Source organism: Pleurodeles waltl, chromosome 3_1, assembly GCF_031143425.1.
Source record: "Pleurodeles waltl isolate 20211129_DDA chromosome 3_1, aPleWal1.hap1.20221129, whole genome shotgun sequence".
Taxonomy (NCBI): Eukaryota; Metazoa; Chordata; class Amphibia; order Caudata; family Salamandridae; genus Pleurodeles; species Pleurodeles waltl.
Window position 1 is genome coordinate 703,393,691 of NC_090440.1, and position 144,179 is coordinate 703,537,869.

At 45.3% G+C, this 144,179-nt stretch overlaps 1 protein-coding gene and 1 long non-coding RNA gene across 3 annotated transcripts; one reads left to right on the forward strand and one right to left on the reverse strand.

The window, feature by feature from the left end:
* The first annotated feature begins 25,566 nt into the window (after nucleotides 1-25,566).
* On the forward strand, nucleotides 25,567-89,393 carry RBBP4 (RB binding protein 4, chromatin remodeling factor). The gene is made up of 12 exons (XM_069223385.1): nucleotides 25,567-25,934; nucleotides 58,008-58,155; nucleotides 58,732-58,877; nucleotides 60,140-60,313; nucleotides 65,519-65,634; nucleotides 70,771-70,931; nucleotides 71,200-71,326; nucleotides 71,532-71,609; nucleotides 76,007-76,083; nucleotides 79,007-79,064; nucleotides 87,803-87,913; nucleotides 88,159-89,393. The coding sequence occupies exons 1-12, from the start codon at nucleotides 25,919-25,921 to the stop codon at nucleotides 88,222-88,224; spliced, it is 1,278 nt and encodes a 425-aa protein (XP_069079486.1). The 5' UTR covers nucleotides 25,567-25,918; the 3' UTR covers nucleotides 88,225-89,393.
* A 15,641-nt stretch (nucleotides 89,394-105,034) lies between these two features.
* On the reverse strand, nucleotides 105,035-110,570 carry LOC138284518 (uncharacterized). Of its 2 annotated transcripts, XR_011201411.1 has the most exons (3): nucleotides 110,500-110,570; nucleotides 110,282-110,345; nucleotides 105,035-105,351 (listed from the first exon to the last, which is right to left on the reverse strand). It is a non-coding gene; the product is annotated as an uncharacterized lncRNA (long non-coding RNA). The 2 variants fall into 2 exon arrangements; XR_011201410.1 differs by having other exon boundaries at nucleotides 110,282-110,523.
* Between the last annotated feature and the right edge of the window lie 33,609 nt (nucleotides 110,571-144,179).

A 144,179-nucleotide genomic window follows, 5' to 3' on the forward strand; every position in this document is an offset into this window, starting at 1 on the left:
TGGGTGACGCTTTCCTCGTCACCCAGGAGAGGGCCTCGAGGCACTTTGCTGAGCCGAGGAGGTCACGCCCATAGGAGCTGTGACCTCCTCAGCCCAGCAAAGTTCAGCTCAGGCAGTCAGGAGTCTGCGCAAATCGCACATGTCTCACTCCTGGCTGTCTGAGCTGAAAATGAAGAGTGTCTGTCAGGCTGATCCTGGACAACCTGACAGACACTCTTCATGAGGGGCAAAAGGTGGGGGGGCATGGCCCCTCACCCTAAAGGACGGGCTGCGCCTGGATCAGTCAGACCCTATCACAGGGCCAGAGCAGCTGACATCCAACACATATATCACTATTCAGCATACTGCTAAGTGCATCTACATTGGGCCATGTACCACATATCACACACCCACTGAGTGCAGTATCACAACAGATGTACCTCTGGAACACACATATCACATCATGGACCGCTTCCAATGCCACGACACATGCAGGTACACCAGTTGGACTATGCACCATGACAACTTCAGCCTCACACACACCATTCCACAAATGGCAATACCTGTCACTGAGGCCAGACAAGGCACATCTCAGAGGGAAAATATATGCATTCATGAGGCACACATGGACAAGCACCACTAGCTGTACACCAATTGCACATCCCACTACCACATAAGGCTGCCTGAGGAGACTGAATACAAAATTTGAATCACGTCAACACACCATGTGTCATGCTATACCAAAACCACTCCTATTCTGCCACTACCTATTACCCAAGTCAAGCTGTAATAGTCATAGGCCATCAGATGTGCCCCCAAATTCTCATTATGACATGATGTAGGCAGTTACTCAGCATTCCAGCATATGAATTGCTAGGGATTTGTCATACGTGCCATATACACACAATGGTGACAAAAAAGGAATCTTCCAGGGCACTTACCACCTCTAGCACCATCCTATAGGTTTAAAGGCCACATCCCCACAAGTGTAGCTCCTAGGAATTCATTATCTGTGCAATCAGGCCTCATAAATTCTACATGTATCAGTATCCCAAGTTGGCTACCTACACATACCCTACAGTCAGCAGATCAACTACATATGCCTAGTCAGCTATCAGGCCAATACTCCTGTACCATGAAGGACATTCATGTGATGGAACTGTAATGCCAGCCCCACAATCTGTCTATACCCGCTACAGTACATGATGTATATAGTCCCAGTGATAAAAGGAGATTCACACAGTAGCATATACAGGTAGGCTACACAGGTGGACAGCGGACTGACACCTCAGAGCCACTAATGCAGATGGTCATACACAATACTTCGGTGATCCAAACACTCACATCCATTGTATGGCCAGGATGGAGTCACACATGTGCCTATGTCATTAGTACATCTCCACATTACAAACATGGAAAGGTATGGAAATGGGAGATGTGCATCCACTGACAGTAAAGCATGGACACACATGTACAAATGATACTCAGCCGGGGTGCCTAATACCCATTTCCAATTGTCGATATACATGTAGCATAAATGACAATGTCACTTTGCCTGCAGTGAGCCACCCAATCCCATTTAAGGCCTGCCAAGTTCCAGGATACAGTCAGTACTCACCCCCTGGTGGCTGCTCTGCTGCCCTCAAACACCCATCCACCTCAGGATAGGCCACTGAGGGCCATTAGGAGGATGAGGGTCCAACTGGGACTCCTCCTTCGTTGGGAGGACATCCCCAGCTAGGCCTCCGCGGTCTTCCGGGCTCAGCGTCTCAAGACCTCCCACTTCTTGCGACAATGGGCTCTCTGCCGGTTATGGACCCCCAGGGTCCACACTTGTTTGGCAATGGCACGCCATATCCCCTTCTTCTGATGGGCGTTTACCTGCATGAGTGATACAGACAGAAGGAGAAAGTCATGTACACTGGCACCATACCAACAGCAGTGGACTATGAACATCAGGCTCACCAAATGCCCACACATACCCATTGTCACGGTTCACACACCTTAACCCAGTGGTCCCCAAACTTTTTCGACCCGTGGCTCCCTTGACCTATTGGCAATTGGCTGCGGCTCCCCACTGTGTTATTTTTGTTTTGGCGAGAGGGGCGGGGGGCTTGTAAGCCCGGCCTATGGAGTTCTTCCATTTTGTTCCCTCAAAAATACTTGGTAGGAACTATGAAGGTATTATAATCATAGATGTAGCAAAATAAAATAAAAATATAACAGTTGTTTAATAAAAAATAAAAAACTTTCATTGGTTAAGACAGAAACAATGCTCTTCAGCATAGTTGTCTGCATAATGATTTTCTTTAAAACTATGTTTTGTTCCTTAACAATTGCCTCCAGCACAGGGAGCTCTCTTTCAAGTCATTCTAGTAATCAAGGAGCTACTTTTGATATATATGAATGCAGCTCCACTAATCAGCTCTACTATATTTCACTTTCAAGTACTTTACTAAATGTTCCAGCAGCCACCATTATCTTAACTCTGATTCTGTCTCTTCTAGCGTCTGATGGAGTCATTGCACTCTCCTGTCTCAGACCTCAGTATTTGTCTGCAGTCTCTGATTCCTTCTCACTATAGTTGTGTGTCACAGTTCGTGTCAATTCAGTTTTTATTATGGTACAAAACTCTGATGGAGGTCCACATAACACCATATCAAAAAAGTAAAAACACATTTATGCATGAAACATGTTCCATACTATCATAGTTATAAGAACTTATTCATACACTACAAGAGATGTTAAAACGTCTTCCCACCAACTAACATTAACAAGACTAAAAACAGTGCCCTTCAGGATTAAATAAAATATATTATTAAAACAATACCACAATTTCCTTAAAAGTGACATCATACATACTAAAGTCCAAAACGTGCCTCTGTTTTTATTTCTGCATTGCTCAAAATTTGTGTTAACTGTTCTGACAGATAGGAGCAATTCCTGTGCTATTTTGCATGTCGCACTGCCATCTAGTGGTACTAGAGGGAGTTTCATCTTAGCAAAACGTTTGAAAGCCAGCTTGAAAAACGAAATAAAATGCACTCGGAATATTGAGGATTCACGTCGTGGCGCCCCTGGGTAGTTTTGGAGGCGCACCAGGGTGCCACGGCGCACAGATTGGGAACCTCTGCCTTAACCCCATGCCCCCTGCATGCATGTACTCCCTGACCGATACACTTACGCCATTCATCCTCACATGAGGGGCGGCTCCTCCACAGTGGCAGAGAGGCATCACCCCCCTGGATGAGCCAGCATATGAATAATAAAACAACATCTTACTATTGTTTTATTTTTCATTTTTCATCTGTTGGCTCAACCAGCAGGTGCAGAGAGTGGCGGGGCTGGGCCACGGGGATGTGGGAGGTGGGCCAAACACGCATGCACACTTAGGTTTCTCCAACCTGCTGTATACACAGCCCAGCTGGAGAAACAGCACAGACCCCAGGCTTGTGTCTGAGTGGCAGTGACTGCCGCTCAGACCAATCCTGACGCTGCTTACATGCAGTGTTTAGCATGTATACAGTGACAGGATTGCTGGGGAGCCTGTGCTGGTGTCCCAGTGAATGCTGGGGCACCAGAAGAGGATTGAGGTGGCAGGAGACAGCGACGGGAGACAGACGGCGTAAGGTAAGTGGTTTCTTTTCTTTAAAAAAAAAAATGTTTCCCCCGTCATTCGTCATCCCCCACCCCTCTCCTTGACATATGCAGCTGCAACCACTGCCTCACACACACCCCTATCACACATGACAATGGCATTGGGATCACCTGCTCCTCTGGTGCCCCAAACAGCTGTCCATACAAGGGGAGGACTCCTTCTACCAGCTTTTCCAGCTCTTCTTAGGTGAAGGCTGGGGCCCTATCACCTGCAGGACATGGCATGATGGTTCCCAGAGACAGTACACAGCAGCTCACGTCTTGGAAGTCTTGCTTGCAAGAGTGTCAGGAGTCAAGTGAGCAAGGTTATATAAAATGGTGGTCACGGCCGCCGCCTACAGGACCGTCACCACCGGCGGTGCCCGCCATTGGCTCCAGTCCCCCATAGGCAGCAATGTTAACCAATGAAAAGTTGCACAGCAGCTGTGACCGCCTACCGCCATGACGACATACGCCGGCTGGCTTAGGTCACTTCCATCTGTCCAGTGCATGAAGGAGCCGGCGACTGCTATTTTATGCACATATCATACCTTGCTGCTGCAAAATAAGTGTGCCATACACGTTCTTTGTCCAGAATGCAAAGCAGGCCTATGTTGTGCCATTGTGGGTAGGCTTATACATGTGACATGCATGACACAGTGACGTTATATGACCGGTTGTCAGAAGAAGTGCATGTCCAGGTATTCGGAGGCTCATAGGCATTGTAACCATATAGGTATATAGCATGACTACATACATGGTCAGTGCAGGACAGGTCTGTGTACCACATAGGGAACATTACACATGTCATATGTGTCACAAACTCTTATCAAGCAATGTGCAGCAAGGATGGTGTCCATGCCGCTTCAGCATGCCCAATATAGTATGTGTCAGCAGTGCGAGGCATGTCTTCAGTGTTAGGTGTGTGCGATAACGACATGTTCTGCTAACATTTGTGAAGTGCTTATCACATTGTACATTCTCTCCTCTCTATCCTAGATACCCTGTCACGAGGAGATTAAGACATGCACCAGTGTACCGTCTGCTATTCGACCTTGCTACCCTGGAGGACAGGCATATCATCCAGACCTATCATCTGATTCATCTGACCATCATGGATGCATGTACCCATTTGGAGCCAGATCAGTTGCCTGCCATACGTAATCCCTATGCCATCCCTCCCACAGTCCAAGTCCTGTCAGTGCTACATTTTCTTGCCACAGGCTCCTTTCAGAATACAGTGGCTTGGCAGCATTGATGTCACAGCCCAGGTTCAGTCTTGTGTTAAAGGATGTACTGTATGCTTTATCGAAACACCTAGACAGCCACATCAGATTCGCCCCCAAAGTGTGGATTTGGCCTATGTGAAGGTAGACTTCTATGATGTGGGACACATCCCTCATGTGATAGGGGCCATATAGCTTTGGTCCCTCTCACTGCCAATGAACAGGTGTATAGGAACAAGAAAAACTACCACTCCATCAATGTTCAGGTGGTCTGTGTGGCAGACCAGTACGTCTCCCAAGTAAAAACCAAGTTTCCAGGATCTGTGCATGACTCCCACATCCTGAGGAACAGCAATGTTCCCCACATGATGGCACGACTACACAGAGAGAGGGCTTGGCTTGTTGGAATGTATTCATTTGGACGTGTGTGTTACTGTTATGGCACCTGTCATCACCATCTTACCTCTGTCTGTACCTGTATTGTAACAGGTCTTGCCTCTGTGGACTCTGACTCTGGCTATCCTAACCTTCCCTGGCTGTTGACACCAGTGAGGTACCCTGCCACAAAAGGGGAACTCGGTTTCAATGAGACCCACGGCAAGACAAGGCGTGTAATTGAAAGGACATTTGGCCTAGTGAAGGCCAGATTCAGGTGCCTGGACGTCTCTGGAGGTGCCCTCCTCTCCACTCCCCAAACAGTATTCCAGATCATAGTTGCTTGCCGCATGCTCCACAATCTAGTCCTGAGATGTCAGATACCATTACTAGCAGATGATGGGGAGGTAGCTAGACCAGTGGAAGGTGATGCAGGCATAGAAAGTGATGAGGATGCAGACTCTAGGACAGAGCTCATCAATCAGTACTTCCAGTAACATACATATATTTTGTGTGTGTGTATTTGCAAGTGTTGTATTTCCACATTGATTGGTGTCAATGGTCTTCCTGATTTGGAACAGAGTGGTGGTGTGATGTGTTCCTATCCATATTCGTGTGTTGTGTGAGGTGACTAATTGCATGTAAGGTGCAGAATTAAAATATCTAGTCTCTAACATGTGTACTCTATGCAGTGTGCAAGAATCACATCTCCAAGGACAGGCCTGTATTGTGCTATGTGTCCTGCAAGTAACTGTGTACTGTAAATCTTTGCCTCTCCTACCTATTATTTGAGGCACTCATGTTCATTAGCCTTTGGTAACTGTTTACAGAGTAGAGTTTCGCCCATGACAGATGGCAGCTACAGTGTTTGTGATGTATTTCCTGAGACTGGTGATGTATTAGTGACATCTTTTGTGGCCTGTATAATTGGCAATCTACACTGGGCACGACAACTGTGAACCGCATATGTGCTTTGTGTGCCATCCTTCCCTACTATCCAGAGGAAGTTTCTATCATGGTCTTTTTGCAGGTTGGATAAGTAGATATACTCTGGTGTGTGCCTGGACTAGTGACTAGTGACTCCCTTACATCTGCCCTGGAACATGTCTGTTGTACTGTGTCTCCTGCAGAGGATGCCTCCTTCCGCTGCCCATCACACTGCCTGTTGGTTTAGGGGGTCATACCCACGTAACATTTTGCTGCCAAACTCATGTATTTGTACAAATAAAGACACATATGCAGTTGCTGTGGTCTACAGTGTTTATTGTGCATACAGTGACAAACAGGTGATGAATGGGGTCATGGTGGATGAAATCATCAGTGTAGGTGGCGCAGTTGTAGGTAGCACAGGTCCAGTGTCCATGGGCCATGGAAAAATGGAGTTCTGTCTCAGAACAGTAATCAAGGTGTCTCAGTGGCACACAAGGGAGAGAAATCAGGAGAGAGTCACTTCCTGGCAGCGGGTTTTGTCTTGGCATTTGCTCCAGCTGGATGTCTGGATGGACGTCCACTTTGTGGAGAGTTCTTCAGCTACAGAGGGAGGGATGCCAGAGGTCTGTGGTTCCCCTGGCAGGGCCTCCATTCCACTAGCTGCTGTAGATGTTGAAGGCTCAGATGTGATGTGGCTAGTGGAAGGGGCCTGCTACTGGGTAGTGAAAGCATGCAGGGTGGTGTTAATGTCCCTGAGCACCCCTACAATGGAGCCCATGCTGGCATTGTGGCCCTGCTACTGCTTCATGACCTCCTAGTGGTATTCCCTCTACAGCCATTGGTTTTTCCCCAACATGTTGATGATCTGACCCATCCTGTCCTGGTATTGATGGTATGCTCCCAGGATTTGGGTGATGGCTTCCTGGTCAGGTGACTGCCTTGGGTGTCCCGTCCTCTGTCCCACAGGTTTCCTCCCACACCCCCTACCCCCTGTGTGGGTGCCCCTGGCACAGTGTGCCCGCTCCCTGTTTCACCAGGACCGTCATTGTCTTGGGTGCGAGGGGTCGACTCAGGTCCCTGTACTGTGAGGTACACTATTGATTGAACAGTCCTTGGGACACAGGTTTGGGGATGAAGGCTTGGCTGTGATGTTTGTGCCACAGGGTGGGGGGGGGTTGATGTGGGCAAGGTGAGGCAGGGAGTGGTAGACTGACCAGGGGTCCCAAATGTGCCTAGTAGGCCATCAATTTCCAGACATCCAGTGGCATTGTCCTCAATGGGGCCTTCATCCCAAGGAAGGCTGGCAGACTCTGGTATCCCCCCCCAGGGTGGCACTGGCAGGGGTACCTGTGGATGGAATGAGAGAGGGTTATATGGTGGAGGCAGGAATGGTTTTGTCTTTGTCTGATGCATACAGTGGCTTGACTTGATTCCCAGCAATGGCAATGACAAGTGTAGCACTGCTAACATAGTTTGTGGATAGTGGATTGTGACATATGTACCATGCTCCATAGAGATTGTGGTCAATCAGGCTTTGTAACTTTTGCTCAGTGGGTGGGTTGTGTTCCTATGTGATGGTTCACATGACAGGTGTGTCCTGTTAGCAGGTGGCATTTCAGGCTTGCAAGATGTGAGTGGGTATTGCTGTACATTGCAGCATGGTGTCCAAGTGGGAGGAAGGTATATGTGTATGCAGAATTGCTTGTCTGTGCATGTTGTGCATGGAGTATACCTTCTTAGTTTCAAGCCCTTGATCGGTCCATTTCAGGGATGTTGATTTGGGTAAGTGGCCCTTAGGTTTGGTGACAGTGCTGTATCTGTGTTTGGCATTGTTTGACATTGTATTGTGTCATTGCCATGTAGTGGTCCTTAGTCGAAGCATCCAGTTGGTGTAGCTGGTGCAATAGTCATACATGCAAGAGATATAATGTGATGTGCATATTGCTGGCTTTGATGATGATGGGCAGGTGCACTGTGGGAGTTGTAGTGATTGTGATTGGCAGTGGTATCCGTGTACTTGGCAGGGACTGTGTCGGCATCGGGGCTGGGTGGTGGTGTGGCATACAGGAGAGGGGCATTAGGTGATTAGGTGGGAGTTGTAGTGGAAGATAGGGTGAATTGGAGAGTGATTGGGTGGTGAGGATGCATGCTGGACTGGACGTTTTGTGCCAGGGGAGTATTAGTTACTTACCAGAGTCCAGTCCTCTGGGTATTCCAGTCACGCCCTCTGGATGCAGGATGTCCAAGACCTTCTCCTCCCACGATGTGAACTCTTGTGGAGTATGTTGGGGCCCGCCGGCAGTCTTCATCAAAGCAATTTTGTGTCTCAACGTCATGGAACGCACTTCCCCTGTGGGTCGTTCTACCTCTTTCTGATGTCCTCCCTTGTACGTGGATGGTTGCCCACTGAGTTGACCCTGTCGACTATTCTGTGCCATAACTCCATTTTGCTGGCAATGGATGTTTGCTGTACCTGTGCTCCAAACAGTTGTGGCTCTACCCTGACGATTTCATCAACCATGACCCTCAACTCATCATCTGTGAAGCGTGGGTGCTTTTGCCGGGACATGCTGGTTGTGTTGTGGGTGGGTGTTGTGTGTAAGGGTGCAGTGTAGGGTGCTTGGTGGGGTGGGGATGTTTGTGTGTGTGTGTGCTGGTTGGTTGCTGTGTTTGTGTGTAGTAGTAATGTGTATATAGTGTTGATCATGCAGTTGTGTGGTGTGTGCAGAGTCTGAAGTGCATACGTGTCTATAGTGTATATGTGCTAAGTAATGAGTTTGTAGCTATTCGCAGTCTTTGTATGTTTTTTTTTCGCAAAGCATTGTGGGTTGTGTGGGGGGGTGTTGTATAGATCTGTGTGTAGATGTGTCTGATGTGTGTATGTTTGTGTGGTATTCAAGCCGGCCAATGTGGTGCTGTGTTCTTTCTGAGGTGAGTTTTTAAGCACTGCGGTTTGGACCGCCAAATGGTTTTCTGCCATGGAAGAACCGCTGTGCTGATTTGTGGATCGTAATCTGGTGGGTGGAAGGTTGTCGGACTGGCGGTGCTGGTGTTGGAACCACCTGTTTCCCGCCCATCAGTGTCCTAGCGGTGTCGGATATGTGACTGTTTTTTGGCGTTCTTCAGTGTGTGACTCTTAATACGGTGGTCGGAGTACCGCCAACATGGCAGTCTTTCGGTGGCCGCCACTGCGGCAGTCAGGCGAAAAGACCGTCAAAGTCGTAATGAGGCCCTAAGTGTTTTGTCTGCTAAACTTGTCACTGAAACTCCTGCTGATGCCCCTTGGATGCGGCTGGCCGAGATGAGATACTCCTACAGAGTAGGCAATGGCTCCCAGGTATGGTTACCACCTTTCCAAGGGACAAATACCATTCATTTGCTGTTTTGTTTTAGTCTGCAAGGCCTGGATGTGATACTAAATAGTGCATCAAAAAGAAAAGGGTCCAGACAAATTAACTTCCTGTATAGAATGCCTATTCACCTGGGATGTGGGAGCTTAGACCGGAGGACATGGACCCTAGTCCTCCTATTAGGAAGGATGCTACTAATTAGTTGGTAAGGTCCCACAGTAAGAACTTAACTTTTGCAGCCGTTAGTTGCAATACAGGATATAATTCATAAGTAGAAAATAAAAAAAAGGGAAATTTTGTTCCCAGTTCAAAGAGTTTTTATTGATAAGAAGTGGTGAATTCCAAAATTAAGTCACAAAGTCCAATGAAGTTTCAGCCAACACGTGTTTCGCCCCACTCGGCGTATGCGCCAGGGCTTTCTCAAGGCTGTAAAGAAGAAATAATATGAGGCTCGGAATAAAACTCAGTGTGAATGAGAGGGACACCGAAAGGATGAATACCCTAGATGCGTGAAAGAGGGTCATGCATCGCATTTACTGTGCTCTATTTAAAGGAGAATAGTACCCTCTATATAGAGGGTACTATAAGAGAAAGATAGCACCGTCTAGTAGTGAAATATAGATCCATTCATAGTATTCAAGATAAAGTAGAAGGTGCACTGTAAGTACTAGAAGATATTTCATGCTACAAAAGTGTGACTTGAAAAGAAAACTAGAAAGAAGTATATATCGATAGTTTAATTGGATATTTCCAATAATGTGAATTTGTGCTAGCACTAAAATACTTGAAAACTATGTGATAGTGCTAATTAATGTCATGCAAGTGAAGAATTAAAAAGAGGGGAATAGCAATGTATGTGAATTATAATTTAGAACTTGGCAGGCAATAGTTACATACCACGTTATTTGAAAGCATAATTCTTCAGGCTGAATGCCACAATTGTTATAGAGAATCTGTACATGAAATATATGGAAAACATATGTAGTGTGTGGCATTAACTCTACAGACAGGCCACAATAACAATGCTGTCCAATAAATGTCAAATATATACCCATTATGTTAACCATAACATCAGGAAGAGACTCCAAGATTATAGTCACATTCCAAAGTTAAAATCATCATCACTATATTCAATTCCTAGTCAAAAGAGAAAGTCCAGTACTTCATTTAATGGGGTGAGCTACCCCTTATTTGGGAGAGTCTAGGAGGACGGGTTTACCCATTGGGGAACAATATTAGTAGCCGGTAACCCGTACGGATATTTCTGAAGAGGGCAAGCGATCAAGCAAGTCCCGATTAAACGTTTAAATTACGGGTCTATAGTGGGTGACAAAGTTCTTACCTATTTAAGTGGTAACGAACAATATTTGCAATCCCGACGCGTCCATCGCCTCTTCTCGGGGGACGCGCCGGGAGAACACTCCATCTTTTGTATATTAACGGTAGTCCTTCCTCAGTGTTTAGGGCGCGAACACTGAAGACGGCGTCGCCATTGATATAATAAATCGGTGGCGCCATTTTGTAAAGGAATAGGCGTCCTAATTATACAAGGACCAACAAAGTAAAAAGGAAAATTATTAAATGGACTGGAGGCTGGGGGTATAAATACAACCGCCTGTTTCCCGCCCATCAGTGTCCAGGCGGTGTCAGATATGTGGCTGTTTTTTGGCGTTCTTCAGTGTGTGACTCTTAATACGGTGGTCGGAGTACCCCCAACATGTCAGTCTTTCGGTGGCCGCCACAGCGGCAGTCAGTGAAAAGACAGTCAAAGTCGTAATGAGGCCCTAAGTGTTTTGTCTGCTAAACTTGTCACTGAAACTCCTGCTGATGCCCCTTGGATGCGGCTGGCCGATATGAGGTACTCCTACGGAGTAGGCAATGGCTCCCAGGTATGGTTACCACCTTTCCAAGGGACAAATACCATTCATTTGCTGTTTTTTTTTTAGTCTGCAAGGCCTGGACGTGATACTAAATAAGACTTTGAAAGAAAACCATAGGTATTCATGTATGTGACTTTTCTGCCTTTATTTATTTTAACATTAGTGGGGGATCCTTAACAAATCTATTGAACACATTTAGATGTGTTTTCCAATTATATTTGCTGTTTGAAGTATGTACAGGTATAGGCTAAAAATACAGACTTAAGGTGATTCTGCTTATTTTTGTACCAGACAAAACATTAAAATATTGGTGGTGCTAGTAGAAAACAGGCCAGGTGGCAACCCTAATCCCAGGGTACAGGTATGGCGGGGCCCCTTCACAATTCCTTGCACAGAGGCGCCCTAAGGTTTTGTTACACCACTGTCTCCCCCATTATCAGACATGCCAATAGGCCCAGTTCAGGTGACTTGTGATTTTTTAAGCCAAACGTGGCTTTATTTTAGCTGTTTCTCACTTGATATTTCTTCTGCTTTAATAGAAGTCAATGAAGGAAATACATTACCACAATTTATTTATTTTTGTAAAATCTCCCACCTTCCTGTTCCAAAAGGTTGGCATGTGTGCATTTCACATAATAATCGTAACGCAAAATGCCACAAATTACACGCTATTATGTCAGCATAAATAAAGTTTCACCTGGGGCCAAAATGAAATACTGTTATAAGTGACAATGAAGGGTCCAGCAAACTAAGTAGATTGAACAAATGGGTTTATTTTGCACGAAATCTAAGCCCACAAAACGACACGTCCAGCCAGTGCGTATCCTAACAGCTGACACTTGCCTGGAATCCCCATTGTCTGTTCATGCAGCGTGTATGACAAGTCAAATACCAGTAACCGTGCGTGCAGAGAATGCACAGTGAACATTAAACAATCCACTTCACCACATCACCTTGCCACTTATAGTAACAAAAAGAACAGAAGATGAAACAAAACTTACAGAACGAGAACTTTTAAGAAAGTTACAAAGTGCATCACAGCTAACCCATTCAGTGTTTCTGCATGAGCGATAAACTTCCGAGGCAAGAGCAAAGCCAGGCGAAGATCAGCAGCCTGCCGCAAAGTAGTCCAAACGTCAGTGGGCCGAAAAATAAATCCCATCCTCATTGCCAATATGTTACAAGTGACTATGAAGGGTACAGCAAACGAAGTAAGTTGAACAAACGGGTTTATTCCATACAAAATATAAGCCTACGACACAGCCAGCTAGTGAGGATCCCAACAGCTAAATGAGACTTGTCTGGAATCCCCACTGTCAGTGTTGCTGGACTGGATGATTTCCCACACAAATGGGATTGAACAAAACTGTGCGATATTTGCCCCTTTGTGCTCAAACTTTCCCAAATCGGCGGCGACCACAGACACTTGGCAAAATGAATGCAGGATCTGAGGCTCTGCTGAGCCCAAGCTCTTATAGGAGGGTTGTCAATCACATAAAGCATGAAAGCGCTTCCTATGATGGCCCTGGTTCTTTTTTTGACCTGCACCCTGGGTGACTTGACCAATGTGGTCTCAGGAGAAGGTTTTTTACATTTTTGTATTGATTGTCCCGTGGTATGGGCGGGCCTCGGAGTTCACAGTCACCCTTGTCCGGTTACTGGTGATCCCTGACTGTTCAGCCTGCTCCTATGCTGAGCCTGAGTGTTTAGTAATTGTGAAGGGACATATGCAGCGGTAAGATAGCTGGTGGTTAATATAGATGCTAGAGAGCTCTATGTTTTATCTAGTCATAGCTTTGCCTCATTATACAATAGTGCAGTGGTTTAGTGTGGCTGCTGCAAAGCGCCACTTGTAGGTTTTACTACTTTTCCTGGGGAAATATTCGGGCCATATTCTCATGTTTCAAGGTTCTATAAAGTGCTGGCTCTGATACTTAATTATAACTTTACATGAAATGCCCTGCAAAAGCCATGTTCATTTTCAACATGTCTTTTCTCTCTTTGTATCAATTATCGGTCGGGTATGATTAAGCTAGTCCTAGAGCACATTTTAAAGTGCTTTCTTGTTATATTTACTTTAAAGGTATACACTGATAAGAGGAAAAATATTATGTTTTCTAAATGTTGCTAATTTTTCTACCTGTTGGGACCTTAACATACTGCTCACGCTGGTGAAAAACTGAGCAGATGGCAACTCTATTTGTAACATGCAGATCCCAGATTTGAGAAGTGTTTAGATCGATCAGTGGTTTGCTTCGTTTGTCACAGAGATCCCTTAGTCACTTGAAGATAACAGCCTTCTAGTGTAGCACAGTGAGCTGTGAACTGACATCAAGGAGATGCATGCAAACTGAAACTAATAGCCTTAGACCTTTTATTTTTTTACTCAAGCTTTCGTTACACCCAGGTTGTTAAAAAGGGTCCCTTTGGGTAAAAAATAAAGTCTAATTAGCACTGGCAGTCACTGCATTATGTTTTGAATCCCCACTTTGTGTTTCTCCAGACAAAGGCCCTCATTATGACTTGGCAGTAAATACCGCCTACCTCCACGGCGATGGCTGCCAACATACCGCTGTCGTGGCTACCAGCTACCAACCGCATTATGACCGAAAAAGGAATAATGCCAGAAGACTGGCGGTATTCCGTCGACGGTCATGCCCGCAGCAGCGCCATGCTAGCAAAACACCGCCTACCGTATCATGAGCCATGATACGGCCTTGTGGTGTTTTGCTGGCGGACGCTGCTGCTGGCAGCAGCGCCGCGTCTCCTGTCGGAGGCCCCCCTGCAAGCAGGTAAGTAGGGTTCTCCAACAGGAGAGGGAGGTGGTGTGTGTGTGTGGATGTTGTGTGTGTGGTGGGGGTGTGTCTGTTTTTGTATGCGTGCATGCGGGTGTGAGTCGAGTGGAATGCGTGCATGAATGAATGAATGTGAGTGTACGTGTATGTTGTGTGTTGTGAATGTGTGTGTGCTACAATGTAAGTGTGTGTTGCGGGGTGTGGGTATGTATGTGGGCATGTGTGGGTGGATGTGGGTATGCATGTGTGTATGAGTGTGTATGTGTGCGCGTGTGGATGTTTGGGAGGTTGGGAAGGAGGAGGGGAAGGGGGGGAGAACTGTGGGGAGGGGCCAGGGGAGAGCCCTATCAGTGCCAGGGAAGGAATTCCCTGGCACTGATAGTGCCTACCGCCATGGTTTTCGTGGCGGTAGATCTGCCACGAAAACCATGGCAGTAGTAGGGGTCATAATCCTGAGGGTGGGATTGTGACGGCCGCCTGGATGGAGACTGAAGTCTCCAGCCCGGAGGCTGTTACCACCCTGGCGGACGGAGTGGTACATTGGCACAGTGGCGGTTTGGCTTGAGCCAAACCACCAATGTCATATTTTGGGAAAAGGTACTGCCAGCCTGTTGGTAGTACCTTTTCCCAAATTACCGCTGTCCGCAAGGGTCGTAATGACCCACAAAGTTCTTTTAACCAGTGCTTAATTTCATCAGGTGGTTGCAGGTGGGGCCCACCAGCACACATTTTTGGGGACTGTCAATTATATTTCCTCATCAGATATTGACTTTGAGCATGAGAGACAAAAACACACAAACTAGAAAGAGAATGGGAGAAAGCAGGGGCTTGCAATAGTGAAATAAAATGGCAGCGATGTATAGAAGTGGATTAAAGAGGTCTGAGGTGAAATCCAGAGTATGCAGGATCTGTATTTAGGGTGCTGATTTTTAAAAATACCTCTGGAGCAGAGCTTTGAGCAGCGGCACTCATTTTTTTAAAAAATCAAGCACTGCTCTTAACATATAACATTACTCATTGCATTGTGTAAAAAACGGTACATTGATTTGCACACTTGTATTATTCATTGACTTTGTATAGTATGTGTGTGTGATGTACACCGCTCTAACACCCTACATTAGGATGAATGGCACTATGAAATAAATTGAATAAGAAATAAATTAGTAAGTGGTATTTATAACATTAGTGTAATTACTAATTCTGACATATATTTGATATTCTTACAGTACATGCATATCTCTTCCATAAAGGTGATGAACAAAGTCAAAACGTCCTTCCAAATCATAGGTTTGGTTAAGCACCTATGAAGTGGCAACAAGATGAATGTCCGTTGCCCTCCACTACATACATATTTAGCTCGTAGGCTCCAGATAGCACTGAGTTAGGCCAGGACTCCGACAAAAGGAGGCATGATGGCCCATTAAGTGAAGCCATTGATTTGGGCCCAGATGGAAGTAAGAATAAGAAACCCCTTACAACCTGCTGCTCTCAAAGTAAAGCAGACACTGTGTGGCTGATGCTGAATGTGCCCTGGTGTCGGCAAATTACACCAGGACAAATTCAGTGTATTTCACTGATACTGCTTCGATCTGAGAGCCAGCTCAATAATAGTTGCCAGATCCTCCTCATTTCTTGCACCGATTAAAGGAAAACTGTACATGAAAAGAGAGTGGAAACTGGTGCGGAAGAGGAAAGAGGTGGTGAGAGGTATGCAAATAGAAGATTTCAGAAAGATGTGGGGATAAAAGGGACCCCACAGCCCTACCATCACTTCAACCAGGTGGGCATGCAGAACTGGTCATGATCCAGCATCCTGGTGCACATGTGTAGTGCTGGTTGCATTTGCAAAGGGAATATTTGTGACCATCAATCAGTGCACTCTGCAGAGAGGCCAAGATTGTGTGTGCATTTAGTCTAAACTTTTTAATGACCAATGACAGGCACTGTGAGAAGCCCATACCACCTTCAGCCTCAGGGCTCACATTTGTGCCCTTCATGAACACCCGCCCGAAATCTGAATTTACCAGACACTGACTCATGGGACTCAGTTCTGAATATGTACTAAATAGTAGTCCTATGTTGCATGAAAATAAAACTTCTAGACACCAAACACATCTGCTTTATGCCGAGGCTGCGAGAATTAGTCTAGTTTTTGCTGCAGCACAAAGGCAACAACACACGCCCTGTATAACCTTTAGTGTCAGTGCATGTGGTCATGATGAAGGACTTTGAATTAGAGGGTAGAGAAGAGAATTGGTCAGAGGAAGTTAATGCCTCTTTTCTGGCCTTTTCAGATATTTTAACTGAAGGGGTGTGAGCGTCTGCTCTTATTGTGGCGACCCTCACAGCTCTCAAACAGGACCCCGCGCCTAGTGTTTTAAGTATTTTCACGTGGTCAATTCATACTTAAGCACACTTGTTACTTATCTGCCTCAAAATTTATTTTTGTTTTTGTCCCATACCGCCATGTATGCTTTGTAAACTATACTTTTTTGCTTGAATATCTTCAGACAATTAGATATAATGCAAACCTTATCAGACAAATCATATTGGATTTATTTTAACACAAGGGTCATTTCATTATATGTGTCATTATATGGTGTTAATCTTTCCAATGTTTTTTTAGCCACATTGCTGACATAGCTTCGATATTCCTGTTCTTAGATTAAACTGAAGGTTAATTATAATCTGCTCTTGTAGATTTATTTCATGAGTGCCAGGCTCGAATTTGTTTTTTTAGTGACAGGACAGCCAGTTAGAAAGCCACAGTGGGGAGTGGTTTCCTAAAGGAGTGTTTTTAACAGAAGTTTGGCATGATTGCAGAAGTTCATTGGAGTCCATTGTACCTCATACAACTGTATGCATATTGAATAGACTTTAGATTTATCCTTTAAAAGGCTTTGAAAACTATGTTTGCATCATTTGAGAGTTGCATTTTGGGCTGATACTGCTCTGCAATGTGCTGAATTTTGGTTTGTACTCGGACAGATTTGGGCTTTGAACGGGTCTCAAAATCTGGCAACACTGCCCACTGTCTATTCGTGCAGCACATGTGAAAAGTAAAATAACAATAATCACGTGTGCAGAGAATGCACAGGAAACATTGAACAATGCACTTTACCCCAAATACCCATACTACACCCAGAGCACCCTAGGTTATCAAATGAAAGCAAATCCCTGCCAAGTACCATGCATCAGGCATGATTCTATAACGCAGTTCAGTGTAGTGGTCCGCATCACCACACTAAAATGGAATATCATACAGTATAGCGCCTCCTCAGCTGTCAAAAGGAGCGCTGCTATAAAGCACATCATCATGAACGACTGAGCTGCAGTGGCAATGGCTGAGAACTGTGCGCGCTGCTCCCAGCAGGTTAAGGGGCTGCTTGCTCTAGGTCTGCTCGCAGTCAAGTACTCCTACAATGTATTTAAATTGTACGAGACACACTGTGAGGCAGACACGTGCACATAACTAAACTGATGTCAGAAATAGACTGTGTCAGTCAGTAAATTACACAGTTTAATAGGCTAATTTGAGGGGTGATGTGGAATTTGATTAAGTTTTGCCTGCGCTTGGGCAAGTTAGTAAAATTTGCAGCTGGCAGCTCGGAGTCCTCCCGACCTTGCCACAGGTGGGGTCGGTGGTGGATGAGGTCGAGTCGATTCAATTTTTTTAATCCCACAGCGACTTAACCGTGCCCGAACCGGAGCTGACTCTTGCCGTCCTCTCAGTGCTGGGTAACGAAAACCAGGCTGCGAGCTGCTGCACACTGCCCCCGTTGCCGGCTGGAATTTTTTTAATAGTGCCAGATGGGATTCTGCGCGACAGATTTGATCGCACTCAGGCCGGCAGGAGTCACTCACTGACTAAGACAGGCGTGCAGCGAGTGCATGTTGAACAGAGTGGGTATTCTTTTTTTGTCCTCATCTCGCTACTCCACTCCAGCAGGAGAGACCCTTGGTTTATATCTTCCAGGCGCGGATCCCTCAATATCAACGGGCCACACCACCTGTTCGACACGCTCCAGCTCTTCCCACATGTATCATTGACCACTCACTGCAAGGCCCTCCAGCCTTATTTGCCCACGTAATGATCATACCAGAGTACCACCTAATAGGTGGAGGTGAGTTTTTAATCATCTGACTCAGTTAATCAAGAAGAAAAGACACTTAACCCAGTCGGGTTCAGTGCTTGATAAGCATTTTCCCAGATCCCCGAAAACTCATCCCTTTTACTAACGGGACCAGCTCGTTCCAAATTACATAACCGATTTACTGACGTTTCCCACTCCTGGACTGTGGGGGGTAATGGCCAGACCCATTTACAACAAATTTCACGTCGAGGCAAGAGCATCAATACAAACAGCAGATATTCTTGCTGCATGGTGACTTTCTTGCCTTGAAGCTCTTGATTACGTAACCTAAAGATAACCATCAAAGAACTTCTCTCCAGATCACCACTAAATATTTCCTTAAGAGTTTTTTCAATGCCTTCCCAAAACTTGCCCAACTTCGAACACTGCCAAAACATGTGAAGGTCCTCTGCACTGGCATCAGCACAACGAGGGCAGTTTTTTAAAATCTTTCCTATGGCCGTCATTTTTGCCGGTGACCAATATACCCTGTACAAGGTGAACAAGTGATTTTTCTTCATTGCTGCAGATTTAATGGTAAGCCAAAGTCTAGAACATGATGTTAGATTAACTATACTATAGATGAACTACGTCTAAGGTTGGAAAAACCTTCCCCGATTCCAACACCGGGAGAGGCGGGTCCTCTTCTGCCGCATCCAACAGCGTGTGGTACCATAGAGAAACTTCTTTACTGATGGATTTTTGCCTTACTTTCTCCTCCCAGGGACTTTTCCCAGTTTCTCCTTCCTGAAGAGACTTAACCCAGCTAGACAGTTGATAATACTTAAACTTTAAGATTGTCTTGCCTGCTCACTCCAAAAATGTAGGCCAAGATATCAACTCAGAGTCTTCTATAATTTGTCCCCATTCACTCACCTGTTAACTTTCAACGGCACTGATAGCTTATCCAAAAGACACACAGGAGTTCCTGGTGAATCCCAGATGGGAGCCGAGCTACAATAGTAGGCTATCCCTAAAACAGCCCGAATCTGTGCCCAAATTTTACAAACCTGTCTAGGGATCTTGAGTCGAACCTTCTTAAAAAACTTTGGGTGGCCAAATTTATATCGAAAGTTATCACCCCCGTCTGCGAGGTGTGCAGTCAGAGCTTTCCTAAAAAAAATATACTCTAACCTTTTATTCAGAAGTATCTTTATGTTCTTCAGTTGAAATGCAAGATAATACTTATAGAAGTCTGGTGATGCAATCCCCCCACTCCTTCTTCTTACATAACTTTTTCCATGCTATCCTTATTCCCTTAGATGCCCAAATAAATGCAGATAGGTCCCCATGTAGTTTTTTAAACCAACATGCTTTAAATTCTAATGGAATAGAGTTAAACAGAAATGTGGATTTTGGGAGAGTAACCATCTTTAAAATGTTAGACCTACTAATCAGACAAAGGGGAAGAGCTGCCCATAGCTTGAGGAGTTTTTTAGTTTCAAAGTAAGCTCTATCGAAATTAACCCTTGCCACTTTGCTAAAATTAGCCGTAAGCTGGACTCCCAGATATCTTATCTCTTGCTTAACTAGCGGGGAATCATAGGCCATATTCCAACACATAATCTCAGTCTTCTTGGCATTTACATAGTAGCCTGACATTCTACCAAATTCTTCCATCAACAGGTTAATGGTAGAAAGGGAAGCAGTCACATCTCTAGTATAAATCATCAAATCATCTGCATATAATGCAACTTTCTTTTCCCACCCACTGCTTTGGAAGGGAACGATATTGGTATTGGCCCTAAGCAGTATTGCCAGAGGCTCGATATACAAATCAAAAAGAAGAGGGGACAATGGATACCCCTGACGAGTACCTCGCCTAATCCTAAACTCTTGTGACAGCTTATCATTAATAAGTATTCTCGTGTCGGGCATCTGTACAGTTCCTTGATTGCTCTAATAAAATCCCCCAATCCATAAAATTCCATCACAATCTGCAAAAAAAAACCAATTAACTTGGTCAAACGCCTTAGCTGCATCAAAAGTCTAAACTGCCAAAGGGGCCTTCTCCTTCAATGCCAGATCTACCGCTCCCAACAAGTCATGAGCTAATTCCTGGAGTTGTCTACCTTTAATAAATTCTTTCTGGTCCGCATGTACCAATCTACCCACCACTTTCCCATGTCTCCTAGATAAGATCCCAGTGTAAAGCTTGTAGTCGGAATTAAGTAGCGAAATGGGTCGGTACGACATACACTGAGTTGGGTCCCTATGTGGTTTCAACAGTAGACAGATTATAGCTTCATCCCATGATTTTGGCACCTGCACGCCTTCGAGGAACCCGTAATTAAACAGTTCCAACAGAATTGGGACTAACTCCTCCCTAAGTATCTTATACAACTCATTCGGAAGATTATCGGGCCAGATGCCTTTCCTTTCCTCAATCCCTTTACTACTTCGAGCAATTCTCTCTCATCTATCTTACCTCCTAGCAGCTGCCGTGCCGAGTCATCCAAAGCAGGAAGATGAATTTCCTTCAAAAACTTTCTGACCTGCTCTACCGACTTTCCGAGATCGTCTGTATAAAGTGAAAAAAAGAGACAAAAGCTGCTTCTATCTCTGTTGCCTCTGTGCAGAGCTGACCTGTAATGTCTGACCTAATTGATGAAATGTAGTTATTTGAGTGATCTGACTTGACTTTCCAAGCTAAGAGCTTGCTGCACCCTTTCTCATACTCATAATGCGCGTGCCAACTAATATCCCATTTTTTCCTATTTTGTGTCTCTAGAAATAAATCCAAATCTGAACGTGCTTTTTCATATTGGAGCTCCACACTCCCCAATTGACACCTATTCTCATCCCGATGGGCGTTATGTATTAACGCCTGTAAAGTAGCTATGGATGATTCAAAGCTTTTTAATTTTGCCTTTTCTTCTCAACGCCTATAAGCCGCAAAACTAGTAAGTCTGCTTCTAATATATGCCTTATACGCGTCCCACACATTCTGTAAAGTGGCTGACCCATAGTTTAGGGCAAAATATTCTCTTGTGTCCTTCTTTAAGGCTTTGATTATCAAGTCATCTAAAAATAGCGCCCGATTTATCGTCAACCTAAAATTAGAAAGCTGTACTGTAAAACCAAGGTGTAATTTTACTGCTGAATGAACTGAAAGATGCGCTGGGGCATGGCCCACATAATTAACATTTACACACAAACTTTTATGTACTAAAAAAAAATCTATTCTGGATCTATGGCCATATTTCTTATTATGGAATGTAAATCTAGAACCTTCACCCCCCTTCCAATGCCAAATATCTATGAGACCAAGATCTATCATGGCCTGCCTCACCCATGACCGTGTTCTAGGAGAGTTAACCGTTCCACAGGGGGTAAGTTTATTCAAGATAGCGTCCAACAATACGTTGAGGTCGCCTCTTAACACTACTGGATGCTTAGCTGAAAGTAGGTAGTTACACAACCTTGAAATGGTACCGGATCATCTGTGTTAGGGCCATAATATCCTGCCATCGTAAACCAACACCCAAACAGGCCCTCTTCCACCACAACCCTCTACCCTTTGGATCTACTCGCACATCACCCACCTTTACCTTTATAGATTTTTTAAAAAGAATTGCCACCCCTTTAACTGCACAGGATTGATTGGTGCTTACACTGTAACTCGCCCATTTCACTTGCTTAAGTAAAGTATCCCATACATCTCGCAACAGATGGGTCTCCTGAAGAATAACTACCTCCTCATCAACCATTCTCAAAAACTCAAAAATCTTTCTCCTCCCCCCCTTCACCCTCAAACCATTGACATTCCACAAAAGAATCTTCAGCTGAGAAACCTTATAGTTAACCATTATCAAAGAAGAAATCTGAGCGCCCAACCCCCCTACCACGCCTGGATAAACAAGTTCTGAGGACAATCTGATTTTTATCTTTTTTCCCCACATGCTCCCACACCTAGTGCAAAACCAACCCCCCTACCACGCCTGGTTAAACAAGTTCTGAGGACAATCAGATTTTTATCTTTTTTCCCCACATGCTCCCACACCTAGTGCAAAACCAACCCCCAATCACCTCTAAAAGGAACCATCCCCAAGCCCACCCCCAACCCCAGGGGAACCCTCCCATCTTTCTCTAGGATAACCATACAGTTATCCCCATTGAGCACTCCACTGGACAGAGTGTTACATATACTATTGTGACGCCTTAATCTGCTCTATAAAAGTCCGAACCTCCACAGGGTCCCTGATGTTATGCATTTTATTTCTCCACATAATCCATAGGGCAGCCGGGAACCTCAGCTGAACTGTGGCACCTAGGGACCTAAGCTCTTGCATATAATTCCCCAGTTCCCACTGCCTATCCAAAGTCACTTTAGACACATCTGATCGTATGCGAAAAGACAAGTCCCCCTTAGGGAAGCTCCCTACTTTGAGAGCTTCAGACAACATTTTCTCCTTAATAGAATATGTGGCAAATTTTATTAGAATCTTCCTGGGGGCCTTTCTTCTGGGGTTCCTCTTGAAGGGATCTCAATGGATTCTTTGAACATCCTCCTCTAGATTTAAATGGGCTAAATTCGGAATAACATCCCTAATCAACGATATCACATACCCCTTGATATCTTCACCTTCCATGCCCTCGGGGACACCCAGCAACCTAATGTTGTTCCTCCTCATGTTATTTTCCAAGATGTCCAACTTATATTGCAGTGACTTCTCTACTTCTCTCCAATTTTCAGTTGTGAAATATCCTGGCTGTTAGCCAGCACCCGATTATCCTGTTCTTGCACTGCTACTTCCAATCGACCCAACCTTTCTGTTAACAGATTGATCTTGCCTTCCAAGGCCTTGCAAACTTCTCTGATTTTAGTTTCTGTTCAGAGATCTCAAACTTCTCCCTGATCTCCTTTGTCAGGGAGACTAAAAGGTCCTCTACTGCCGGGCCATGTCGTATGGGGGAGACCGAAGGGCTAGGTTCAGGGGAGACCGAAGTTAATAGGTGGGGTGAAGCCTCCATTAGTCCCGAAAGTCCTTGCGTCACTCGAGGCAAGTTATCATTGCCTCTCCCCGACTCCTGGGTCACCAATCCAAGATCCCCTAAAACCAAGGAGGTATCAACTACGTCTTGTGGGGGCAATACCACACTCGCCCGACCTGAAGGTATTTTACAATGGAAGCCGTAGTAGCACCCTTTGTCAGAGCGTGTAAGGATCCTCCTTTATGGGACAAATCTTTTTTGAGCTTTATACCGGGTTGATGTTCCTCCGTGAAATTACCTGCCTCCAAAAAAGTACCTTCAGTCCCAGACCTCAGCCTCTTTATCCCCTAACCATGAGCCTTCACCCTACTTTCACCCCCTTTCTTTTTACTAGAGGTTATTAAAGGGGAAGTAGCAAGGGTCCGACACCAAGAAGCCGGGCTTACCTTTTGTTATACCCCCCGGTATGTTGGCAGCTGCCTGGGGGCCTCTGGGGTGATGTTTAACCGGCGACATGCACGGTGTACCTCCTGTGCTCCCGCCAGACCCCTCGCCCAGGCTCCAGTGGAACTTTCCCTCTAGGGGAAGCCCAGGTCCTGCACCAACTGTTCCACGGAGGCTGCAGCTGAATGAGCAGCGTCTCCCACGACGCACGCTCCTCGCAGCCTCCGCCCACACGCCGGGACCCGACGCGCGTCTCTGGCACAGCTCCTCGTCCGTCTCTGCCGGAGCACACGCCGTCCTTGCTGCCGTCCTTGCCTCAGGGAAGCCCAACTACAGCGCCTCGGCTCCTCAGCTGCCCAAGGTTAGTGTCCTCACATTGCCGGCGTCACCCTGCAGAATTCTCTGTACGCCTCCGACCAGGAGAGCTCGTGGCCACAGCTCTCAACTGGCCGCCATGTTCCCCGACAATCAAAAGAAAAACCAAGATTGATCGAACAGAGTGGGTATTGTAACAATAGCCGCAGGCAGTGTTGCCAGTTTGGGTTAGATCACACACAATTGGGCTATATTTTTTCCAGTGGTGCGGAAAAAATTGTCTTGTACGGGTTGCCCCCTGCAAGAATGAGAGAACGTATCCAGTTCGCAAGAGCAGAAATTCTGCGCTTACCACTTCTATAAGACTGCCCAGCCACAAATATCCATCTACTGCCTGCCACTGCCCCATCTTCGTTAAAGTAGCAAAATTGGGCTACTTTGGGTACTTTTTCATTGGCTTTGGGCTAGAGAATGCTCTAACAAATCTGGCAACACTGGCTGTGGGCCGCAGGTTGCATGAGTACTGCGAGTGCGCGATACCATATCACGCTGTGGCGAGGAGAGGGACCTTAACCCAGCCCACCGGGCCATGGCGCCAGAAGCCTGGCTCAGTTGCCACGAGGAGGCATTATGCATCAGTAAGTACCTGAGTATAAGCCGGTGTAATAATAGATATAATTTGGTTAATAATTAAACTTAAAATGTTATCGAAAAGAAAAAAAAATGAAAAGTAAACACGTATGTGACTAACTATGTGCCATGATAAATTGCTTGTTAGACTGAGTCACTGTAATATGTTACTTGGTTTATGTCTCACGTACTTTGTTCTGTGTTCCATATTCTATGTTCTCCAGTGCTTTAAATGGGCCGGTACTCTCCGGTACTGAGTACCGGCACTTTTTTATTTTGAGAGGGAGAGTACCGGCATATCTCAGGAAAAACGTAATACTTTTAATTGAAGAGTACCGGCACTTCTCAGAAACAAGCAGGTACTCTATTACAGAGTACCTGCACTTCTATTTTTCCATTTAAAGCACTGATGTTCTCTATTCCACATTACATCAGAGTGCTGGTGAGATTCCAGAATCAAGAGTCAGTTTGACTCCGGTTCTGGACTTGTCAGGACTCCTCTTGCTGTCGTGTGCCCGGCGCTGTTTCCCTCCTCTTCATTGCTTGATTTTGCTTGCGAGAAAGTGTCGCTAATACTTGTTGAAATGTCACTCATAATTACTCTGAAATTACGAAAATGTCCCACATAGCAATCTGAAACCTTGGCAGCTATGAAAGCGCAGGACTGGGCACGTGACGCCCAAATGCCACAAATGCCCGATGCCATAAAGTGACAACCATATTGTGTTGGCATAAAAACACGGCATGGGCGTCAAACTACTCGTGCGTACTGTGAGGCTCTACAAAATAAAATTGTGAAAAATAATTACAAGAATTTAGTTGTAGTCTTTCTTCCATCTCTTAGACCGAGCGAAGTTACTTTCTGATACCACAAGACCCGCCATGCCCCGTTCAGCGCGCTCGGCCCGCCCCCTCGGGTGACAGCCTGGTTTTCGATTGGACGATGGGTCATCATTGCTCTAGGTTGGCGCGAAGGTGTCCTGAACGACGCGCGGGAGCGGGCTGCGGACAATAGAGCACCGGAGAGGGATAGAGTGCCGCCGCCGCCGTGGAGACACCTGACATCCGGGCACACAGGTCCGTGTTTACTGTACGACACACAGCTTTCGGGCACCGGGCACGATCCGCACTTTATATCCGGGCTCGGACGTTGCAACAGCAGGTACACCCGGCGCGGTTCCCGCCGCCGGTACCCGAGGCAGCAGCGCGCCCGTCCGAGGCCGCCCGCACAGACCGAAGCTGGAGGAAGGCAGTCCCGCCCCCCGGAGACCGAGGCACGGCGGGGGCGGCATGGCGGATAAGGAAGGTAAGGGTTAGGCCAAGGCAGTGGAAGAAGTGCTCTGGCTGCTGAGGTTGGAGTCGCATGGTCTCGGCGGAGTGTGGAGATACAGGGGTGGCCTGTGGCGGGGACGCCGGGGTTGGGTTCACGAGAGAGGCACAGGGAGCGAGGAGGGATGTTGAGGGGGCTATCGGGGCCGTAAGTAAGAACTAACTCTATGCAGAAACGCGGGATCATAAGCGAGGAGGGGTTGGCGGGAGGGAGGTGTTTCGGTGGAGTACAGTCATCTGATGGCCATACGTTTCAGCCCCTTTATTAAGTGTGGATAGGAAGCAAGAAATGCACGTGGTTCTCACTGCGCAGTTTGAGGATTTGTGTTTTTCTTATTTGTTCCGATCATTGTGTTTCCTATTAGGCTATGTAGTTCGTGTACTAGGTTTCGGTTTCTGTTATTAACAGAAAAGGGTAGTGTAGAGGAAGTCACTGTGTTGTCGCTAACAGCTTCTAAAGATAATGCGGATACGAGAATCTTTTATTTTTTTCTTCATCTAATGACAAGAGCGTGCTAATGTTGCTGGCTTATGTATCACGCAGACCTATCCTCATACATGCCAATATTTTACAACAGGAAAGTGATATATTATGGAAAGCAAATCCGGGTAATATATTGTCCCCATTGACATCTGTTGAAGTAGTCAATTTCAGACGGGAAACGGCTATAGTAAAGCCATTTTGGCTTCAAAATTCGTTATTCTCCCGCTTGAGTCGGATGTGTTGCCGGTGTCCTTATATGGCGAAATAAAGCGGATTGGTTGTCATGGACACCTAATCGCAAAAATGATATGGGGTAGCAGAAATAACCTCGCGTACTTCTTGAACTTAATGACATCTTATGACCCTTGATCCTTATTTTTTTCCAGGAGGTCATATCACACCACCTGAATTCTGACATCACAGTAATTGACCACAGAAGTGCCATAATAACTACATGTTAAATATCACAACACAAATGTCTCTTTTAGATACCACTTACAAAACGTTAATGACTTGATCTATCAAATACTTGCCCTGAATTGTAGTGAACTAGTAAAGCGAGTGTGCCGCACCTCTTCTAGGGGGATATGCACCCTCCCACCCACCAGAACATTTTGAAGTGAATGGGGTCAAATTGTGCATTTCATTTTAAAGCATACTTTTCACATACGTTTGTTAATTCAGATCCTTTTGTGGTGTGGCAAGCCGATTAAAAACTAAACTCTCCAGACGTTGACCCCACTCGTTTTTTTCTTCTTCAAAATGTGCAGTGGGTGCTGTAGTTTCTTAGGACTGTGAGCATTAGGGCGGACTCAATGAAGGGATTACTCAATCATTCTCGGAGGTGTAAAGGTGTGGTCATTTATGGTTACGGGAAAACGAGGAGTCAGTTTAATGCTTTATGCTGAGGAGTAGATGTTGACTACAAGCTCTCTGTGTGTGGCATGTTCTTGTGCGGACTGGGGAGGACATGACCGGTACCCCCCATATGTCAAAAAATTACTGCATGTGCCAGGGCCAGGATTTTGTCATAGGTGCTTCCATATGCCATGGGTTCTCCTTTATATCAAAAGTTAGCTAAAATATGCCAGTGGCAAAATGTTGTCACTTACACGGTTCTTTTTATGTCACAAAAATCACACCGGATCTCAGAGGCAGCATTTTATAAGTTTGTTCTCCTTTATGTTAAGGATTACCTCCAATGTGCTAGCATCATCATTTTGGCACAGGTACCCTACGCAAGAGATTTCCTCAAGTATGCCATTGTTTTTCCATGGGTGTCCCATGTGCTAAGAGTTCCCTTCAGTGTGCTAGTATTTTGTCACAGGTGTCTGTCATGCAGGTGTGAATTGCCTCACCTTTGCTTGCTCCAGTATTTTGCCATGGGTCTCTGACACAAGACTTAACATAATTCTTCCATTTACAACAGACTCCGGGGGCGGAATAACACATGCACTCACTCTTACTCATTCACACTGAAGAATCACTCAAACTCATACCTGACTCACTTTCACTCATACACAATCTCACACGTGAGCACGTTCTCACCCGTAAGCATGCATAAAACATACATTTTTAAATACATTTTTACTTACCTTAGCTTCCCTATTGCGTTGTCAGAAAAAATTTGAAGAGTGGTTAAAGCACCTAATGACTGAGTAGTACAAGACCATTAATTGATCTAGATGTTACTAAATTATTTAGGAACACTTGATCAGTTTCTCATCTGCCTTGAAGGCCTTGTTACTTTGCACTTTAGGCAGACGTGATTAGCTGTTCGAGAAAATGCCAGTAGTTGTGGATGGGCAAGAAGTAGCCATCCCAGAATGTTTTTATTTTTTATTTTTTAATAGATTTTATAGCATATTAAAGTACAGTTACAATGTAGACTGCCTTGAGTCGTCATCACTGCAAAAATGGTGACTCCATTATTAACAAGGTGCTTATAGCAATGTCAATTCCCTTGAACATCCTACCCTATCCACCGTATGAGTCAGAGCTACGCAGTGTGAGATCTTCCAAGCCTTTTACTCTAGTTGCCTTTCTCATGTTGTAAATTGCATGAGTTCTCCTGTCTAGTGTATTATTTTGTAGCAAGTGTCATCGAAATTCTAGGTGTGCATAAGTGGCACCTCAACTGTGAGGGAGCCGCCTGCCCAGACGAGGCTCCCTGTGACAAAGGGTCTGGGTCCATCAGGCTTACCCACAAGCACATCCCAAGTGCGGGCAGTTTCCGTAGTTCCTATTCAACGTCGTGCCTCCCACAACAGTACAGTCCCCTCATAACTCGCCCATCTCCCAAATTCCCTGCACCAAGTAGAAACCCTCTCCCCCACCTCTAACCTTCCAGTGTCGAAAATGTTCACATTTTGCTAACAGTAGCGCTAGGTCCTGAAACCTGCTAATAACTTATTTTTTTTCCCTTAGTTTTGGGGGAACCAGTGAAACAAGCATTGGGGACTTCCCTTTGAATGACGTTTGAAACTGCTTGTGTGACCTCCCAAAATGTGTGCAGCAAAGGGCAGAACCACAACATGTGGTGGAGCTATGCTCCCACCAAACCATACAAGCTGCATCCGTTGAGTGGAAATACTTATTGATACACCCGTGGTCTAGTAAACACTGTGGAGCACATGGATATTAATCACTTTAAACCTGGCATTACTAGAGACTTTCAGACTTTCTCCAGAATAGTTTCCCAGTAGTTCTTAAGGCTTCTAGATTCTCTTCCCACTGGGCCCTCAGTGTCTTAAGAGGCTGGGGTGTGTCTTCTCTCTCTGCTCAAAATGATCATGTAACTGCTTTATAGGTACCTGAAGAGAGTGCTAGGTATTGACAGCATTTATGATGTCGAGGCTCAGAAGAGCCCGAATTCCAGTGCTTGCGGAAGGCCGTCATTATCTCCAAGTGAAACAAGTGGCTTTGCTATGTCAGTCTGCTCTAAACTATTTGAACAAGAGGAGCACCGTCTCCCAGAACAGATCACCCACCCTACCAGCTCCAGCAGTTGTCACCTCCTCCCAGTTGTCGTCCATGTGGTGAGACCCTTAACATTTTCATTGCTAAGTCTGGCAAGTAATGGATCTGAGTATGTGTCCTCCTAAGACACTGGATCCAAAATCTCCGAATGACTGAACTCTCTAGTCCCTTTTGACAAGAGACAGCCTGTTATCTACAAGACTCTGGTAAGTGCTTCTAGGTCCGAGACTAAGGGGCCCACCACTTTCCCCGGAGTTTGTCTGCCCGCCAGCCACTGCGTATACCGTTGTAGTTGAGCCATTAAATAGTATGCCTTGAAGTCCGGGACAGCCTGCGTCAGCCGGTGTTGTAAAGTGGACAGCCACTCTCCTCGAGCCTGGGCCCCAAAGGAAGGCAATGATCAGGAAGTTCAGTTTCCGAAAGTTACCTGGGCGCCCAGAGCAGGAGCATCCCAAAAAAAAAAAAAAGGATAAATGGCAGGGGAGCGTCCCCATCATCAGCAGCGCCACAAGGCCCATTACCGATAATGGTAGTGTCTTGCAAAGATCCATATGTGTCTTCAGTTTCTCACTGCTAGGCCCCAATTCCCATCTAATAGATCAGTCCGGGCATGAAAAATGTAGACACCCCCCACCCCCACCCACGAGGCTCGCACTGGAGGCCTTCTTCTGTTGTACCTGGTAGGGAATAAAGGTGTTATTATTATTATAATATATATATATATATTTTTTTTTTTGGCCTGTTGACCTTCAGGCCCAAGAGGGACCCAAATTTCTCTAGAATGTCCTTGGCCCCTTTGATGTCTCCCTTTGTATCATTAAGAAAGATGAGGGAGCAACCCTGTCCTGTGCTCCAATGTGTAGCTATCTGATATAGTCTGGCTCGTGCAGACTCTGGTTAATGGGTCCATATATAATAACCTAGTCCTGGATACGAAGCCCCACCCAGGTGCATATGCATCATGACGCTATATAGAAAGCCCCACTCCACGCTGTCAAATGCGGTTTTGATGTCGATAGGGAAAATAGTTGCCTTCTCCCTATAAATAGGTGGTGTCTACCAGTAGCGTCAGTTGCCTTACATTTAAAGTGGCATTTCTCACAGGGATGAATCCTGCCAGGTCTGGGTGTTTTATAAAAATAAATGGAATGCGAACACAAGACCCCCACCTTGGTAAGTGCAGTGTGTAGAGGGGAACTGGGAGTACTAGAAAACCAGAGGTAAGTATCACAGTATCCTCCAGCGACCAGAAAAGCAGGAGTAAATCAGTTGAATTTCCCCCAAACCACTCAAAAGGAAGAAAAAGAAGACACCCAGACAAGACTGCAAGAAACCAGTGGTGGATTCCTGAAGAGAGGGGACCAAGTCCCAAGAGTGGTGTCCAGGAGGAGTAGGAGCTACTACCCACCCAGCTGTACTTGCAGGAGTTGGTTGATAGTGTTGAAGATCAGGTCAGCACTCCAGTCCTGGGGCCGGAGAAGAGTTCCCGAGGGGTGCATAATGTCCCACGCTGGGATGAAGATTGCAGGCTGGTGTCTCTGCAGGATTTCCACCAACAAGCCTTGGCAAAGGCAAATTGGCGGTTGGTGGAAAAATGTTGCTGCCGGGGACCAAGAGGGCTCAACGCGGGGGGGGGAAGCGAAAGGGACCCTCACAACACAGAGCCCACAGGAGTCCAACAGGATGGAGACACAGAAGTTGCAGAAGGAGCCCATGCAGCACTGCAGAAAGAGATCCCTCGCCACAGGAAAGCCACACAGAGGGCTGTGTGTCGCAGGGAGGAGAGCCTTGGCTGCTGCAAGCGGTGCAGTGCACTGGGGTACTGTCCTGCGTGGGAAGGCAAGGTCTTACCTCTGCCAAAGTTGGACAGCTGGCAGAGAGGACCAAGAGGACTACTCTGGACCACCACCTATGATGCAGGATCCATGCAGCCCAGGATGAGAGGAGATCCATGCAGCAATTCGTCGTTGCAATAGGTGCCTGTGGATGCATGGGAGTGACTCCTTCACTCAAGGGAGATTCCTTCTTCCTTCTCATGCAGACTAAAGACTTGCCGCCCTCCGAGGATGCACAGCTGGGGAAATGTTGTAGAAGCTGGAAGGAGCTGTGGAAACAATGTTGCAAGAAGAGTCTTCGTGGATGCAGCTTGTCTGTTCCTGGAGGGTCCAGTCGCAGTTCCAGTGGCTAGAAGTCAAAGTAGAGGTTGCAGAAGAGTACTGCTGGAATCTTGCAAGCCGAATCTGAGGACCCACCCAAGAGAGAGACCCTAAAGATCCCTGAAACGGGGATTGGACAGCTAGCCAGGTGACTACCTAGCAGGAGGGGGCTCTGATGTCACCTGCCTTGCCCGGCCAGGCCCCTCAGATGCTCCCAGAGGTTCCTGCTAACCTTGGGTTCAAGATAGCAGAACCCAGGGACCCTTTGGAAGAGCTCTGGGCACCACCCCTAGGGTGATGATAGACAGGGGAGTTATCACTCCCCTTTCCGTTGTCCAGTTTTGCACCAGAGCAGGGACTTTGGGGGGGGGGGGGGGGATGGGGGCTTCAAAGCATACCATGCTGCCCTTCAAAACATACCAATGGTTTGGAGAGGCTACCCCTCCCAAGCCAGTCACACCTATTTCCAAAGGTGGGAGGCTACCTCTCCCAAAAGAAATCCTTTGTTCTGACTTCCTGAGTTTGATCAGATCAAGCAGTAGGAGGGCTGTCTGAGGGGTGGCATCAGCTTGGGCTGCCCAGAAAACCCTAGAAGACTGGTGGTAGCAATGCTGGGGGTCTTCTAAGGAGCCCCCAGAGAGCATGGGATCAATACTTGCAATATTATTTGGGTATGATTCCGACATGTGTGATACCAAACATGCCTAGGTTTGGAGTTAGGTCACTACCTATGTCCAGCTCCATCAAGCTGTGTTCAGCACATGCATAAAAGAAGTCCAGGAAAAATGGGACCGAAACTTGTGAGGGCACTCCCACACAGGTACTTGCACTCTGGGCTAGGGGGGGTTGCTATAGGTTGACTTACAGTGACCTGGTGCAGGGACCTGTAATGATGAGTGCGTGCACACTTTCACTCAAACTGCAGAGGCAGGCCTGCAGAACATTTAGCATGGGCTCCCCATGGGTGACATAATACATGCTGCAGCCCATGGGGATCCTCTGGTACCCTAATGCTCGGGGTACCATATACGGGGGACTTACATTGGAGGGGGACCAGTATGCCAAATGTAGGGAGAAAAAGGTTATAGCAACCATTTTTATAAGAAGACCGCATAATCACTGAGGTCTTGGTTAGCAGGATCTCAGTGATCACATTCAAAAACACTGACAAACATGCAAAAAGTGGGGGTAACCATGCTAGAAAAAGGCTTCTTTCCTACAGAGATCTTGTCCAAAATTAAGATGTGTTTGAGAATAAGTTGGTAGCAGTTAAATACTAGAAGCATAACATTGTTTTTAAAACACTGTTATTGTTAGACATAAGGCAAGGGATGTGCTTTTTGATGGTTACAAAGAAGGTAAAAATGCTCAAACCTGTCTCTCATTGCGTGATTGAACCACTCAAGGCACTGGGGTAGCTGGCTCTGATTGTAATTCCTAAGAAGGCCACTGATAATTGATGTTTTGTGTAGACCTATATTGTCTAAACCACAATATTGTAATGGATTGTTTTTCTTCTTCCAAACACAAAAGAAATTGCACTATTTCTCAAGGATGACTAGTAATTCTTATTTAGATTTGCCTTCAAATCCACCTTCATCATGAATCCAAATAACTCCGTGTTTGAATTCTCTTGTCTGCCGTTCAAGATATTCTCTGCAGCCATCGTCTGTTGCATCATAACAGGTGCTAAAGGAGCAGGAGTAAGTTATGTTTTTTTCCATGATCACATCTTAATTTTTTGCTTTACGACTAATTAACATAATATGGTGGTGAAAAGAGTTTTGCGCAGTTTGCTATTGTGTGAATAATAGTGCACAGGGACAAATAAAGACCCAGTAGAGGAGGTGGAATAAAGGACTATTACCTTCTGATGGAAAGAAGCATAACAAGTGTCTGATACCATCAAAAGGTCAATAGAATAGGCACGGATTTTAACTCCTTTTGTCATAATTAAGAAAACTGCTGTTACTGTAGATGCCTGGACAACAGATATGGATGCAGTGCTTTCTCAGCTTCATGGCAGCAAGGAGAAAACTGTGGCCTTTGCCTCCCATGTCTTAACAGAAAAGGATGCTTTGGCAGTAGTCTGGGGTTCTGAATTTTGGGCATGCATTTGGTGGTGCAAAAATCATTCTCAGGGCAGACCACAAACCATTCCTCGGAATCTTAAAACCTGATGGCACTGACAATATTCTGCAAGGATAGCTGGATTGGCAGTTGGGTTGCAAAGTTTCACCTGTGAATTGAAATACATCTTGGGTTGGCATAACCAACAGATGATTGACTCACGCCTACACTACACGAGTGAAATGCAAGAAGAATTTATGGGGAATGAGTTTGCCACACTCTGTGATGGATGGTTTTGGTGGTACAATTGCTAAAGAAGGTGTCGGCCGTGAGTGAGGGTATGAAGGTTGTGACGATGTGGTGCACCAAGGCAGAGGGACTTGAGCTCCAGTGATGCAGGAGGCTGCCAGACCTTATTATAAAGTTTTGTGCTAAATTACTTTTTGGGTCGTTTATGACTGTGGGAGGAGGTAAGTTTTTGCCTTTTTTCCAGGCTGTGAGAGACAATCTCGTCCTTTTTCACCCATTACTGGTACCTTGCACAAACCCATATGAAAAGTTGGGGCAAGGAATTTTTTTTGATGCCCTGCCCTTGACGAATAGATTTCCAAAAGAGTGATTGAGTATAAAAATCTGCTTGAAAAGACTTAACATAGGTGGCAGGGTTTCTCCATTACATTCAAGCTCATTGAGTCTCTTAGGTCATTATTTGTTCAGATTTAACTTGCCCTTTGGTTGAAATCTCAGAACATATATGTAGGAAGTTGGCTCTGTATGTGCTATTTCAAAGTAAGGAATAGCATGCACAGAGTCCAAGGGTTCCCCTTAGAGGTAAAATAGTGGTAAAAATAGATAATACTAATGCTCTATTTTGTGGTAGTGTGGTCGAGCAGTAGGCTTATCCAAGGAGTAGTGTTAAGCATTTGTTGCACATACACAAGACAATAAATGAGGTACACACACTCAGAGACAAATCCAGCCAATAGGTTTTTATATAGAAAAATATCTTTTCTTAGTTTATTTTAAGAACCACAGGTTCAAATTCTACATGGAATAGCTCATTCGAAAGGTATTGCAGGTAAGTACTTTAGGAACTTCAAATCATCAAAATTGCATGTATACTTTTCAAGTTATTGACAAATAGCTGTTTTAAAAGTGGACACTTAGTGCAATTTTCACAGTTCCTGGGGGAGGTAAGTTTTTGTTAGTTTTACCAGGTAAGTAGGACACTTACAGGGTTCAGTCCTTGGTCCAAGGTAGCCCACCGTTGGGGGTTCAGAGCAACCCCAAAGTCACCACACCAGCAGCTCAGGGCCGGTCAGGTGCAGAGTTCAAAGTGGTGCCCAAAACACATAGGCTAGAATGGAGAGAAGGGGGTGCCCCGGTTCCGGTCTGCTTGCAGGTAAGTACCCGCGTCTTCGGAGGGCAGACCAGGGGGGTTTTGTAGGGCACCGGGGGGGACACAGGTCCACACAGAAATTTCACCCTCAGCGGCGCGGGGGCGGCCGGGTGCAGTGTAGAAACAAGCGTCGGGTTCGCAATGTTAGTCTATGAGAGATCTCGGGATCTCTTCAGCGCTGCAGGCAGGCAAGGGGGGGATTCCTCGGGGAAACCTCCACTTGGGCAAGGGAGAGGGACTCCTGGGGGTCACTTCTCCAGTGAAAGTCCGGTCCTTCAGGTCCTGGGGGCTGCGGGTGCAGGGTCTCTCCCAGGCGTCGGGACTTTAGGTTCAAAGAGTCGCGGTCAGGGGAAGCCTCGGGATTCCCTCTGCAGGCGGCGCTGTGGGGGCTCAGGGGGGACAGGTTTTGGTACTCACAGTATCAGAGTAGTCCTGGGGTCCCTCCTGAGGTGTTGGATCGCCACCAGCCGAGTCGGGGTCGCCGGGTGCAGTGTTGCAAGTCTCACGCTTCTTGCGGGGAGCTTGCAGGGTTCTTTAAAGCTGCTGGAAACAAAGTTGCAGCTTTTCTTGGAGCAGGTCCGCTGTCCTCGGGAGTTTCTTGTCTTTTCGAAGCAGGGGCAGTCCTCAGAGGATGTCGAGGTCGCTGGTCCCTTTGGAAGGCGTCGCTGGAGCAGGATCTTTGGAAGGCAGGAGACAGGCCGGTGAGTTTCTGGAGCCAAGGCAGTTGTCGTCTTCTGGTCTTCCTCTGCAGGGGTTTTCAGCTAGGCAGTCCTTCTTCTTGTAGTTGCAGGAATCTAATTTTCTAGGGTTCAGGGTAGCCCTTAAATACTAAATTTAAGGGCGTGTTTAGGTCTGGGGGGTTAGTAGCCAATGGCTACTAGCCCTGAGGGTGGGTACACCCTCTTTGTGCCTCCTCCCAAGGGGAGGGGGTCACAATCCTAACCCTATTGGGGGAATCCTCCATCTGCAAGATGGAGGATTTCTAAAAGTTAGTCACCTCAGCTCAGGACACCTTAGGGGCTGTCCTGACTGGCCAGTGACTCCTCCTTGTTATTCTCATTATTTTCTCCGGCCTTGCCGCCAAAAGTGGGGCCTGGCCGGAGGGGGCGGGCAACTCCACTAGCTGGAGTGTCCTGCTGGGTTGGCACAAAGGAGGTGAGCCTTTGAGGCTCACCGCCAGGTGTGACAATTCCTGCCTGGGAGAGGTGTTAGCATCTCCACCCAGTGCAGGCTTTGTTACTGGCCTCAGAGTGACAAAGGCACTCTCCCCATGGGGCCAGCAACATGTCTCGGTTTGTGGCAGGCTGCTAAAACTAGTCAGCCTACACAGATAGTCGGTTAAGTTTCAGGGGGCACCTCTAAGGTGCCCTCTGTGGTGTATTTTACAATAAAATGTACACTGGCATCAGTGTGCATTTATTGTGCTGAGAAGTTTGATACCTAACTTCCCAGTTTTCAGTGTAGCCGTTATGGTGCTGTGGAGTTCGTGTTTGACAGACTCCCAGACCATATACTCTTATGGCTACCCTGCACTTACAATGTCTAAGGTTTTGTTTAGACACTGTAGGGGTACCATGCTCATGCACTGGTACCCTCACCTATGGTATAGTGCACCCTGCCTTAGGGCTGTAAGGCCTGCTAGAGGGGTGTCTTACCTATACTGCATAGGCAGTGAGAGGCTGGCATGGCACCCTGAGGGGAGTGCCATGTCGACTTACTCGTTTTGTCCTCACTAGCACACACAAGCTGGCAAGCAGTGTGTCTGTGCTGAGTGAGAGGTCTCCAGGGTGGCATAAGACATGCTGCAGCCCTTAGAGACCTTCCTTGGCATCAGGGCCCTTGGTACTAGAAGTACCAGTTACAAGGGACTTATCTGGATGCCAGGGTCTGCCAATTGTGGATACAAAAGTACAGGTTAGGGAAAGAACACTGGTGCTGGGGCCTGGTTAGCAGGCCTCAGCACACTTTCAATTGTAAACATAGCATCAGCAAAGGCAAAAAGTCAGGGGGCAACCATGCCAAGGAGGCATTTCCTTACACAACCCCCCCCCCCAAACGAAAGAGGATGAGACTAACCTTTCCCAAGAGAGTCTTCATTTTCTAAGTGGAAGAACCTGGAAAGGCCATCTGCATTGGCATGGGCAGTCCCAGGTCTGTGTTCCACTATAAAGTCCATTCCCTGTAGGGAGATGGACCACCTCAACAGTTTAGGATTTTCACCTTTCATTTGCATCAGCCATTTGAGAGGTCTGTGGTCAGTTTGAACTAGGAAGTGAGTCCCAAAGAGGTATGGTCTCAGCTTCTTCAGGGACCAAACCACAGCAAAGGCCTCCCTCTCAATGGCACTCCAACGCTGCTCCCTGGGGAGTAACCTCCTGCTAATGAAAGCAACAGGCTGGTCAAGGCCATCATCATTTGTTTGGGACAAAACTGCCCCTATCCCATGTTCAGAGGCATCAGTCTGCACAATGAACTGCTTAGAATAATCTGGAGCTTTTAGAACTGGGGCTGAGCACATTGCTTGTTTCAGGGTGTCAAAGGCCTGTTGGCATTCCACAGTCCAGTTCACTTTCTTGGGCATTTTCTTGGAGGTGAGTTCAGTGAGGGCTGTCACAATGGATCCATATCCCTTCACAAACCTCCTGTAATACCCAGTCAAGCCAAGGAATGCCCTGACTTGAGTCTGGGTTTTTGGAGCTACCCAGTCCAGAATAGTCTGGATCTTGGGTTGGAGTGGCTGAACTTGGCCTCCACCTACAAGGTGTCCCAAGTAAACCACAGTTCCCTGCCCTATCTGGCACTTGGATGCCTTGATAGAGAGGCCTGCAGATTGCAGAGCCTTCAAAACCTTCCCCAGGTGGACCAGGTGATCCTGCCAGGTGGAGCTAAAGACAGCAATATCATCAAGATAAGCTGTGCTAAAGGACTCCAAGCCAGCAAGGACTTGATTCACCAACCTTTGGAAGGTGGCAGGGGCATTCTTTAAACCAAAGGGCATAACAGTAAACTGATAATGCCCATCCGGTGTGGAGAATGCTGTCTTTTCTTTTGCTCCAGGTGCCATTTTTATTTGCCAGTACCCTGCTGTCAAGTCAAAGGTACTTAGAAATTTGGCAGCACCTAATTTGTCTATGAGCTCATCAGCTCTTGGAATTGGATGAGCATCCGTCTTGGTGACAGAATTGAGCCCTCTGTAGTCCACACAAAACCTCATCTCTTTCTTTCCATCTTTGGTGTGAGGTTTGGGGACTAAGACCACTGGGCTAGCCCAGGGGCTGTCAGAGCGCTCAATCACTCCCAATTCCAGCATCTTGTGGACTTCCACCTTGATGCTTTCCTTAACATGGTCAGACTGTCTAAAGATTTTGTTCTTGACAGGCATGCTGTCTCCTGTGTCCACATCATGGGTACACAGGTGTGTCTGACCAGGGGTTAAGGAGAAGAGTTCAGGAAACTGTTGTAGGACTCTCCTACAATCAGCTTGCTGTTGGCCAGAGAGGGTGTCTGAGTAGATCACTCCATCTACTGTGCCATCTTTTGGGTCTGATGACAAAAGATCAGGGAGAGGTTCACTCTCTGCCTCCTGATCCTCATCTGTTACCATCAACAGATTCACATCAGCCCTGTCATGGAAGAGCTTAAGGCGGTTCACATGGATCACCCTCTTGGGGCTCCTGCTTGTGCCCAGGTCCACCAGGTAGGTGACCTGACTCTTCCTTTCTAGTACTGGGTAAGGGCCACTCCATTTGTCCTGGAGTGCCCTGGGAGCCACAGGCTCCAGAACCCAGACTTTCTGCCCTGGTTGGAACTCAACCAGTGCAGCCTTTTGGTCATACCAAAACTTCTGGAGCTGTTGGCTGGCCTCAAGGTTTTTGGTTGCCTTTTCCATGTACTCTGCCATTCTAGAGCGAAGGCCGAGTACATAGTCCACTATGTCCTGTTTAGGCTCGTGGAGAGGTCTCTCCCAGCCTTCTTTAACAAGGGCAAGTGGTCCCCTTACAGGATGACCAAACAGAAGTTCAAAGGGTGAGAATCCTACTCCCTTCTGTGGCACCTCTCTGTAAGCGAAAAGCAGACATGGCAAGAGGACATCCCATCTCCTTTTGAGCTTTTCTGGGAGCCCCATGATCATGCCTTTTAATGTCTTGTTGAATCTCTCAACCAAGCCATTAGTTTGTGGATGGTATGGTGTAGTGAATTTATAAGTCACTCCACACTCATTCCACATGTGCTTTAGGTATGCTGACATGAAGTTGGTACCTCTGTCAGACACCACCTCCTTAGGGAAACCCACTCTGGTAAAGATACCAATGAGGGCCTTGGCTACTGCAGGGGCAGTAGTCGACCTAAGGGGAATAGCTTCAGGATACCTGGTAGCATGATCCACTACTACCAGGATATACATATTTCCTGAGGCTGTGGGAGGTTCCAGTGGACCAACTATGTCCACACCCACTCTTTCAAAGGGAACCCCCACCACTGGAAGTGGAATGAGGGGGGCCTTTGGATGCCCACCTGTCTTACCACTGGCTTGACAGGTGGGGCAGGAGAGGCAAAACTCCTTAACCATGTTGGACATATTGGGCCAGTAGAAGTGGTTGACTAACCTCTCCCACGTCTTGGTTTGTCCCAAATGTCCAGCAAGGGGAATGTCATGGGCCAATGTTAGGATGAACTCTCTGAACAGCTGAGGCACTACCACTCTCCTAGTGGCACCAGGTTTGGGGTCTCTGGCCTCAGTGTACAGGAGTCCATCCTCCCAATAGACCCTATGGGTTCCATTTTTCTTGCCTTTGGACTCTTCAGCAGCTTGCTGCCTAAGGCCTTCAAGAGAGGGACAGGTTTCTTGTCCCTTACACAGCTCCTCCCTGGAGGGTCCCCCTGGGCCTAAGAGCTCAACCTGGTAAGGTTCAAGCTCCAAAGGCTCAGTTCCCTCAGAGGGCAGAACTTCTTCCTGAGAAGAGAGGTTCCCTTTCTTTTGCTGTGTTGCAGTTGGTTTCCCAACTGACTTTCCTGTTCTCTTGGTAGGCTGGGCCATTTTTCCAGACTCCAGCTCTACTTTTTCACCCTGTGCCTTGCATTGTGCTCTTGTTTTCACACACACCAGTTCAGGGATACCCAGCATTGCTGCATGGGTTTTTAGCTCTACCTCAGCCCATGCTGAGGACTCCAGGTCATTTCCAAGCAGACAGTCCACTGGGATATTTGAGGAGACCACCACCTGTTTCAGGCCATTGACCCCTCCCCATTCTAAAGTAACCATTGCCATGGGATGTACTTTTCTCTGATTGTCAGCGTTGGTGACTGTGTAAGTTTTTCCAGTCAGGTATTGGCCAGGGGAAACCAGTTTCTCTGTCACCATGGTGACACTGGCACCTGTATCCCTCAGGCCCTCTATTCTAGTCCCATTAATTAAGAGTTGCTGTCTGTATTTTTGCATGTTAGGCGGCCAGACAGCTAGTGTGGCTAAATCCACCCCACCCTCAGAAACTAGAGTAGCTTCAGTGTGAACCCTGATTTGCTCTGGGCACACTGTTGATCCCACTTGGAGACTAGCCATACCAGTGTTACCTGGATGGGAGTTTGGAGTGGAACCCTTCTTGGGACAGGCCTTGTCTCCAGTTTGGTGTCCATGCTGTTTACAGCTATGACACCAGGCCTTTTTGGGATCAAAGTTTTTACCCTTGTACCCATTGTTTTGTGAAGAGGCTCTGGGCCCACCCTCCTGTGCAGGTTTTTGGGGGCCTGTAGAAGACTCTTTACTATTTTTAGTTTTGGTTGTCTCATCACCCTTCTGCTGGGGAGTCTTTGTGACCCCTTTCTTTTGGTCACCCCCTGTTGAAGTCTTGGACACCCTTGTCTTGACCCAATGGTCCGCCTTCTTTCCCAATTCTTGGGGAGAAATTGGTCCTAGGTCTACCAGATGCTGATGCAGTTTATCATTGAAACAATTACTTAACAGGTGTTCTTTCACAAATAAATTGTACAGCCCATCATAATTACTTACACCACTGCCTTGAATCCAACCATCTAGTGTTTTCACTGAGTAGTCAACAAAGTCAACCCAGGTCTGGCTCGAGGATTTTTGAGCCCCCCTGAACCTAATCCTGTACTCCTCAGTGGAGAATCCAAAGCCCTCAATCAGGGTACCCTTCATGAGGTCATAAGATTCTGCATCTTGTCCAGAGAGTGTGAGGAGTCTATCCCTACACTTTCCTGTGAACATTTCCCAAAGGAGAGCACCCCAGTGAGATCTGTTCACTTTTCTGGTTACACAAGCCCTCTCAAAAGCTGTGAACCATTTGGTGATGTCATCACCATCTTCATATTTAGTTACAATCCCTTTGGGGATTTTCAACATGTCAGGAGAATCTCTGACCCTATTTATGTTGCTGCCACCATTGATGGGTCCTAGGCCCATCTCTTGTCTTTCCCTCTCTATGGCTAGGATCTGTCTTTCCAAAGCCAATCTTTTGGCCATCCTGGCTAACTGGATGTCCTCTTCACTGGAGTTATCCTCAGTGATTTCAGAGTTGTTGGTCCCTCCTGTGAGGGAACCAGCATCTCTGACTATTATTTGTGGAGTCAGGGCTTGAGAAGCCCTGCTCTCCCTAAGTAGGACTGGAGGGGGGGAATTTCCCTCCAAGTCACTATCTTCATCCTCTGAGTTGCCATCCTCAGAGGGGTTGGCCTTTTCAAACTCTGCCAAAAGCTCCTGGAGCTGTACTTTGGTAGGTTTGGGGCCCATTGCTATTTTCTTTAGTTTACAGAGTGACCTTAGCTCTCTCATCTGTAGATGGAGGTAAGGTGTGGTGTCGAGTTCCACCACATTCACATCTGTGCTAGACATTATGCTTCTAAAAGTCGGAATACTTTTTAAGAAACTAAAACTGGTTCTAGAATCTAATTCAAACTTTTAACAAACTTTTAAACTCTAAAAGAAATGCTAAACAGGATCTAACACAAGGCCCTAGCAGGTCCTTTAAGAATTTAGAAAACTTTTCAAATTGCAAAAATCAATTTCTAATGACAATTTTGGAATTTGTCGTGTGATCAGGTATTGGCTGAGTAGTCCAGCAAATGCAAAGTCTTGTACCCCACCGCTGATCCACCAATGTAGGAAGTTGGCTCTGTATGTGCTATTTCAAAGTAAGGAATAGCATGCACAGAGTCCAAGGGTTCCCCTTAGAGGTAAAATAGTGGTAAAAATAGATAATACTAATGCTCTATTTTGTGGTAGTGTGGTCGAGCAGTAGGCTTATCCAAGGAGTAGTGTTAAGCATTTGTTGCACATACACAAGACAATAAATGAGGTACACACACTCAGAGACAAATCCAGCCAATAGGTTTTTATATAGAAAAATATCTTTTCTTAGTTTATTTTAAGAACCACAGGTTCAAATTCTACATGGAATAGCTCATTCGAAAGGTATTGCAGGTAAGTACTTTAGGAACTTCAAATCATCAAAATTGCATGTATACTTTTCAAGTTATTGACAAATAGCTGTTTTAAAAGTGGACACTTAGTGCAATTTTCACAGTTCCTGGGGGAGGTAAGTTTTTGTTAGTTTTACCAGGTAAGTAGGACACTTACAGGGTTCAGTCCTTGGTCCAAGGTAGCCCACCGTTGGGGGTTCAGAGCAACCCCAAAGTCACCACACCAGCAGCTCAGGGCCGGTCAGGTGCAGAGTTCAAAGTGGTGCCCAAAACACATAGGCTAGAATGGAGAGAAGGGGGTGCCCCGGTTCCGGTCTGCTTGCAGGTAAGTACCCGCGTCTTCGGAGGGCAGACCAGGGGGGTTTTGTAGGGCACCGGGGGGGACACAGGTCCACACAGAAATTTCACCCTCAGCGGCGCGGGGGCGGCCGGGTGCAGTGTAGAAACAAGCGTCGGGTTCGCAATGTTAGTCTATGAGAGATCTCGGGATCTCTTCAGCGCTGCAGGCAGGCAAGGGGGGGATTCCTCGGGGAAACCTCCACTTGGGCAAGGGAGAGGGACTCCTGGGGGTCACTTCTCCAGTGAAAGTCCGGTCCTTCAGGTCCTGGGGGCTGCGGGTGCAGGGTCTCTCCCAGGCGTCGGGACTTTAGGTTCAAAGAGTCGCGGTCAGGGGAAGCCTCGGGATTCCCTCTGCAGGCGGCGCTGTGGGGGCTCAGGGGGGACAGGTTTTGGTACTCACAGTATCAGAGTAGTCCTGGGGTCCCTCCTGAGGTGTTGGATCGCCACCAGCCGAGTCGGGGTCGCCGGGTGCAGTGTTGCAAGTCTCACGCTTCTTGCGGGGAGCTTGCAGGGTTCTTTAAAGCTGCTGGAAACAAAGTTGCAGCTTTTCTTGGAGCAGGTCCGCTGTCCTCGGGAGTTTCTTGTCTTTTCGAAGCAGGGGCAGTCCTCAGAGGATGTCGAGGTCGCTGGTCCCTTTGGAAGGCGTCGCTGGAGCAGGATCTTTGGAAGGCAGGAGACAGGCCGGTGAGTTTCTGGAGCCAAGGCAGTTGTCGTCTTCTGGTCTTCCTCTGCAGGGGTTTTCAGCTAGGCAGTCCTTCTTCTTGTAGTTGCAGGAATCTAATTTTCTAGGGTTCAGGGTAGCCCTTAAATACTAAATTTAAGGGCGTGTTTAGGTCTGGGGGGTTAGTAGCCAATGGCTACTAGCCCTGAGGGTGGGTACACCCTCTTTGTGCCTCCTCCCAAGGGGAGGGGGTCACAATCCTAACCCTATTGGGGGAATCCTCCATCTGCAAGATGGAGGATTTCTAAAAGTTAGAGTCACCTCAGCTCAGGACACCTTAGGGGCTGTCCTGACTGGCCAGTGACTCCTCCTTGTTATTCTCATTATTTTCTCCGGCCTTGCCGCCAAAAGTGGGGCCTGGCCGGAGGGGGCGGGCAACTCCACTAGCTGGAGTGTCCTGCTGGGTTGGCACAAAGGAGGTGAGCCTTTGAGGCTCACCGCCAGGTGTGACAATTCCTGCCTGGGAGAGGTGTTAGCATCTCCACCCAGTGCAGGCTTTGTTACTGGCCTCAGAGCGACAAAGGCACTCTCCCCATGGGGCCAGCAACATGTCTCGGTTTGTGGCAGGCTGCTAAAACTAGTCAGCCTACACAGATAGTCGGTTAAGTTTCAGGGGGCACCTCTAAGGTGCCCTCTGTGGTGTATTTTACAATAAAATGTACACTGGCATCAGTGTGCATTTATTGTGCTGAGAAGTTTGATACCAAACTTCCCAGTTTTCAGTGTAGCCGTTATGGTGCTGTGGAGTTCGTGTTTGACAGACTCCCAGACCATATACTCTTATGGCTACCCTGCACTTACAATGTCTAAGGTTTTGTTTAGACACTGTAGGGGTACCATGCTCATGCACTGGTACCCTCACCTATGGTATAGTGCACCCTGCCTTAGGGCTGTAAGGCCTGCTAGAGGGGTGTCTTACCTATACTGCATAGGCAGTGAGAGGCTGGCATGGCACCCTGAGGGGAGTGCCATGTCGACTTACTCGTTTTGTCCTCACTAGCACACACAAGCTGGCAAGCAGTGTGTCTGTGCTGAGTGAGAGGTCTCCAGGGTGGCATAAGACATGCTGCAGCCCTTAGAGACCTTCCTTGGCATCAGGGCCCTTGGTACTAGAAGTACCAGTTACAAGGGACTTATCTGGATGCCAGGGTCTGCCAATTGTGGATACAAAAGTACAGGTTAGGGAAAGAACACTGGTGCTGGGGCCTGGTTAGCAGGCCTCAGCACACTTTCAATTGTAAACATAGCATCAGCAAAGGCAAAAAGTCAGGGAACAACCATGCCAAGGAGGCATTTCCTTACAATATACATTATGCAGCCTTCTTTTTTCTTTTTATTTTTTTTATATTCCAGATGGGCTTGGGTTGTATTCATTTACTTTCACTAACCACAGGTAGCACCGTTAAGACTCTTAAAGGCATTAATTGTAGGGAAGGGATTCCGTTATATATTAACACATTCCGAAAGCAAAGAGGATCAGGGGAAAATTGTCTGGCACCTAACCCCTTGTGGAGCAGTCCACATTAGTGTTGCCTTGATGGGAAGATACTCTTCAGCCATCAAAAAAGTATATGTTCCCAGTTACGATGTACTCTAATGCATGCCTAATTTTGTTTCCTTTATTCCAAATTGGAATTTAAAACAATCTTCAGTCAAGGTACTGCCACACACCCAACACATGTTTTGAGGTACCACCACTTTTTCAAAGCCTGATCAAATTCAATTTCGGTATACAAATCCAGCAACCAAATTAGTAGCTCCCCCAGTCTCATTTTATAAATACTTTTGGCTTATCACCTCATTTTGTCTGCTTTCTCCTGCCTTTGATCATTCTGGTGTATGTTTTATAGTACTCCATCACTGGTCGCTCTGTTGTAATACTTGGGACACACCTTTATGCCATCACATCTTCAGACCATAGTGACGTCCTGGGCATTTTCTAGGCGTCTTGTTAAGACAAGGTGCAGAGGTTCAAAACATGGAGCATGAAACTGAGGAGTGACGGTTTGAGATCTCATCCAGGATGTGGATGGGCTGGGGTTAGGGAGGGTAGTCTGTCAGTTCCAGCAACTTGTCCTTGTAAGACTGTGAGGGTTACTTTGTAAAACTTTGGGTGGAGAGGCAATCCACTCCAGCAGACGTGCTTAGTGTTTCGATCTGTCGTAAGGGCAGCAGTAGAGTCTTGCATTATTATTAACATGTATCATGGGATCGAAAAATGCAAGGTCAGCTTATGTTGAATTCAGTCCTAGATCTGTTTGGAGCTGATTAATATGATCTTTATTGGTGGAGGTAGATTTTGTTATGCAGCTGACAGCCAGTTTTGAATGGAGGGGATATCAGTCTTTGACCAGGTCCCATGTCATTCTTTGAAAATGTCATGTAAAGTATTATCAATGGTGAGTTGTGACTACATATCTTGTAAAGCCTACTCAGGGTAGCTTCATTTAGAGGTTGCCGTTTTTCTGCTTTAAACATGGAATCATCCAGAACTTGGACAGTATGTGTAAGATGTTTTGACCTTACATAGTGGCTTCAGTGAAATGACTGGTGGTTCCTTAGTGCGGTCTTCTAGTTTCTCAATCAATCAGATATTTGTAGAGCGCGACTCATCACCTGTGCTGGTATTCAGGCCCTAGGAACAGGTCTTCACTCTAAAAGCTTGGTCTTGAGCCTTTTATTGAAACTGGTCATTATTGGGAGGGAGGGGAGAACAGAGGGGGAGGGAAGGAAGGGTGTTCCAGGCCTTGGAGGCAAGGCACGAGAAGGAGTGCCCTCTCGCGTGTGGCAGTGGCGAGTGCAGTGGGAATCTGCAAGGGCCAGGTAAGCAGGGGTTCCTGTGGGGGTCGAGGAAATTCAGATGTTGGTTCAGGTAGGCAGGTCCCTGGTCGTGGAGGGCTTTGTATGTGAGGAGCTTGAAGTAGCATCTCTTCTGGACCAGAACCAGCAGATGTCTTTCAGGTGCTGAGTGAGGTGGGCTCTCTTGGTCAGGTTTGAATCAGTCTGCGGGCTGCGTGAGTTCGGTGGTGGTGACTGCATAGAGTGCGTTGCCATGGTAAAGGTGGCTGGTAAAGAGGGCCTAAGTGACGGTCTTTCTAGTGTTGATGGGGAGCCATAGTTTAACACTTGGTTGATGTTTCGATTTTGATTGAGCTGATTTATAGAGATTTGTCATAGGCTTCATGAAGAGTTTGATATCTGTCGAACGGGCATGGTTTCTGTCATGTGTGAGATGTGAAGTAGCTTTCAAAGCAAATACTGCACCAGGAAGTAAATATTTAGTTCATTATTGGAATGAGTTTTTCACTGTTGGTGTGTTGTTTTTTTTTCCTTCTTCGTAAATGAATAGGGAAAGTACTTGTAGCACCAGTATGGTTTGTTAATGTCAATTGGCCATATTGGATGGCTGGTGAAGAATGGGTAAACAGAGGATCTGTTACTGCCCCCTGTATACCTTCTGATATTACTCTGATTACCTGAACCAAGTATCACATGCCCCGAGTTCGATTAGATGATGCATTGTTAAGTAGTTTCTTTAATCCTCTCTATTTATTCTTTAATTCCTCCTATATCAATTTAAAGTCTGCTCTCTGTACCCAGGCCATGATCAAAGCAACCATCTGGCCCTGCAGAGTGCCATTGGGTAACTATGCACAAAGGTGTTGGGAATTATATTTTCTTACTCTCCTTTCTCTTAAATGTTGGCTTCAAACTATCCCACACAGTCAGCGTTCTCCTCGTCACAACTAGGTTCAGCTGCAACTGCTAGTGACTCAATAGCTCCACCACAAGAAATACTGTTATTCCGTCCCTTCTCCTGTGCTCATGCATCCCACCCTTCTCTTGCCTCCCAACTGCACGCCTACTTATGTCTCTTACAGACTTGATCAGCATAGTCTGATAAGTGTCAGGCCATGGACCTTGAGTCTTACACTGTCTGACACCTAGAGGGTACTCTAGCCCTACAATTAATTCCTTTTTTAAATGGAAAGGAATGGGCCCTTTTGATCGAAAATCTTGAACTGTCTGCCCTCTCCTTAACCACTTCTTTCTCACAAGCATCTACCTTTAAAATTAAAAGTCCATGCCTGCATTCAATAGAAAAATTCATTGGACCCGCTCACTACACTTTTCCTATTCATCATCTCTAGGAAAGCGGCCCTTGAACATTCTACACCTGTCTTATCTTTGTTATCCACATGTCTTTAATTTCATCTGTCTCTGCTCGAGAGTTAATTTAGTAGAATGCTGTGTTGTCGCCATGCTTGCTTGTAAAGCACTTTATGCAGTCAGAGGCCAGTTCGTAGCTTTGGAGATAGGAGTTGGAAAGGACAAAAGAATAGAACATTGAAAAGTGGTGTATCTTAGAAATATTGAGTCTTTTTAGGTCTCAACTAGACCAGGCTTGTGCTGTCTTGAAGAGATATGTTGTCTTTAATCTGTGGGCTTCTACCCTTTTGGTCGCTCCTTCGTCTGTTTTTTAAATTGTAGTTACAATTTGTCCCTGGCATGCGCGTGGTCATGCATCTTCTTACGTTTAGCCTCCACTCCCCACCCCCCACGAGCACGAGCTACTTGTAAACATCCGTTGCTCCCATTTTTACAACCATTTATGGATCAACTCTTTTTGTTTGTTTCCATCACTCTACACAGTGCTCGGCTCGGTCTCCTCCCGCCCTCAGGCCCCATCCACAGTTCACCTCTATCTCAGTCACTGGTTTTCCCTTCATTGCACTTTTATTTCCCCCACCTCCTCTCTCCGGTCACTGCTTGTTCTCAGTTCCAGTACTGAGAAGCGCACAGTTTCTGGCGCAGTCATGTGGTCAGTGTTACGCGTGCGCCTATTTGTCCCACCTTCCATCAGATTATTCCTGAGCGGCCATCTGTCTGTAATCTTGCTTTCTTCTCCCGATTCCTTCCCTTGAAAAGTGTGCCCGTCAAATGACACACCAACTGCCCAGCGGGATCGGAATCATACCCTATAGCAACAGTGTCTTTCCCTGCCAAGATATGCGCAGGAGGCAAGCAAAATTCTCCAGGACCTCAACTTTCATTTCCCCGTTTTACCGCCAAATGCTTCTTTAGAAGGACCGACATTTGCGGCAGCCTGGGTGTTTCTTTACTGTGTCACACATTTATAATAATTTAGTATGCTGGCCGGTCTTTTTTTTTTTGTTTTGGTTAACTTCTAGTAGAAGTGATGCATTAGAAAAAAAAACGTATTGTATTTCAGAAAACAAAATGTGCATCCTTTCAGTTTCAGCTAAAGTTGATTCATGTATTTTGCTCTTGTGGTAAAGACTGCCACATTGTGTGGTTCTTAGGCATCTGCTTGTGTAAACAGAGGAGCTGGCCTTCTAGTACAAGCTGTTTGCGAGGCCCTCAATAGAGGAATTACTGTAAACCGAGACCTCACACACACACAGACCCTCTGCAACTCCCTCTCAAATCATTTCCACCGCAAAATCTTGGACATACACAGCAGCTTCATACCACACACACCCTCCACACGCAGCCTCCAACCACCCAACAGAAACACACCACACACACCCCCCAACCTACTCACCACCTGGGCCCCCACCACTGACGAGGAAACTGAAATGACCATGAACTCCATCCACTCTGGCTCCCCCTCCGACCCATGCCCCCACTGAATATACAACAAGGCCAGCCCCACCATCGCCCCCATACTCCGAGCCATAATCAACAGCTCATTCGAAACCGCCACCTTCCCAAACCCCTGGGAGTCACTGCGCTTTAAAAAATAAAAATAAAAAAAAAATACCCAAAGCCGACCTCTCCAACTACCGCCCCATCTCCCTCCCTCCCTCCCTTTCCCAGAAAAGGTCACGGAAACACTAGTCAACACCTGCCTATCCCACTTCCTCGAGGCAAACCACACACTCGACCCCTCCCAATCTGGGTTCCGCAAGAACCACAGCACGGAAACCGCTCTCATCGCATGCACCGACGAAATCAGATCCAGAGTCGACATGGGCGAAACCGTAGTACTCATACTCCTGTACCTTTGACACAGTCTGCCACCACACACTCCGCACACGACTTCGGTGGGATCCGTCACAAAGCCCTGGACTGGCTCACCTCCTTCCTTACCAACAGAACCCAAAAAGTCAGTCTCCCACCCTTCCAATCCTCTGCCACCAAAATCACATGCGGAGTCCCACAAGGCTCCTCCCTCAGCCCCACACTCTTTAACATCTACATGGCCCCACTAGCCAACATCCTCAAACCCCACGGCATCACCATCCTCTCCTACGCTGATGACACACAACTCATATTCTCCCTCACCCGCAACCCCACCACCGCCAAAACCAACCTACACGCTGCACTCCTTGACACCGCTGCCTGGATGACAGCCAACCACCGTAAAACTCAACTCCAACAAAACCGAAATAATCATTTTTGGCCCACACAAAAACACTTGGGACCCCTCTTGGTGGCCCCCCACGTTAGGCCCCGCAAACCACGCACGCAACCTCGGCCTCTCCATGGCCCAACAAATCAACGCCTTCACCTCCTCATGCTTCAACACACTCCGCACACTGAAAAAAACTTTCAAATGGATCCCCACAGACACCAAAAAGACAGTCACCCACACACTCATCAGCAGTAGGCTTGACTACGGCAACGCCCTCTACGCCGGCACCACACAAACTCAAACGCAAACTACAGCGAATCAAGAACTCAGCAGCACGACTCATCCTCGACCTCCCCTGCCATGAACGCATCTCACCACACCTCAAATCCCTCCACTGGCTCCCCATAGACAAAAGGATCACCTTTGAGATCCTCATCCACGCACACAAATCTCTCCACAACACCAGCCCAACCTACCTTAACGAAAGAGTGACCTTCCACACTCCCACACGCCACCTCCGCTCCGCCGACCTATCTCTCGCTACAGTTCCTCGCATCAAACACACCACCACTGGAGGCAGATCTTTCTCCTATCTGGCCCCCAAAGCCTGGAACTCCCTCCCCACCCACCTCCAAGACCCAGGACCTCCTACTCTTCAGGAAGAGCCTTAAAACCTGGCTTTTCGAACAGTGATCTCCCAAACCTCCCCCCCCCCCCACCCCCCCCTCCTGCCCCCCCACAGCGCCTTGAGACCCTCACGGGTGAGTAGCACGCTCTATAAGTCTCTTTGATTGATAAATTGCCAGTTTTGTGCTGTCCCAGCACTGTTGAGTTCTTTTCCAGTGCACCTATCATCAGTAAAAACCTGGTGAAATCTGTGTGGGGAAAAGAGCCGTAACAGGAGAAACGAGAGGGAATCAATGGTCCTACTAATTTTCCCTGGTTTTGTTCTGCAAGTTTTCACTCTGTAAAAACAGTTAAAGAAGCATTTACAAAATCAATAGGACTCTGCAGTCAAAGAGCTATAGGCGTTGGTAATGTTAATGCATTTGTGTATCAGTAAAAACAGCCCCAGAGCTGTACACATTTACATTGCCAATGCCTATATCTCTTTGCCAATGCTTGTTTAGTTGTGGTTTTCTGAGGATGTACGTCCACAAACCTAATATTTCCCATAAAGATGTCAGCTGTCAAAGATCCATAATGCTAAGTAATCAGGCTACTACTTGTCTTGTTCCTTTATGATGCTTTTTCTCCCCTCAAAGCAACCGTATCGTGGATCGACTAGCTGATTATCCGCATCTCCCTTTCATGTTAGTTGTAGATTAAGCTGTCCTTATCCATTTGGCATGCGGCGGGCACAATGTGGATAGTAGACTTTAGTGTGGCATGGTTCTTATTGACACTGCCTTAACAATGTAATAGCATTGTTTTATATCTGTGGGCCCTCATACACATTTTTTTTTTAGGGCAATTCTGTTTATCGCAGTCACTACCATTGCAAAGCGTATTGCCTGCAACCCCATGGGCCGACTGCCTTCAGGAGCAAAATCCAGCACAGTCGTGTACCTCGCTGTTGCCTACAACCCTGGGGCAGACAGCGTGTAACAGGCTGATTAAACAAAAACAGATAAATGGAGAACCCAATTGTCCCCTCGCCTCCCCTGGTCAGCCCCACCAGCACCCATGCAAGCTTCAACCTTCCACTTCTGTAGTCTCAATGGGGTTGGATTCCAATAAGAAGCCATTTTATATGCAGTTTCAGTGCTAGCTATGTTATATGCAGTGTGATGCACTCTGTTAAAATTATCTGCCCATTCTTTAGTGGATAGGGTTCTGCCCATCTCTGCTTCCCATTTAAGTTACTCTTTAGATTTGGTTAGCCAACCTTCTCCTTAGTAAGGCATAAAGCTCAGTTATGATGTTTGTCATCTGACTTAAGAATTATCCACTTCTCAAGAGGAGTCCTCTGTCCCCCCCCTGCTCCTTGTCGAGTCCTAGGGCTTCTCACCCAGTGGGGCAGCTGAAGATATCGGACATGATCTGAGTCAGTTAAGGCTTAGTCGGTTTTTAGCTGGTCAAAGGGGATAAGCCCCAGGGCGTCAGAGGGACTACTCCTGCTTGCAGCCTGCATCAGGGTTGGAATTGCTCTGGCTGCAACCCAGGGACAAAGTTGATGTTGGCCAGGATCGAGGTCATAGGGGAAGGGAAGGTTGTTAGGCCTGTCTTCATCGCTACGGAGACCCATACTCCCATTGCCTGGCTTGTCAACGAGGAAGAGTACAGGCCCCAAGCCCTGTGCCGATGAGGGAGCCAAACCTTCCATACGTGTGAACCTGTCACAGATTGGTCCATAAATGTCCATTACTCTCCGACAGCAGACAGTTCCATTCCCTATATATCAGAGTTGGGCAACTTGGTAGTACCGGAGCAGCTGGGGACTGCAAGCGGACCATTCTCCTCCGGATGATATAGCAAGTGTTTATGCAGGTAGGAATTCTTGTTGTCACAAATAAATGTATTAAAAGCCAATTGCAGGGAACATATTGTGTTTGGTAGTCTGACAAAAGGCACGGTCTGAAATAAACATAATGTACGGGGAAAGAAGCTCATCTTGATCGCCGCAACTCTGCCCATCCATATTAGGCGAAGACTGCTCCACAACGTCAAGTCCTTGCAGGTTTGAGTGACTAGAGTTGTTGATAGTCTGTTTTAAGGGGAGTCTGGTCTAAGACAGTGCCTAGATATTGAGTAGTGTCTACTTCACACTCAAATAGGAACAAGGATTGCAGAGCAGTTTCATGTGTAGGACTGGCAGTGAAATTCAGAATCTGGGACTTTTGCATATTTACGTCAAGTCCTGAGACGTTACCGAAGGCATGGAACTCCTCAACCAACGCCAGTAGTGAGGAATAAAATTACATCAGCGAAAAAGTTTATTAGGTGTTGTTCCCCACCAAAAGGAATCCCCTGAATGACTGGGTTGTCTCAGCCTGTACACTAGAGGCTCCATGTAAAGAGCAAAAAGAAGAGGGGACAGCCCTAGCGTGTACCCCTCTGGATCAGGAACGATGGTGGTCGCTAATACTGAACCTACGCAGCGTATCAAAAAGATAAGGCCAGCGGATGCGGTCTAACGCTTTTTCTGTGTCGATGGACAGGAGTAAAGCCTCCTTGTTAGACCTATGACCCATATCTATCAAGTGTAGTAGACACTTGATGTTGTCACTGCATTGGTGTGCGGAAATAAATCCTGCCTGATCAGGGTCACTGAGGCCATGTGCTAGACTACTGGTGAAGAGCTTCGCATTTGTTTGGGAGAGAGAGGTCTGTGTGACCCGCAGAGGGTTGGATCTTTACCCAGCCTCTAGCATGGACTAAGGAGTTATAGAAACAGGTGAGCAGTGGGGCTAAGTCTTGGCAGAAGGTCTTGTAAAATTGTGAGATGAATCAGGTCCCAGAGCTTTCATAGGTTGCAGTTGCACTATGGCTGAAATCACCTCTTCTATGCAAGTAGGCTGTTCCAGAGTCGAAGCATCAGCCTCTGGTAAAGAGGTAAGGGTGATGCTTTGAAGGTATTCAAAGGGATTACCAACTGAGCCATCTGCAGTGGCCTCAAGAGCACCATAAAAGGCTCAAAATGCTGCTATTATTCCCACATCTATACATGTCTCAGTGGAGGAATCGGTGCGGATTGCTTTCACTGAACCTGAATAGATTTTGTTGCGTGAGCGGTGTGCCAGTATATGCGCAGCCAGGTTGCTGCTTGGATAGAATTTGTTTGAGGCGCATCATAGCATGTTCTGCAGTGTCCAGGTCAAGGCTTTCTCCAGCTTTCTACAAGCTCTGTGCTCTGGTGCGTTTGTGGATGGCTTCCAGTTCGGTGTCAGATTTTTCAAGGCACTTTCGTTTACCTCTGTAGTGCCGATTTGCTGCTGCAGTGACTGCTGTTGGCTCCCCACGCACCACAAATTTTAGGGCTCCCAGATAAATGCCAGGGAGGTCTCCCCAGTGTCGTAATTTTGAAGGTAGGAGGGGATTAGTCTTACTAGAGGTGACGGAAGCCTGGGACTGCCGCAGGGTGTTCCGCAATTGACAATGGAAACTCCTGGGTTGGATGGCAGGCAATCTAATGGAGAGAGTCGAGGGTGTGTGGTCAGGGAGAGCGCGTAGGGCAGTAGATTCTTCAGGCACGAGGTCCAGCAAGGGTGGGGTAGCAAGGAAGTAGTCTGTGTGCACATAGGTTTTCTGCACGACCAAATAGAATGAGTAGTCCTTAGAAGACTGGAATAGCCTGCACCACACGTTGTGTCACCCACAATCAGAAAGCCAACAAAGGCTTGTAGCTGAGAAGGCCCTGGTTGGTCAGAGGGTTGCCCAGAGTGGTCCATTTCTGGGTCCGTGACCAAGTTCAAGTCCCTCTCACTAGGATAGCAGCGTCACCAGTATGAAGCACAGAAGCCAAAGAGCTCACGATGAAGGCTTCCTGGTGTTCGTTGGGGCATAAACATTCGCTAGGGTGAAGTAAAAGGAGCCCACCCGGAGTCGAATAGCCAGTAATCACCTTTTGACCTGTTAGCGTAGACAAGATTTCAGCTTATGAAAAAAGAATAGCTGCCCTCCCCCCTTTCCAAGGCAAGAGGACCAAAGCTGGCAGGGAAATCATTAGCTTTGCCTTCCATGGCCATCCTTGGAGACTCAGGGAATCTCCTGCAGGAGACAGATATTGCCTCTGGCGTGCTTCAGGAGAGCGAGGACAGCTAATCTTTGGTAAGTTTAAGACTCCTCACAGTAAGGCTAATAATCTTAAGCTCCATGGGGTTTACTTAAAGGGCATGACGTCCTGTATTTGATACAGGGAGATTTGTGAGCTCATAGCAGAGTGACGGTGTTCCAATATTGAACCACTACAGCATTGCTTAAGTAGCCAAGGGGTGACCGGCTAGTATGATGGGGACACATGACCCCAAAAGCCCCACCAACAAACAAGGTCAAGAGAACGGCTTTAACGTAATGCATCAGTCCATGGAACATGGAAAATGTGTGTACGGTGTGGACCAGATGGGTGAGGAAGCAAGGCAAAAGGAGTTGGGGGAAAGTTCACCCATAAAGAGGCGAAAATATTACATCAAGACAGTGGGATGCGCTCGCCAGGTAATGGCTTTAAAGATCCCCAGCTTTATTGGGCATCACGCTTGTCAGTATCTCTAGTCAGCATGGCCAGCACAGACTTTCGTTCCAAGGCCATAGTCTCTGGGTCCGGACGCATAGTATCAGAGGGCTGGTGTGACCTGCCGGAGTAGTAGTCGCTGCGCTGTCTGATTCTGGGGGCTGTGCGGCTCTTCTCCTGAAGAGGGGTCTTCGATATCAAGAACCCTGCAAGCTTCCTTAAGGGATCTGAACTGATATAGTTTGCCTTCTAGGTGAAAGATGATTCGGAACAAGTGACCCTAGGAGTAGAGGACCCTGGCCTTCAAGTGAGCTGTGACTGGGCAGAAATCGTGTCTCTTCTGTAGTATGATGGTCACTAAATCTTGATATAACAAGAGTGTGTGGCCCTTAAACTGAAGCGGGTGTAGCTCATAGGCTTTGCACAGGATGGCTTCATTTACCTGAAAGTTAGAGACACACTAAGATGTCTGCAGGAGGGCTGGTTTCGGAGGACCGACTGCGGGCCCAGTATACTAGAGGGCCTAATCGTTTATGAGCAGGCCCAATCTATTACAACAGGTCTCCAGGGGCTGTGAGCCACAATTACTCCGCCACAAGATGGTCAGTCCAAGAAAACACTCCTCAAGAAGGGGCCTGGACCCACAGAGGTTTTGGTCCGCTGTTCATCAGCGCTGATGCAGTAAGGGTGAGGCTCAAAGGATGATGTTATTTGGGGGCTGGTGGTGCAGCACACTCCTTTCGTGTTCTCTCTGCAGGCCCAGTATGCCAGATGACCCAAAGGCTGAGCAGGCCCAATCTGATGCAACAGGTCTCCAGGTGGGTGCGGGCCACAGTCCCTCGGTCGCTAGGTCCTCCGGTCAGAAAGACAGTCCATCGCTAGGGCTCTATTACAGGCAGTGAGTCTGAAGGCTCAGTGCACTCTCTTCAGTAGACTTGTGCCACTCTGTGTGTATCACCACTTCACTGCTCAACGGGTGCCGAGGTGCAAAGGGGGCTTGGTGCTGGGCCAGAATAGCGCTGCAGGCAGACCGTGTGCCTGGGGGTGTGGGTAGTTTGGGGTGCTCGGCTGGCAGGGCTCTGAAGTGCTTTGCAACGGCGAGGATGGGGGAGACAAAGACATCTTATCTGCCCGCCATCTTGGCCCCACAGAATACTAGGGTTTTAAAGTCTACCTTATTATAAGTCCATCCATACACATTTTTTCATTAGTCATTTTTCTACAGATAAGCTACCCTTTTGTCACCAAAAATTGTATGTTCTCCTTCCATCTGACCTCTCCCTTCACAGTCAGCGAGCACACATTTGGCTGTGGCTTTCAGCCCCCCCCTTTCTTACAGTTGGGCTTCACCTGTCTTAGTAACACCTGGATAACACCCCAAAGGTCACTTCACTGTACAGATTGTTTCATCAGCTACTTGTCCTTGCTCAACAACATCCTAGGACTGGCTGCCAGTGGGTATAATGTCATACTTTGAAGATCATGGCAGAAAACCAGAGCAAACCAAAGTCCTACTTCTCTAAATTCAGAGTCGTAGAAAAGCGCATCTCCTGTGTTGCGTTATTTTTCTGGCATTAGAGGAGGATGGAGGACTGTTCATGCTGTAGTGTAGATGTAACCCCCAGCAGTTGTTGGAACAGGAATCCTTTCTAAAGATACTGGAGCTTTGCCCGCTGATGTGGCATGCTTCATTATGGGGTCTGTGCCTCACCTTGGATAGATTGTTCTATATCAACAGTGGCTCACTGAGCAGAAGTTCTTCATAGGAGACTTGATCTATCTTAATCGGCATTGATCAGTCAGTTTGGCTTTTGTGTGAACGCCTTAAACGCATAGGACCCCTAATTATATATACATCTGGCTAATGGTTAACCAAATTACTATTTATGGACGGTTCTATAAAGTAAGCTTGAAAATTGTCACGAACTGGGAGTGTTTAGCACTTTACTATCCTATGGTCATTGTGTTTCTGCTGCTTCAAAAAAGCCCTTACATTGTTTTCATGAATAAGTTCCCATCCTTAGCCACTGCTTAACGGTTGAGAGATATGTGTGATCTAAAGTATAGAAGGGTGTATGAAAAGCAAACAATACCCTCGTTTGGATTCAAACCAGTAATGATATTCCGGGTCTGTGTCTAGCTCTGTAACAAAACTGATTGGAAAGCTACTGGTTGGTCAATATTGGTTCAACCAGCCAATTGTCTTGGTTAATGTCTGTTACAATTGCCTATTCAGACCACTGCCCTTCAGTACAGGTGAAAGGCCTTTAACCCTGCGGCTATTAGTATCTGCCAGTTAGTCGTCTCCTGGCCAGCTGTGCTGGGGCTTTTGTTCATTTAGACTGGATGAGAGTACACTCCAACCAGTACAGTCTAGATCCATCTGTAGGTTAGCACATCCAGTGGCAGTGTATATTCACCTGTCTCTGCTGTATAAAGCAGACTAGAAACATGTGTTACTACACAACTCTAAAATTCAATTTTGGGATTTCTTTCACTACGGTCCATTTGCCCAGACTAATGGCTCAGTTGACTAACGCATCCACTGCCGGATCTGTTTATTTCTTGGTTACAGGTTCGAGTCCAGTGGTTCATTCCAGCTTTTCAGCCTCCTAATCTTGGTAAAATTAATTCTATTGAACTTAAATGTTTGTTGTCCAGTGCCAAGAAACCTCATGTGGTGAATGTAAACTTTTCAGGTACACGGTATGCCATTTAGGAGTCTTTAATATCTACCTTTATTTCTCATCCAAGTTTGTGTTAGCTCATTCTATCATTGTTGTTTTATTTGCAATCTAGTGTGATTTCCAGTCGTTAGGATTTAGTCACATATTTTCACCACCTATTTGGTCTCTGGTAATCCTGTTGGGCAGCTCCTTCCTTACCTTGTGATTTTTTTTTGTATGTGTTTTGTAGCAGCCTTTGATGATGCAGTGGAGGAGCGAGTGATCAACGAAGAATATAAAATATGGAAGAAAAACACTCCGTTTTTATATGACCTGGTGATGACCCATGCTCTTGAGTGGCCCAGCCTGACGGCACAATGGCTACCTGATGTTACCAGGTGAGTAGGTCTGGCATTGTAGAATGGTCGCACTTCAGACTGTCATTTCTGTTCCTCTACCCTTTGATTAGGTTCAGAAGGTTTGGAAAGGTGGGGTGACTCACCTTTTGCTTTGTGTGCTGTTGCTGTTCCCACTGCTGGAGTGGATATTAAATGGTATGCACGTTATTCTTGCTGGCAGTCATTAGGCACACGTTAGCAAATCGTGGACTAAGCCTTCCCCCATACTCCTCCACACTCTAACAGTGGTAGACTCTGGGGATCTGTGCTACTTCTCCCAATCCATTTTCCTTTGTAGCCTCCGTTGTACAAATAATCGTTCCTCTTTCATGATGCCCCAAGGGACTTATTTGAGCTGCACACGTTGGTGCCACTAGTCACATAGACTGCTGTGTGGGATGTTCGGATAGTGCATTTTTCCTTTTATAGTCCAGCTTCACCCTTCCCGTGCTGCACAAGTGAGACTTTCTTGATTAACATAGACCTCATATAATCTTTCTCATGGGGCTGGCTTAGGCTGTTTTAATAATATTTTACATCATGAGATTATTGCCTGATGATGTCTTTGTGTTGCAGACCCGAGGGTAAAGACTTCAGCATCCATCGTCTAGTACTTGGCACACACACATCTGATGAACAAAACCATTTGGTGATCGCTAGTGTGCAGCTCCCCAATGACGATGCCCAGTTTGATGCGTCTCACTATGATAGCGAGAAAGGAGGTGAGTCAAGTTCCTTTACTGATTGCTGTTGAACTGGGTTCAGTGCACATGTGAAGATGCCTTTTTGTTTGGCTTGTTAGGGCTCTTTTTTAGCACAAAGGTTGTTTACCCATCTTCAGTGCCCCAGGCAAACACCATCACAATCCGTTGACCTGCAGTTCTTATTTTTTGCCTCTTTTGTTGTAACTGATGTCTTACTATTGTCAGGTTGTTGATTTTAATCCTGCCAACCAAGGAGGCCTTCAGGATTCTAGAGCAGCAGTTCTTAACCTTTGACTTCTGTGGACTTCCACAGTCGTTGGCCCCTGCCGCAGAAGTTTCTATGTTTTGAATCTCAAAACGGTGCACAAAAATACAAAAACAGTTATACCCCAAGCAAATGGACTAATATTGAAATGCTTCATTTAGAATCCAATCTGGAATATCTTTAGTGTTGCTTCCTTATTTGTATATACTTTATTATTTGTAATTATTACTTTTAATATTATTTCATTTTGTTAAACAGTCTGACGGCAGACCTTGCGGACCCCTGGGAGTCCTCCGACCTCAGGTTAAGAACCAGTGCTCTAGAGAGTATTTTACTGTTTACATTTCCAACCACTTTCCAGACCTGCATTTCTCTTTTGGTCTGCTCACAGTGTAGACCTTTCCTTTAGGTCCACAGATGGGCAGTGTTAAGTGGTGGAAAACATGTCTGTTTTCCCACATAGAACTGTATATTTAATGACAAGAACATATATAAATGAGGTCCTTGACTGGAAGAGGCTAATACATTTTCGTGTTTATAGGTTTATTAATCTTTAACTGCATGGGGAAATGTGAGGGTGTTTATTTTCCTAGTTATTTGAAAGACACGCTGAAGTGCAGGGACAATCCATCCTCTGCTCAGCCCTGTAATAGTTCATTTTTCATAAATTTCTTGTTTAATTTTGAGACCTATTTGGACATTGTTCACCGAATGGCCCTTCGAATTTTGAAAATTGGTACAGGATCTGATTGTATTGTTTATAACCTTCATTGACATGAAATGTGAATGTTGACAATTATAGTGCAGAAAGGATTCTTGGTTGAACTGAACTTTACTGCGTGAGTTGTCTTCTAAAATGAAGTACCCTGAGCAGTTACCAACAATCTCCTTTCATTAGTGAGAACTGCAACTGGTTACAGGAGCAAAATGGCTTCTTGTGTCCAAACCACCCTAATTTTGCTTGTATGAAACTGTATGCCTTTCTAAGTGTTTTTTCTCTCATTCAATTTCTTAGAGTTTGGTGGATTTGGTTCTGTAAGTGGGAAGATAGAAATTGAAATTAAAATCAACCATGAAGGAGAAGTGAACCGTGCGAGGTACATGCCCCAGAATCCCTGTATCATTGCCACAAAGACCCCTTCAAGTGATGTCCTTGTGTTTGACTACACAAAGCACCCTTCAAAGCCAGGTAACTGCTCTCTTCTGCAATTAATTGTACAGCTCTGTTGTTCACCGTAGAAACCACCAGCCTACTAATTTGTTTGGTAGTCTCAGCCAAGATGTTATAGTTCATTGGGCATGAGGATGATTGATTCTGTTGCCCAATGTAGATGATTCCTTTGTAAGTGTTGACATTTGGCAATTAGGGAAAGAATTCATTCCTCTTTTGTTTCATACCTATTTATCGCTGAGGTCTCTGTGTTCAGTGCTAATTTCTTCCACCTTTGTGTTTTGAGAGCGACCTTCCCATGTGTCCGAATTGGACTGGGATTCCCGAGGCGGTCTTGGAGCACTCTTTCAGTTGTTAGTTTAAGGCATTGTCCCATGACCTACCTGTTAGACTGACAATTGAACGCCAAGTAAAACCCTTTTAGCACTTAATCCTGGATTCTTTTTAGCACCAAGTCCTTAAGACGATGCAAGGCCCACTCAGCCAAAGAGCTAGTGACCACAACATATCGATTAGGACATTTTGTTGCTCCAAAATGTAAGTTTTGCAGGCAACCCTTGCATTTTTTTTTTTTTTTTTTGCAGCATATTATTTTATTGACCGGGATTGTCTTGCATAGTTCTATTATGTGAGTTCAATCATGTGAAGTGCTTGCAGTAAGTCTAACCACTGGCAACTGCTCAGGGTAGCATTCCAGCCCATAGTTTTTTTTTTTTTTGCCCACCACCGCACCTCAGATTATACGAGCCATATGCTATCACTCTTGGACCTGCTCCACTAAGAACTGAACAGCCTAAACTGCCCACCTAGATCCAGTCTAAGCCGGAACCCAAGACCAGTTTCACCCTAGTTGGGGGCTCTTCAGTCGGGTGCAGATTTGTTCAAGTGGCAAAGTGAGCACGGTCCCACCACTAGAAATACATGCGTAAATCAATCTTAAACACTGGCGATCCCTCGGGGGTCACGTGGTGTGTGTGCTTGCGGTCCTGACTAATTTCCGGTGGCTGCGGTTGATTTGAACATCCCGACAATTATTTATGTGTGTGTATTTATTTTTGTATTAATTGTGGCAGGTATGAGTCATGTGCTCACTGTCACTGTAACCACGCTGTGCCCAACTGAAGAGCCCCCAGTCAAGGCAAAACTGGTCTTGGGTTGCTTGTCTTGCAATTCCTGGAGGACCTGGCAGTGCAGGATGACTGCTCCTACTGGAGCAGGGTCAGAATTGATTTGCGTATAGCTAGGTCCAAACTGTAGTGACATGGTGTGCAGAATAACAATGGACTGGAATGTAGCCCTGAGTAATTACCAGTTGTTGAGATTAATTCAAGCATTATACACATCACTTTTTGTATACCTACGGTTAGTATGGTGGCTCTTAAGCCCTTTCTTTGCAAGGGCTAGTTTTGATTTCCAGTCTAGGCCTGGTTCTCTTTCTGCCTTCTTTGAAAGCAGTTGCCACTTGGAGGGATGGTGAGAAAGGGGGGGACATAAATACCCCTGTTGATTATCTTGTCATCCCCTGACTCCTCTGCCTTGGAGGCAGATTACTTGATGTGCAGAACAGAGCAACATAGGCTGCTCTGCACTGTAGAAGAAAAAACAACTGTCTCCTTGAGGTGATCATTTCCTTTTTTAGGGTCGAGCCTGCGTTGCATGCGCACACGTATCCCAGGGAGGCGCTTTAGTTATTAGAAAAGGGCTCGGAGCCCTGTCGATGTCACGTCAGTGTGTTTCATTGGTTCGTGGGCTTGCCTAGTAAAATCTGCTTGCTTTCATAAGTGGAAGGCATGAACACGTCCTGTCTTTGCAGGTGGTTAGCCCTCCTCGAGCGCAGCAACCAAGTACAGAAAACACGCGAGGCTCGCTGTTTTCTGTCAGATCGTGGCCTACTTTTTCTCTATTTTCCTAGCGCGATCTCGCTTGGCAGAAGTCGAGCGCTTTGCACCGTTAATTTCTCTATTTCGGGTTACGTACATAAAAGCACTTTTGCCGATAGATGAAAAGTCGGTGAGGAGTTTACACCGCGATCAGCTCTAACATGAGCAAACGCGAGACCCGTTGCATTGCAAATGCTTGTCTTTACTTTTTTTTCTTAAAAATGATCTTGTTGCAGAGGTGGCACGCACACACAATTACTTTGGAATTGTGATGTGCAGTGCCAATAGCCAGGCAGCATTTTCAAGAAAAACAAGGAAAGAAAACAAACTTAAAGGAGACAGTTTTATTGAGGCCAAATATTTGGAAATTGTGGGCAGTGCGGCCCCTGTCCATAATTGTTTTGCGAAAAGCTGGTAGGCGGTTAAGGGATGCCATTGTTGTGTCTGGGAGGCCACGAAATAGGATATTATCGGCTGATGGAAGAATTTGAGGGCTTGTATAAAAGTCCTGAAGTAGTTTCCTAGAAGAAACTGTTTGACATTCCTTGGAAGAGAGAATTGGTACAAGGCCACATTTGTGAGTGTGGTTTTTTTTTTTTTTTTTTTTTTTTTTTTTTGGGGCGAACGGGAGGCAGTGTGATCTTTGACTAAGAGATTGCTGGTCAGGGTAAATATAGGTGACCTGGCATTCGGTGAAGTTTGAGTTAAACACCATCTAAATTAATGTTATTTCACCATGTTTCTTCTATATCTTGCTTGTTGTTCTTGGCAAAAAACAGGAGTTCTGTCGTGGTAGGGTTTACATTTTAGATATGTACCTGACGTCCAGGTATGGATGCAGTGCACATGGGGCATTGGATGCCCAAAGCAGAAGAGCCTTCCAAATGGTGTTGTGTAACAGCTGCATATTGGTAAATTTTAATGCGGTTACCTTTAGAGGCCTAAGGGGCTCCATGAAGAGGTTGAAGATGTTGTGGGGCAGTATGGGTCCTTACGGGACCCTGAAGTTGGTATGGATATTTCAGAACTCGGAGGTACCCATGTAAACATACTGATGTCTGTTGGAAAGGTAAGAGGAGAACGAGAGAAGTACCTTACTGGACTAAAACAGTTCCATGGTGTTGAGCACTACCCCTTTAAAACCACAGCTTGGGTAATGCAAGCTCTGCTCAGTGAGGAGTCAACCGCACATGGTGCATGCAGGGGAGCAATTGCAGAACCTTGCAGACAAAAGTCAGGTTATTCTATTCACAAGGCCATGGATTGCACCCCATGCATTTGCACATGCTGTCAGGAAGCTAGAGATTAAAGTACAGTAACTTTGCAGCCACCACCGAGATTGTGTGGTCTGCACACTCTGAGTTCTTAGGCTGCATTAACAACCCAGCCTCGGAAAGTGAGCCGAGTAAACTTGAGTCACTAGTGGACAAGCACTGTGATTCAGGGATGAAGGGAGCTTACAGTGGTTGAGTAGTTGGTCTTACCAGTAGGTCTGGTAGCACGTCTTCTGGGTCTAACAAAAAATCACTGTTCATTGCTTCTGTGTTCCTTGACCTCTGGACTGCGCACTGCTTTTCTGATTCTTTTTCTCCCTATGCAGCGTAATCCCAGTGTTCCTCATATGTATCTGTAAGGGTTCCTTCCTCAAGTGGTAAGTCAGTAGTGCCTCTAGCAAAGTTCCAGGATTCCAAGTCTGGTCCTTGGTGCTCAAAGATCTCTCATGAACAATGGGGTGTACTTTCCTTCATGTCACTAGCATCCTGACACAGCCATTTGGTTTGTGCTCACACTCCTTATTATACCTGGCTACCAGAACGGACAGAATACTGAAATCCGCATTCCTGCTTTTTGGTTAGTAACATCTAGATCTGTGTGTAGGGCAGCTTCCTATGGGATGCAGAATCTGGAGCAAGAATACTTTGAGCCTGGTGTGCCCTTTCAAAAGGAAAAAAGACACAATGGGAATGTACTGCATTCCCAGGTACCAACTTTCAACGCCATCTGGATGGTTTCTTGGGTAGAGAAGCAGGGCAATATCTGAGGGTAATCATTTTGCACATCGAACAACCGTTTCCTGCCATCCTCCTAGTAACAGTTTTGGTTCACTTAAGAGGAGGGAGACTGAAGATTTTTCAGACTACTACTATTGCACAAAATATCTAAACTGGCTCCTATCCTTCCTCTATTTTGCAAGCAGTACCTAAATCGGAGTTCCAAAATGGATTTGTACGTGCATTTGCAAACTGTCTGAACTGGTGGAGCAAAGGACATGGTTAGAGACTAGACATATTTTTACCGACAGAGTTGTAAGCAACTTTTCATGAACCCTATAGAGATTTGCTATTTCACGACAATCCGCTGCTGTTAGTCCCTCTCAGCTGGTCATTGTCGAAAGGAGGAATGTGCTTTGGATGGTTTGGGCCTCAGAACTATCCTGCTGCAGTCTCCCATTACAACAAGGTGATGCTTATCACATGTGTAATTGTTGTATACACAGGCGGCAAAGTCAAAAATACAAAAAACATCAAATGCAATGTGATGGCACAAGCTTGTTGGAGCCAAACAGGAAAACTACCATAGCTTACCTTAAGTTCAGCCATAAGTGGAAACTAATAGCTTAAGTGCTTTCCTGTATTGAATGTACAGCAACTGTTACCTTGATCTCCTAAAATACCTGTCTTGGTCTTCTGCATTGTGCATTTGTTGGCTTTTGATGATGGACATATGTCCTCCTTAACATTATTCAAAGATCAACTGTGCTGTGTCGCTCTCTTGACAGCTTAAAGTACTGAGATGGCTTACTTTTATTTGATAAAGGGAAATCTAGTTAAGGTTTCCATTAATTTGTTTTTATCTGCTTTAAATGGTTTGATGGCAAATGTGTTTCTTCACTAAAAATGTCATTTACTCTTCCAAAGAAGCATTCTTTCCAGATAGCCACTTATCCTCAGTACAAAAGGGACAAAGCAACTATGCTTCTGTGTGGTACATCAAGATGCAAAACCTCAAGTCTCCACCAAATCTGATGTATGATGGCACTGTCAGAATTCCTGCTTTTGATGCAGGTTTAGAGCAGAGACAGACAAGAGCATATAATCTAAGAGCATGTTAATGGCCAGCTTTAAGTAATTGTTTTCAGATCTGTCCATGAGTTGCTCACTTAATCGGAGTTAATGTGCTTTATTGGTCCCTTTCTTTAAAGTTGCTGGCCTGTTTGGTGTGGTCGTCTTGACATTTTGCTGTTTTGTGCTACTTTTATACCCACACTCCATTCTCTATTGAAGCCTATTTTGTCAAACTGGCTTAACTGACCCTGAACTTGCTAACACTGTTCGCCTTTCAGATCCGTCGGGGGAGTGTAACCCAGACCTGCGTCTTCGTGGACACCAGAAGGAGGGCTATGGCCTGTCTTGGAACCCCAACCTCAGCGGGCATTTACTGAGTGCATCTGATGATCATGTGAGTAGTGTGCATTCTTTGAAAATGATTCATTCAGCACACCATGGCTTGAGGCACAAAGACGTTCAGAATATAAAAAAAAAAAAAATGAATTAAATGGGAGGACTGCATTCTTTAGTCCTTGTAAGTGGCAATGCCTTGGAGCTGATTCAGCGTTTATCTTATCTGTGCAGGGCTAGACATATCTAATCCTATGGGAGCGCATTCCTACCCTCTCTCAAAAGGAGTATTCTAGCTTGAATTACTAGGACTGGGTCTGCATGAGCAAACAAGCGACCACAAATGTGATTTATTCAGTGTAGATTGCATGGTCAGACATGTACTTCTTTCTTGGTCTGCCTGGAGACTGTTCAACCACCTTTTGCTGAATAGGCTGAAACTCAAGTGTTGCTTCACATCTCGTGCATATGACACATGGTGCAACAGTTTATCTCAGACTGGTTCTTTATTTTGGGTAGGGGAGTGATGGGGAGGCAGGGGTTATAGTAGGACTTACTTGTATACAGCTGGACCACTTCTGGTATTGCACAGCCTAGATGGAAATTAGTGTTCAAGGCATATAGTGCTGTAGATTCGCATGCTTCTGCCTTCTAGAATTGGGTTAGCTGTGCCGTAGTAGTTTTTCTTTGAAAAAGTATTTCGAGTCACAAAGTGGTGTGACAAGGTAGTGTGCGCATTGCCGCATTGTCCTTGGCTCTATTTGTTTGTTTGTTTTCTTTCTGCTGTCTGGTTTGAATGTGTGCTTCTGTGCTCCAGAATGACAGTTGTAGTGCCCTAATCAGTCTGCACGGATTGCTCCCCTCCATCTGTATAGTTCTTAATTCACGCCCCTCTTACACGTCAAGTCAACAATTGTTTACTGTGCTTTAGAGGGGCTTTGACTGTGGCCCTGTGTTTTCCTTGCCCTCTGGGGCCTAACCCAATCTCAGCCGTGTCTCTCCCCCCATGCCTTGCTGGTGATGGAACAGACACCATTCAGATACTGTCCTCACTGCCATGAGATGTATCCTCAGGGCGACGTCCATCATGTCTGATTTGTGCTGCTCATCTGTGCACAGCAAGGCCACCTGCAACGCGTCCCACTCGTTCTGTTCCAAGAAAACTCTCTGCGACCATCAAGCCTGTTGACTTGAGATGTCACACTGGAGCGGTGGCAACACCCTAGACCTCCACTGCTGCTTTCGGGCCAGACAAACTACTACAGAGGCTCGGCCCAGCTATGGCTTGGTGCTGAAGAAACCAATGAAACGGATTGCTTCAGTGCCTGCTACTCCGATGGCAGCACCAAGCAGAAATTCTGCACCAACCAGTTTTTAAGTACCAAAACTGAAGGCGCCCTTGGAGCTAAATCCCGTTACCCCTTTCTTCAGCTTTCTACTATCCCACCTGCTTTGCCAGGGGACCCTCTTGATCTCACACCCCAGGGCTCTCCTCACTATGGCATGGGTGGAGGGGATGACACATATGACATTCCTCCACAGGGTAACTCATTGGACTCGTATTCAGATCCACCCGGGGACAAAGGCCCTTATCTGTTCCTTGCCCGTCACGCTTCTCCAGACAATTCTACCGCCTATTGGTAGCTGGTTGGTAGAGCAGCCCTATTCAGCAAGATGAACCTTAAGACACAGTCCTGAGGGGAGGATTTCCTCTTTGAAACACATTCGTTCACTCACCGCTCTACCTCCCCTTTCTTGAGGGCATGTTAACTGCACACACCTGACACCTTTAAGGATGCTGTCCGACCCAGGGTCACAACACTCCCAGTAGACAAAAAATATAAAGCTTCCCTTACGGACCCAAATAATATTAGCAAGCAACTCACGCCTTGCTCCCTAGTGATTACTACTGCTCGTAACTAGGCCAACTCCCAGGCCAGTTACGATGCCTCACCCAGGAGAGAGAGCAAGCGCATAGATCCAGAGAAAAGGGTAGCCATGCAATCCGCCAATCAATGAGGCGTTGCTAGTTCCATCAGCCTTCTCTCACAATATGACCATGCCCACTGGGATGAAATGGAGGATCTCTTCTATTGTCTCCCAGAGTAACACAGCCATTTGGTACATGGGTCTCTGAGGGCAAACGGATATCTAACCCAACCATTCACTGTGCCTTACATGAGGCTGAAACTACTGCCGGGGAGTGTGTGTGTGTGTGTGGTGGTGGTGGGGGGGGGGGGGGGGGAAAGGGGTGGTTTGGTGGGGGAGAGGGGTCGCAGGCGGCACAAACCTGGATAGGCAGGGCATCAATGTCTTCCCTTATCTGAACTATTGGAAGATCAAGAGTGCCACCTGCCAGCTATGTGCGAGCACATTCAAGTTGCATAGATCTGCTTCAGTTTATGGCTTACCATCAATGCCATAAAATCCCATCTCCAACTCCTCCAGATCCAGCCCTTCTGGGGGCTATTTTCAGCACGCAGTTAGGCATGACCTATCCAAACCCTGCTCGTGTTCAGTCTCTTCTAACACTGCTCCTTCTCTTCCGGCCACATCAACAAGTCACATTCCGAACACTCATGCTCCTCCTAGGCGTAATGACCTCCTGTATTGCGGTACCCCTTGCCAGGTTACATATGCATCAGTTGCAAGAATGCCTAGTGCAGCAGTAGTCTCAAGTGGCGGGGTCACTGAGGCAATCTGGTGTTGATCGGCTGCCACACTTGTCGCTCTCTGCAGTGGTGGAACACCAACATGTTGCAGGGGCGGCCTTTTCTTGACCCTGTTCCACAGAGGACCATTACAGTGGACACCTCTCTTACAGGATGGGGGCCCATCTACAGGATCTGACTTCAAGGCCGACGGAGCCCACAGAACAGAGTCTTCATATCAACTACTTGGAACTTCTCTCCATCCATCTAGTACTGAAGGCTTTGCTACTTCACCTGATGTGCAGGGTTATTGTTGTCTGCTCAGATAAGATAGCCATGCACTACCTTAAACTGGCATTCTCACCGCAACTCCCTCAGTTCTCCCAAAGCATTTGGCAATGGGCTCTTGGTTACAGAATTAGTTTGTTAGCTGAGTACCTTCCAGGGATGGACAATATTTTGCCAACCTCCTTAGATGTGTGCTGCAACACGTCCAAGAGTAGGAATTCACCCGCAAGTCATCCTCAGTCACTTCTGTAGATGGGACATTCCAGAAATGGACCTGTTAGCAACTGCAGAAAACACCAAATGGCCATTCTTTGCCTCCAGATTCCCACACCCCCAGACCATGGGCAATGAATGAATAGGTCAGGGATATTTGCCTATGCTTTTCAGCCTCTCCTTCCGTTGTGTAAGGAGGCTTCAACAGATGTCCCTCACGCTCTTCCAGGTGGCTCCCACATGGGCTCACCAGTTCACCACTGTGCTCCAATTCTCTCTGGTTCTGCATAAGAGGCTCCCCAATAGGCCAGACGCGCAGAACATGGAGATATCAGGCAGCCTGACCCAGGGTCGCTCAAGCTTGCGATCTGGCTTCTGGGGTCATGGAATTCGGATACCTCAACCTTCCTGCAGAATACATTAGCTTTCTTAAGGAAGCGCACAGACCTATGACCTGGGTCTGCTATGCGGAAAGTGGACAAAAAATATTGTATGGTACTGTCACTCAAAACACATTGACCCTTTTGAAGCCATAGTGCAGGATACTGTTTAATACCTGCTACATCTGCAGGTTTCTGGTCTAGCCTTCATCTCCATTCGTCTTCGCTTGGATGCTGTAGCTGCCTACCTCCACAATAGAAACATTCCTATCTTAACAATACCGACCGTTAAAGCCTTCATGGAGGGGCTTGAGATTAATTCCTTATCTGGTTCCACAAACCCTGGGGTGGAATCTAAACATTGTACTTACAAAGTTTATGGGCCATCAATTTGTGCCCCTACTCTCCTGCTCCCTTCAGTTTCTCTTGGACGATGGCATTCCTTGTGGGGCATGTCAGTGAGCTACAGGCACTAACCCTGGAAGAACCCTTCCAAGTACATAGGGGTCGGGTTGTACTTTGTACCCATTCCATATCCTACTACTGAAACCAAACTATTGAAATTCCTTTTGTTTTTCCCACAACCTGATTCTGTTGCAGAACGGGCTGTCCATACTTTAGATGTAAAGCGGGCCTTCATGTACTACCTTGATAAAGCTAAACCTTTTAGAAAAACACAACTACTCTGTCGCTTCTCCAAACCCCACAAAGATGAGTCTTTATCCAAGTCCGGCATTATTGGATAGATTGTCGGATGTATCCAGACATGATGTACTAAAGCTAAGAGGACTCCATCCCCTCCCTCTAGAGCCCACTCCACTAAGAAGAAAGAATCCTTTCTGGCTTTCCTGGGGATCATCCCAGTAGCTGACATATGCAAACAGCTAATTCATCCACGCATGCACTGACAAAACATTACTGTGTGGATGTTCAAGCATGCCAACAAGCTAATGTTGGTTAAGCAGTATTTTGTGCACTCTTTCAGTTTAAAACAACATTCATAGGCTAGTCACCACTTTTTGGGAAGACTACTTTACAGTCTATGCACAGAATGTGTATACAGCCACGCATGCCTTGAACTGAAAATGTTACGTACCCTGTAAGCATCTGCTTGTGGCATGTAGTGCTGTAGATTCACATAAACCCACCCTCCTTCCTGGATGCCTGTGGCTGTTTGTAGTTTCCTATGCAATCTTATTTTCCTCTTTGGCATTGCCACCTGTGTATTTTGCTTCACGTTCCATCCTCACCCACTGTGTGGAAAAGTTGTCGCAGTACCTGGTGACTTGAAAGGCTTCTTTGAAGGAAAAACAACTTGCACACATCCAGGCCCAACAGTAGATGGAAGGAATATGCACAACATATGAATCTACAACAGTACCTGCTACGAACAGATGCTTGCAAGGTAAGTAACCTTTTCCTTAAGTGTTCTCTAATTTTGCCTTTGGTTTGGATGTATTGACACAATCCATGACATCTCATATTTTCAGGGACCAGCACAGTTTTGAAAAGGTTGCTGTGAAGATTTTTCTTCATCCGCTGCTTGGCTATTGAACTTATCCCATAGGCTTTCTTCCTACAGTGGGACAACAGGGAAAGAGTGAGATGAGGCAGCACTGGACTAGTACCTGTGCATTCAATCTCATGCTTTTCTTAATATTTCAGACTATCTGTTTGTGGGATATCAGTGCTGTGCCGAAGGAGGGAAAGGTGGTTGATGCCAAAACGATATTCACTGGGCACACTGCAGTTGTGGAGGATGTGTCCTGGCACTTGCTACACGAGTCTCTCTTTGGATCTGTGGCTGATGATCAGAAGTTGATGATGTGAGTACTACCCATTTCCTGTACTGACTGATCGTTCTGCTTCCAGACCCAGCAGAGTTCTGTGGCCAGGAAGCTTATCATGAAAAGTGTCCATGGAGCTTCATTTCAGATTACAGAGTATGAGCAGTGGGGAGTAATGTGTGAGGAATTAAAACATATATTATCCAGCTTTCAACTCCACCCCTGCACTCTAGCAACTACAGTAACCTGTGGTCTTTGAAAGGCCTTCTGTTTGCATAGTGAATTTACACTCTTCCTTCTGTTTCAGATGGGACACGCGGTCCAATAACACCTCCAAGCCGAGCCATTCAGTGGATGCTCACACTGCTGAAGTCAACTGCCTGTCCTTTAATCCCTATAGTGAATTCATTCTGGCAACAGGATCTGCTGATAAGGTGCGTCTGGCCTGAGCCCTTATACTAGCTTCCCTCCCTGCTGTGGGGACTCAATAATTGGAGTTGGCCACTTGGTAAACCTAATTTCCTGTTGTCTAGCACAGGCTGCTTAGTGCTAGAGAGCTTTGTGTGTTGTTAATGTGCGGTCATTTGCAGGACAATTTATTCATGTACCTCAGTTTATTTGTTTCTTTTCTCCTTATAGACTGTGGCTCTGTGGGATTTAAGGAACCTGAAATTGAAGTTACATTCCTTTGAATCTCACAAGGATGAAATCTTTCAGGTAATATATGTTCTCCAGTTACTTGTTATGTAAAATGTAGTGGATTTGACTGGAGCTATGTTTGATGTTGCACAAGTGCCTTTCTGAAGTTGACACTTCACTTTAAAATGCTCCACAGTTATGTCCAATGTTATCCTTTGAGATGTATACTATCGTGGTGGACCTCTGCCTCACTTGTATGTTTTGGAGCAGAATGTAATGTTGTATTTCTTTAATTGGATCGATCTTGACTTCCTTCTGATGGCCATCATTCACATGATGGGCACTTGTTCATTTCTTTCATATCAAACGAGTCTTGTTAATCATCACCTATGGCCATATTTACAATCCTAAGTGGCTAAAAGCCAGCACATTTTAAAATGTTTGTAAATGACTTGAATGTTATGTAAGGGATAGTTCATTTTGCCTGTTTGCTTTGGGATTTATTTTAGTCTCCCTTTAGCAAATGGTTAAGACATTGAACACGTTTTTAGAGATTTGAAAACATAGAACAAAATTGTCTTGTCTCTTTTGGCAAATGCGGTGTGACAGCGGACAAACCTTTCTTTGATATGGTACTATTTTGAACATTACCTGTTCTCTGATCATGGTCATGTTTGTATTGACTGTCTGGGAACCCTCTACTGTAAATGTGGGGCAACTCGCTAAAGCTCAAAACACTGACAAAGGCAGCAACTTTTCTGCTTCCATTGCCTGTTAATTTTGGCAAATTTGTTGTTCAACACACATCCAAGCCGTCGAAGCACCAATCACTGGAATCTTCAGTGGCATTAGTACATGTTTGGGAATGTATCTTCCAGTAGTTGGCAAACAACCAAGACTTCTAGTTCCTCTATCCGTGCGTAGGTAGTTTTTTTTTTTTTTTTTTTTTTTTTTTTTTTTTTTAACTCTGTCCCCATATAACCTGTGTTGGCGTTCTTGTGTTAAGGCTTTGGATTGTGTGCTCACCCCTTGTGTGTTATTTTAAGTGCAGTATAGGAAAATGGCTCCTTCTTGCAGTTATGCCTCTCCCCTCACCCCCCTTTTTGACTTGACTGGGATGTGTGCTGGGACCCTGCTAACCAGGCCCCAGCACCAGTGTTCTTTCACCAAAAATGTACCATTGTTTCCACAATTGGCACACCCCTGGCACACAGATAAGTCCCTTATAAAAGGTACCAAGGGCCCTGTGACCAGAGAAGGTCCCTGAGGGCTGCAGTATGTGTTGTGACACCCCAAGGTACCCCTCACCTAACACGCACACTGCCATTGCAGATTGTGTGTGTTGGTGGGGAGAAAAAGGCAAAGTCGACGTGGCATCCCCCTCAGAGTGCCATGCCAACCTCACACTGCCTGTGGCATAGGTAAGTCTCCCCTCTAGCAGGTCTTAAAGCCCTAAGGCAGGGTGCGCTATACCACAGGCGAGGGCATAGCCGCATGAGCAATATGCCCCTACAGTGTTTAAGTCCATTCTTGTACATTGTAAGTACAGTGTGGCCATATTAAGTATATGGTCTGGGAGTTTGTCAAAACGAACGCCACAGTTCCATAATGGCTACACTGAATACTGGGAAGTTTGGTATCAAATTTCTCAGAATAATAAACCCACACTGATGCCAGTGTTGCATTTATTTAAAAAAAAGTGCACACAGGGCATCTTAGAGATGCCCCCTGTATTTTACCCAGTCCTTCAGTGCAGGATTGACTGGTCTGTGCCAGCCTGCCACTGAGAGACAAGTTTCTGACCCCCCTGGGGTGAGAGCCTTTGTGCTCTCTGGGGCCAGAAACAAAGCCTGCCCCTCCTGTCTCCTTAGGCGCCCATGTTATTTTGGCTCCTCTTTGACCTCTGCACCTGATCAGCCCTGTGTTGCTGGGTGTTTGGGGTGGGCTACCTATGCCCTGGAGACTGAACTTGTAAGTGCTTTACTTACCACATTAACCTAACTGTACTTACCTCCCCCAGGAACTGTTGAATTTTGCAGTGTCCACTTTTAAAATGGCTTATTGCCATTTTATGAAAAACTGTGTATATTACTGTTTTGGTTCAAAGTTCTAACTATACCTATACCAAGTACCTTACATTAAATGTACTTACCTGCAATTTGAATCTTGTGGTTCTAAAATAAATTAAGAAAATAATATTTTTCTATAGAAAAAAATATTGGCCTGAAGTTAAGTCATCGAGTATGTGTTCTCATTTATTGCTTGAATGTGAACAACAAATGCTTAACACTACCCTCTAAGCCTAACTGCTCGAACACACTACCACAAATAGAGCCTTAGTATTATCTATTATTGACTCTGTCAAGCCTCTTGGGGAACCCCTGGACTCTGTGCACACAATCTAAAGTTAATATTGTATATACAGAGCCAGCTTCCTACATGCAGTCTTTGTGGCTGTTGTGTTTCTCATCTGGGGTGTATTCTTCATTATCTAGGTCGTAATGGAAATGGCGCTCAGCTTCTGTTCTTAGGTGCATAATCACTGTTGCCCCTTTCAAAGCGCAGTGTTGCTCAGCTTGTATGCTTTCTGTATTCCTGTCTCAATGTCTCTAGTTTTCCCTGTCTCTTTAATTTTCCAATTCTAACTAGAGTTGTATCTGAGGGTTTCTTTCACCGAGGGAGGGAGGCCTTGTGCATTTCTGCCTTTAACACTGCCAACGGAATCCAAGAGGGCTGATGACTGGTGTTTGTTTTTAGTTTCCCCATATTGAAACCCATAAATGCAGCCTATATTTATTGTGGCAGTTAATGGTAACTTAATTTCAAAGCATGTACAATTGGTGGCTGATTGCTAGGATTTGTTGAAGCACATAAGTTTGGCTTTCATGAGGTCAAGGCTGCTGCAATGAGCATGGCTACTTCTCGGCTAGGTTGTTTGACACCTGGCTTGGATGCCTTTATGTTTACTGTAAGTCCAGTCTAACATTCTGAACCTTCTTTCGATGTAGAGCGATGTGGAGGTAAAGTTGATCACACATACTAAGCCTCAAAATCAAGAAATGTTACTAGACCTGCAGGTTAAGTAACTTGAATAATCTATTTGACCGAACTATAATGTAATTCACCTGGAAACGGAATTCAAATTGTGTGATCCTAGACAAATATTGTATTTTACAGTCAGTTTTCTTCATTCTCACATGAATGCACCTTCAAATAGGAGTTCAACATTTCTGCTGAAAGAAAAAAAATCCTTTTTATTTTGATTAAATATACTAAACTTTGCTCCACATACACAGGATACACATGATCCATGCATGACTTGCCTCTTAGTTTACTAATAGCTGTGCCATCAGGGCAGGAGTGTCTCAGTTTGTTTAAACACTTCCTTTTAATAAATATATTACTAAAGCATTATGTGGTAGTGCACTGTCATTTTCAGACCGTACGTTTCCAAGAAATGTCCAAAAGCCTTCCCTCTAACTTGCAGCTTTACTGATAAAACTATATTGTGTATTAACAATCTGTTAAAATTGGTTTTCAGAAAACATTTGTCATTTGCACACCATCAAGTAAAGTGTTCTGACTTTTTTCATTCTATTTAAATATTTTTTTCATCAAACAGAAGTAGAAAATATGGTCTTTCACAGCTACTGAAATATATTTTGAAATGTTTGTAAAGGTTATTTGTTACATAAATGTGTGTTAGGAAAAACCTGACAACAAAAGCCTTTAATTTCACATAGGTCAGACAGTTCACCTTACAAAATCCTGGAACTCTGCAGTCACAAGGAAAAGTGTTTGCATTGCAAGAAGACACGCTAACTTTTGAGCAAACGGACAAGACTAAGATTTAAAGGCATTTAAATTGCTAATTCAGTTTCTGACTGAACAGAACACCTGTTTGTCCACTGCCAGAAGGGTCGAGTGGAATTTAAAAATAGCTCAACCTCATAAAATAAAACTCTCCTAAGCGAGTGGTCGAGTAGATTTTTCGAGCCATGCATACTTAGTCTAGAATGCAGACCGGGGATCAAGTTTTTTCTTTTTTTGGTTGAGCCTTTTAATGTCAAATCAGTGTGTGATCCTGCAGGGGGTCAACATTTTGTGAGGCAACTGCAATATTGGAATCCTTCAAATAGTAGAAGATGGAATAAACCTCACACTGCAGCCTCTTACAGAAAGGTGTGCAGTCTTCTGTTAAGAATTTCTCACAGTACTCTCCACCACAAAAACTAAACTCCTAAGAACTCTGAGAAAAATGTGGGGTTGGATTATACCTTCCTGTGAGATGATCTATCACTTGTTAAGATGTTGAGTATTCTACCGGTAAACTAGTATGGTTGTACTTTCCGCACAGCCTTAATGTTGTGCAGTTTTACTGAGTCCTTCTCTTCGTTTTTGGAAGAAAATCATTGATTTACAGATCCTCTTCTAAGCTAAAAGTCTTCTTATAATCGTTACTGCCTTCTTTGCAGGTACAGTGGTCCCCACACAACGAAACCATTCTAGCTTCCAGTGGCACCGACCGAAGGCTTAATGTCTGGGACCTGAGGTGAGCGCATCTACTGATTTTGAGATTAATGTTTGCCAGCTAATAACAGTATTGGATGGTTTGGGATCTAAATAATACATGTATCTTCTAATACTTGTCTTGATATAAGGAGAGAGAGTCTACTTTGTAAAAATCTCTGGGGACTGGGGATATTATGCATAAAGAGTTGCATCACATGCAAGTACTTCAGGAGCTTTAACACCCCTTTGTAGTGCTTGCAACATTTCAGAGAATTCCTTTTTCATTTAGACTGCCAGAGATCTGGAGTAAGTTAGAAAGTGAATGTGGAGGTAGGACTTATTATCCACACAACTACATAAATATTAACCTGTGTACTTTTCTGGGAGTGGAAGTGTGGTATGCGTAGGCTAGTGCCCCAAATATGCTCATAACCCCTATTCCAGGCTGTTCTCTAGTCCCATTTTGCATCCTGCAGTGAGAGACCTGTTGGAAAGGTTGCCTTTCTTTTTCTCTCAAACCCCATGTTTATTTTGTGATCTTGGGGACAGGGTGCTGGTCAGTGGCAGACACCTTCACATGCGGAGTTCATATTTAGATTACCTTCAGCACATCTGAGACTCGAAAAAGGCCTTATGCGTTCTGAAATGCTGACTTTCTGTAGCATTTTTTTTATTGAACATACAGCAAACAGTAAGTCAGTCATCACACCACAAATAAATTTACGTTAGGCAATTGAAGTGTATATTTGTAATGCTGTCAAGAGGATCCCTCCACATCTCATGCAGAAGTACGGACGTGCTGTCTTGATCAATAGGCCTAGATTTTTGCTATTCAGAGGCCTAACAGTACCTCACCTCCTCTGCCAGTAAATAGACAGCCGTCTCCAATTTTAATGGCACTTGTATCTTCAGACTTCAACACACACATTTAGAAGTATGTTTATTGTGCAGGTTGTAAAGAAATGGCTCCCTGTTGCAGTTACCCCCCACTTTTTTACTGATGCTGATTTGACTGAGAATGTGCTAGGACTCTGCTAACCAGGCCCCAGCACCAGTGTTCTTTCACCTAAAATGTACCATTGTCTCCACAATTGGCACAACCCTGGTACCAAGGGCCCTGATGCCAGGGAAGGTCTCTAAGGGCTGCAGCATGTCTTATGCCACCCTAGGGACCCCTCACTCAGCACAGACACACTGCTTGCCAGCTTGTGTGTGCTGGTGGGGAGAAAATGACTAAGTCGACATGGCACTCCCCTCAGGGTGCCATGCCAACCTCACACTGCCTATAGGTATGGATAAGTCACCCCTCTAGCAGGCCTTACAGCCCTAAGGCAGGGTGCACTATACCACAGGTGAGGGCATATGTGCATGAGCACTATGCCCCTACAGTGTCTAAGCAAAACCTTAGACATTGTAAGTGCAGGGTAGCCATAAGAGTATATGGGCTGGGAGTCTGTCAAAAACGAACTCCACAGCTCCATAATGGCTACACTGAAAACTGGGAAGTTTGGTATCAAACGTCTCAGAATAATAAACCCACACTGATGCCAGTGTTGGATTTATTAAAAAATGCACACAGAGGGCATCTTAGAGATGCCCCCTGTATTTTACCCAATTGTTCAGTGCAGGACTGACTGGTCTCTGCCAGCCTGCTGCTGAGAGACGAGTTTCTTACCCCATGCGGTGAGAGCCTTTGTGCTCTCTGAGGACAGAAACAAAGCCTGCTCTGGGTGGAGGTGCTTCACACCTCCCCCCTGCAGGAACTGTAACACCTAGCAGTGAGCTTCAAAGGCTCAAGCTTCGTGTTACAATGCCCCAGGGCACTCCAGCTAGTGGAGATGCCCGCCCCCTGGACCCAGCCCCCACTTTTGGCAGCAAGTCCAGGAGAGATAATGAGAAAAACAAGGAGTCGTCACTGGCCAGTCAGGACAGCCCCTAAGGTGTCCTGAGCTGAGGTGACTCTGACTTTTAGAAATCCTCCATCTTGCAGATGGGAGGATTCCCCCAATAGGGATAGGAATGTGACCCCCTCCCCTTGGGAGGAGGCACAAAGAGGGTGTACCCACCCTCAGGGCTGGTAGCCATTGGCTACTAACCCCCAGACCTAAACCCGCCCTTAAATTTAGTATTTAAGGGCTCCCCTGAACCTAAGAATTTAGATTCCTGCAACTACAAGAAGAAGACTGCTGAGCTGAGAGACCCCTGCAGAAGAAGAAAAGAAGACACCAACTGCTTTGGCCCCAGTCCTACCAGCCTGTCTCCTGCCTTCTAAAGAAACCTGCTCCAGCGACACTTTCCCCAGGACCAGCGACCTCTGAATCCTCAGAGGACTGCCCTGCTTCAAGAGGAACAAGAAACTCCCGAGGACAGCGGCCCTGTTCCAAAAAGACTGCAACTTTGTTTCAGAGGAGCAGATTTAAAGACCCCTGCAATCCCCGCAAGAAGCGTGAGACTTGCAACACTGCACCCGGCGACCCCGTCTCAACTGGTGGAGAAACAACGCTACAGGGAGGACCCTCTGGCGACTCCAAGACTGTGAGTAACCAAAGTTGTCCCCCCTGAGCCCCCACAGCGACGCCTGCAGAGGGAATCCCGAGGCTCCCCCTGACCGCGACTGCCTGACTCTGAAATCCCGACGCCTGGAAAAGACCCTGCACCCGCAGCCCCCAGGGCCTGAAGGATCGGAACTCCAGTGCAGGAGTGACCCCCCCAGGAGGCCCTCTCCCTTGCCCAGGTGGTGGCTACCCCGAGGAGGCCCCCCCCCCCTTTGCCTGCCTGCACTGCTGAAGAGACCCCTTGGTCTCTCATTGAAAACCCGACGCGTGTTTGCACACTGCACCCGGCCGCCCCGCACTCCTGAGGGTGTACTTTTTGTGTTGACTTGGGTATGAAGTGTTTTGTAACTGTAACCTTTGAAGATTTCATCTGTTGGTTTCTCAAATTGTAATTTTTTTGATTTGCAGTAAAATTGGTGAAGAGCAAAGCCCAGAAGATGCAGAGGATGGTCCCCCGGAGTTGTTGGTGAGTTTATTACAGTCCCTTCAACAGCCATTGAGAAGCGGCTGTGATTGTACTTTTTGTTGATGGGTCCAGGTGTCACATTTGAGGCTTTAACTATGAGTAGAGAATACAGTGACAGTGGTCCTCCATCTGTTTTTCCATTTTTTTTTTTTTTTTTTTTTTTTTCCCTCTGTGTCCTTGTTAGACTTATCAAGATGACCACTTCTAATGAAGGAAGGTGTGTGTGTGTGTGTGTGTGTGTGTATGTGTTCAGAAGCTCTTCTGAGATTATTCTTAACTATTTAGTATGACTGGTGGTGTCTTCACATTTTGATCTCTAACTAGGCCCTACATCTTGCGACATTCTTGCAGTATTGCCCAGTAGGCCAATGCCCATTTACCTGCTGGAACTTGTAGTTTAACCCTTACTGCTGGAAGCTATGAATTATAGTTGTTCACAATTTCTTTAGGCATTGTCTTGAAAGCCAACGCCGGTCATGTTTTTGGCAGGTCAGCTCCTTCGTATGAGATACATCACATCTGTTATTGCCCTAATATCTCGTTTGTCTGTAATTTTAATTGTAAAGTCTCATTTCATGTTAAAATGGAGTGCTAAGCGGGTATAAATTCACTCTGCTCATGATTTACCAAAGATGCACTTACTTGAGCCACTCTTACTGCCGTTATCTTCATAAATATTTTATAATGTGCATTCAGCAGAGTGATCACACAAAGAATTCTACATCTTTGGGATTTTTATCCTAAAAAAAACAAAACAATCATTTACAATGCAATGGGTCATGCATTTGCTCGAGTTAAAGCTATAAGAGTTTTAAATTCCTAACTGGACTTTTCTTGCCACTTTGAAAGTGAACAGTAAAACAGTTGACCTAAGCGAGCAAATTCAAAGTGCCACGGTCACCATGAGTGCGAAGGAGACACACAAAGTTAAAAAAGTTTGCTTGCAGTCAAACATATCGGCAACTGTGCAATTATCTGTGCAACAGGGCCGGTCTTCAAGGCGGTAACAAAACCGCCCCAAGGAGGCACAAACCTAAAGCATTTCCAATGATGATAAAGGATTTTTGAAAGGCAAGAACTAATGAAAGAGATAGGCGTGCAGTGAGTGCGGTTAAAGGCCCATAATACTGAAAACAGGTCAAAGAGCTTGTGCGCTCGACCTCAAAATGAGAACTCAGTGAAATGAGGACAGAGTAGCATCTGGCTTCAGAATGTGATCAAACTTCTCCAGAAGAAAAGATCTCAGTTCAGATAATAAAACCTGGTACCATTAGGATGAAAACCAGTCCTCGCCTGCTGCCATACATTTGGGAAGTCCCTTGATCACTGCTTTGTTTTTGGGACTCAATGGAGTGAGCAAGGGTTTGGGCAACTTTAGCCATTGAAAAAGCTGGCATTTGGCTATCTATTAAAATCAGATTGGAATTAAACTGAATTTTCTCTCATAGTAGATTTATTTGCCTTCCATATATTTACAGTTGGAGAAGGAGGTTCTTTCTTCAATGAATACCCTTGATCTACCTCTCATTTTCTCAATGAAGGGGCCTTTTACCAGTAAAGCTCTAGTCGGGGTCTTCTGCAAAGTCAGAACATAGACAGATGGGGAGACCGCATTCAGCGAAATAGAAGCATGCTCAACTAGAGTTAGAAATAATTGAGACTTGAGTATTTGACAAAAAAAAAAAAAAAATTTGGGATGCTGACTGATGCAGGGATGAAAAGAATGTGTATTACCCAAAAATATGATTTGCTGATTGCCAAGGATCAGGCAAACCAAGTGTTGCAGCATGAATAATTTTCTGGATTCACATGCTGTCCCTTATTCCGCCATCTAGTGGTTTGGTCCGGAATTGTCTGTCTTCTTTCTTCCTCCCCACCCCCAAACCCCTCCTCCACCCTCTTCCTCTCTTGGGCATCATCCACCACTATTTGGTGCTTGGTATGTCCCCTTTGTGACGTCAAATGGCGCCCCGGAAGTTCCTGTGCATGGACTTCAGATTCTTTATTTTTGCCGTTTGGTCTGGAATCATAAGGAGAAGCTCCAAAGTTTTTACCAACTATGCCGAAGAATTCAAAGTAATATAGGCTTTTTTCTTTTCTTTTTTTTTTTAATTGAAGAAAATTGTCGAAAGGGGGAGAAGGAACCCTTTTTTGCTCCAACCACTGCATGGCGGGTGGGGCTGCTCCATGTGGCCATAGAATGAAGGAGGGTAGGGTTCATGTAGAATACCCCTTTTAAGTCTTGTGAGACCTGTGCCTTGTTTGTGCCGAAGACTCTGAAAGCTTGTCAAACAGAGAACATCACTCAGCAATGTTCATCCAAAAACAACAACCATCCCTAAGGGACCTAGGCCTCTCTAGCGACGACGAAACAAGCCAGGAGTGCAGAATCAACCCTTGGGGGAGCCGACATGGAAATCCTTGAGAGGGATGCTGAAAGGAAACGTGGTGAAAAAAAATCTGCAAAGGATGCCAAGAAAAAACTTGAAGGTAAGAAGACCACTGAAACCCTCAAACTCTGTTCCCTAAAGAAGCCACACAAGGCAGCCCCACCGCCCAAGAAACTGCGATCGAGGGCCAGCCGCGAAACAGAGGTCCACAGATCCCAGTATAGAAAGAAGGCAAAACGTCTAAACAGACAAAACCCACCACTGAGCGAGAACCCTCGAAAGAGACCCCAAAACGTTTGGAGGATGGACAGACTGCTATGAAAAAGGAGGATCCTCGATGGAGGAGGTTGAAGTCCTTGGCGGTGGAGAAGAAAAGGTGAAGGCTGGAAGCCGAAATGGTGACACTTATTCAGTGCAAGAAGGAGTTCGATGAGCCACTGAAGGAATTCAGAACCTCAAGCAAGCTCTCCACGACCACAGATGTTGAAGAAGAGACCGCCTTAGCCCCAGCAACACTAGAACCACATGTGGAAGAGACTGATGAAGACTTCTATGACCCTGAAAGGGAAGAAGCAATGGGGGTTTTCTTGGAAGACTGGAATGACCTTGAAACGAAGGCTAGAAGAGGTCAGCAACGACCCCTCGAGGCCTTCACCCCCAGACATCACTTTCTGCAACGGCCTTATCAAACGAGCTGCTGAAACTTATGGAATACCCTTGGAGGAGAAAAGAGAATCTTGCTTCCTCCTAGAAATCCTTACGCCAGCAAGTATATCTTCCTATGCTACCTAGCATTCTGGACCAGCGCAGGGGAGTTTTCAGAGAACTAGCTTCCACTAAAGGCGTAACACCTAGTATAGAGAAGTATACATTTTCAAAGGATTACAAATACATATACAAGGAAACGCTGTGGTCGACTGAATCATTGTCACTACAGCCAGAAGGTGAAGTAATGCTCATACGTCCACAGGAACACCTCCAGAGAAGGAAAACAAGACTGTGAACATGGTAAGAGGAAGATGGAAAGAGAAGCGGCAACACAATGGAGTATGACCAATTCGATTTTCCCCCCCCCCCCCATCCACAAATAAACAGTTATGGCCACCAACATTGGGACGAAAAAAAGGAGCGAATGAAAAAGAAAAATAAACTCCAAGAAAAGGATAAAGGGGCCAAAGAGATTATTCAGGACGGGAAAAATATCACTAACACCTGTTTAAAATCCGCATTAGACACAACAGATACTGCTAGCAGACAAATGTGTATGGGCGTGACCCTCATAAGACATTCCTGGCTCAGGATCTCGGGCTTTAAACCCAAAGTCCAGACCTCCATAATTAATAAGCCTTTGCAGGAGAGGCCTTATTCGGACAGAAAGTAAACAAGTCCATGCAACAAATCAAAAAGAACAATAAAATGGTTAAGGCTATGGGTGCTCTACAATACATGGGTACTTTCAGGAGAGGAAACACCCAGAAATCCCTCCGGAAGGGGGCCTTTCCCCAACGGGACAACAGCAGCAAGGCCAAAGTATCACACATCTTGGTCAGCAATCTAGATACCAGCAATGGTAACACACTCCGCAAGGCAGCCCTTTCGTAGTAGAGGGAATGCCACAGACCAAACACCCAGATTAGGTGGAGGTACCTCAGTGACTCAAATTCTGCCTCAGACCCACACACACCACCATTAGGAGTGGGAATACCATATTAACCACAAGAATGGACAAAAATAACTGACAAGTGGGTTTTAAATGTGGTACACCACAATTACTCATAGAACTAACAAGTCGTCCAATACAAAGATCACCCAAAGAAAAGTAGTATCAGGAAAAAACTGGTACAATTATGAAAGGAGGTAAACTTATACACATACATACAGTAGAAAGAGTACCAAAGAGGGAGCTAAGGGAAACTACTTGCCTTACTTTTTGTTGCCAAACCAGGACCTCACACTGAGACCAGTCTTCGATCTCCGATTCATCACAGATTCATCCACAAGCATCATTTCAAAATGACAACACTACAAGGTCATCCCACTGCTACAAAAGGGGGGCTACATGACACCCATATACTTAAAATATGTCTACCTGCACATACCCATGAATCAAGCACACAAAAAGTACCTCTGGTTCATACTCAAGAAGTTTCACTATCCGTTCAAGGTCTTACCCTTGGGAATAAAATCAGCACCAAAGGTTTTTACATAATGCCTGTCAACAGTCGCAGCATTACTAAGATGGAAGGGGATTCATGTATACCCCTACCTGGACAACTGACTGATAAAAGCAAATACAAAGGAGAAATTTCAAAGGGATTCTCAAACAGTGATCACAACCCTACAGAAACAGGTGTTCAGCATAAACTACAAGAAATCATCCCCAGAGCCACAACTGGCGAAGACCTTCCTAGGAGCGAGACTAGATGCAAGGAACGTATACGCATACCCTACTCAGAGGAGAGTACAGCCAATCACTGAACAAACTCCCCTTTACCAAAGGAGGCAGTCTGACAGTGAGAACAGTCATGAAACTAATGGGCATGAAGACATCATACATTCCGCTCATAACTTATGGAAGACTCCACATGCACCCATTCCAGGAATGGCTAAGCAATAACTGGTCACAAGCCACTGGGAGTGTGGGAGGATCTAGTGGTTGTAACAGATAATACAGAGAGCGATGTAATAGTGGTCATCCACAGACATGACCAAGGGGAGATCTTTAAAGACAGCAACTCCTTCAGTGACCATCACAACAGATGCATCTCACAAGGGATGGGGAGCACACACCGGCAACTTGAGAATTCGGGCCCATTGGAACTAGCAGATGCAATAAAATGCATCAGCTTCTCAGAAATGAAGACACTGCTACTAGCCCTGAAAGCATTTCAAGCACAAGTGGCAGGGAAAGACTTATGAATACAAACAGACAATATGACAACAATGTTCTGCCTGAATAATCTAGAGGGCACAGATCTTTTACCCTAAGCAAACTAGCCCAAGGGACATGGAAATGGGCAATATCACAAGGGATCAGCTTGTAAACAGTCCATCTACGGTGGAAAGACAGCATAGAGGCATACAGGAAAGCAGCTCACACGAATGGGCATTAAAACAAGAAAGCGTAGAAAAAATCTTCAGGGTTTGGGGCACACCAACAATTGAACTGTTTGCATCAGCAGAAAATAGAAAATGCCAGCTCTTTGCCTTCAGGTTTCAACACCACCAGTCATAAGGGAATGCCCTGTCACTAAACTGGTCAGGGAAATTTGCCTACACCTTTCCTCCGATTTCCCCTTATTCCAAATGTATTAGAGGAGGCCAGGCAACCAGACCAGGGACGAAGATCCTCCTAATGGCCCATCAGTGGGCCAGATAAACCTGGTAGTCCAATCTACTTGAGCTATCCAAAGGACAAATGATCAAGGTGTAGCGGCACCTGTGCACAGTGCTAAAAGGAGAAGGGTTCCACCTTGATCCAGCAACTCTAAATTGGACTGCATGGTGCCTGAATACATAAAATTCGGACACCTAAACCTAACGCCTAGGACCATGGAAATACCAAAGGAGGCTAGAAAGCCAACAGCAAAGCAATGCTACGCATCGAAATGCACAAAGAACAATACCTTCGAGACCGTATCTAGACATGAAACTGTAATAACCTTTTACATTTTCTCAAAGTACGTTTGGCAGAAATTGTGGTCTACACCAGGAGAGCTCTGTGTGGAAGTTTTGTTTTCACAGCACCTGTAATTAAGAGATGTCTGGTGGGATCCAAAAGAATTGCTCCCTTAGCAGTAGGAGTAGTTTTGCAGCATGAAGGTTTATATATATTTTTTTTTTTTTTTATTCCCATGCGACTCGCCCTCCTTCCCAAAGTCAGAACAAGACTAACAGGTGGGAAAAAGCTCCAATATTAAACGGGAAAAAAGACAAAAAGAGAAGAATGGAAAAAGAATCGGAAGAAGGCTACCATGCACAGGAACTTTTGGGGTGCCTTCTGACATCACACAGGGGATGTACCAAGCACCAAATGGTGGTAGTCACCCAAGAGGAAAAAAATAACAAGCATTTTCAATGCATCGGGTCTCGCATTTGTTCGAGTTCGAGCTATTAGTGTTGTGAAGCAAAAAAAAAAAAAAATGCAGCGCACTTGCGCTGCGTGGAAAACAGATAAAGTAGTCCGGACGCTAGGCTGAAAACATCGAGCCTCTAATATTTTTGGTACTTTACCCGTGCTGTGTAGGTGGGCTAAGCACCGGAAAATGCATGGCATATGCATGCCTTTCACAAATGAAAGCAAGCAGATTTTAAAAGGCAAGCCAGCGAACCAATTAAGTGACTGTCGTGGCATGGGCGTGGTTTTAAGCCCAAAGAGATTACAGAATGGACGGAGCACTTTGTACTCGCCCATTAAAAAATGAAGAAAAAGAGAAGGCGGAAAATTTCGGCTTCAATCATCAGAAGGCGGAATCCGGAAGATGGCAGTTTTAGGATTCTGTTGTAAGCTGCTGCATTTACTTAAATCTAATTTGGGCGACTAAACGAAATATAAAATCCCCTCACCCACCCAGTTATATTTTGGGAAAATTCTACTAGTTGAAAACGCTGTCATGTACTGCCTGTGGGTCTTGCAGAATAGAACCTTATAAAAGGCTAGTGAGAAGCCAGAGGTTCATCTGAATCCCAAGTATTACCCAAAATGTTCTGAAGGTCAGAATGTTCACCCCTTTCAGCGCTGCTGAATAGGAGTGTTCTATTACCTGGACAGGGCTCCAATTAATCAAATTCACTTAACTTCTTAATATGTCTTTTGCAGTAATACAGTTGCCTTTTGTCACTTAACCAACCTAATTCAGTTCTCCTCTTTCTCTGGTTATTCACCACATTGATATTCAGTGACATTATCTTAATTTTTAGGGTATGGGGTATACAGAACAAAAAGGTAGGTGAACCCTAGCACAAAGCTAAATAGATTAGAAGGCAGAGTTTCCCTGATGGTATTATTTGCAAATAGGTTCTCTCATTTCTCGGGAAACTATTTTTCTCATATTTGCTTTTGCTGTGCAGTCCCTTCACTGGCAACACACCCTAACCCGTCTCTCACTCCAAATGCCTTCCCCCACCCACAGACTCCTGCTAATGCCCTGTGCTGCCAAGGCAACCCTCCCCTCCTCCTAAAGCACGGTGCTTGCACCAGTGATAGTGAAAGGGACTACGCCAGGATCCTTCATCTTAAAGTTCCCAAAACGTCAGGTCCGTTCTCAAACGCAGGAGACTTCTTCAACCCATGTCAAGACCTGCAGCTATCAGTGCTCTTGTAAACCTATGACCATGTGCCAACCTATCTACCCCTTCTCATATTTTCATGTGATATGTCTTCACCATGCATGGCCCACCTCCCAAGAGGCAGCAGTAGAAAGAAAAGAAAGGAGAAGGAGAAAAACACTCCACACCCTTAAAAGCAATGAATTGAATCCCAAGACCTGCCACTCCCTTCATTCCCACCATTGCCAGTTTCACCTCCCATCTTTGTATTTAGTAGGATTCGCCTTTGCTTCTTTGAAGAAAATCGGGTAGACTTTCCCTCTCAGGCTTCCCTTATCATTCTGGCCATCAGAAATTACACTGTGGGTACCATAGTCTGTTCTGGGGCAGAGTCGCTGGTATTGGCTACCAATATTGACGTTGACAGACTTGGTGGCTCATAGAGGCAAAATGTCTTGCTTTCTTACTTCAAAATGGTGCTTGGACTCAGGCTCTCCAGACCTGCTAACTTCACCATGCAATGTTAAGTTTTGTTTCTGCTTGATCTTGTGTGTGTGTGTGTGTGTACGTACGTATATATACATCTCTCTCTCTCTCTCTCCTCTCCTCCTTTTTCTCTCTCTCTCTTTCTCTCTCACATTGATGATGACTGGTTTCCAGTTACTCCTGTGTTGCAGCTCTTTCTTCAGACTTCTGGGGCTATTTTCCTTGTGCAACAGATTTTGGGCATAGAATGGCCACTTAGCAGCACTCTCTTAAACATTTTGAATAGTTCATTGCTGTGCAGTGTGTATTGGTCCAGTCTCGCACTGCTGATTTAAGGGCTACATGCAGAAATAGGAGTACAGAAGCCTTTACCGTAACCATTGCTATTTGTGCCCCCAGTTGCATTAGCTTGCTGTGGTCTAACTGTTCATCCTTTTTTGGAAATCCAGTCTTTTTAAAGGAGCGGTGCGGGGCGCTTGGGCAGAAATTTGTCCTGTACCAATGCAAGTGACTACATATAGGAAATGATTATGTACCTTAAGGGCTTGCTGATAGCTGCGATTTTGGCTTACTGCGTACTTGTTTTCCCTTCAGTTCATTCACGGCGGACACACTGCAAAGATCTCGGACTTCTCCTGGAATCCCAACGAACCTTGGGTGATCTGTTCTGTATCAGAAGATAACATTATGCAAGTTTGGCAGATGGTGAGTGGAAGTTGTGAGTTCGGTTAACTTTGGCAGTGAGGTAGTAGAGGCGATATACCACGAGCTGTAAAGAATTAAAACCAGCGTATGAAAGGGGAGGGTTTTGTTCGGTCCACTCACTGGTGACCAAAAAAACCTGGTAATTCACTACAAAGAATGTTAACATGGATAGATTATTCCGGGCGTGTCCCATTAGAGCTTCTTTTGATCAGAGGTTTCAGACTCTTTACTTTTTTTTTCTGCAGGCGGAGAACATCTACAATGATGAAGACCCGGAGGGCAGCGTTGATCCTGAAGGGCAGGGCTCATAGATGCTCCCCATCCTTTGACATTTTCATGCACCTGCTTCCTGACCTAAGGATTGATTTCTCAAGGGTTTTGAAATTTACAATATTCGTGTTCAGTCATTTTCTGACATCAGCACCTAGGACAGAGATTCATCCAGGCGTTCTGTACTTACACGAGAGTGTCTATGCTGTCCACACCCAGAAAGCATCATACCAGGCCCACTTTTGCTTTTATTCATCATTTTATCTTTTTTATTTTTTATTTTTACTGTAGTCGGGTCTTGTTTTAATGCACTGCAACTTTTATTTTACATATTTGTCTACAAGTATGTTGGGTTCGTCGTATAACCCTTTGATGTATGAGGGTTGATTGTTGCCTGAGCCCTTGGTTAAGATGGGCATGACCAGTGTTCTTAAGCAATGCGTCTAACATTCTTCATGTTCGGTTGGCTGGTCGTACGGATGCGGTTTGTATGAATGGAGTGAACGCCGTCCTCTCTTTACACTTGCTTGTGCCTTTCCACTGGGATGTTGTGTCCTGTCTGACATGCCGTATGTCTTCAAGCAGAATTGTTCTTTTTTTTGTTTTTTGTCTGACCACATTGCCGTGTGATTGGGCCCTTTGGTGCCCCAGGCACGCACGTTGTTTGCTGTCCTCTGTTTGTTGGAGCGCAGTAGTGTGACTCTTGCTGTCTAGTGTGTTCGTGCGTCTTTCTTTGCTTTGCCATATGCGTGAGCACTCGTACACGCGCTGAGCAGTCAGGCTCGCTTATAGCCATCGGTCAGTAAAGTTTTTTTTTTTTGTTTTTTTTTGCTTTTCAAGTGATCTTTTGTTTTCCCAGTCACTGGTGATTACCAAGCTTTGTGTTTTTTCACAATATTGTTTTACCTTTCTGTGAAATGGTTTTTAAGAAGAAACAAAATCTCGGGACCACCAGATTTGTTGGACTTGTGCTTCTAGTCCCCTCCTTTGTACATGCTCCACTCCGTCGGAAGGTATTGGAATGAGAGTAGTGCATGACGTTAGTGGGATACAGTCTGGAACCACAAATGAGATGTGCATTTATTTAATCAACTCCAAACTCGGACTACTTTCCAGCTGGGTGTCTGCTTGTGTAGCCACCTGTCCTACATCCGAGAGGGGAAGGCTGTTCTAAATGCTTCTGACAGAATAAATTGTTTTTCTACATAAATTAAGTCATTGATTATTTTTGGGGGAGACGTTTTGATTGAGCTGCTGGATTTTCATCCGGCATGACTTGGCTTTTGAAGGGCAGTAGCAACAAATAACATGAAAGCAAGGGAATCTAATTATGTCAGGATGGCTGCATCCTCTTTTGCACCTTTTAGATATTTAAAAGCTTCCCATACTTAAAATAATTTGCAAGTGGGGAATGATTCAACACACACATCTCTCGAAGAGACAGATGCTGGACTTCTGTTTTTACAGGTAAGTAACTTTCTGTGAGTTAGCTACCATGTGACTGGTGTCTGTGTTTGGCACGATGAAGTTAGAGATCGGTTTCCACCGGTATAGGTGGAAGTGTGATGTTTCCCATTTGGATTGCTATGTAAACACTTACTGTACTACTTCGTCTCTTAGTCATCAGTCTTTGGTAGTAAAAGGAAGGACATGTGCTTGTCCAATGCGACTGGTACATTCTTTCCTCCCTTAATATTATGGCATTTTTTTACATCAAATTTGTGACCTGTAGTGTGGTCCAATAATGCTGTTTCACAGTTCTATTTTTTTGGGGCTTTCATGTTTCCTCATTCCCTCTCTCTCTTAGTACCTTGAGTTTTGGCGGCCCCCTTATTTCTTTTTTTAATGTTACCCCTTCATCACCATCCATTTTTTTTTTTTTTTTTCTTATCCCTAGCCTTAGTATCGCACCATTCTTGTTGAAAGTTTGATTTATTGTGCTGTAGTTATATTTTACACATTGCCTGTGTACTGCTCGAACTATTAGACTTACAACTGAGTTTTCAATTTTAGTATCTCTTCACTATCCCAATTTTTCTCCAGCAGTTGCATTTGTTGTGCAGCATATATCTATACTAAGTTTGTGTTTTGGGGTACCCTTCTATATAGTTTTACACCGGATATATTCCAAATCTAAGCTGTGGGTGTGTAACTAAACCTAAAGTCTATAATGCCCCACAGTGTAGCATTCATCTACAGTGAACAAATCAAAATATTGCAGGTCTCTGACCAGGAAATTTGGAGGTGCAGATCGTATAAATAAGGGCCCTCTGAATGTGTATTATCTGAAAAGGAAACAGAACGCCATAGTCGTTCAGTAACAAATTGTAATTCGTTTTGCTCAAAGGGTCCCAGCTGGTTCTGGTAGATGTAAATGAGATGTCACTGTATTTTTCACAAGACACTATAACTCGTCTGCCTTGTTTGCAGTTCTTATAAAGATCTTGAAAACACAAGAGAAATGCTGGGCTCTTTTTACTCGCGTGGGCCAGTAATGGAGTAAGGTTACAGTTGGTTTTCTGAAAATTAGAACCTCAGATGATGACGAACCAACATTTGTAAAAAAATAATTGCAATTTCGGAACATGAACTGGGAGCAGAAGCTATGACTTTGACAGAAGCTATTCCTGCGCATTGAAGCAATATGATTCAAGAATGACTCTCCTAATGTGAAAGAATGATGTCCCAGAGTGCTCTGTTCGCGCTGTGCTACAAACTGCTCCTTGTTCTATGTCAAGCCATATCTTCATCAGATAATCAAGTTTTCTAATATTTCAGTACCAGAAATGCTGAAAAAAAGAATCCTTTTAAAGAGACTGTTGCATTCTGTTTCTTCCTAAGATAGTAATCCAGTTGGTGACAGGTAGGAGACCCTTTTTTATTGAGGGCTCAGTATGACATTTGTTTTTCAAACTGTTTTTAGAGATTTTAACAAAAGAATAAAACATACAGCATTTTTAAATAAGACAGGCACCCAATTAGAATCAAAGGATGAGATGTTATCAAACCCATTAATAAACCAATAATCACGCACAGGGGGTCTGTTATGAGTGTTCGCATGTGTTATGAGTGGGCATCCCATATAAATAAATACATGTTCCTCTGCCTTACCACAGTAATCCATGCCATGCGAGATGGCGCCCTGTTCAATCCGCAGTTTGGACTTATTTAACTTGACTATTAATAATCCTATTGCAACAAATACTCTTAAGGACAGCCCCCCCCCCCTTTTTTTTTTTTCCAGGTATTTAAGTATTTATATTCTATGTGCTATAAACATGTGACTATTTCAATGATGCTAGGGGCCAATCTTTGCTTCAGCCCAGTCAAAATACTCTACTGGGCCAGTGTCTCATGTCTGTTTTTCTTGCAGTTGCAGGAGTACGTTTGGCATGTTATTTGCCAGTATACAGTATAGATTAGGCACACTCTTGCGTAAGGCTGTGGGTGTGTTGTACCCATAGAACATTTGCATCTTAATGGAACGCCCAGAATGTTGGGTGGAGGATGGTGGGGGCGATGTTAACCTCTAATCACGAGGCAGTGCGTCAGACACGGTTCAAAACACCATCTTAATACAGTTAAATACAAGAGCTGGATCAGAAAGTGAGTTTTAGAGAAAAATTTAGGGAAACTATTAAGGATTATTACAATTTCAAAAAGGTACAATACAGAAATAGTAAAGTACAGATGCAACAGTACTCTCATATAAATGCATATCATTTCTATGCAATCTTAGTAGTTGGAAAGAGATAGAATAGGCAAAATCAGAAATATTGTCTCATGCAGCAAAATCAATAAGAAATATGCCAGCTGATCCTGCCACTCTAAACCAATGGGTAAGACTAGCTGAATTGGAGGGCATGACTGACTGGACTCAGACTGGGCTCTCAAGTGCCTCATGACTGTAGCTGCCAAACAGCTGACTGCCTTTCACTGGAAGAAAAAGGACCCCCACCTTACGCCTTATGGTTCCATCACATGTGGCAGGTCCTCACTGTGGAACAGACGCACAGTCTGGTAAAATGGGTTAGAAGTTCATCTGCCGCTTGCACTCCCGTAGGTAATATATGTTCTGGCTCACATACAGAAGCTTCTCAGGCCCCAACAACTCTGCACCCTCGTGGAGGATTAGCTTAATGGTGTACCCATGGTGCTTACCTTTCCTTCCATTTTCCCCCTCCCCATTCCCCAACGGCACACCCTACTATCAGCAGCACCTCTCTCCTTTTATTCCCATTATGTTTCTCCCTATTGATCTTTCTGGGCTATACGGGCAAGAAGGTGAGGGGATAGTCTGTTTTATTATAAATGCTGCACGTTCAACTGTAACATTGATCGGTTTCCCTGAAAAAACCCAGTAACAAGATTGACGGGGAAAAAATCTGTAAGAAATTTGTCAGCAGCCAGAGTAGAAGGCAAAGTGTCGGATTAAACGCCAATTTCAAGGGTTTAAATAGCCATTTTCTCCTTAAGAATTGAAACTGCAAAATAATCATGGTGTGAACAATAACACACTTTCAATAGATCAAATTGGAGAATTGAGTCGTTTTAGAACACTATCACTTTAACACTAATCCATTACATGAATATTGTTTTGGCCCTTTTGATCTAATGCCATCCGGAGATGTTGGAAAAACTGGTTCCATAAACAGTGCACCATTGTGAATGAATTCCGTAATGCATGCAAGTGGAAGGTCCTTGAGCATTGTTGCTAAAAGCCCTTTTCGAGAACTGTTATTTAGAAGTAAACAAATGCACATCTTGCTGCACATAATGGCAGAAATATAAAAAGAGCAAACATGAGTTGCCATCTCTTGTAGACAAGATGGCATAGAGGCCAAGTAGGGCCAAGTTAGGTATAGCCAGACACTTTAACATGTAGCAAATTTGTTTCAATTAGATTAGCTTAATCTCTGTATGGACATGTGAATTAAAGTGTAGAATAATTGCTTGACACAATATTAATAATGCACGTTTTGAGTTTAATGCACAAGTGTTAACAACCACCCCCTCCGCCCGCATATGATTTCATCACTTATTTTAAAAAAACACGTTTTTATAATACAGCCTCCCAGCACTTCTGTTTATACCCACATCTTGACCCTAACTTTGCCAGAAAATAGGAACAAAAGGAAAAGGAAGATTTCACAAAATAACACAATTATTATAGGTGTTAGTATGACTCTAACTATGCCCTCTTCCGAGGTGTAGTATCATCAAACTAGGAACCTACTGCTTTCCACAAGCCATAATCTTCAAAAGCTTTGGCTTCACGAGCAATGTTAGTGTTATTATCTACATACACATGAATAAGCTTCCTTTTGCCCAGGATGAAGGTGCAGCAGCATCCCCATCAAAACACCACAGGCTGTGCCCTTCTTTGCAAGAAGGATATCTAAGGCAAGGTGGTTCTGCATAATCACTAACTGCATAGCAATTAACTTATTATTGATCTAGCTTAATGCACTGACAATGTTGGAAGCAAGGCAATGTACAAGCGTATATAATGACATCATTCATAGCCACGCCAATAGATTGAATTGTAGCTCCTAACACTTCCAACAGAATTTATCCAAATCCTTGTTTCACTCATCAAAACCACAGCATAAGTCTTCACATTTACTTTGTTAACCCTCAGGAATACCATTGCACGGTAACCACTATCTACCCAGTTGCAGGAAGGGTTACATTAGGGAGTCTTTCCACAAAGTGTAGACTCTTCAACCTGGAATTCCCCTCTGGCAACATCACTCTGCTCACACTCGCCAATTCCAACAAACTCCACTGACCTAACTCTTGTGGGTTTGACTTATCATGCATAGTTCACCCTTTCTCTTGTGCTGCAATTACAATCTCAGATGCAAACTGAATTTCGACGTTTCTCTTTATCCGCAGGCTGTTCCTTAATTTTGTACTCATCTGTCGATGTCCTTAAAATGTTCGCACTCCTAATTATATTCCTTAAACTCACACTTCTTCTTACTCCAACCCTAAACAGATTAAAAGGGAGTACGTTCAAGTTTGGTTGTACAAACATCAAATATTTAAAGTCACTGAATTTTGAGAAACAGGAAGTTTTTCGATCAGAGTTCTGAAATCCAACTACTTTTAGCGACTGAATCTCTTGCTTGTTAAATATACTAAGAGACACTCAAAGGTAGGCTATGTGGTAACAGTAGTTGATAATATGTCGCACCGTCACATGCTGAAGAGGGGAGAAAATTACATACAAAACGATTCCCTATAATCATGACCCTAGCATACCTGTCTTATAAAGTAGCATACCTATTTTTCCATAACTACTCTGCAGTGTGTCCCTACGTGTTAATGCCATTTGCTCTGTCATTATGTAGTGTAGGTAATGCAACTTGTGAAAGGCAGTGAGTCCCAAAAGGTGAAGTTAAACTAATTAATACTATTAATATCACTACTGGGGTCACAAGGCTGAGTGCTGGATTCTTTCCTGGGGCTCGAATCAGATCAAAAATGAAGATGCACTGTAGTGCTGACTGGTAGCATGCAGTCCTTAAGGAACAATGAGCTCTCAAGGAAGCCCTGTTTTGGATTATTTCCAGCTCAGGCTGTTTCCGGCCACCTTGTTTAGAGGATGGTAACTCCCCAAGTTGTTATTGCCCCCCCCTCTTCCCCCTTTAATAACTGTATAGTGAGAACTTGCTGTTATTGTGTTAGTTGCCTATTTTGACTGTCATCAGACATATGGGCTGGGCTAGGCATGTCACCACTGATATTTCTAGGTTGCTGTATTGTGTCCAACAGATCTGAAATTTATGATCCATTTCTAATGGTAGTACTAGAGGATGTCATAAAACTCCTTTGTGGTCATAACTGCACCAAGTCATATAAAGACAGCCAATACTGATTTCAAGTGGTACAAGTCGTTGCGCTCAGTTCATTAGCTACTCAGTCAGCTTTTGCCAGGGCAATCCCATCTGTTACTTGTGCTGACATTGTCAGTTAATTATGGTGCCTCAGTGGTTTCAGAAATAGAACAAACTGCATAAGCTCTTTACAGTATTCCCTGCTTAGCTCCAAGACCAGAACCATCCGCAAAGTCAGATCAGCCATTTCAAGGGGAACATCCTTGATATCTGATCTTGTGTTGGTACATAATTGTTACATAAACTCAGTTGTGGTTTGGATCTTCATTGTTTGGAATCAGCTGCAGCAGGATTTAAGGTACTTAACTCTTGATTGAACTGTCTTCAACTGCCAATATGGTTTGCTCATACTTTGTGAGGCTGAGTTGGCAAAATCTCAACTGAATGAGGGAAAAGAACAATGAGTGTATGACCCATGCCAATTCTTCATTCTGCTATATTGCAAGACAAACCAGAAAACCACGAGGAGCAGTGGCTACTGGATATAATGGTGCAGAGACATAAGCAACAGGCCACATTACCTCACCATGCTTCTGCACCAACAGGCAGTGACCGTGTGTTTTTTTTTTTTTGGCAGAACAAAAATAATTCCTTCTCAAAGTCTGCTATTTCTAGCTCTAGTCATTACAAAGACGGAGTTCCTGAAGCCCTTCATGCATCCACCATCAATTGGTACCGGATCCTTTATTACTGTAAGTAGAAAGCTTTGCAATAAGAAAAGTTTGGAATCAATAGACTACAGCTATTCCAAAAAACATTCTAACCTCCCTCTGGGAAGGTGGAAGATTCATATTCAGGATTGCAGTAACTTATTTGGACACGTCCCTGCCCCTTCCTCAATGTGATGACAAAGGTAAATCACTTCTATTTTACAATACTGCGTTTTTGTAGGTGAGACCTTGTGACCATTGAAGGCAAGATGGTTCAAGAGTGCAGTTGAATCTAGCTTACAATCTTCCTTTATCTTTTATACTACCAATATGAGAGAGGGTAGTTGCAAATCTTTCATTAACATCTGACTAAAAACTGAGGCCCTTTCTGTATCCTTTGTGGGATTCAACACTAAATGAAAGTGGAAAAGAACACGGCACAAGTCAGTGTTTTAACTGCCTCTTTTCTTTCTCTATAGTCATTTGATCCCATTCATTTAGTGCTTTGAATTGTGTAGTTTTAGGTTGCAGCTTTCACGCAGTGTTTTTTTGGCAATCAAACTTTCTACTATTAAAAGTACCCTCGAAAGTTGTATGTTCTTGTGTTCAGAAGTATACCCCTGTCAGCCTTTAAATTATACACACCTGACGTCCATCAACATTTTGAATGCAAGAGAACATTCAGGAGGAATCTTCTGTCCAGCTGTAACAAATACACATGGAGTTTTAGGCTTTTTCAATAGTTATTATTATTATTTTTTTACTCTAAATCCAAAAATCTCATGAAACAACAAACGAGCAGCAACCAATCCCAGTGTGGCTGCTGCAAAGATCAATTTCAGAAACTGCCAACCAATGGCTGCATGAATTATGATGACCTCTTACCATCCATTGCACAATTCTGAATCAGGCAAGTACAGTGTTACTTCTCTGAATTAAAGGTAACCACATAGTGCCTTTTACCATTAAACATATAAAATAATGTCTGCTCAACTTAAACAGGTGAAAATCAAAACAAGACTATTAGGGGCAAGGCAACTGTCACTCATGAATTCACACTAAACCAGCAGTAATCCACCACTAATTAGTGTATTTACTCTTCTGCACCAAAGAGTGAGTAGCACCAATGTAGATTAAACCTGAAAGAGAACTGGTCAATTCAGAAAATCCCTATTTGGTGTAAATGCAGCATCTTGCAAATCAAACTACCACTTTGCACACTAGTTCATCAATATTTTGAGATCTTATTACAAAGAATCAGATTACGTAACCCAACAAATAACAAGACCGTAACTTTTTTTTATGCACTTTCTGAAGGACGTGTACATCATGAGCTAAGAATTAACGGTGCAAAATCAAAGAACTCGCAGGACAATGAATGACTCGCACAAAACCTTGCTCTCATCTACAAATACCGCAATGCATTACTAGCACACTAAATAATTTTGGATCTCAAATCATTACACCCTGCTAATACCTGCAGTCCGTTTCTTCAGGAACTGTGCTGGAACACCAGAACTTGGCAGCTAATCCAAATGTGGGGTCCCAGAAATACAGCCAAAAGTTCAGTCTAGGGATCGGGACAAAAATGATTTGTGAAACCACTCCTTATCTCGCAAAACCCTCTGCTACCAAAAACTCTTGCTGTGTCTCTAGAATATCTGCATTTCAATAGCGTGCCCAGAGTGTTTAGTGAATCAGGGACTGTGTCCAAGACCAGATTCAAAACAGCATCTCAAAATACAGTTAATAAAGAGAACTTCTGATTCAAAAAGTGAGTTCTATAGTGGAATTTAGGGATACAATTACGTTATGTCCTATGGAAATTGTAGTTTGGTGGGCAGAATAACTGCCAACGTTTGTCACAGAGTAACCTGTCCGCCCAGATCTAAATTGGGTCTTAAGTCTCATGTGCAGTAAAATCAGTAACCTCTTGCTGAATCCTTATAAGGCAAAGTGTCTCTGGCTCAACACAATTTCAAGGGTTTATATAGCCATTTTCTTCCTAATAAATAATTGAAACCGCAAAATCCTATTGGTGGAGCAAGGGATTACATTTTCAACAAATCAAATTACAGAATTATGAATACTCCTATAACTCTCACTGAAGCACTAAACCAGTAGAAGTATATTGATTTTGCCTGTTTGGCCTAATAACACCCGGAGCTGTCAGAACAAGCTAGTTATACAAAAGTAAACCATTGTGAATGAATGCAATACCACTTGCAAGATGAAGGTCTTTGAGAACTGTTACTAAAGCTAGAGGCCTTCTTGAAGAATTTTTAATTTAGAAATAAATCGACAACTTGCTCTGTTAATGATAGAAGTATAAACCGAGAATAAACCTGATTCAGCATCCATTTTTAGACAAAATGGCATGATGGCTAACTGAAACCTAGTTAGCTCACGCCAGAAAAACACACATTCATTTAAACGTGGGTGAACTACATATCTGAATGCACAAGTGAATTCCAAGTGTATTGCTCTGGACACTATTTAGGGCTGCTGGTTTTATGGTATAAATCCTTTGGACATTAGAATCTTCAATAACTCTCTCTTTCCCTCCCCCCCCCCCCCCCCCCCCCCCAATTTATGTTGTGTTCCACGCAAAAATAAAGCTGACCTAAACCCGCCCCTCCGTGCGAAAAAGTGCTCCAGGTAAATGTCTGTTCTACCCCCCCCCCCCCCTTTTCCCCCTGTAAATATAATTCTCAAACAGTTTACCATCTTTCCAGCTTTTAGGGACATACAGAACTGAATGAAAAAGCCTACTTTTATACCACTGTTTGGGTATTTTTCGAAGAGGTAGCCTATTCTCTATTTTTTTTTGTGCTTTCAACCTACTGCCAGTTTGTGGTGAAAACCAATGTGCAACACTTTTGTCACAGTGGCAAAAGCAGTATACCTTTTACGTCCACTAGACGCCTCTGGTTGAGGGTGCATATATATATCTATAGTTTGTAGGTTCTCAGGGTCAACAACTGAGCTGCACTATAATGTGGGTTTCCATTGAGTACTGAGTACAGACAAATTCTTATAGTGAAATAAGCAGAGTGAAACATGGGTATCAAGGAAACGTATGTATTTCTGAAATTGGCACAAGATATAGAGTTTAGGAACAGTTGTCATTTTTACATTTCTGAAGTTGTTGGTATCTGTATTAGTGAAGGATTTGGAGGGTATTTTTCAAAATATCATCTTATACACTGGTTTACATTGAAAGGCACAAATGTAGTGAAATCTAATGGTAATGTTGTACTATTCTGTGCTCCCACAAGTCCCACAGGAATAATGGTACCTCACTTGTGTGGATAGACCTAGTGCCTGTGACAAATGGCCCAAAACGCAACATAGGCATTTTTCCACCCCAAACCGACCTTTTTACCAATGTGTGGGTAGCTCTAGTATTTGGGCATTCGCTCACCTGCCACCCAGGGAAACCTAGCCAACCTGTTCATTTTTGAAGACTAAACACCTAGGGGTATCCAGGGTAAGCTGACTTGCGTGGCTCTTGCTTCATTTTGTTACCCAGAATCCCTTGCCGACCTGAAACTTTGACTAAAAAAAAAAAAAAAAACATTTTAATCAAATTTCTGTGATAGAAAGTTCTGGAATCTGTAGGAAGCTGCAAACTTGCATTCCCCCAAGTCTCACATTACAAATAGTAGTGCACTTCTGTGGGTAGACCTAGTGCCAGCGACATGAAACAAGCCAAAATGCACATGGACGCTGCACATTTTTTCCACCAAGAAATTACCCTATTTTTCCAATATGGGTAGCTCTACTAGAGGTATTCAGGGTGGGCTGACTTGCGTGGCTTTTGCCATGTTTTCTTACCCAGAATCCCTTGCAAACATGAAATTTTGATTACAAAAAATATATATATAATTTCCCTCACATTTCTATGATGGAAAATTCTAGAATTGCAGGGAGGCACAAACCTTAAAGTCTCCTGATAAAAATGATACCTAACTTCTGTGACTGGACTTAGTGCATGCACCAGAACAAATCAAACTCGGTTCAAGGAGGGTCCTGTTGTGAGGACTCCCATTGATTAGTTTGATCAGTTCCTGCTGCGGGTACTGGACGCAACCACACAAGTGGACCACTGTTTTTACTAGGACAAGTGGGGAAATGGTGGATGGTAGGGATCTTGTTGTTTCTTTAGGGAGCTGGCCCAGTGTGTTGAGGACACCTATGGGGTGTTACACCTTTATACTGGGTCCAATCAAACCCCTATTAGTGAGTGTTGGTGTCTGTAGAGCAAGGGCTCGCTGTGGTGAGCATCCAAGACTTACCTAGAAGGCAAGTAAAGCACTTGCAATACCACAGTAGTCACACAGTCACTTATCACAAATGAAAAGAATCAGTGTTGCAAAAATAAAGGTGTTTTATTACACGCACCCCAAACTAGACTACCATTGATATACTCCCCTCTGGAAGTATGAGCACAACAAATATACACAGGTAAGTAATTAGGAATAGCATAAATTAGCAAGGGCCTATGGGGGGGAGAGGGGGGAGGCTAACCATATACTAAAAATATGGACTGCAAATGGGTGTCTCCCACCAGAGTGTATGGTGTAGTTAGGCAAGTCCTGGGAGAGAGTGGAACCCCAAAAGATGTGTACCTAGAAGCGCCCCAGTGGCTGGGTGCAGCGGTAAGTTACCTGGTGTTCCCATAGGCTAACATGGGGATTTAGCAGTTGGAAATGGCAGAAGCAGGACCGGACCAGTGGTACCCAAGGGTGAATTATGGAAGAAGAGGACCTGCAAAAGAAGTGGACAGAGTCCAGTCAATTGATGGATGAAGTCCAGGAGCTGCAGAGGAGTTCCTGAAGTCGCCTACGAATTGTCCCTTGATGGTTGCTGGATTGCAGACGCGTCAGTGGACAGGATGGCCATCAACAAGCAAATGCAAGAGGAGCTGTTGGAAGTTTTGCAGAGCTGTGGAGGACCAGCAAGGTGCTGGGGACTTGACCCTTTGAGGGCAGTCCGGTCTGACCCTCAGAAGACCGGAGAGCCAGCAGAAGTAGTCAAAGCCCCCACAAGCAACCCACTGGCAGCGGGCACAGTAAGTTACAGTGAGGCCAATTCAGCACACCTGAAGAGTCCCAAAGGAGCAGCATAGAGGAGACTGTCATTGCAGTGGTAGAGTGCTGGGGCTACTTGGAGCCTGTAGCTCCCTTGAAGCAGGCGTTAACAAGCCTTTGTAGCTGCAACAGTCACGGTGCACATGGTTCTGTCCTGATGAGGCAAGGGCTCATCGTCTCCCACGTTGTATAGAAGACAGAGAACCCAGGGGATCCCTCAGATCCACCACCTGTGTTGGAGAATCCTTGCAGATCTGGAGGACAGATGATCCCACCAGATGGACGTTATTGCTGTAGGTGCATGCAAAAAAGGGAATGCACAACCTTGGAAATGTTAGATTGCTGACAGGAGCTGTGGAAACAATGTTGCAAGAAGGCTTCTTCAGTGTTGCAGTCTTGTTCGGTTCCTGCGTTAACCCAGCAGTGATTCCGTAGGCCAAGAACAGAAGAGTCCTGATAGAATCTAGCATGATGAATCTGGGGACCCATCCTCAAGGGAGTCCCTAAATAATCCACAAAAAAGTGGGTGTAAGGTTTGGTCACTCTTGAGTGATCACTTATCAGGAGGGGGTCTGTGATTTCAGGTACCTGGCCTACCCAGTCAGATGCTCCCAGAGGCTTCTGCACCTCTTGTTTCCAAGATGGCAGAATCAAGTGACTATTTGGAGGAGCTCTGGGCACCATCTCCAGGGTGGTGCTGGACAGGGGAGTGGACACTCCCCTTTCCTTAATGTGTTTTGGGCCAGAGTGGGGAATAGGGTTTCTGGACTGGTTCAAACTGCATTATGCAAAGACGGCACCAAATGTACCTTTCAAAGCAATCTGTTAGCTGGTCAAGCAGCAGGAGGTCAGAATCATGTCTGGGGGTGCAGCAGAGCGGGCTGGGTTAGAGTCTGACATGTTTGATTCCAAACATGCCATGGTTCAGAGTTACCATTATGTAGCTCGACCACAGGTAGGACCAGTGGCCAGTACATAGCTAAAATGGCTACCCCACACTTACAAAGTCCAGGGTATCGGAACTGGAGTTTGTAGGGGCACCTCTGCTCATGCAGGGGTGCCCACACATAGGGACCTGCACCTTGCCCTTTGGGCTAAAAGGGGATAACATGGGGTGACTTACAGTGACCTGTAGTGAAAGGGTGCATGCACCTTTTCATACAGGCTACAAATGGCAGTCCTACAGACACAGTTTGCATGAGCTCCCATGGGTGGCATAATACATGCTGCTCCTGGGGGACCCCTGGTGTTCCAATGCCCTGGGTACCACGTACTAGGGACTTACAGTGGTACACTGGTGTCCCAGTTGTGGTTGTAAGAAGTACCTAAGCAACTAAAATTGTGGGAGAGAGCACAATCACTTGGACCCTGGTTAGCAGGGTCCCAGTGAAAACAGTTTAAGCACACTGACGGGCAAAAAGTGGGGGTAACCATGCTACAAGGGGGTCTTTCCTATGGTTTCCTTCTGATTCTGGAAGAATATGACACACAAAGGTAAGGAAAATATGTAATTCTAGTCACATTTTAAGGTTTGCAGGGCATTGTGGGTAAGAAAACTTGTTTGGGTTCATGTACTCCCCTAGGTGTCTAATTTACAAAAATATCTAGAGAGGTCAGTTTTGTCCTAGAGACAACTTACACCCTGGCAGAGGAAGACAGAAAATCCAGATGTTACTGCACAACCATCTATTCAAGTACACACGAGATTTCACAAGAATGAAATGCACTGTTGATAATTGAAAGGTTAAACAACCAATGACTCAGCTCATGAGCTTTAAAACAAAGGCATTAACCTATCTACAGTACATTCATACACCTATCCTATGTGATGGGCGCACAAGAGTATTCACACCACCAGCTGCAGGCCTAGCACATTACTACCCTCACAGTAACAGACAGTGCCATTCTGTGGTTCATCACTTTCATACGCCCACATTCCTGACAGCAATCACACTGGCTGATGGAGTTTGTGGACTGGTGTTTGGCTAGCAGTGTGTGTAGTGACCAGCAGCAAATCACTACTCACACACCTCCAGCCAAATGCCAGCTCACTCACAGCGCCAGCCAAGGGCCAGTCAACGTACACAGCCAACCAAGCACCAGTCCATGCACATTGCCATCACTTAAAAAAACTGTTGTAAGTAAAAACAGAACTAAAAACAAAACTCTAGCTAAATACATCACACTAATGCCAACTGTGAAACTGAACAAAAAAGTATAAAACAATACCACCAAGCAGTTTACTTTAATGCTCACGTTGCTCCCAAAAACTCAGTTGCCTTTGGTATTATCTAAAGCATGCGTGCACACGGGCCAGGTTTATGGATCAATTCTATTTATTATAGCCATAGTTAGTATGTGAACACAGCTGGTCCCCTATAACCACAATGGGCCCGGCAGCTTTTGATTTTCATAGCTGTCTGGAATACACAGCTTTTGCTTACAACCCTGAGGCCAGCAGCAAGTCTAAGGCAGTTTAATCAAACATCATAAACCAGAAGGAAGAGAACATTACCCCACCCACCCACCCCTGCCTCTCCTCCTCTCCAGTTCCTTCAGAAAAGAAAGCTAAGTGATAATATGTAGGGGCCTATAACGTCCCTAAGCTGGGATAGTTGGAGGTGGGGGTTGAAAAGTAATGGGCAAGGGCGACCGTCTCAAGACTTTCAAGTATTCTGAGTAGGGCAGGCAATTTGTTGAATTTGGAAGATATAATGCGTATAAAAGGAGCCCAGTCTGTGGTGAAAGCCTCTGTATTCTCGTCCGCTGCTTGGGAAATCTTTTCCATGCCCAATATAAACCAGTTTATGGAGCCAAGTTAGGTATAGGGGGCTCTTGTCCATTCCCCAGAGCGCGAGGAGCACTTGATGTGCTGCACCTAATGCCAGTGCTATTTGTTTCCTGTGTGTTAAGTAAAGAATGTCAAGGGCATGGGAGGGCCTAATATGGTGTATCCCAGAAACCTGGGGATCTCAGTATTTAAATGCTTGATCAATATCGTTGAGGACTTGTTACCAGAAGCGGGTGAGTTTAGGACAATGCCATAACAGGTGTACCAAGGTCCCAGTCGTACCGCACCCCTGCCAGCACTCATTTGAGTGCTCTGGGTTCCAGGCCGCAATGCAAGCGGGTGTCTGATACCAATGTGAAACCATTTTATATGTAGTTTCAGTACTGGAAATAGTATGTGCAGTGTGTTGGGTGATGTAATTGACTTCCCATCTCTTCTATCCTGCAGAGCGAGTACCATTGCCTTAGTAGAGGTCACAGTTCAGAGGTGAGGCTCCTGTCATTTACTTGAAGTAATAACCATTTTTCAATCTGTGTTACGGGTCTCTCGACATGAGGTCTGACGGAGGGTTGCAGAAGCCAATGGAGGATTTGTAGGTATTGGATGCTATCCTCTTCCTTCAGGATGTGGTCCGTTTTTTGAGTTGTTCAAAAGGGATGACCCCTACAGAGTCAAACACCCGGCACGCATGCAACCACCTTCTTGCCATTGACTGAATGCATTTGTAGGCCAGGGGTGAAATCTGTATTGGCTAAAATAGGTGTAGTTAGAAATGGGAAGGATGTCAGTCCCACTTTAAGTGCTACAGCATCACAGACTCTGATTACTGAGTTAGTGACTGGAGGGGTGGGAAGAGCCCCCAGGCACGGTATCTTTGTGGAGGCCAAGGTTCTTTCCAAATCTGAGAACCAGCCACAGCCTGGTCTATTTAAAAAAAAAAAAAAAAAGAAACAGCGGTTCTCGATCAAAGGGTGGCTCTACTCCACTAAATAACTGTCAGGAACCAGGGCAAGGTTGCTGTAATTATCCATGGTATTAGGAAGTTTGGTGTGGGAGGGAGCACTATATTGAACTACAGGGACGGTAAAGCATTACAAGATGGCCACTATACTACTGGATCTGCCTGACTTTCCCTTTTAGCAATAAAATATTGCAAGACAATCCTGTTGAATACAGCTGCATGAACCCCACCCTGCACACTTCAATTTGTGAGCTGAGGAGATTGATGTCTAGTATTAATTCTCCTCCTCAAGTTCCTGTTTTGGGCAGAGCCTTTAACGCTATCTTGTGCTTGCGGTTCCAGAGAGCAGAGTCTCTCTTCTACACATGCTCTGTAATAATCTGAGTGAGTGTGTAAAATTTGCTAGCAATCGCGCCAAGAATGTTAAATTCTATTAAGGACACGGAGGCGAGGATTATGCTTCTCTTTCTTTACTACTCAAATTCCAGCAGCCAATCAAAATACAGAAAACATTAAACTACATTTCCCATCATGCTTTACACGACATGTCCAGCAATCATCAGCTCCCTGACCCTATTAGAGTCCATAACACTTAGGAGAACTCCTCTTTCTTTGCTTCACGAACTGCATAACGAAGGATCATAAACCAAAAACTTGGAAAAACCATCCACGAGGAAGAACTGCTTGAAGACTATCGTTCACCACAGATAGAATGTCCCACCATGATTCATTGGAAATTACATCCTTGTCACTCTGACTTTTGCTCCGATCCTAGGAAAAATGGAAAAAATAATAATAGCATGGTGATGCTACACATCAACTTCATAACTCTGGAGGGGGCATTAAAACATATCCAAATATAGTCTGCAATTAACATATTGCCAGCCAAAACAGCACATAAATCCCTGGGAGGGATAATCCTTGCCTCCGTGTCCTTAAGAGGATTTAAAATTCTTGGTGTGACTGCTAGCAAATTTTACATTTTATGGCAGGACCGGAGGCTCAGATTATGCTAGTTTAAAGCTGCTTGAAAAACTCTAGATGCAAAATCACCTGGCTTGTAGTAAAACTGTTTAAAGGTAGAGTCCGAGGACCAATCAGCTGATTTCATAATATCCTGCACAGCCACACCTAAACGTACAGATTTAGATGCCATTGCACCTCGAACTGAGAGCCCTCCAAATAAATGTGTATCAATACAAGCCTTAACCATTACAATGCACAACTACCTAGCAATGGTAGCTGCAGAGATAGGTTTAAAGGGTTTACGGAGTGAAATCAACAATTGACCCGTCAGATTCGACCGGAGTAATCTAGTACATTGTTCATATTCTTTTAGGCACTCTACAACACATAACATTTTAGAAAATGGAAATACAAAGTATTCTATACCCGTAGACATTGTCTTTAGTCCTTCTAAAGATCGAATAAGAAACACCGTCTGGTGTAAAAACTCTACCTGCAAGATCCAAGGCCTTCACGCCCCAAGATCTTCGACAAGCCGCCAAGCATAATAGCATTGCTAACTTAGCTGACAATGGTTTCCTAGACAAATCTGAATTCTGAGGCCATCTCTCAAACAAGTTAAGAACTAAGTTCACGTCCCAAAAGAACGCATACCTGGGAAAGGGAGGATTGGAAACCCTCATACCCTTCAGAAGCTTAGCCACCACAAAATGCATACTAACTGCAAAGCCATCGACCTTGGCCTGGCCCGCAGAAATAGTTGACCGAAAGTTGTTTACTGCCCTGTACGACACTCCTTCCTCGGCTTTCTGTGACAAAATATTCTCGATCTGGACAATCCTGGATGCCACGGAATCCAAATGCCGTTCCAGGCACCAACCCCTCCAGACTCCCCAAGTGGAGAAATACCTCTTCCTAGTGGAGGGTGCCCAAGCCCTATCGATAAATCTTTCAGCCGATTGCGAAATGCCTGGCAAGTGCCACTGTTGCCTGAAAGCCTCCAAGCCATCAAGTGCAACTGCCTCTCGAGAACCAGAGGATGCTTCTCTCCCTGCGGACCCAGAAGCATGTCTGGAGAAAAGGAAGATATAGAGGAGTCGCACACCAGTTCCAGCAGTAACAGGAACCAAGGCTGAGCTCTCCAAACTGGAGTGATCAGAATTACCTCTGCTCTCTGATCTGAGTTGCCACCCTCGGGATCATGGCGATGGGAGGAAAGGCATAATTGAGGGACCTGGCCCAATCCTGAAGGAAAGCTTCCGTGGCCCTCCCCAGCGGATCTGGCCTCCAACTGAAAAAATCCTCTATCTGCTTGTTCAGACATGAGGCAAAAAGATCTATCTTGCATGGGCCCCACAATTGCTGAGTCAGAAGGAATAATCGAGGCAGAAGCTTCCAGTCGCTGTAATCCCTGAGGTATCTGGAATTCCATTCCGCTACCACATTGATCTGACCCAGAAAATATTCCTGCAGTCACAATAATTCTGTGTTTCATACAGTAATGCCAAAAATCTTTGGCTTTTTCGGTCAGGACAGGGGACCTGGAGCCCCCCAACTTATTGATATACCTGACCGCTGCGATATTGTCCATCCGCAGAAGAATGGAACATGAAACCTTCTTGGGCGATAGTCCTTATTGCAAAAGAACCCACTAATAACTCCAGGCAATTGATGTGCAACTGAAGTTCCTGCGGAGACCATCTCACAATTCCCCCCCCCCCCCCCCCCCAACTGTTGAGATGTCCCCGCATCTCGCTCCCCAGCCCCAAAGGCTGGCCTCCGATTCTATCACTGTCTCCGGCTGGGAGCTGAATATAGCTCTGCCGTTCCACGCATCGACCTGCGTCAGCCACCAATTGAGCTCTGAGTTAACTTAATCCGTCAGAGGAACCAGATCCGAATAGGTCAAGCCTCTCTGAAGATGGCGGATCTTGAGTCTCTGTAACGCTCTGTAGTGGAGGGGCCCTGGAAAAATTGCTCGAATTGAAGAGGCCAGCAGACCCACAATCCAAGCAATTTTCATCAGGGACAGAGAGGTTTTGGCTAATGCCCCCTGAAGTTCTTTCTTGACGTCCCGAAGCTTGGACTTGGGAAGGACCAATAGTGACCTCTCTGAATCGATCACGAAACCTAAGAATTCTACAGTCCTGGAAGGAGTAAGGATCGATTTTCTTTTAGTTTATGACAAAACCTAGATCCTGAAGAAGGGAGATGGTCGTCCGGCCGTGTTGCTTGAGCAATTCCTGAGATTGCACCATGATCAGAATGTCGTCTAGATATATGATCAAGCGGATCAGTTTCTCCCTCAGGTGTGCAACCACCGGCTTGAGCAACTTGATGAAACACCAAGGTGCTGAGGAGAGCCTGAAGGGCAGGACTGTCCAAAAGTCCCTCCACCTGAACTGGAGGAAACGTCTGTGAGGGCACCCAATGGGAACGGTCCGATACGCATGCTTGAGATCTAGTCGCATCAACCAGTCTCCCGTCTGAAGATCATCTGGTAACAGATGAAGACCATCCATTTTGAAATGCCAGTAGACGATGAATGAGTTGAATTCTCGTAGGTTTAAAACCAAGCGATGCCCTCCTCCTTTTTTTTGTACCAGAAAGATGTTGCTGCAAAAACCAGAAGGATGGGGTTCGCAGAAAGCAATCGCTCTTTTCTGGAACAAATCCTGAATCTCGGAATCTATCACGATGGCGACTTGTAGGGAAAAATTGAGAGGAGGAGGAATACTCTCCTGCTGCGGAGTCTGGAAGAACTAACGGAAACCCTGAACAGTCTGCAACACCCATTCATCCTGAGTCACACAATACAAGTTGTGGAGGAAATACTGCACACAACCCCCCCAACTGAATGAGAGAACAATCTAGAAGTCTCACCTGCAGACAAACTTGACTGGATGCTGGTTCTGGGGCCACTCCGCTGTCCACGCCGACGAAGGAAGCGGGAGAGTAAGAAAGCACTTCCTCTGGCATAGTCCTGACCTCTACTGAAAGAGCCTCGCTGGGAGCCTTCGAAGTTCGAACGGCCCGACGAGCGGCCCCCTCCCTCTCCCGTCCAAAAAGGCCCAAATGGAAAACCTTTTTCAAGTTTGCCAGCGCCTTATCCAGGGTAGTAAAGGTGGTCTCATACTTGGCTGTTTTTGACAAACTTGTCGCCGAAAAGACAACCTTCCGCCAGGGGACCCGCATCCGCAGCTGCTAACTCCGTCAAGGTAGAATCAATTCTCATGAGAGAGACTTGCACCTTTCTGTTGATATGGCGCAGTTAGCATTTCCTAATAAACAAATTGCCCTCTGCGCCCATTTAGCCAAAGTATGAAGGTCAATTGGAGCTCCAGTCTCTTTTGCTCTTAATGCCATTTCCAAGATCTTGGCCAAAGGACCCGAAAGGTCCAAAAGCTTGTCTTGACACGAGCGGCAAGCCCTGTCAATGCTTTTTTTGGGCTCCCTAGCGAATTTCTTAAGAAAAGTAAGCATGCTGGGATCAATGTCTGATGTCTCTGCCACCTTGTCCGGAATTTCTGGCCCAGGGCACTCAGCCCGCAACCTATTCTGCACCTCCTTGTCAAAGCCCTTCCTTATCATGAAGATAATCCGCCACGGCTTGCGCTGGGGCCCAATCCGCAGAACGAAGATGAATAATATCCTCCGGGTTAAACTGGAACGGATTGAAAGGAGACTTAGACCTTTCCTTGGTATGAGAAGAAGCCGATCTCCTAGCCCTCTTGCGTTTACGCAAGGAGCTACTGGAATGAGAGGAGTCGGAAGTGGCTGAATCTGAAACAGACGAAACTTCAGCCCCAAGAGGCGATCCTTTGGAAGTAGACTGAAGGGAGCAATACACATGGTCGGAAGAAGACTGGGTCAAAGCCGACAAGGCTCCATCATGAGGCCACGAAGAGGTTTGATGTTTCGGTCTAGCCGCAGCCGAAGGGCACTCTTCCGCCAACTTGTGATCTGTCAAGGGAGCCAAGCCCTGTTTCTTGACATAGCATTCAAATTGCTGAGTGAGGGGCTTCAAAGCTGCCAAAACAGCTTGGTTGATTTTTTTTGCGGTACGGAAACCGCCAAAGCCCTGCTAAGAGATTGTTGCACTGAGGCATTAATAACCTCAGACAAACCGTCTCCCAACTGAGGACCGAGGGCCTCCTCATAGCCTTGCCCAAACTCCTCCTCCTCAAAGGGCAAACACTTGGTCATTATATCTGAATGCACTGCAAACAGGCAAAAATCAAACCAGTCGTACACTGGACTCAACAATGGGGGGTGGGGGGGACCACTCCAGGTGCAACAGGAAAATATTTCTAAGAGGGCTCCTAAGCCACTGCTGTATAAATATTGCATCCCCCCCCAAATAAACTCTGAGGGTGTCCAAGAGAGCTTAAATCCGTGAAAAGAAACTTTCCAGAAAGCGTGCACACCGCTAGGAATGCAGGGCTTGCTCCGTTATTGCAGCCAGAGCCAGACGTCTACACTGAAGGCAGGCATGTCAGAAATGCGGAAAACGTGCAATTCTGACGTGCTGTCAATGGCCGGGAGGAGGAGAAACTAACAAAGGAATGCATGTAGCCCAAATAGCCGATCTAGTAGGATTTGGGCTACGCGCACTGACTTAGCTCTCCGACCCGGGCCGCACCAGGGAAAGGCACCAGTCGCGCGCAGAAGCGCAACTAAACACCTAAAGCAGGGCCCAAGAGGGCCGGGGAAAGCAGCAGGCCAAAGAACTCACCTGAAAAGATCCTTGGAAGCCGGCGCGTCCAGAATGCTGAACCCTGCCCAGGATCGGAACTAACCTGAAGAAATAAACCAAAGAGGGCAAAAAAGACAGTTTACCAAGGGCGCGGCGGCAATCAAAGCGCGCACGCCGCCAAAACCAGAATACCAACCACAGAAATCTCCCTAACGAGCCCCAGAATAAAGAGATACTAAAATGAGCACTTATCTCACCGAAAAGCAGCAAAGGAAGAGGAGTTCTCCTATGTGTTATGGACTCTAATAGGGTCATGGAGCTGGTGATTGGTGGACATGTCGTGTAAAGCATGGTGGGAAAGGTAGTTTAATGTTTTCTGTATTTTGATTGGCTGCTGAAATTTGAGTAGTAAAGAAAGAGAAGCATAATCTGAGCCTCCTGTCCTGTCATAGAATGGTGTCTCTTCTCAAGAGTCTGTTCCGCTATCTTCGGAGGATCCCGGAACTCTGAGAGCAGTGTCTCTCTTCCGCACCCACTCCGTGTGTGTAATTGCATTCAGAGTTTAGGTGCACTTTCATTCCCTAAGAAGTTGTCAGCCCTACTAGCAGGAGTTCAGGTGAAGAGAGTGGTGTCTCCAATGTTGTTTATTCTGTGTGGAGGACTTTCAAGGTTTTCTAAGAAGCTACAGGTCGAATATTTCACTTCAGAAGTCAGTTTCTTCCCTCTTGTTAAATCTCCCCTTCAGGGAGCTTCTCCCTGAATCTTACCATTCCTTATCTACCCTTCCCCTGTCCCGTTTATGCACGCTGGTATTCCATATTTGAAGAAAAAAAAAAAAAACTGAACGACTAAGATCACTCAAATTCTCATATTTCATTAAGGAACTATTATGTTTAATCCTATACATATGTGTAACATCTCATTATTAATGTATGTTTTTGCCAGTCAGAAGTAGATAAGTATAATCTCTCTAGCTGTGGAAGCTGAATTTTAGATACCCATCTCAGGATACAAACAACTGTCCGCTCTTCCTGGTTGACAAAAAGGTTTATTTCGAAACAACAAATACACGTACATGGAGACTGAGCAGCATAAATTTAGCTCGAACAGTCTGAATAAGGAAGTAATACATGATTTTTTTAATAATATCAAACCACAAACAAACCACGAGCATCGAGCATTTCATTGGTCCTTGACATTGACGTATGATCAATTCTTCACTATTGCTAAAGGTGCTACAGTCAGTTCTTCATAACGCACCATCTATAGTAAATTGAAGCACAGACAAGGAAGTTACCTAATATGTCCTCCGTGTCTAATATGACGTGATACATCTTATGACAGAACTGAGAACAGCATGTACACAAATGGTATCTTCAAGAAGGAAGACTGCTTCAGCTAACATGCAATGACAATTATATTTCAGGGTGGCTGTTCCAACGGCAAGCCTTGCAATAGTGCGTTTCAGGCAATATCAGAAACATATCAGTAAGCATAGTTTGTGTTAGTTGTACATTGTCCCACAGAGATAGGCCCAATTGTCATTGTGTATCACAGGGCCCATTAGGCCCAAGTTGGTGAAGAACCGAAATGCGATTCCACATTCCACCCTCTGATACTCAATGACAACCTCAAAGGTCCTGATGTATTGGCGTCCTTTCAACCTTATTCTTTTCTCTTTGCATTTCCTCGTACCCTTGCTTAGGGTAATCTTCGTGGCTCCTACAACAGGTTGTTTTCAACAGTAGAGCTATGAAGGACAGACAAACCTGTATCAGCACACACAATGTGATCAATGCCACGATCCATATCACCAGAACTTCTATCAACCAGGTACCCCAACCCCTGAACCATGCTGCTATGCCATCCAGCAATCCTCCTACCTCTTGTCCCATCGTCCACTTTCTTCGCTCCTTCTTCTACCTTCCTTATTTCCAATATCGCCTTCCTTATGTTCCCGCTCTTGTCCGGTATATATATGCAGCATTCCTGATGGATCAAGGCACATACACCACCGCCTTTTGCTAGTATGATGTCTTACGCAAGCCTGTTCTGTATTACAACAGCTTGCATGTCTGTGAGCTCCTCAGTAATGTTACTCAAGGCTGCTGCTGTTGAACTAGCCAATTTCTCTACTAATTCGGCCAATATGCGAATTTGATATTGTGAATGTGCTATTCCTAATGGCATCACGATGACATCCTGCACTGCCATGAACATATCCTACCATGTGGGCGTCCTCTCTCTGCGTACCCTCCCAGGTGTTCCTTTTTTATCTTGTGGCAACTCTGTTACATGCACTATTCGAGGTAACATGAATGCTAGGTAGCAGGTGCCTTGCAAACCCACTATAATCTAAAGTATGCAGCCGACCCACATATTATAAATATTCCTTTTGGGGCTGTGAGACCTATGGACAAACCTGTTGAGCTATTCTGTATATTGTCCAAGCCTGAGGTTTTATTGCAGCTACTACTTCCTACCTTTATGCTGCTATTGTCGGTAGTAGTAGTGCTGCCTTTATGGTATTGGAAACACCACGGTGCTTTCTTCTTGTTTATCACAAGGGATGCTGATGACATTTCAATGCTAGTCCCACCCTGGGTGGGACCCTTATCCCTTCCTGTGTTGAAAGCATCCAACAATTCCTTTTCCCCTGCCTTTGGTGTTAATTCCCAACACGTATTCATCCCTTTACCTTCTGTCCCTTCTTCTACACTTGTCTTAGTTGGTCAGATGCTATCTACCTGGAGCACAGATATCAGATATGCAATTCCACTCTTTTCTTCTATACTTGGCATTTTACCCGCTTCTAGTGTAGATACCCAATTTGCAATGATGCTATCCCTTTTTTCCTCTGTTTTTCCCCTTCTTCAGCCTCCTCTTTATTGTCCCTTTCACTTCCCTCCTGAACATGTTGTTTAGTATATTACATGCAATATATTCGGTGAGGGGAATCTGAGTATAGTTACTCTTCCCCTGGGTGGGGGTCGGTAGGTGAGTGCAAATATAACCGTCAGACACATTCACAAATTCTTTATACATAGCTGTCATCTGCACAAATGTATTTTCCTTGTAATCCTCCACATCTTCATCCCATTTTGTGTATTTCACCCACTGTGTCGTGTTCCCCAAGTTTGCATTCTTCGCATTTTCTACTTCCAGTATCCCCTCATCTTTACCAGTTTCGTTCTCATAATGTTCTTGGTCTAGAAATGGTATCTGTATGTTTCCTCTATATATTATCAACATCGCTGTGATAATTATAGCTGGTATCGGGGTACAAATTGCCGTAATTACCATAGGCCACTTCTCCTCTTTTCTTCTTCTTGGCATCATGGAATCTGTGTCATAACAACTGCCTCAACGTCCTTTTTCTGAAATTTCATTCTTGTAGCCTTTATATGCTCCTCTGGTATTTTTTACAGGGTGGTATCAGAGGTTACTAGCACTTGAAACCACTCCTGCTGATATTTTATATCAATATACTTCTTCTGAGGTGTGCTGCACGAGTAGTCTATGAAGAGATCCTGCAGAACCCGCTTGCACCTCCTGAATCCTGTAGGAGTGCAGCACGAGCAGTTCTGAAACACTGTACTTGTTCACTGGAGGACCCGCTTACACCCTCTGACTCCTGTAGGAGTGTAGCACAAGCAGTCCTGTCAGTGTTGACTGGTGGTACTTGTTGATCGAAGGTTGTATCCCTGCTGTGAGGGAGAAACTTTCATGGGCACTGTAGGTGGCAGCTGGGCATCCTTTGATCCAACAGCTTTCTTGGTGTGTGAGCTATGAATCCAGAATACAAGACCCTCACACTTAACTGCTGTAGCTGTTGATAGCTCTCTGTTGATACTCTCTTCACCTGATATAAGCAATGTTGCACATGGGACATTAACCTTAGTTGTTATCAGGTGTGTGTGTGTAATTTGGAACAAATATTTTATTCCTCTACCTGGAATCTGGGAAGCAAAGTTGGGCCACTACTTACCAATCTAGTCTTAACCTAACAACAACCCATTCCTCCTATTATGATCACTACACCTGTACTTGATATTATGCATTAGTATCAATGACAACTCTTGTTTGACAGGAAATGGAATGTTGATGCTGTTCTATGTCTTTCACGGATGTAGTTGGCAAAGGTGATGTATGGTACTACTCTATTATTATTTTTTTCTTTCTGTTGGAGCAGGTGTGCGCAAACATCAAATTACATAATATATTTATCTTTACATCATACTTCACTTTCAATTTAACATTCTTCTTTGTTCCCCAAAGCATCTTTGCTCATCTCTGTGGCGCTTACTTCTACTGATAATTTGGGAAAGAAGTTCAAAGTTTTAATGTTCAAAGTCTCATTGTCATTTAATGCTCCTATTTGAAGTAAGGGTGATCCGTGGGAAATCAGCAGACACCATGAGAAGTAGCACAACAAACAAAGAAAATCTAGTGCCAATGGCTATTTCTTGGTGGGCCTTGAAGGAGTGTCGGACATTGTTGCCTTATTGAATTTTCAAAAGAGAATTTCAAAATGATCAATTTCCTATACCTTATATTTTGCCCCAGAGGTCACCAGTACTTGAGGCAAAAGGTATTATAGAATGGAGGCCAGGTACTCTAGAACTGAACGTTTACTAAGGTCTTTCAGCTATAACTGCAGGAGATGAAGGTTGTGAAGTTGACAGTTGATGAGGTTGACGGTGCCCATAGTCATTGCAGTTATACTCTTTGGAGGAGGCGAATAAAGCCTTTAAAAGTTGCACTTGTAGAGGGCCCCCATTATCGGAGCCAACAGCCTGCAGTTACAGTACCATGAAATGGCAATCAGCTGTGCCACAGTCGGTGGTACCCCTTCAGTGTGGCATCAAAGGATGACTTGATTACTTTGTATTAGAACCAAACAGGGCCCGCTTACACCCTCGGTCTCTTGGAGGCACGAGCAGCCCTTGTTGAGCGGAGACTCTACCGTGATGGTTGTTCCACTCCTTTCTGCTGCTGCGGATGTCCATGTTCCGCTACCTTCTTGGTGTAAGAGCTGTGGTCAGTCCCTCCTACTTTACAGGTGACCCAAGCCCAATCTCCCTGTTGGAGATCATGTCCAGGTAGTGTTGTCTATCCAGGAAGGGCCTGCAGCACCTAATGCTGAAGGCAATGCAAACTGCTGTCAAAATGTCTTAGCAGATAATAACTTCTCAGCACCAGACATGTTCATAGGCCAGTCAAACAGTATTTCAGACAGTGCTCAGTTTGACAACTTTGTCAAGGGTGCCTCTCTTGACCAATGAAGCAAGTGGTAGTGCATCAATCCAGAACTGCTCAGCAGATGCACAAAATCTTATAAAGGGACATATCTGACCGATTTATGGGGTAACTAAATTAAATAAATTCCTCCTCTTTGCGCACTCCTAATCCTAATGTACACAGAAACAAAATTTCTCTCCCTCTCATCACTGCCTCACACTCGCAACATAAACTTCTCTAATTATACTTTCAAAAAATAATATGCAGTAATAAATTTGGAAAACACATGTTAATAGTAATAGCCAACCATCACTGTATAGTTGAGAGTATAATCAATGCATCAAGTCCTTCTCTTATAGTGTAAGTGTAACACAGGACATACATTCAGAAGTGACATTGTAGATCTACTGATAACATTATATTAATAGTTTGTTACTGTCCCTGTATCTAAAGTCCCACCACTGAGGCATTTAATAAGTATGAACAAATAAATGCTATTGGATAGCCCTTCTAATCACATATACTAGTACACTCTGAAACAGAAACCAGCACTCAAAAAATAATTAACAATGACACTCGGTAACGGGGAATATTCACACAAACTATTTCACCAAACAAATGGTAATCCAGGTCAGGAGAAAACACGTTACACCTGTATACAGCCAGTATTTTTTGGAACACAGCATTGTATCCTATTATTCTCCGTCAACACACAGAATATTTGCATCAATGCTGGAGGGGTTGGGACCTTGCAGGCATCACCGCCATCAGAAGTCACTTCCCCTTTCTCGTACAAGTGTGATGTCGTGAAATGCAGATGTACCTTTGGGCATTTGGGTTACTTTTTCTGTTCCTTTCTCTAGGTCCTTTAACACCTGCGCTGTCTGTAACCCGTCTAACAATTTCTTCCAATTTTGTAATTTTAGTATTGCATATTCCAATCTTTCACACACTTTGTCATCACTCCAGCATTTCAATTCCTCCCCTGTAAAACTCAGCTGGGAGGTGTCCAACCTGTATTCTACGGGCAGGGGGTCCGTGTTGTTTGTATGTTGTGTACATTTGTTAGGCACTCCTGGTCCCTGGGCCATTAGTTCTGCGTGTGCTAAGGCCAGTAATTCTTCCCCGTATGCCCTCGTAGTGTCCCTTTTTAAATCTGCCACCTTTTTCCTACCATCAATGAGGTCTGTGAGTAAGGCATGACACTTTGTGCTATCAGATTTTAGAAACTTAGGGGCATATTTATACTCCGACTGCGGCGATTGTGCATCAAAATTTTTGACGCACAATCAGTGCAAACGTTGCCCCGTATTTAAACTTTGACGCCCAAGCCCGCGGATGACAAAATTCCGCTGTATGCGTAATTTTTTGGATGCGCAACCCGCCTTGTGTTAATTATATGCAAGGTAGGCGTTCCCGTCCCAAAAATGGCTTTAAAAGGGCCGTGCGTCGTATTTAAGCTTTCGGGCAAAAATGACGCACGGCGGGGAGGCGGAGCCAGAAATGACGCACAGCCCGATTTGCGTCAAAAAATAACGCCTAGGTCAGGGCAGGCGTTAAAATGGGGCAAACACACCTGTATTTAATCAGAGCACACAGAACAAACAGCAGAGCAGCAGCAGAGAGCCATGGAGGTGATTCTAATCCAGCGTGCACGCAGACGCAGAGCCCAGCAGCAACAACAACAACAGCAGCTACAACAACACCAGCAGGGACCCCAAAGGCAGCGCAGAAGGCAGGAAAGGATATTCTGCCCAAGAACAACCCTTCAGGGCCTCAGGGAACACGACATCATACAGAGGTACCGGTTGAACTGGCAGGCCATTCAGCAGCTGCTGCGAAACATTGAACAGCAGTTGGCCCCCACTTTGGTGACATCCGGCACCATCCCAACAGAAACAAAGCTGCTTGCCGTACTTCACATGCTGGCAAGTGGCTCTTTCCAAACAACTGGTGCCCTGGTTGGTGGAATATCACAACCATCATTCTCCGCCTTTTTGCCCAAAGTACTGGATGCCATCATTCAACTGACACCCCGCCACATCTGCTTCCCTAACACACTGCAGAAGCAGCAGAAAACAAAACAGGGGTTCTACGCAATCAGTGGCTTCCCACACGTCCTTGGTGCAATCGACTGCACACATGTACGCCTTGTGCCACCTGCTGCAACTGAACACCTCTACCGCAACAGGAAGCACACACATTCCATCAACGTGCAGGCCATAGTCGATCACCAGGGATTGATCACCAACATCGTGGCAAAATATCCTGGGAGTGTACATGACTCATACATCTTCCGTCACTGCACCATCAATGAACACTTCCAGGATGGACGGTATGGCAATGGACTACTTGTTGGTAAGTACAAAAACCTACTTATATACACACTGCACAGCAACCCTCTAGGACACACAACACATACACCACAACAGCAACATGTCAACAGGAACACACTGAGGTCCTGACATCACTAGCCATGTTTCTTAAGTCACCATTGAACCTGTCACACATCGGAAATTACTGTACAGCCTAATGTTAAGACGTCAATGAGTGTGGTTGCCTAAATGTCACCTTGCAAATTGTAAGTGTCCCAATGACCTTTACATTAATCCATTGCTTAAGTTTCAAGGCATGGGTTGTCCAGGGTACTTTGATATGAACGTGTTAACAACACTTTCAATTTTAACTGTGCATGGAACTATCATCTCACCCCCAGTGAAGACACACAGACACCTGTATCACAAGTCACAATGCTAGGGAGGGCACACTGTACTGCAAATCCCAAAACATACTGCTGACAAACGGTTAGCAGACAAACACTCATTCAGCCACGGAAACAACACAATGCAGATGGTACAGCCTACAAGCATAGGATGTCTCATTAGTACACAAAAGAGTCACAGACAACACAAGACAACTACTGCCATTAAAGGTCTTTTCAATAGTGCCAGCTACATCAACATGATCCCATTCATTTTCTCTTGCAGCTGATCAGGGGTATGGCATCCAGTCATGGATTATGACACCATTTGGCAACCCAAGTACAGCTGCAGAGCGTGCCTACAACGAGGCCATAGGAGGACACGCAGCATTGTCGAGCGGACCTTCGGCATCCTCAAGTCAAGGTTCCGCTGCCTCGACATCACTGGTGGTAGCCTCCTATATTCCCCCGAGATGGTCTGTAGGATCATCCTCACATGTGCAATATTGCACAACATTTGCATCAGAAGAAACATTCCCCTCCTGGAACCAGAGCCACACATGCCTGAAGAGGAGGATGCTGGCCTGCAACAGGAGGGGGAACTACAGAACACAGCTGCTGGTATACGCAGGCGGCAACAGATTGTAAATAATTTCTTCTGAATATGATCACCTTCACCACTTTAGTTAACTAATTTAAATAAACACCTATTCTAATCACCATATCATGGTCTGGCTATTCCTTTTTGCACACCTTCATCTCTACTTATCAGAATAAGAGTGTTGCCTCATGGAGCATTGCTGAGATACTGAGTAGGACACGGAACATCCCATAGCTAATGTGATGCCTAACATACAATGGTCACATACACACACACTCTTAATGACATATATCATGTACATATCTCCTTTGAAGGCCAATAGCAGAGGACCACAACTATTTCACACATACATGTTGAAAGCAAGGTCCAACGCAGCATATGGCACACAACTATGACACCATCACTCAATAAGGGGAAAACAAGCCTCATACATGAGGCAGTCAATGTGCTTTGGCATCACTAACAGGAATGTCTGACAAGACCCTTGACAGCAGTTAATCCAACTGCATCCAATATTTGCAAGGAATATCTGTGACTAGAGTTCCATAGAAGCAGAACATAGACATCACAAGTGCCACACATATGACATGCATTGCACACATGACATTCCATGCACATGTCAGCCCATTTCCTAACTCCTGACACACCCATGCACCTGGAATACTAAGATGTGTACCCTGATAATACCGCCTCTCCACACACAGACCAACATTAGCAAACCAGTGTGCTACACCCTTTCCTAAGGTATGCCATTGTCATATTACATCTGACTGCATGGACGTCAGGTCAATTTATACACTGTCTTCTAGTTTCAAAGCCCTGTTAACACATGTAGATTGCTTCCCCTTGTGAAAATGTCTGTTGGCCCTTAGAATGCAAGTCTCACCTACAGGACTGGTGAGAAACAGATGCAGCCCACACCTGTGATCACCTCCATGCACACCACCCATTTCAAAAAGCACTGCCACTGATGATGCCTGGAACAGCATAGGAGTTGCCATTATGTCAAATACGCCGTCAACCATTGATACTAATTAAGCCGTGTAACACAGCCCTTGGGTTCATTTGTCACCTTCAAAAACACAGGACGAACACAGTTTGACATGTCAACTGTCTAGTTTGTCCTCAAAACAGTCTCAGTCAGACCACTGATTATGTAACTTGTCCAGTAGCTGGCTCCTGAATCACCTTGCATTCTGTCAGCCTGACTGACAACTGTCTGTGCGTCACACTAAAGTATCCCTGTGTCTACATATGAACCACACGTGCGTAAGAGAACCTCCCATTCATCAGGGGGCATTGGGCATGGGCTTCTTCCATGCATACCCAAATACATTGTATAGCATCATCTGCCTTTTAACTGTACCATTTGAGTTACATCCTCTTGGAAATGCAAAATCCATGGCCCATCCCTTGTCTGGGTTGCATATATGCATGAATGACAAAGTGTGACAGTGTCCCAGGGTCATAGGCAGGGATTGGGTACGGGGCTTTCAGCACAACCAGCAACCTCTGATAATGTCCGTGAATAATACACAAATGTCAGAACCATGACAGTTCACACACAGCATCACAGTGCGCACAACATAGTGATGGGCCGTTTGTGGTGAATAGCTGCGAGAATAAACAGCACAGAGGCTATGATGTTCCCAGATGCAGTGGGAAGTGCAGAGGCCAATCTGTGTACAAATGTTGTAATGACACCTGCCGGAACATGACAATTGAGACATTATCTCACTCAGCACACCAAGGTTGCCCTGTTGACTGTCTCATTACACGTCTTTAGTGACAGGGTGGGACCATCCACATGTTGGTTTACATGTCCACATCTACTTTACTCACATTGATCAACCAAGGATACTCAGTAGTTACAGGAATAGCTGTCACTGACTCATGATGAGTCCTGGTCCGAACTGTGACAAATTACACCCCAAACAATCTACAGGATCATCATTGGACCACACACATGAACAAGACACCTATGTGCAATTGATCACTGGACATATTTGGACACGTGTTGTCTTGTATGCTGGTCCACCACAGCCACTTGATAGTTGGGGCTTACTTCTATGGCCTCAACTGTGGTGTCATCATGCATATGAGATTGACCCTTGTCTGTCTGTGCAAACAACATGGTACCCACTTGCTCAATGCATGTGTATGACTCACTGTGGGATTCATCAACTAGTGCCTAGGAAGCTCTTACCAGTACTCTAGGACATAGGATGTAGAAAATGTGGACCATTGACATGAACATGTATCTGCCATCCATCTGGTGCATGCTATGTCACATGTGGTGTCTACGTGACCCTAAAACTTGGAAGTATACTTTACGGGTGTTGTTACATGTATGACCAACACATGCCCTTGCTCATTCCAAATTTGACTTGCATCTTCGGATTGGACACATGGACGTCACATTCATACAACCATATGTACAATAATGCTTCATGTGATGTACACAAACACTTGGTCAACCAACACATTAGTTGTCAAAGCACACACTTTGAGCCAAAGGCATTTAAGTATTGTACATATGTGCGTCACATTGCTATCCTCTCCTCATGACAAACATGCACAATTTGTGCCACACATATATGTAGGCCACACTTAAGACCATCTATGACGTCAGCCAACTGTGAACATACTGTGAAGGGTGTAGTGGATGATGTTCCGCTGCAGTATGATGTCACACATGTGAACATACACCATACTGTCTTCAATTAGCCAATCTCTGATGTGTTCCAAATGTAAAATAACCAAAAAACAAGTAAAAATGCCCCAAACCTGTTAATGCACTGTAATTTTGACGTCCCCAGCAGTGTGCGTCATTTTTTGTTTACCAAAACTGTATTCGCATCATTTTATTTGACGCACAGGAGTGAAATTTAGCCCGCATCCAGATATTTGTACAGTCCATGTATCATTATGTAGGTGCGGGTTAATAATCACGTCTGTGCGTCAAAAAAATGACGCAAATACAGTTTTGGTAAACAAAAAATGACGCATAACGTGTAAAAGGCGGGACTTTTCATACAGGAAGTGATGTAATAGGATATCCTGTTTACAGATCATGTACAGTGGGTGTACTTTCACTTTCACTTTGCAGTCTATGATCCTTCTAGACTGTGTGGCTGTGTAGAGAGTGTTGTCCAGAGATTTTGTGCTGTATTTGTCCTGTGTGCTATCTGTAAAGTCATTTTGTGAATTAAATATTGTTTGTGTATACTGTACTACTGTGTTTTGTCTACATTTTTCCATTTATCTTGTGTATTTCTTGTTTGTGGGAGTCTGTTGTGGGTAGTGTTAGTTTGGGGATAGTTGGGCTCTTTTAGTGTTTAGGTTTACTTTATTTCTGTATTTTTACCCCTAGTTTCACCCTTTTCCCCTTTCTATTTCTTTTACCCCTATTCCTTATCTTCAACTATAAGTATGTCTGGTAGGCCACGTCTTGGCAGGATGGGGGAAGAGGAGTTGGGGGGCTTCATCTGGCTGGTGACACATTTCTTGCCGCTCATGATCTAGGCAGGGTCATACAGGGGTACCCGACAGAGGCGCTCAGAATCCGGTGGGGAAAGGTGCTGCATCACCTGCAGCATGTGTATACCAGCCAGAGGAGTGACCACCAGCTGAAGCACCGGTGTGCCGACCTCATCACCAGGGAGCAGGATCTCTTGGACCACCTGGGAATCATGATTGGTGGCACTGTTGGTGAGTATGACAATTGTTAATGTGCACGATTAAATGCTCTGTAGTGACATCAGGGGATTAGTGCAATGTCTGCCAGCTAACTTGATGACTGTGTGTAATGCTGGGGAAATCTAAGGGGATCATTGATGCACTATGGCAAGGATCACAATTGCTAGCTGTCAGGTAGCACGTGCTCAGCAAACTTACAGTACTTTACCATGAAGGAAATTTGTCTGGCCTTTTTGTCAGCACAGCTAACAAAATAGGAGCCAATCATGTCTATGTAGGGTATTATTGACAGAGAAGTTCAGATGTACCAACATTTAGGCCAACTATGTTGACGCAATTGCTAGACTGACTTTAGAATCACTACATGATGCTGAAAATGAGTGCTGCCTTCACGTCAATTGTTAATAGCAAAGTGGCTCAGACATGTGTCTCATGTTAGTCTCGTGAGTGTGGGTGGAAAGCGTTCACAGAAGTACTATTAATGTGTGGGATTATTTGGTTTTTTGATCTTTTTGGATACATGTCAGTTAGTTGAGCCACAATCCAAATATGGATGGCAGTCCAAGTGTATGCACATGGCTTCACGTCTCCATGGTTAGTGCAAATCACCATAGCTGGGCCACATCAATTGACTATACTGTAACAACAGGCTGGCTTACAGGAGTCCCTGCCCCTCCCTCTGTACATTGGGCCTATGTGCAATAAATGTGTCATGGCCACAAGGCATGTTTGACTGGTAATGCAGTCCTCAAGTAACCAGGCGTTGGATGTTTTTCTTGGATGCACATGATGAGACGATTACACTCCATATTTATTAGTGCTCACCAATTATGGAGCAAGTTTGCAACCACATGATAGTTAGTGCCAATGTATGTGTGGAGATATGTGTGTAACTGTCACAGGAGACCCATGCTATGCACAAGTTGGCCGTGAAATATCAGATGCAGTACCATCATGTCTGAATGGCTGCCATGTCCTTATTCAGCCTGCACATTGTAAATGATTATGAACTTGTTGCACTGTGCACAGATTTTGAGCACATTTCTTCCTTCCATACCTTACAGGTGGACCGGCACCCTACACTGTGGGAGAGGTGGCGACATTTGAGGACCCGACCACTCCAGTAAGTGTTGATATGTCTGTTATGTGTTGTGTTTGCTGGTTATGGACTAGTGTGAGTTGGACGCATAGCAAGGTTGGATGCGTTGGGCAAGTTTTTCACTTGTTCCATGAATGGGAATGCAGTTCTCACATGTTTTGAGTTTGCCAATGCGTATCCAATGGTATCATGTAGGGATTGTAGGACATCCCTGTAGGCCCCACTGTGAGTACAGGGGATAGTCATGTGTCTGACACTTGTATCACCAAGAGTCGCACTGGAAGTCAGCCCCTATTTAGTCAGCCTTTCAGACCCACGTTCTCTAAGATTGGTGGAGCTAATAGCTTCCCAATAGACATCTGCTTCACTATTTACCTACATAAGTTTGAAACAGTAGGTAGAACCTCCTAGCAGCATGTACTTCCACATGTAGTGCATCAAGTCTGTGGAACCTGAGTGTAATGGCCTAGGTGTGCATGCAATTCATGATCATGGGTGTTCTAGCAACTCTGTGTCTGATGTAAGCCAGGCCTCACTGGAAGTATATGTTGTGTACTAAGTTCTGCATTTCCTGACATGTCTGACCCTATGAGTGCTCTAGGGTTTGCTGACTCCAAATTGTAGATAGACCTTACCTGTGGTGTGTCTGTAGAGACAAACGTGTGGAGTTGCCTATACACTCCTCGGTGTACATGTTGTTGGCAAATTATAGTTGTATATCCACCGCCCCCCCTAAAACACGGCCATGGGTTTGTGAATGGGGTACCTAGTATTGATGCTACCAGTATGTTTCACATACCTGTGAATAAGTGACGGTTTGGTTGCATACTAGTATACACACTCAGGTTTGGCACCTGGTGCCATACTGGAAAGTCCAGTTACAACTTGCAGACCATGTGGCTTTAGTTTTGCTTTCCGTACACTGACATTTGTAGCCCAGCTCTTGGTGGAGGATATGCAGCATGATTCTTAGATGTTAACTGGCAGAACTCAGATTGCAAGTCAAAGCCAGTTGTTACCCATCTTGTGGGTTATGGATGTGCTTTGTGTGATGTCACCTTTGTTGTCTGGCCTGCCATATACTTCCTCAGGGACATTCAATGCTCTGTATCGTGATATGAGCTGTTACAAGTACAGTAGATGTAATGTCTGGTTAACTTGCTGTGCCGTTTCACACAATGCAGTTACTAATGTAGCATATCTGCATTTGTCTTCACAGCAGCTAACATGACTCCAGACCAGGTCCGTGAATTTCAGCGTCTGGCCATGCGATACCAGCACATCCTGCTGGTGGAGTCGAGGTTCTGGAGGATGGCCTGGCGATATCGCCATGAACGTGCCTCCGGGGCATGGCGAGCCTTCCCACAGGGTGGGCCTACTTTGCCCACCACAAAAGAAAAAGGGGCGGTCCCTGTAACCAGACTGGATTGGGGACAAAAAGAAAGCAGGAAGACAAAATATCCAGCAAGGATAGATATATATTAGTATGTCTAAGCAAAAACCTTAATTTTTTACTGAAAAATAATTTCTTTATTACAAACTAGAACAATTAGATCCTAAAGTCCAAATATCACCTGTACAAGACCATAACACATATAAAAACAAATACAAAAACAAGAGCACTGTGATACATAAAAAGAAGAACTGCTAAACCATCTAGTGGTAAGCAGTCATATTTCCAGGTAGTGACTGTTGTGGGAAGAAAAAATCCTATGTAGTGAAAGCAATTATTCACGAAGATGAAAGTTCAATCCATTCCCCGAATGATTCGATCTTATTCAAAGTTCCAAGAGCCACTCCTTCATTTGATATAGTTGACGCGTTTCGGCCTTATCACATACGGCCTCCTCAGGACAAAAAGCAATGCAGATACTAATGTAGCATATCTGCATTGGTCTTCACAGCAGCTAACATGACTCCTGACCAGGTCCGTGAATTTCAGCGTCTGGCCATGCGATACCAGCACATCCTGCTGGTGGAGTCGGGGTTCTGGAGGATGGCCTGGCGATATCGCCATGAACGTGCCTCCGGGGCATGGCGAGCCTTCCCACAGGGTGGGCCTACTTTGCCCACCACAGCAACAACCACCAATCCAAGCCAGGTGGCCCCACCCACAGCTGCCACTGTAGATCCAACATCTGCTGGACTTCCTGGCCCCAGCACTGCCACCGGTGCAGGACAGCCCACACAGACCTCCTCCACCGGTACCCAGACTGCCACTGCTCCAGCTGTTGACCCTGCAGCCTTCAATAGACTTGAACATAAGATGGAAAAAGTGCTGCGCAAGGTGAGCCACCTGAGCCGGGACGTGCAGCACATTAAACGGTGGGTCAAGGATATAAAGAGGACCCTCCAGAGGGCCAACCTCTAGACAGTTGATTTGATGGACATGATACCCTCCCCTCCCTCCTCTTTGCTTGTTCTTATAGTTAGTGGGCTTAAGGGGCTTAGTGTTAGGTTAGTATAGGCTGTTAGTTTAGTTAGTGTTTGTGGGTGGGGGTCCTGCTTGTTTCTTTTTTGACTTATTACATGTGTGGGTGGGTGGGTGGGGGGCTATGTTGGGGTTCTTGTGTGTAAAAAAAAAAAATAATAATAATAAAAAAAAAAAAATAAGAATAAAAAATACCCAAAAAATATATATTTGTTTAGGATAGTATAGTATGTGTTTTGGTTAGTATGTGTTGTCCTCCATGTGTCCCGTCTCATAAGGGGGGTGGGGGGCAAATGTTTAGAACGTTTCGTTACATGTGATTAGTAAGTGTAGCTTAGGTTAGTTAGGGACAGTTATGGGTAATGAATAGTCAGGGTAGATTAGTGTAGGTAAGATTTTTTTCCTTCAGTTTCCTCACCTATGGTTAGCTTTTAATAAATATTTGGTTACCCCTTAATAGTATGTGTTGAATGGTACTTGATCGTGGGTTTGGATTCAGTGTACATCAATTTTGTACTATAACATCTGTGTCCTATGCTACAAACAAATCCCAACTGAGCTGTACGATTGGCAGCTAGCCCAGAGCTACCTTGCAAAGTGTCTACCCTTTGTTGCAACCACCAATCACAGTTAATATGGTTCCCAATGTGTTTCTGTTGATAAGTGTGTTTTCAAAGTCACTAACAGTGCTTCCAGACATGATATTGGGGAAACAGTTTTAGGTCTGACTGCAGTGTGATGATCATGCACACCCTTATAAGATGAGTTCTCATTGGCAATATTGTATTCTTGTCGTCATGACCCTCAGACATCAATTGTAACACAGTTCGGCATGATTACCTATTTGTATGTTAACTCAGACACCTTCATTTATGCAGTTTTTTTTTGTGTTTACTTAGATTAGTGTGGCATGTTTATTGTGTTATTTTTGCATGTTGACAACATTTAGCAGGCACTATTTGATGACTTAGTTATCCCCTGAGGAAGCATTCTTCTGTCCAACACAGCATGATGGTGTATGGTTTCTCACTTCATGAGATTTGTCCCTCAGGATGGGCAGAGTATGATGCAATCATGGTCACTGTGCAGATTTCTCTAACTACATAATATTAGGACAGTTGTATTGACAAGCTACGTAATTTGACAGTAGGCACATTTCAGTTATCTACTGCACAGTTGATATGTCACATTACCCAGAGACAGATTTGTTGTGTAAGTGCTATTTATTGAAAAGTGCTGTAGTGCTTTCTGTACATTGTCCATGATTGTGAGTCCATTATAGTGACATTTTCCATTGTGATCCAACACAAGGGTTTACCAAAATGCTTTTGTCATGCTGGGGTTGGTGTTTCAGACAGTGCAGAGGGACAGACTTAGCCAATGAATAGGAGAGAGACAATCACTGGGCTGGGGGACAAGATATACAGTGGTTAGCAGAACAGTGCTTGAGTACAGTTGTAAGACTGTCATGTTTCAAAACGCAGGACTTTGGTAATAGTTGGCCATGTGGCAGGGACTAGTGCTTCCGGGTCATTTTCTTTGTGAATGTGATCTGTTCTATGTCTTCTTCTTCTGATGTGTGTGTTGCCTGCTTTGTACTTGTTGTTGTTGGTTGTGAAGGGGCAACACACACCTCAGTGTTAGAAGACGTGGAGTCAGACATCCCGGTCGCTGCTCCCTGTGAAGGTCTTAAGGGCAGTACTGCTGCAAGGAGGGCCTGCTGGTTCTTGAGAATAGCAGCCACATCACGATGGTAGGCAGCCAGGTCGGCCCTGAGGGGTTCAATGTTGCATTCGTGCACGCGTTGACAGGATTGCTGCTGTAGGTGTTGGGTCAACTGTATTACAGCTGTGCTGATTTCCTTCTGGGTTTTCTGCAGTTCCTGCAAGATAGATGTTAGGGCTTGCATAGCTGCTGCCTGATCTGCAGATGACATCATGCACGAACGCACGAGGCTGGCTGCCATGTTTTGCATCCTCACCCGCACCTCCTTGGCCAGCTCCCGCTGTACTCCTACAGTTCTCTCAAAGCTGGTGCCAGTGTCGTCTGAGTCCTCAGCTGTATTGGAGCTGGCAGGTCTTACAATTGGGGTGGTTCCTCTGCGATGGCTGCTTGTTCTGTGCTCCTCCTTGTGACAGAAGGTGGGTTCTGGAGGGTTTCAAGGACCTTTTGGATAGTCTCCTGGGGAATGTTTATCGGCTTGTCATCCATGTCATCAGGGAAATCTGGGACAGGCATATCGGCAGGAGATCCATCTTCCTCTGCAATGAAACAGGGTACAATTAGTGTGTCTGTGTTGTGGCAATTTTGATGTGACGTGCCTGCCTTTTGATGAATTCACTTTGTGATCTTGTTTTGTGTTAATATCTGCAGTCCTTCAGATGGGCATTGTTTCAGGACTATGGCCCACCTGTGTGTCACATGTATGTTTTTGAGTTATTAGACTTGTCAGCCTCATCGCCTCTAGAATTGCCACCTTCTTTTCCTACTCGACCCTCCGTGTACATCCATTCTCATGGTGAGACCTTTCACTGGCTGTGGGTGTTCTGATGGCCCTGGCAGCACACTTAACAATCTGGACCTGCCCCAATCCCTGATCGTTCACATCGACTTAAATGTAATTGACATGTGGCATATCCTATGCATGGCAATGTTATGATCCGATATGGATGTTGACATTGTTAATGGGTCCTGCTGATGTTGGGTAATGTGTGTTACATTGGATTGCCCTGATAGTCGTATTAGTGTCCTATTTCATCCTCTGACTGTGCAGGTGTATTTCAGTGACCAGTTACATGTGTCCCCTCCTCTATGCTGTTGTCTGAGCAGTATGACATTTGGGATGTTGCCTTGTTACCCAGGCACAGGATGGACCCTGACATATGCAGCATGGGTGTGTCCTTAGTGCTGCGTCGCTCCTATTGTTGTTTACTTTGGCTGATGTTTGTGACAACTATGGGCATTGACATTTGAGTGTACTGGGGCCTTTGTCTTGTTTCTGGGGATTGTTGCAGATGTCATCCTCAACCCTCTAATTTAGGTGTGTATGATCCATGGGGACGTTACTGCCATTGGCTACTTGAGCTGCACACAGATCAGAGTTAGTAGTGGCAACTGTTGTCGCAGTTACATTGCAGTTGTCGGTTTGGCTAGAGGATTGCTAATAGGGCCCTAGTTAATGTAGGAGGTATGTTGGCTGACGAGTGCCAGGATGTAAGTTTGACGTAGTGGCCTTCCCTCCTGTCGTGGCTTTCCCTTTGCTCCATCGTTGGCATGACAGCATGCCCCCATGGGACTGTTGTTGGTGTAGTCTAATGGTGTGCCCCAGCTTCTGTCTGTGCAGGCCATGCCCCAATGCCGTGCCCCTTTACCCATGCCACTCCATGTATATGATGACTTCCATGCATTTTGTGGTTGGTGTCCCCATTTGTGCATTTTAATTCCCCATGCAACTTACCCTGCATGTGCGTTGTCTCCTGGTAGTCTGCGCTGTCCTGTCCTTGAATGCCTGTGACGATCTCCTCAGGGATGACGGCTGCGGCCATCTCCTCCATGTGGTCCAGGGCCTCCTGGTGTGCTGGACTCCCCCCTCCAGTCTGCAGTGCTGCCTTCCTGTTCCTGGCCATCTTTTCCTTGGTCCTGCGCTTGCAGTCATGCCAGCGTTTCTTGCACTCGATGACTATTCTGCGTACTTCAGCCACACTGTTAATCTTGTCGACAATTTGTTGCCATATTGCCTCTCTCCTACTGATTGGCAACTTTGATGTGACAAACAGTTGGTGCTGGTGTTCCGTCACCTCTTTAACCAGAATTTCCTGCTCCTCTGCACTAAAGCGACACTTTTTTTTCTTCTTAAGTGTCCTGGTTCTTGTGTGGGTCCTCCTGGCTGGTTCCTGGTCTGCTGTCATCTTCCTGGGATCTGTAGTGGCATCTGGGATCCATTTTGGCTCTCCTCTGGTGAAATGGCTGTGTTCGCTGTGTTTTTTGACGCTATTGCGTAAAAAAAAAACCTGCGCATATCCGGTTTGCTGTGTCGTAAATCGATCCACAGTCATTTCTGCCACGTTAACGTCGTTTTCCTTTACGACTTGACGCCGCGGTGTGCGTAAAAAATAATGACTCCCACCTGTTGTTTGCGCCGCCGTGCGTCAAAGTATAAATCTGACGCCCGTACGGCGCACCAAAATGGCGTTAGCCGGCTTTAATATTTTTGACGCAAAACTGCACCGGTGCAGTTTTGTGTCAAAAAGTATAAATATGGGCCTTATTCTTTCTTTGTGTGCTGGGGGAGTTATTCGGTGTGATATACGGTGACCCTCCCTGCGACTGGCTTCTTGATATGCTGCCCCTTCTATTTCCTAGTAAACTTTCCTCATGAGACGAGTTCATAAGATCAATGTTGTACTTCGTAATGTGAGTGAAAACACATATCTCCCATATGATCCTATGTAGCTCTGGTATCCCTCTGAAACTGTCTCCCGAGGTATCCCCAAATTGCTGCTTCCAATGTGTTTTCAATAAATTCGGCTTTTTCTTTTTCTTTTCTAATTCTACTAGTAACTTTTCACTCTCTTTATCTAATTTTAGTGCAATATGTGCCACTTCCTCTTTCACCTCCCGCAGCATCTGCTGGTCTGTTAACTCTTCCAGATCCACTTATTTTTGTTCCTCTTTTACTAAGCCCTGCGCCAGTCCACGGGCTGCAGCCTTCTGAGCTGAGGACAGCTCCGGAGGCTGTGCCCATGCTGCTGATTTTACACTTAGCACCATCCCCTCAGACCCTGTTTTATTTCCCCCTAGTCTTCCCATTATGAGGTCCTCTATGAGTGGATCATCTTCTTCCTCCTCCAGCATTCCCTGCACCTTGTCTTCCTTTGGTGGTGCCCCTACCACAGGAACACATGAGAATGTCCCCATCACCTCAAGCATTTTATCTCTCCACTCCTCTCTCTTGTCACTCCTCTTTCTCGCAATATAATATCCATCCTTCAATTCTATTAATTCCTTGTGTACTTTATCCTTTACGTAATCTGTCATTCTGAGTTCTCGTAAACAATAATTCCAAGAATAGAAAGCGTCCCATTCTAATCCCCTTATCTTGCGTCCTTTCAGGGTCAGCATCTGTCTTAAATATGAAATTTTGTAAATTAGGTCTTTTGGCTGTCAGTCTATGCTGTTTGTCTAGGAACAGTAATGCGCGTAGGCCTTGTTTAATAGCAACTTGGTATGCAGGACTGTCTTTTGGAGGAGTGGGTTGATGTGCGTCTAAATCGTTTTTACTAAGAGGATTCCCCATGGCTAACTCTCCCTTAACTGACTTAATACAAGACAATTACTATCACTTCAGGGAACACAGGGGTGTCGGCAGGTTGCACCCACCGCTCATACCCAATGACACATCAGGGGATAAACCGGGGTCTCTTCATCCACTCAGATAATTACTGCCAACCGCTTTTAGTATTAGTGAAGCCGAAAACTTTCTTCCATTTATGCCACAATGCACTCAATCGTGTTCACCTAAAGCGTGCACAAGTTGGAAAGGGTAAAGTGCCAAAGGTGCTAGTGACGGCGACCACTGGCGTCCTTATGGCTTAGAAAAGATGACAGAAAGTCAGGAGAGAAAGGTAAGAATACCACACCCTTGCTATCCTGCCCTAAGGCAGGGGGCGGCTGTATGGTATTGGAACCCGGACCAGATCCGTGGCCGGTGACACACAGGTGTAAAGCAATAGCGGTAAACAACCCATGCACTCACACATAACAAGAAAACAAAAGACAGAGGGACACAACAAAGCTTTGCCCTGACAGATAGCAATGGTCCCACCCCTTGTACCGGTGTATGGTGAGTGCAGGGTGTTGATAGTGCACTGTTGTGGGGTAGTCACTTAGTACTCCTGGGTCCTGGAATCCTAGCAGCTAAAATCAGTCAGGTTTCATAAATGTCTATATACCCCTTGTAATTTATGTCAACTAGGAATCCACCCTCCTAATGCCTCCTACTGTCACAGTCCTCTCTCCTGTCTTTTAAAGTGCAAATGCATGCATTCAAATAAATCATACAGCACACCACTCATTTCTACCAATGCATTCATAAATCAAAGCCACTTTCATCCATGCACACCGCAATTATTTCACCATCTTTTTTTTGTTTTGTGCATCATACCCAAAAATTTTGACTCCAACATTCAATAAACATAGAACACAGTCTTCAGTATGGTAGGGAACAGAATAGAAAACATGAAAGAGACCGGCACCTCCTGCCTGCTCTACTGGATTGGAAAACTACCATTCCACAACACCTGGGCACCACCTGCCCCTTAGCACTGGGGTGGACACCTACCACCTCCCTCTGGCCAGAGTATCCCTCTCCAGCCCCGCCGGCTTGAGTTGTCACTACTTTGCTAAGCAGTGATCACACAGCGCCTCCCTCTGCGTTCCGAGACAACACCACTATCTGCCTCACTTACGTAACCTCTTCTTGAAGTAATAACAATCTACAATAAACACGGGAAACCTAATCTATTTATGCAGTCACAACGAAGGAAGGAAGTAAATGGTGGGGAGAAACAACATCGGCATGCCAGCGCAGACAAAAAACATTATCATGAAGAAGAGCAGGCTAAGAGGAACGGTATGTATAAAAATTATTTACTAAACTAAACATTACTAAACCTATGAAGCAGAAATATTAACAAAACACTCCACTCCCACCCCGTTTCATAAAAATCAACAGAAACCATTGGAGAGAGAGTAGTCGGAGAAGGATCATGGAAGCAACAGATACTCACTACAGCTCCAGTGTCCCACGCAGGGGGTGCCCGTCCAGCCGCCCCCAGGAAGCCGTAGTCCCCCCCCCCCGCTGCGCAGTGGCAGGAGCTGGGCTGAAGAGAGCTATCTGAAGGTTGAGCGGCGCACTCTCCACCAAAATGTAGAAGCTGAATTTTAGATACCCATCTCAGGATACAAACAACCGTTAGCCAGCTCTATCTGGTTGACAAAGAGGTTTATTTAGAAACAACAAATACATATACATGGAGACTAAGCAGCATAAATGTAGCTCGAACAGTCTGAATAAGGAAGTAATACATGATCGTTTATAATATCAAACCACAAACTGAATCGAGCATTTCATTGGTCCTTGACATTGACGTATGATCAATTCTTCACTATTGTTAAAGGTGCTACAGTCAATTCTTCATAACGCACCAGATATAGTAAATTGAAGCACAGTCAAGGAAGTTACCTAATATGTCCCACATGTCTAATATCACATGATACATCTTATGACAGAACTGAGTACAGCACGTACACAAATGGTATCTTCAAGAAGGAAAACTGCTTCAGCTAGCATGCAATGACAATGATATTTCATGGTGGCTGTTCTAATGGCAAGCCTTGCAGTATAGTGCGTTTCAGGCAATATCAGAAACATATCAGTAAGCATAGTTTGTATTAGTTGTACATTGTCCTACAGAGATAGGCCCAATTGTCATTGTGTATCACAGGGCCCATTAGACCCAAGTTGGCGAAGAACGGAAATGCGATTCCACACCCGCTCCGTGTGTGTAATTGCATTCAGAGCTTAGGTGCACTTTCATTCCCTAAGAAGTTGTCAGCCCTACTGGCAGGAGTTCAGGTGAAGAGAGTGGTGTCTCTCTCAGAGCATTCGGGAGGAGTGCTTCTCCAATGTTGTTCATTCTGTGTGGAGGACTTTCAAGGTTTTCTAAGAAGCTACAGGTCGAATATTTCACTTCAGAAGTCAGTAAACGCATATCCTGGCAAGGATTCTATTCCTCTACATAGTGTTTTTTTTCTTCCCTCTTGTTAAATCTGCCCTTTGGGGAGCTTCTCTCTGAATCTTTCCATTCCTTATCTACCCTTCCCCTGTCCCTTTTTTGCATGCTGCTATTCCATGTTTGAAGAACAAACAAAAAAAAAACTGAAAGACTAAGATCACTCAAGTTCTCATATTTCATTAAGGAACTATTACGTTTAATCCTATACATATGTGTAACATCTCATCTACTTCTAATGACTGGCAAAAACAGATACATTGATAATAAGTATAATCTCTCTAGCGTGCAGACCACTTGTATAATTGAACATCCTATAATTGGAAGACTTATTCAATTCATCCAGCCAGAATCAGAAGAGTGGCAAGTAACTCTGAGTATTGTGGTAGGATATAGCATGTATTTAGATATATCTCAGTCAGTAAGACATTAAGATGAGATAAAGCTAATTGTGAGTTGACCTGCATGTTGTCACCTCTCTCTCCCTCTGTGCATTAGGTACTCCTTCTTTGGAAAGTAAAGGCAGTTTCCAACTATCTGAAAGAACTGCACAGTACAAGAGCCTGAATATAGAGTACAACAAAGTCTGGAGTTGTCTCTTCTCTATCCCCATCCCCTTTGCCCCTTGCTGGTGAAGCCTGCTGAGAATATTAGGCAGGTGGTACCGGTAGGAGGGCATTGGGAAAGTACTTCTATTCTGCTCCTGCTGCGAATCCAGTAACACAGTCTTGAGGCCTGGTAATATCATAAAAGAGAAGGTGCTGCTAAACCTACCTTACGAGTTGGGTTATATATATATGAGATTTCAGAAGATGCAGTTCCCCCTTCCCAAATAAATCTGTCAATTTCAGTTTGCAACAACCAAAGTACATAGTATGTTGTTAGAGTAAGGGCACGGTTTGATAGAGATAAAGAATTTAAGCAGCAACCCAGTCCAGCCACAAGAGACCAAGGGGGTTATTACAACTTTAGAGGAGGTGTTAATCTGTCCCAAAAGTGACGGATATACCACCAGCCGTATTATGAGTTCCATAGGATATAATGGACTCGTAATACGGCTGGTGGTAAATCCGTCACTTTTGGGACGGATTAACACCTCCTCCAAAGTTGTAATAACCCCCCAAGTCTGCCCCAAGTGTTAATGTCGACCCTAACTTGCATGAGTAGGGAAGTGTAGTTTAGTGTGATCGTTTTAGAAATGGAGGGTGCTAATTTCATCCCAAGATGGGAAATATAGTCAGTAGCCCTGTCAAACAGGAGATGGACACGTAGAATGGTTTCAGTTTGGGGTGGAACCGTCAAAATTAGAAATTGGGATTTTTGCATGTTAACCTTGAAGCCAGAGAGGGATTCAAAAATGAAGCTCTGTGGTCAGGGCAGGAAGAGAGGTCAAAGGATTCCTCATGGCCAAAATTACATTGCCAGCGAATAGGCTGATAAGGTGTTGCTCGCCCCTAAACTGAATGCTGGTGATTTCAGGATGGGCTCAAAGGTGTTGTGCAAGGGGCTCCCTGTAAAGGGCAAATAAAAGGGGCGAGAGGGGGGCATCCTTGACATGTCTCGTCAGATGGGGAAAGGTGTAGAAGAGGTCCAGTTGACACGGACCGTAGCCCTAAGGGTGCTATAGATACTTTTGATCCAGAACAGACACCTGTCGCCAAAGAGCGAAAAAGGTTTTTAAAGAGATAGGCTCAATAAACTGTTCAATGCTTTTTCTGCGTCAACTGATCAAAGCAATGTCTTTTGTAGATCGGGGTTCTTTGTCTAGGAGGTGTACTATGCGCCTGGTTTTGTCCCCACCTTGGTGCGCAGGTATGGATCCTACCTGGTCAGGGGCGATAAGGCCACGCATTAGAGGGTTAAGGTGTTGTGCTAAAATACTTGTGAAAAGTTTAGCATCAATATTTAACAACGAGATAGGTCTATAGGAACTTCATAATGTGGGGGTCTTTGCCGGGCTTAAGGATAACCAAAATTGAGGTGTCCAGCATGGAGTCCATGAGTGACCCCGTGGTAGCAAACAAGTTAAATAATTGTGTCAGTATTGTGGCCAGTTCATGACAGAAGGTCTTGTAGAATTGGGAGGTGAAACTGTCTGAGCTGGGGGACTTCATCGGCTTCAGGCAGCCGTCTAATGAGTCAGCAAAGTGGGTAGAGAGCAGGGAAGGGGGATGCGTAGCAAGGTATTGTGATGGATCAGGTGGAGACTCAGAAGGGTCTGAGTAAATGGAGCTGTAAAAGTGTTGAAATGGTTCCGCAATTTGTGAGTCTGTGCATGTCTCCGAAGAGAGGGAGGAGTGGATCAGTTCAACCGTTCCAGAGTGGATCTTTGCCCGTAAATGGTGTGTGAGAAGGCGTCCACAGTGGTTGCTACAGAGGTAGAATTTAGGTTTGAGGCAAACTAAAGTACAGCTTGGCCTGTCTAAATCTAAGTGTTTGAGGACTTAGCTTGAACTTTCTGCTCTCTCCAGGTCTGTGGGCCTCCAGTGCATTTGTAGGTAGCCTCTAGCTCCAACACCTTCTATTCAAGGATGAGTTCTTGTTCCTTGCGGGTTTGGCTCTCTGCAGCTGATAGAGGCAAAAAATCTTCATGAACCACCAGCTCCAGGGTTTCCCAGAGGGAGGCCAAGGCCACCTTGTCATTTAGTTGAAGGAAATCAACAATAGTTTTGTGGATGGCAGAGATTGTCAAGGGGGATTATAATAAGGTCTCTCGGAGGAGCCACTGTGACGTGCGCGCTAATTTGCCCCAATAGGATCAATGGGGCATGAGCTGAGAGTGATCTGGGAGTCTAGCATTATTGAGTGAAAGACAGAGGTCACTAAAAAATGGTCTATCTGGACATAAGTTTTGTGCGCTACTGTGTAATAAGTATAGTCCTAGGAAGTGGGGTGTTTCGATCGCCAGACATCTGTCAGGCTGCAGTCTGCCAGCCGTCAGAGCCCCTGTACTGAGAAGGCTCCTTTTTTAACTGTGCAAGGTCCAGATCAATGTCCATTACTAGGTTAAAGCCGCCGCCAGTCAAAATGGCAGCATCCGGCGTCTGAAACAGAAGTGCCAGAGCCTCAGTGAGGTACAATTCTTAGTGCTCATTAGGGGTTTCTACGTTAACAAGGGTAACGTGAAAGAGGCCGATATGTATTCGACAAGCTAGCAATCAACGTTTACTCTCGGCCACCTTAGACAGTATTTTGCTCGTAAAACTCATTGAGAATAGTATGGCTACCCCTGCATGTTTGTTGGAGCTAGATGACCGTAGCTGGCAGGGAAACCAGCGTGTGTTCATGCAGTGTATGTCTCTGGGCAATAGGTGTATTTCTTGTATAAGACATATGTCACTGCCTGAGCGTACCATGAGGGACAGAACCGCCTTCGGCTTAGTGGGAATGTTGAGGCCTCTGACATTGAGGCTCATTACTTTTAGGTCCACTGTTGGTGGTCAACAAGAGGCAAAGTTTGAGCACCTAGGGAAGTAGGTAAGAAGGCGGGCAGCATGGGAGCTAATCAAGATGCAACTAGGCTGGAGTAAAAACACAGGTGACCCTATCAAACCATATATGGTGAAGGAATCTGTAACCCCAATAGGAAAATACCACAAAGGAGAAAGCGAAAAAACATTACTATATGAATCAGTCCACCGTGGATGGTTAGTTGTAAGTCCAACAGAGTCGGAGACTGGAAGTCAGTGGTCCAGACTCTTGAAGGAGAGGGTGGCCTCCCGCTACCCAAGCCTCAAATGGCCCTAATAGGATGGCAGGATCAGAGAACTGAAAGTGGAGGTCCAGGGCAGTGAAGCTGTTAGCTGGTGGGGCCACCAGTGTCAGAGGCAAGTTGGTTAAGGACTGCCTGACTTTCCTGTGCACATTCTTTAGGGTCTGGGCAGAATGACGGTTGTTTCTCTATTTTCTGCCAGGATGACGCCCGATTTGGGAAGTGGCGGGGGAGCTGTTGCCAATAGGAAAAGCAGAGTCAGCAGATAGGCCAAGGATCCCTTGAGTGTCTCTCAGTGACGCAGTTGAAGAAGCTGTCCCTCCCATTGAAAGATCAGTCTGAAGGAGTGGCTCCATCCATAGGGCACCTTTGGAGCACAGACAATCAGTTATAGGCTTAAACTCCCTACGCCGTTGAAGAGTGAGCAAGGAAACATCCTGAAAGAGGCCAATCGTGTGTGTCCTGAGAAGTTGATGGGTTGTTTCAACTAGCCGCACTTAGGATGTCCTCTTTAGTCTAAAAGTCATGAACTCACACCAGTATATCGAGTGGGTGAGTCTTGGGGCCCCTGGGTCAACCCGCTCTGTGAACTCTATTGAGGCACAGTTCGGTGTTATCGTCTTAGCTGAGGATGGTGCTGAAGAGCACCTGGGTGTACTCTCTGATGTTGGAACCTTCTGCACCCACCGGGACACTCCTGAGGCAGAGATTATTGCAGTGGGGTCTGTTTTCTAGGTCCTCTGCATGGGTTTTCTGATTATCATGTTGCTCATGGAAGCGCAAAAGTTCCCGGTGTAGAACTCCACTTCTTCACCAGGAGAGGTTTCATTCTCCTCCAGAGAGGATACTTAACCCCAGGGAGGTCAGGTCTTGCGGTAGCTCCTGCATATCTTGCGAGAGGTCTTTTTAAAGGTGAGGAGATCCTCCTCAGTGAGTTGAAGAGAGCTGTGAGAATGCCCTGTGCCACCGGGGCTGCACCTGGATCGTTGATTCGCCTGGCTCATATTGGGTGGCAGCTTGAGAGCTTGTGGTTGATTCTTTGCTGGGTGCTGGCGTCGATTGAGTGAGTGTTTCTCTGACAGTTTGGTCCCATTTGTGCTTAGAAGATGCCATGGGGAAGGAAGAGTAGAGGAGCTAATTAGTACTGGTGTGTGAGGTGTTAGTGGAAGAGCTGGTAAGAAGGCCTCTGAAAGGTGGACATTGGTCCAGAAATGTTGGTGGGAGTCCTCTGTGTTTGCTGAGTTCTAAGCTGGGGAGAGGTACAAAGTCAAAACATCAGTGATTAGGTCTCCCACCCCCCCCCCCCCCCCCCCAGGTGGCGCAATGGTAGAGCCTCAGATCTGTATAGGAGAAGGGAAGCGGCTAGGAGTGAGGCCAAGGGTAGCGTAGGCTGGGAGTAGTCGGCCACTGCATCAGATGGATGTCTGTCAGGATTTGTCTCTAATGCCCAGAGGTTGGGTAGTGTAGGCTGCGATGGGGCCTTAAGAGGAAAGGTGTAATCGGGCACAGAGCTGAGGAATTTGGAGTGCAGCAGTGAGGCTAGATAGAAGTGCAGTGCTAAAATCCAATGGCAATGGGTCATAGTGTCCCAGAGGTAATCTTGGGCCCAGTTGGCAGTCAAGGGGCAGCAGGTGCACACCATAAGGGCCCATCTCTGCCCAGCTGAATAGATTTGAGGGGGCTGTGCAGAAAAAACAAAATAGCCTCACCTGAGCTCTGCAGGGGCCACAGTAAAGCAGCTGGGAACAATGCGCCATGAGTAGGTCTATCAGCCACATGTTTGGTCACCAAAGTCCTAGACCAAGTACTCCTCCTTTGATTATGTCCCCAAAAGAGGTCAGACTTCCTTGGAGAGAGGCCCCCCAGGATAGTGGACCTGGACAATATCCATCACCAGCCATGTGGTGAGCACGAGGCAGTCTAAATGATTACAGCAGGAGCTCGCAGGGTAATCCAGTTATATGGCATCAGCTTAAGTGCCCGGGAGGTTTTAAGAATACTGGAGGTGGGGGCCGTCCTAGGGCTGTGATTGAGACGCTTGCACTTGTGGCACAGGGCACCCGTCCGATGCTGGAGGATTCCGTGGATGGCCCCGCTGGGCTGCATTGGCAAGTGCGGAGGCTCATTTCAGTCAGCCTGGTGATAACGGGCTGACGCTGCAGCTGCCGTCCAGAGGCGTGATCCACCTCAGAATCGGGTAGTTGAAGCATTGCCGGGTGGAGTGGTCCACCTGGACTGGTGCCACCCCAGGAGTCTTGTTTTTCATGGTGAGAGCTGCAAAGACTGGTGGCTGAGGCATGCGTGGCCGTCATCTTAGCAGCCTCATGGTCAGGTGTAGCTCCCAAGTCTGGCAGCTGCAGCACGTTTGGGTGGGCCAAGTGCCAGTAGCAGTCCCGAAGCTGCTGTAGTAATGTTGGCCAGCCGGATCCCAGAGTAGTGTCGCTCTTAGACCCACTATGAGGCTGATGGTGCAGGCAAGGGTGGCAGAGAGGTAAGAGTGCATCTTTTTCCGCTGCCATCTTTGCCCCGCCCACAGCCAAGGTTTAAAAGGACACTCGGGACAGTGCATATGATTCTCCTTCTGCATGCCTCTTCGCATACAGACCCTACATCTCTTACCGGGACTTTTTTTGGGGGGGGGCGTAGGAGGAATGTAATCAGCAAAGTGCTGATCTTTCAATCTAGTCACATCCTCCACCACTCCAACTCTAGGAACACTTGCCTGTTCCACTACATCAAGGTTGCCTATCACACACTCCTTAAACTGAAAAACCTTCATCTTTGACTCTGGAGAACAATCCTTGAAGACAACAAAAGCATTGAAGGTTGCAAGATTAAACAAATGGATAGCCAACTTCTTAGGCCAAATGTAAGCCTTAGGAACAGCAGTGTCAGGTTCCAACCTCTGATCTACTCTTACTACACCACCCATGTGCTTATTGTAATCTAAAACGCACACAGGTTTGCACACTTCAGCAACCTGATCCCAAACAGTCACAGGTGAAGTACTTTCATCTTCAATCAATCAAGAATTATAAAGCACGGCTAATCACCTAATAGGGTATCCAGGTTCTTGCAGGTCATGGAGGCTTATTCGAACAGCCATGTCTTGAGGGCCGTTTGGAATTCCGAAGGGGAGGTGATGGTCCAGAGATGTGTGGGGAGGCTCTTCGGGGTTTTGCTGCAATATGAGAGAAGGAGCATCCCCTACTCCCACTTCGGTAGATGTGGGAAGTATGGGCAAGTGAAAGGGCAGAGAGCAGAGCATAGACTTCTTGACGGTTGGCATGTAGACATCCCTCCCGTCTGCAAATTTCACAGCTAGCAATTCATCACTACGCAACACGCTGCCCACTCTCAAGTTTTCTTTTTTTTGTGTACAAACAAGCCCTTTTGGATAACGTTTATTGTTGGAGCAGACTGTGCCACAAGCAACAGTGTCCACTTTGATTAATTCCCCGAAAAATTACACACTAGTGTAGATGTTATCTATGCATAAATGGTGACCTTTGTTAAAAAGTCCTCAACCGAGATCCCACATGATTTTCTCACTAACTCCGAAAGTGAAAGGATAACCAAGAGGGTCTATAGTGGAATCCCTACCAGTATACACGCTGAAAATATAGACATACCCTGTACTGCTCTCAGACAGCATATACAGGAATGCTAGGAATGTACTGCCTGAAAACCAAATGACCCTTGAAAAGGACCAAAAAGTAATTCACAGCTTTTTCTTTTCCTGGAACATAGATCTCTAAAAATCTATCTTCAAAGTGATCAAGGACAGGCCAAACCCTAAAAAGACAGTCACGATCAGCGTGATCTTGTGGCAACACTGAAGCATAATCAATAAAATGCAGCATCCAAAGCAGAAAGAAAATACCAATCACAACTCATGATTGCAGGAAATATGACCTTTGCCAACATGGGACTGGTAGACCAATATGAAGACAGCAACAGCTTCCTTAGCAACCCAATCAATAAAGTTAAACCCAAGAACAACTTCAACTCTCTCAGATTTGTGGGAGTCCACCTTGTAGCTCTAAAGCGGGGCTGAAGTCTGGCAGTGTTGTCCCTCAAATACTGTTCAGCATACAGATTAGTCTGTTCAACAATCTCATCCAAATACATTGTCGATAAACAACAGAATTACATTTATAGGCTAATAGTATTCAGTATTCACTCTTCACCCTGTAACACCAGTCAAGGCAGGTAACACCAGCTGCATCATGTTTGGGGCAACCCAGAGTTAATCTCTTCCAGTGGGAAGCCTTTCAGCCCCAGACTGCAATCCAGATGCATCAGTGTCCTCCATCCTAAGCAGACACTTCCTCTGCACTGAGAGTGTCTTTATCATCAGATGATTCCTCTCGGACAGAAAATTCACTGCCAGAAGCTTGCACTTCCCTTCTGTCTCTGATGCGGAGTCAGTCTCATAATCATACCCAACACTGTGTAAAACAAGTAATAAAGTGTGGCTTAATCAAACAGAAAGTAAAACTACTGGCATATAGTACACTGGAAGGAAAAGTAAATCAATACGAATCACACAAAAACCTAAACACTCAATTACAATACCACTAGCTTGCCAGAGACAGCTAGACTCAGGATCACCTGCACCTACTCTGCACAGACGCAGCAAGCACCAACGATACCACACTAGAAAGGAAAAACAAAAGAAAATTACAAACGACAACACAAAACACATTGTGCACAAATCCAAGGAGAATTTCACGCACATAATATGCAGCTATTATTACACCATTTGCAAAACACTCATTCATGCAATGATACTCATTTGGAGTAAACAGTACAAAAAGGTTTTGCTGCAGATCTACCAGTGTCAAAACCACATGCAGGAGTCACAGCAAAGGAATCAAAAGCTTTGAACTAGAATAAAAAGGAAAAATAAATTATTATGATCACAAATGCCAATAATGATAAGAAGTAAAACAGTTTACTTGCTGGTGTCTAGTGGCTGCTCCCTTCCCTGGGGACAGATGGTCCTAAAACACATGGCCGATCTGCCCCACAGGATTGCAGAAATGGCCAAAATACTGTCTCTCAAAAGGGGAGAGACCCCTTGCCCAAGGGGTCACTCCCCAAACACAAACATCACCTACTGAAACATCCCTGGTGTCGAGTGGGTCTAAATCATATGGCCAATCTGTCCCCAAGGGGAACAGAAACATCCAAAATATTCTCCACAAAAGGGGAGTGATCCTTACCCAAGTGGCTGCTCCCCAAGCACAAAATCAACATCATAAAGAAATCCCTGGTGACTACTGGCTTCCGCCCCCTTGAGGGTAGATAGGCCTATATCATATGGCCGATCTGCCCTGAAGGAGTGGGAGAAACACCCAAAATATTCTTCCCCAAAGGGGAGCAACTCCTGTCCAAAGGGTCACTCCCCAAAACAGCATCTAAAACCAAAGAAATCCCTGTTATCTAGTGGTGCATTCTGCTACACGATCACAGTGCCATGCTTAATCGTGCATCAGAAATGCACTTCATAGAGACATTGGGTGAAAGAAAAACCCTTTCCTTTCCCCGATGCTTCTTTGGAGGCCCCAAACCCTCCCTGGAGGAAAATACTCAACTCTTTCCTCCCCCCGCTTGAAGCAAATGGCTTCTGCTGCATTCCCAGTAGGTTTTGATGATGTTGGGTCGCTGTGCTCACTGATGTGATCAGATCGCGGGGGAGGGGCAGAGGTTTAGATGAGTGGCCCACAGGGCGAGTGCCAGCGCTCCCGTGGGTGGGTGCCAGGACAACCGGGAGCTGCCCTACACACACCCCACTGTGTCGTCAGAGGTCTCCTGGCCATCCGACATGCGGAAGGGGTTAAGAACACTTAATTGGTTGCCTCATGGGTTTTAATGTTATAAGAAGCCATATACTTCATCATAATGCAATACACGTCTTGGCACATCTCCATCACTTTGATGCTTCACTTGTCGCTTTTTTATTTGCTTGTGTGACAGTCTGCACAGCTATTGTGCTAGGAGGCATGATACACAGCATCAAAGATTTCTCAAAAGAAAACATATTTTGTGTATTTTCCATATTTTAAAACAAGTACAGAGAAAGAAAGACATTTTTTGCATGTATTAATCTGTCAATATCAGTAAATGGAAAACTGGGGTGCTTATTAATAATGCAAATTTGATTTAAACACACAAAAGCACTAATGGGCTGGTGTTGTGAGTCTGGACTCTCAATAGGTTCTCGAGGGGGGGGGGGGGTCACCAGACTAGATGCATGAGCCTCTACAACATGGGCAAAAGTAAATAGTGGTACAATAGTGACTTGTGCATACTACACATCTGTCAAGAAGGCAAAATATTTCATATGGTTGCCCTCCCAGAGTTCTCCCAACTGAGAAATTTGAATGCGGCCCCAAGGGTGAAATCCCTGCAACCCTACAGTATGTTTAAGTAGGCTGCCACACCACAGCAAAGCTTCAGCTGTCAGCTTCCCCTCCTCACCCCATTCCCCCCTCGCCCAACTTAATCCATCTAAGGGCAGAATGGTAACAGGTCAATGTTGTGTTTGTGGCAGTGGGGAGTTCACAATGTACTGTCGGATTATATCAGAGCTTAAGCATGTCATGCACCTCTATATATTCCAGCTCTGTACTGATGCTTCTGTAGGCTGACAGC

Coding starts and splice junctions, on each gene's coding strand:
- RBBP4 (XM_069223385.1), top strand. Junction 71,327..71,531: donor CAACAGGATCTGCTGATAAG/GTGCGTCTGGCC, acceptor TTCTCCTTATAG/ACTGTGGCTCTGTGGGATTT. Junction 79,065..87,802: donor ATGGTCCCCCGGAGTTGTTG/GTGAGTTTATTA, acceptor TTTTCCCTTCAG/TTCATTCACGGCGGACACAC.